The sequence below is a fragment of the Melitaea cinxia genome, chromosome 1 (genome assembly GCF_905220565.1).
Source record: "Melitaea cinxia chromosome 1, ilMelCinx1.1, whole genome shotgun sequence".
NCBI classification, from domain to species: Eukaryota; Metazoa; Arthropoda; class Insecta; order Lepidoptera; family Nymphalidae; genus Melitaea; species Melitaea cinxia.
Window position 1 is genome coordinate 1,599,579 of NC_059394.1, and position 144,179 is coordinate 1,743,757.

Consider the following 144,179-nt stretch of genomic DNA (forward strand, 5'->3'; position numbering starts at 1 on the left):
GTTATTTTTGTTAAATACCCTTGCGAAGCCGGTATGCTATGCATGCTATGGATGCTAGTTTTTATATATACATAGAAGTATGTACGTATTGAGAAAGAAGATAGCAATTTTCTAGAAATCGAAAAGCAATGTCACGTAGATTTTATTACTACTAATAAGATGTATAGTTTAGTAGACTCCAGAAACAAGTGTAAATGAGTTTTTACGACTGTTCTTGATCATATAGAGATGTTTTTACGATAGTGTCTTGATTTTACGAACTTTCAGATGAAATACATGTCACTCTTTCATTTTTATTATCGTTTCACCGTCTCAATAAAAACTACAATAAAATAATTCTATTTTTGAAATGGTTGTAAAAAAATTTTATTCCGCGTGACGGTAGCAATAAGATGGGCACTTCTCTTGGTTCCATCTTAGCAACTAGTAGCTTTAGCTATATATTTTCTTAACTTTAAATAGTCTATGAAAAAAAAAACTTCTACTAAAATTATTAAAAAATTACTAAAAACATTTATTTACCATTTTTTATTATTTTCATTTTGTGGAGCTCTATATTTCGACATTATGAATGTCTTGCTCACGTCTTTCCCGTTTTAATTAATTTTAGTAATGAAAATAACCATTTTAATTTGAAAATCTTATAAAAACTTTTGCTTATATTAATAATTATTTTTAATAAAATTACATAACACTACTATACACATAAGTTAGGACAAGATAAAAACGAATTTCCTTGTTTTAAAATATTATTATCTTTCTATATATACTGGGTATAAAGAAAATAATTATTCTGGTATAAAAAATTTTATTATGATCTTTTTATTAATAAAAATCAAAAAAAAACTACTTTACAAAATTTATTTACAATGATTTATAAAGATATAACATAATAATTATCGAATGATATAATAATAATAATAATAGCAAACTGCAATAATAATAACAATCATCACGTAGACTATACAGAGAGCATAGACTATACAGAAAATCTTACGCTTTTTTAACGTTACGGACGTTTTTTGCCGGCTACCCATCCGCAACGCCCCATAAGGAACTTTGTTCCTAAAACATAACTCTCCATATTATCTCTCCATATTATCCTCTCTATATAACAGTCGGTTAAAAATACCTCCGCCGAATCAGACTACTCGTCTCATCTCAAAAATAACGCTTGTACCGATGTACACGCAAATTACCCCAAAGCACATTAACATAGCAGGGTAATTAGCTTGCACCGAACAGCACAGAAATAAACATGGCGAAAATAGCACGCGGTGGGTGGTAAATCACATTTGAAAGTTTTAAAAACTTCGTGATAATTATATTGAGTAGAAAAAGTAAAATAAGGTTAGAAAATTGCCCTTCAATAAATTTAATAGTTAATTGTGTAAGGTTTATTATAAATAGGGCTTGATTTTTAAAAAAATCTTTTTTTCAGAATGACGCAATTTTAACGAGATTTAGATGGTACATTGTTAAAAAAAAATATAGCGGATTGTTTTGTTTGTTAGCCAAAATGAAACTATTACATCATCTTTAGTACATACCTACTGTAAGTTAAGCATTTTATTTTCTAGTAGAATTTTTAATTTTTAACAGTTATTTATTCACATAGGTAATTCATATGAAACATTCAATCGACATACAATTTAAAGAAAATAAACGCAGTCTGTTTGTAACGTCTGTAATCAAAAACTAGACGATTGATATACCTACGTAGTAAAAAAAAAAGGAGTTTAGGGAATGTTATCCCAAGGGGTTGGCGGCTAACTTATAAAAATAAATCAAATAAACATGTGGTTGCGAGACAAGGACTTACTGACGTAGGAATTATTTGCAAACTGAAAGACTACCTAACGTCATTAATATAAAAATTGTAATTTTTCTATTTTGGAACGAAATTCCTTATGAGGCGTTGCAGGGGGGGGGGGGTATCCTAGCCGGCAAAAAACATCCATAACATTAAAAAAAAGAGTAAGATTTTTGTGTATAGTCTATGTATGATGGCTATACAGTCTCTAATGTATAGTCTACGTGATGACTGTCATTATTATTGCAGTTTGCTATTATTATTATATCGTTCACTAATTATTATTACTCCTTAATATCGATTTTCATATACGGTCCTCCAAAAAAAATGAGGAGTAGAATCTACTGAACGAATTACCTCGTTACGTTTTTGTGCGCATCCTATTCTGCGCACCTTTCACTTTTCAGGCGTAAGTATTAAGATCTCATGTGTTCCCATTTAAATTTAATTGAGATTTAACAAGTACTTTTCAAGTTATGTCTATTAATGCGTGTTTGTTTTACTATTTTTTTCGTTGATCACGTTTGTATTATACAGCAAACGGTGCGTACGCGTCGTTGTCGTAACGCCATCTATCGGAACCTAATAGGGACGGCGTTATTTGATTAGTTTATTTACCATTTGATATGGTATTAATCTTTTTCTTAGACTAGCAAGCCTTTTTTGTGCTTATTAAGAAAGTCGATCTAAAATAGTAAACACCAGTCGCTCGTCGGAGCTGACACACATACTTTTTTAAATAATAATTTTTGAATAATATAAAAAGATCATAATAAAAAATGTATAGGTACCTAAATAATTATTTTCTTGAGACCTAGAATAGAACTTGAAACTAATATTTTATAATAAGGAACTTCGTTCCTTTCTGGTTTCCCACGACACCACACGGTTTTTTACTATTTATTAATACAGCATCTCCATATTTTCAGGAAGTTTTAGCAAACATCAAAAGTTGCTATTTACACTGATATCTACACTTAGAAATGCCAAATGTAATATAACACTTCGATCAATAAAGAGCGGAATATCAATAAAAATGTTGAAAAGAGGTATAATTTATTATCTTGATAATATAACACATAAAATAATCTGAAAATTTTCAAGCCAATGATGTCGCGGTAACACTTGAATACAACAAAATTATTTTAAGTTCTGAAATTTTAAAATACGTAGGAGATTTTAAGCGCCATCTACATTTAAAATGAAATTTTGACAGTAAATAAAAGATAGCGCCATCTCTTGACGTTCTTACGAACTAAATCGAAACTTACAATGGGTTCATGTCTATATATAATACAGTTTATTATAGTCATTGTATTAACAAACGTGTTCACTAGATGGCACTTTTTAGAAAACAAGTGTAGGTGGGTATTTATAGCTTAAAAAAGTCATATTTACGATTTGGCCATTGAAGATATTTTGAAGATAATAAATGGGTTTATATGAGTAACAAAATATTTGTGCGTTGTTGACAAAATGAATGACGAAAATAGACTAGAATTGCTGCTCATTTTATTTCAACGTTTAAATAAAGATGATTACTAAAAATATCATCTAAAGTCGCCAAAAATAAGATAATTGTATGAAGTGAAGTATTTATAGCGCAGTCATCGAAGAATTTAATATATTTGCAATTTTATTTAAACAACAATTGTTCGAAGTAATGAACTGATTCAGCCTGTAATGACCCACCGCTGCGCAAATTAAAGCCCTTGTCAATACGAAACTCCATTATAAACATACATCCAATACTCATCGAATTAAAGTAACGACATTAAAAACAATTGAAACCATATAAAAAAGTTGAAATAAGATATATTTTCCTTCTACGTCGCTGTGGTGATATAGCAAATATTTAAAATACTAATAAAATTACTTTTTCAATTTCCAAACAAATAATACCTCCTTATAATATTAGTAGAAGTAATATTAACCACGGCTTTACAAAAAAAGCTATATCGTACGAGCATTACGATGTTCTAACTGCCCAATAATTTAGCCACATGAAACGCGAGAGAAAGAATAACGTGTGAAAACCGTAAAAACGTGTTTTATAGTTGTAACGTTGTGACTGGATTTTCAGTAGATACTTCAGATAAAAAAAAAACCATGAATGATTCTGTGTTTTCGTACATATAGTATTTGTCCACGATTATTATTAGATACTACTCTTTTCCTATGTTTTCCTTCTTATCGTGATAATTTTATAACCTTATTTAAGTTAGGCAAACTCATGCAGACATCTTTACAATTGCGTTTGTTTTTAAACTAAACTGAACCGACTTCAATTTAACATTTCGTATAAAAAAAACATCAAAATAAATACGCCCAGTAAAAGTGTTAGGTACCTAATAAAAATTAAAAAAAATACAACCAAATTACGATCCTCCTGAAGGAGATCCCCCTTTTTGAAATCTGTTGAAATAGACAAACAATGACATCAAACACGAAGAATTTTAAAATTTTAAACAGAAATATACGACACCTACATCGCGCTTCAGCCTGTAATATCCCACTGCTGGGCATAGGCTTCTTTCCCTCTGTAGGAGAAGGATCAGAGCTTAATCAACCACGCTGCTCCAATGCGGGTTAGCGGATGTACTCGTTATCTTAACGTGATCTCCGAGGCACGGCTGGGAGACCCACAAGGACTGCACTACCACCCAGGCCCCGGCAAACATTTGTACAGCCAAAAGGCAACAGCCACGAACCAGTGCTGTGACCGTTAGCTAACGCGGCGTTACGGTCAACGGTGCACAGTAGTAGTTTTCTTAGCCATCAAGGCTTACGTAATTTCTATCATCACCGAAGATGCTCTGTATGACGCTATAAGCATGATCCGCGATGAGTTAAATAAGAAGAGAATAGTCCCCTGGTATCACTCGAAACCGAGGGACCGAGGGTGCATTCGACAATGCATGGTGGCCTAAAATAATCGACTGAATGATTGGAATGGACTGTGATCAGGCCACCATTATGATATTGTCTAGCTATCTCAGCGATAGACGTGTTACTTTGTCGTATGCAGGTCACAGTGTGACCCGAGATACAAACAAGGGATGCATACAGGGTTCCACTGGAGGGCCTCTTATGTGGAACCTGCTTATGTATACGCCAAGACAATAAAACGTTATCAGATAGTTGCAAGCGTGGCAAAGGCGACATGGGCGCAGAAATACTCTACACGCTATACCAGGCGATTGTTGAGCTAACCTCTCTCTCTAAGTCCTCTATGCTGCAAGTGTTTGGAGTCCAATTCTCGAAAAGAAATACGCGATAAAAACATTAAATAAAATTGCCCGTATCTTTGCCATCAAAATCAGTATAAGTCACAGAACAGTATCACTGAATGCAAGTACACTCTTGGCAAGAATATTACCATTGGACTTGAGGGCAAAGGAAGCCACAGAAGCTTTCTAATGAAGAGAGGGAAACCAATGATCGGCAGTTCGGGAGGATGGGTGGAGAAACAAATAAGCCCTTTTCAACTTCCGCACCCTGCTAAAAGGCGCTCTGTGAGACATAATTGTATCGAGACATAAGTAAATTTAAATGAAATAGAGCTCAAAAAACTTAGTATCTACACTGACGGAAGCAAAATTAAAGGCAACGTGGGGGGTGCAGCATCGGTCTGGATTAATGAAGTGAAAACAGATAACCACACTGTTAGATTTGGCGCCAAATGTTCCGTCTTTCAAGCTTAATTGGTGGCATTGCTTAAGGCTTGTAGACTTCTCACTAGACGACCATACTCCGGGAAAAGCGTTGACGTCTTTTCAGACTCTTGTTCTGCACTCCAAGCGATCGAAGACGACCAGCCTTCACCCGATAGTGGTGGAAATAAAAAATGCAATATAGAACTTGGAGAGCTTGGGTGATGGTGATGATTACTGGGTGAAAGCTCAGACAGGCATTAAGGGTAATGAGAGAGCTGATGGGTTGGCAAAGTTTGCGGCCATCTAGGATTGAACGGCTCCTATTTATGGTGCAATCGCAGTTGAATCCACAAAGTGGTTGCTACGCTAGCGGTCCATTGAGTTCTGGCAAGAAAGGTACAGCGGAGAGAAAACTGGTGCAATTACGAAGCTATTCTTAGCCCTGCTGAAAGTTCCAAATAAAAAACGATGATTTGTATGGGAAGATGTCAGCTATTGTGTGTTTGAAACAGGGATTCCAAAATTTTCATACAATTTTTATCTGTTTTTATCTGGCTCCAGATAGCCCAGATAGATCTATCTGTATCCAGATAGCCTACATAAAAAGAAGAATATTGGTTGTTTTCAATGTAATTGTCCAATAAGGTAAATAAAATAAAAGAGGAATATGGAAAAGATATATAGATGGATACTAAATTAATTCGTTACAAGAGACTTACAAATAATAATTTGTTTGTTTGTTTTGATATAAAACAAAACTAAATTTCATATGTTTAGTGCTTAGTTTACAAATTTAGCTCCTATCCAAACTGTACGTGTTTCGCGTCATCGTTTGATTTATTAGCGATCTCTGTGCGTCTGCAATTGAACATCTAGCCGTATGTATGTTAGATTACTATATTGCATCCTTAATTATGTTAATATACTAGCAGTTGTCCGCGGCTTTACTCGCGTAGAAATTGATAATATTTACATAGAAGGGCAAAAGTAGTGTATAATCATTGTATTACAACAATTCATGACCTTGATGATGATTGATGATGTTTCCTGGAGATCGCTGTTATACGATAAGGCCCCTTTCTTAACCATCTCTACTTTTTATTCGTCAATCTATGTTGGTGTGCATTAAGGTAATTATATAAATAAATAAATCGATACAGTTACCAAATAAACCACTTCTGAGCTAAATCATTTTTGGCTAATGATATGAAAACAAAAAAAGGAAAAGAATGTATATAAGAATATAAAAAGGTGTACGCGAAAAAAAGGTGCTACAATGTTTGTGAAATCAGGTCTCTGCATATAAATTTAGTAATAACCTGTTCGCTATGAAAGCCAACATTTCTAATGCTCCATAAGCCTTATAACTCCTATGAATTAATTACCTACGGGTAATACGCTTTGGCTTACAGATTTATCTCAAACTTAGAAATTTGTTTATTTTTAATTGTATACAGAATTGTTTAAGGTAAGGCACGGTAGTGCCCCCGCCAAGACGAGCCAAAAAAAAAAAAAAACGAAGAGCACTACCTATCTTTTCTCGAAGCGCTTCGTCGTTTTTTTTGAACCCTCATAACTTGGGTTTGGATTATACCAGATAAACAAAATTCTGGGGATTTAATTATACTAGTTACCCTTGAAATCAAACATTGGCTACTCGAATTACAAATTTGTCATTCCTTCATATGTTGATAGACAAAATATCGACCTGTCTTACATAGTCAAAAAATTCACAGTAAACTAAACAGTGGACGAACTTCTACAACTCCTGGGGGGATTGGAATTGGGTCGGCAACGCGCTTGCGATGCTTCTGGTGTTGCAGGTGTCTATAAGCTATGGTAATCGCTTACCATCAGGTGAGCCGTACGCTTGTTTGCCGACCTAGTGACATTAAAAAAAAAAGAACTATAAATACTGCGGTATGTTATACAGTCAATACAGATGATTTTAAAAAGGGAGAGAGTTGTCAATTTGATTATTTTTTGAAGTATAACTTCTTTACGCACGTTTGACTTGGGGAGTAAACTGGTGAATGCGTGACGAAAGCGTTACGAAAAATGTGATCGGGTGAGGGGAACGGACATTGAGAAGAAGATATAAGTTAGTAAAGATAGAAAGAGAGAGAGTTACGTTTCGTATGTTACTGTAGGAGCAACTGAAGAGGTTTTACTTCAGTCTTGCGGTCTAAAGCATACTCATTTTTTTATCTTAAGCTTTTTACTGAATCCATTTAAATTTGATCAAGATCTCACGAGTAGTTTTGAGACATCCCTAATAATATGTGTTGTAGATGTGTGGACTTAGTGACGCTGTATTTCATACAACATGATTCTAATTTTGTGCTAAAACACAGTTTATATATTATTTTCAAAAGAGTAACTGCTTAGTTTCTCGCCGATTCTTCTCTGCAGATTCTACATTCCGAATCGGTGGTAGCTTTACTTCTACAAATATAATGATTGATTTTTAAAGTTTTAATTTGTAAAATGACGAGTCGAAAGTGCTCTTGGTGCCTATTTGAATAAAGCTGTTTTTGATTTTGATTTTGAATTGTGTATGTAAATTGAAATCGGTTTTTATTTTGTTTGAGAACATACAATTAAAACTGAGATCAGTAGTCAGTACATACCATTACTTGTAAGCATTTAAGTATATTATAAATGGTATTAATATTTTTTTTTATGCCGTGTAGTGTCAGCCGAGTAGAATAGCACCAACCCCTTTCTTCTCTTGGGGGTCGTAAAAGGCGATCGAGGGATAAACCTGGCTCAGAATCGTCTGGGCCCTGGAGAAGGAAAACTTCATTTGAAACCCGGAATGAGGTCTCCGTCAAGCATTCGTGGCATAGCTCTAAAATGCGAAAGACTCCTGCAGTCGAACTTGTTCCACACGTATCGACTCGTCGTTCCTTTGGGCCTAGCCAGTGAGGTCGAGAGGGTGGCGCAGAGCTTAGGCAACTCTGCGTCTTCCTGAAGAGTGTCCTAGGCAACACAGTGTCTTTCTGACACTGTCTCAATCGTCTGCTATAGACGGATTAAGGCCAATATAAAAATATGTTTTTAATAAATATACAATAGTGTCTTACTTCCATGGTGTTCCTTAGCGTGATCGCTCTCGCCCGCTGTTCACTCAGTCGCCGAGGGCGCAGTGCCGGCACCGCCACCCGGCTCAGCCACTCGCCGAACTCTACAACACCGCACTGGTCACTTCACTGGTACGGACACCAACCACTAATGGTACTATGAAACAGGCGTAGCTTGGATGATATGGAATTTATTCTATCAGAAATATGTGCTAAGTTTGTTTCTATCAGGAACCATGGTATAAGCTTTACCGTGAAGGTAAAAGTGAAGTTGATTGAAAATTTGATTTCTTAAATGTTTTTTATTGAACACTTTTGTTCGTAATGAACTTTTGGACAGTTAAGAAGTCCAACATGTCAATAGACAACTTTCTAACATTTGTTGGTATTGCACAAAAAGTTTTGATATCGGACAATTTAATACTCTAACATGTAGAGTCGATATCGAAACATCATGATGTGACTTAAGTTAATTGTTTCATAAATTCAATCATTATAAATATATCAAAGTTTACTTTTATTTTTCAATATTAGCTCGTGCCTTATGATGTTCGAGATTAACAAAAAAAAAAAAAAAAAAAAAAAAAAAAAAAAAAAAAAAAAAAAAAAAAAAAAAAAAAAAAAAAAAAACGGAAGAATATATCATTATTGTAAATAATTAATGAATTAAAACTTTTACAAAACTGAATCCTGTGTCTAAAATATTTATTAAAATATATTCAATTATTAAAAACAAACCCAACACTGCTTATGAGATTACGTTTATGAAACAATATTTTGTGTTGAAAAATCCGTAAGGGCTATTTTCGGCACTAAATCAAAACCTTTGCTACGCCTCTTTCGATGATGTTAGTTATGAGATATTGGTATTAATAAATGGGATGAACAATTTATTAATAATTATGTAAATAAACTGTACGGCGCGATATTGTTATATATGGAATTTTGATAGAGTTTGAAAAGTAGTTAATGGGTTAACGGAAGAGGGCAAGATTTGTGTTCAGAGTTCTGTGTGCAAGTATATAGTAGGTATATAAAGCTGTATGTTTTAATTTAAACTACTTAAGCATTAGGACTACGTAATATTTATATAATATAATAATTAAGTATTTATATAGGAATGTCTACTGTTTCACTTCCGTCGTAAATTGAAGTAAATTTGTTTTAATGTTGTGAGTGTCTACGGAAATATATCTAGCATAAATAAATACAGAAAACTTTAATAAAAAAAATTATTAAAAGTTAAGTAGGTATAGGAACAGGAATAAAACTAAATAAAATTATTACAAGTATTTTTTTTCTGTAACATTGTTTTCTAGTCTAAATTTAAATTTCTTAAAATTCTACAAAATATACATTAAATAGCAATTACGAAATGAATATTTTGTCTCCACAAATCACATATGTAGCAAGAAAATATAAATAATAACAATTAGGCAAACTCTTTAAAATAATTTCAAATTAAAAACCATTTAGAATTCTAATCAAAAGCACAAAAAATTAAATTTAATAGAAAATTGTGTTTGTTGTGCTTATTACCCGATTTTTTATATTTAAGTTACTTCATCCTAATCATATAATTATATTAGATAAAATCAACATCTAAATGCGCACTGACCTATCGCTTCCTTGCTCATGATGTCGTGTGTGTTGTGTTTTGTGTCCATTGTGTTTTGTGTGTATTGTGTTTGTGTTGATTTTGGGTTGTATTTGTGTTGATTTTTTTAAATTCACTTTTTATACACATATATTCACTTCACTATGAATTTAATGTTGATCGGTAATTCGTTATGAAGTTTATTTATTATAATTAATGCTATTTTAAACACATTTATTATTAGTATATTATATAGAACTTATATTTTCAAAATATTATTGCTTGTGAAATTTTCTTCTCTAAACTAAAAGAAATTCTATTTAACGTTGTTAATCTTTGATGAAATATTTTCGTTTTCTTACACGTAGAAGGACCGTGTTAAATTAAAAAAAAAAAGAAATAGAAAAAATTTCAGAGAATGTAACGATTTTTTAATTTATACTTTATGGAAAAATGATGTGAGTATTTTTTTATGATACGGGCACACACCGTAACAAAAAACCCGACACCCTAAAGTTAGATAGTCAACGACGAAGAAGTTAGCAACAAGTTAGCTAGCCAATGAAGTATAACTTCTTACGTGCGTACATAAGTACACACACATTCTTTTTAACAACTGCATACAACGCAAGAAAGCGTCTGTAAAGTCAGAATAAAACAAAAACACCTATTCAAACTATAGTGTCACATCGAAAGATAAATGATATACACGATTTTCTATCGTGTTACAGATCAGAAGTGATTATCAAACAACATTAAGACCTAAAGAACAGAACTTTTGAGTCACTTCTGTTAATGCCAGAACACAAATCGGACACCTAAACGTTAATAAGTCTACTATAATAATTGTTTCATGTCTGGTTATAACTGCTTTTACAATAGGAATGCAACAGTTCAATTGCCAACTAAATCATGCCAAATAAATATTAGCTATACTTGAAACCATTCCACCTATGAATATGGTAATTTACAACAGATTTTTTAACTGAGATAATTTCCTGCTCAAAATATGGAACATCCCGTCTGGGGTAGTACCTTGACCTTACAGAAAATCACAGCTAAATAATACTGCTTTTAAGCAGTGTTGTGTTCCTATGGTACGGTGACCAGAGCTCCTGTGGGATTTGGGGATAGGGTCGACAACGCACTTGCGATGCTTCTGCTGGTGCAGACGTCTATAAGCTACAGTAATCGCTTATTATCAGGTGAGACGTACACTTGTTTGACGACCTGGTTATATATTAAAAAAAGGAAGCGATCTCATCTCAATGAACTCATTTTTTGTTATGGTTGAATGAATTACAATCGTTAGCCAATCAGAAAAAACACAGAATATGAAAATCTAGCAGCCTAGTTCTCTAAGATCATATTCTAATTCTAATCTATTTATAGGGCATAGCGTAACAAAACTTGAGGCACAATAATATAAGATTCAACGTAATTGGTACACATTGAATGGTTAAAGAAACAGTTCGTATGGTTCTGTAAAACGCATATTACAGTTTTTTAAGTAAATTTAAGGATGTAAGGAACTACTCAATACTTAATCAAATTTAAATACTAACTGCTTGATTTTTTTTTCTAAAAAAAAAACAAATTGACCACTGCAATCAAAAAGAGATTGTTACTAAAATAAATTGTTACTAAATATCATATCAAAACGCTGGAACGGTCGATTTTTGATATATTAAAAAAAAAAACACAATAGTAATTTTAAATAACAATTATAACCTTCATGACACAACTTATAGAATAAATAAGTCGTTTCTTTATTTTAGTATGTTATTTTGGTGATCATAATTTTGATAATATAATAAAAAAAATTATATAAAAACAAATCCCAAAATCGTTAAGTTCGCAAATGTAAAATTATATCAATTATAATCAAGACGAAAAAAAAAATTCACACACGAAAGAATCTGTCAATAAAGGTAAGGACGGTCGCTGAAGATATTTCGTTCAATGACATACGAAATTTGTTTACACTGAAATAGGAATGCGCTGATATTGACATTCCTGAAGATCAAATCGTAACCCAAATATACGAAATGTTACAACATAAATAGCTCGTTTTGTTGAAGATTTAAACGTTTAAACCCTATGATTGGATAATATTGTCGGAGTTTTGCGGTGTGAATCTTCGGACATAAATCTCGTCATTCGGAATAATGATCATGAACTAAAATTGTATCAAGGTTTCTGAATCAGGATCCGTTCTGGAATATTTGGCAGACGACAAACGACATCCTGTTGTTATTATTTTTCGAGTAATAAAACTCAAAGTCTAGACCATTTTGAACTATCCGTCATAATACATCAAAAGCGTTTACAACGTATTTTGAGAAAACATTTTATATTATATGTAAAAAAATAATACTAAAGAACAGATTAAAAACATGAACTATAGGATAATTTATTTAGACAACATGAGAGTTGTTAAAGCTTTAAAAAACTTATTTAAATGTACGATAAGTTTCAAAAAAACGCCAAACCTGAGCAAACATTAAAATCAGACCAAGATTATTTTATCGCTGCTAATACAAAGTTTTGTAATTCAACGTAATTAGAAATAAGTTAAATGTTACGAGAGAGAAATAAATCTAATAATATGTATGGGTATACTTTGGAAGCTAGTTTTTATCATCAAGCATTTGAGTGATGACGAAAATGTCAACCGGTGGACGGCTAGTATAAATTAGCCGAGTGAATCACAACCCAATAATGAATGTTTGGACGGAGGAAGCGAAACAAATAATGCTTACGATACATATAATACAATAATTCACAATATTACGACAATAGTTACGAGTATCTCAAACAATTGTTGTATTTTAAGATTCATTTTAATTTTCTAGAAGTTGAATGGAGATCAAAAATAGACGTGGACAATATTCGCTTTATTACTACTATAATTATGTTCCGCAATTGCAGTGTTGGTGGAAACGAAAATAAAGTGAAAATAGTTTTGCAAAACACAACATCAGCATTTTTTAAGACATTCAAGAATCTGATGAAAAAAAAGTCAATGAATTATCTACACATTAGAAAAGAAACACGTTTAACCGTACACTAAAATAACAAAAAAAAAAAAATATTTTTTCCGTATTCAAATGTCAGTGCTAAGAAGCGTTATCGTGGTGACACGCTTATCCCCTGAAGAATAAAGTTCACAGTCCCTTGATGACGACCAGCGATTTGCAAGGGATAGAAATTAAGGTGCACGTCCATTTATCACCTTAGCAACTAGACAATTAGGTTGTTAATCGATCGGTAGGAAGTTCAAGAAAGAAAGCATTTCAGAGCGGATAGACTGCGCTAAATGCGTACGCGTCTTTGGCACGTCACTGGGGCAAGGACGACTAGCGCCGATGCAGATTGATTAACCGATTAATCTTAGCTACGACCAGACTCCTGTTATCTTCGAGCTTGACATTTGGATGTGCAATGGATACTCAAACTATTAGCAATCCATTATTTTTGAATATTTTCTTTCAAAATTCCACGACAGTCTAGTATGGGTTCGATGTTGTGAATGAACACGGTTTTGATCGATAACACTACGTTTGAATCATATTATTCACATTGGTATTCAAATAGTTTCAGGCAAACACTTTCGATACTTTTATTTTTGACGTTTACTTGTTGATCAGGCGATATTTTTTGCTTTTTATTTTATTATCTTTAATAATGATTATTATAGTCATTTTGATTTATTTAATATAGTTTAGGCAAAAACAATTATATTTAAAACAAACTATTATTCTTTAAACTGTCTTTTTTCTATTTGATTGTGTTTTTTTTTTTTTTTTGAATCAATTTCGAATTAACTAAGATTATTTAAGATAAGATTGTAGTTTTTTTTTTTTAACTTTTTTATCGACTTTAAAAACTTTATGTAAATTTTATACATTGTGTATTTCGAGCTACCTAATCCATTCAATCCAAACTGACTTTTTTAAATCCAAAATAGTAAAAATCCGTAAGTTTTGAATATTTTATTGCGTTGTTTACGGTGTTTGTTTTTTGTTTTTATTTAACGTGAACATCACTCGCGTTGTGTACGATGTGGCACGTGTAAAGGGTAGGTTAAGTTACGTGACGAGGGGTCAGGGTAGAAACTTTATTACGGAACGGTTTCCGAATCGTTCGGAGGTCGGTCGCGTCTGGGCGTCCGTCGCACGCCGTCACAGCACTATGACTGGCTGAGTCTATACTACAGTCATCGCTGCGGACTGCATAGCGTTCTTGAACGTGATCACAATATTTCATCGAACTGAATTTGTTTATTTTGTAATAATTTCTGTAAATAAGTCTTCAACTGGGAATTCTATTATGTACTAGCTGTGCCCGCGACTTCTTCCGCGTGGAATTAAAAATTATCGTTCAGTTCGCAGTTACAAAATATTTTTTTAAAATAAAAGTAGCCTAAGTTACTCCTCTATACATCAGCTATCTACCAGTGAAAGTCCTATCAAAATCGGTCCAGCCGTATCAGAGATTAGTCGGAACAAACAGACAGACAGGCAAAAATTAAAAAAAATATATTTTGGTATATGTACCGTGAATACATCCATATACATTTATTAAAAAGCGGTTATTTTAATATTACAAACAGAGCTCTATGGAAAAAATCTCATAAAACATGGAAAAACGCAGACCAAATTCTCATACAGGGTTATGAGAGTCTATGAGATTTAATAGATTCTTATAACTCGGTATGAGAATTTGGTCTGCATTTGTTCATGTTTTATGAGATTTTTTTTTTACTATAGGGACACATATATGTATGACCTTAACTGATCTCGTAGTCGTAGGAACAGGTAAAACCTAACACGCTAACAGGTAACACGTTACCACGTTTTTGTGTTATGCTTTACATTTATTTAAATTTTCTGTCGAAAATAATTTGTCACAAGTACCTACTAATCTTCTAAATGCATGATCGTATTAACGTCAAGAGTAGCAGATGCTGTGCAAGTTCATTTTCATGCTAATATTACGAGTATAAACGATATCACGTAATGCTATAAGTACCTAGCTACCTGCCCCTTTGTTTGTAATGCTTTCACAACCAAAAAATGTAGTGAGACTTCGGTGAAAAATTCATCGAAATCACGGTGAATTGTATCATGTACCTAACGACGGTAAATAGTTTTAATATTAAGAAAGAATATTGCCATAGTTAAAAATTGTTTAAGATTAGTGATTTGAAAAACAAAAATAAATTAGTTAGTTTTCACCGAGGAGGAGGAGGAGCATAGCGGGAAATATTTTGCATAAATCTGAAGCAGTCCCTAGTCCAGTACCTTAAAAATCACCTGGTGGCCACAGTCAACATTTAACATGTGTCCATGGAGATTGGAGACCCAATGACATTTTATTGAATGCCCCATGACAGCGACACACGCTCCACCACAATACGCAACGCTACGCCACTGGTGGAGGACCAAAAACTGTCAGGGATACCGCAAAAAAAAAAAATAGAAAGGATAGGTTGGGCTAAATAATAGTAGAATAGTGGTCGTGAGCCAGCCAATAAATTCATATGCACCCTATACCGTAATTTCCGTTGTCTGGTGATCATGTTACACCTAACCCTTAACTTCAGCAACCAAATATAAGCATACACACACACACATCAGCCTTTCGCAGTCCACTACTGGACATAGGCCTCCACAAGTTCACGCCAAAAATGGCGTGAACTCATGTGTTTTAGCCATAGTCAGCACGCTGGGCAGGCGGGTTGGTGACCGCAGGGCTGGCTTTGTCGCACCGAAGACGCGGCTGCCCGGCTTCGGTATGTGTATTTCAACGTCACTCCACGACAGCCACGGGAAAAGAGGGGGTGGCTATATTCTTTAATGCCGTAACCACACAGCATAATTTATGCAAAATATAAGCAGTTCAATAAAAAAATTGAATTAAACGAATAGGTGTCAGCTAAAACAATATTCAAAATTTAAAACAGCAGAATTCTGTTACTCATTATTGTACCAAAGAAATAAAGTAGACATTTAATTGACATAAAATTCCTTAAAACGTTTTCGGCAATGGTTCGAACACTCAAAAATAGTTGTACGTCTCTTGCCAAAAGTTTAGTGTGTCGACGTAATAAAACATCGCATGTTAATCACAAATCATTTGTAATCGTATAATTAACATCGCTATTTCTCGACACTGTACAATGTTATAATTAAAAGAACACTGTGTTTATTGTAAACATTTCAGATTAACTAAATGTTTCTTTGAATGAGCTGTCTCTTATTTCGTTTATTACTAGACTTTCAAAAAGTAAGTTTTCAATGGCACCAATCGTCGACACTTTAAGGAGATAGTGGACTTCTTTATAAAATTAAAGGTCATTTAGTCATCTTTAAACCAAAAGTAACGATTGAGTATGGTAAGGTATATTCTTGATATAAGAATAGGATGTAATATTTTTATTAACTATATTCAGATTAGAAAAAAATCCTAAAAATGGAAAAAGTGTATAAATCTCCAATCATCGACACCGAATCTCCAGTAATCGACACCCCAGTAATCGACAGTTACCAATTACCGACTCCCAGTTATCGACTATTACCTATATGTGTATCTGCCAAATCGCGGCCTCCTTAGTGGGTCGTTAAAATAAAATTAACAGTTTAATGAGTATTCATTTATTGTCCATAGTATTATGTCCATATTTTTAACCAACTTCAAAAAAAGGAGGAGGTTACTCAATTCGACCGTATATTTATTTATTTTTTATGTATGTTCGGGCATAACTCCGTCGTTTATGAACCGATTTTGATAATTCTTTTTTTTTTTTGGAAAGGAGATATCCCTAGTTTGGTGCCATGATAAGGAAAGTAGGATTGATGATGGGATCCCAGAGAAATCGAGGGAAACTCTCGAAAATCCGCATAACTTTTACTGGGTGTACCGATTTTAATGATTTTTAATTTAATCGAAAGCCGATGTTTATCATGTGGTCACATTTAAATTTCATCGAGATCTAATTACAACTTTTTGAGTAATCTTTGATAATGCGTATTTACTTGACTAATTTTTCGTCTACCTACGTTGAATTACTTGTCGATATAATTGAAGTCGGCTTTTCTTCGTTTGCCTGCAAACACAATTATTCTTTTTGAAGTGTATTAATCATAAAAATACACAGATTACACACTTACAGACTTATGTAAATTATAATAAAAAAGGTCAATATAATTAACAAACAATTATCAAAAAGTTCATCATCATCATTTCAGCCTATTGCAGTCTACTGCTGGGCATATGCCTCCACAAGTTCGCGCCAAAAATGGTATGCGACTGCAATCTTTTCGCTATTTTTTTACAGCTTCTAAGGTTTTTTCTAACTGGTTGGGAGTATAATTTTTTCTCGGAACCATCTGTAAGAACCAATCATCGACACATTATTTCCCAATAATCGACACTTGTCGATTACTGGTCTCTCGACTTTGTTTAGTTTACTTCAAATATCTACCAAATACGCAAAGTAAGAAGAACTATATTCGCTTGTCAAATGAAAAATGTTTTCAAAAAATTATTATCGACCCGTGTCGATTATTGGTAAAAGTCAGTTTGTGAAAACCAGTGATCGATACCAACATTATACTAATATCAAAATAACCTTAAACTTTCGTTAGAATAAAAATCGATCGTATAATTCTTATAATAACCCGTGAAAAACATAAAATCCAAATATGTTAGACTACATTAGTATAATTAATAAAAAAATGTACTCACTTCCTTAAGGATTTCACTAAGAAATGTTGTAATTTTCACCGGTACTCCAGGCGCAATCAGTTGTCACACCATCGTTTTAAAAAAAAAAGACGGATATCGCTCAAAAGTCACTGGGAGCCAATCAAAAGTGTGCTATCTATGGTACAGTTTTGCTATATTAAGAAATCGTTTTCCTACTCTTATTTTATTGAATCAAAATATAAAGTGTCGGTTATTGGTTCTTGTCGGTCATTGGTGCCACTACGGTACATACATTACCTTAGAACTTTTTACGGGGTCTACTAATTTTGTTGATTCTTTTCTTTTATTTATAAGCTAGTGTTTGCCTTGTGGTCCAATTTAAATTTAAGCAAGACCAGATAATTAGTTTTTGAGTTATCCCTTTTTTTGACGCTGGGGATGCTTTTACGCAATGACCCGCCATCAACGGCGACAGGAGTGTGGGACTCCCAACAAGAAAAAAGTGCCAAACTACCCACTAAAATTAAGCGGCGCTCTCGTCATCATAGTGGGGCGACACGAGATCGAAATCGACAATCGAATCCATGACTGCGGGTGTTAAAGCGACTTCTCACGTACCAGTATGGTTGTCACTTATGTCACTATTCATCTGTTTACGTAGTATAATGTATGTTATTTGTATGTTAGGGACTATTAATCTGTTATTGTAAAGATTTATTTTTTGTTAAATCTTGAAAGTAATGGGTTCTTTCAGCAGCTGTTTAAGTTTAATCTTTCAATAGCTTATGTGCTAGGTAAACATAAGCTATTGAAAGATTTTACCAAAAAAGCTCAACCAGTAAACCATTTTTTTTTTTAATTTTTTTAAAGAAGTTTGATGGTACTAAAATATGAAATACGAGTCTACTTTTCTCCCAGATGTGATGAAGCAAAATCAAAATCTAAAACTGCTTGATAAAAGACCAGCTCATTTATGAACACTAGAAAAATAAAAGGTTCCAAAATTGGTCCCTGTGGAACGCCTAATTGTAGCTTCAAGAACGTTGCTGATATTATAGATACCGCTAAATGTCAGATAGTTTTATCAGTAATTCGTTAAACAACCTTAAATCAAGGAATAGCAAAATAAAACAGTAAAAAAATTCGATAACATTTATTTTACACAAGCGAATCGGAATGTATGAATAACGCATCAGTTACACGTATGTACCTGAACAGAAATCTTATATAGCTAATTTTTTATATAACGTTTTTACAATATAACTTGAGAGAAAGTATTAATTTGCTTATCTATAATAATGGAAAACTTAACACAACCTTTTTTATTACACGTTAATAATTACGTTACATTACGTTTACGCGAGCTATCTCATCTAATTGAGAACCACCTCGTTTTTTGGAAGTCAGTTAACCGTTCACAGGAATAATATATTGGATATTGCTTTTATCATTGACGTGAAAATTAAATATCAACTGTCAAAGTTTTCCGTAAAAAGTAAATTTTCTCTTTTGCAATCAAGCAGAGTATGACTGGCCAAGTATAAAGTTGAAAAGTTTGTGTTTGTTTGAACGCGCTCATCTCAGGAGTTACTGGTCATCATCTTCCTGCCCTTATCCCACTTATGTAGGGTCGGCACAACATGTTTTTCTCTTCCATTCCTCTCTATTATTCGTCACTTCAGCGCTTACTCCTTTTTTCCTCATATCCTCACTCTCACAATCCACCCATCGAGTTACTGGTTCGAATTAAAAAAAAATGTGTTGGATGGCCCATTTATCAAGCAAGGCTATAGGCTATATAATATTTTAGTACGTTTATCAAATTAACGCGGGGCACAGCCAGTATTACGATATATCTATTTAAGGGTAAAATTAACTGGAAACGAATCTAATGTCGAGTTGGGTAACGTTTTCCCGCGCAGAAGTCGCTTGCAGCGCCGTATCTCTTCGCTGATATTTCGTAAAGTTTCATCCACATCGACAGGCTTAAGACTGAAAATAATATATATTTATTTATCCTGTGTTCTTTTGACCAGTCTAAATTAAAGTCTAAATTTTGTACCGTGTAAAAGTTATAATAAGAATAATAATTATTTTCTGTATATCTAAGAGAGAAGGTAAGGTTAGATCAATCGTATTGTAAGTGTCAAAAATTAGGATATGCGGGGAGGGCCGAAAACAAATCACACATAACTGTGACTTTGTTCTTGGTCCACGGTGTATTATTATTATTATTTTATAACTCAGTATAATGTCACTCATTGTTATATGGCAATGTCTTTGTTGTTGTCATTTTGTATCATTTCTGTTACGGGGGTGACATAATCATAAAGTGGTTAAACTCCCATTAAATAAAAGATTTTAAATAATAATAATAATAATAACGTTTGTATCCAGACTAGACCATAAGTGTCGGTAACAATGTTTCTTATAACCTAGTGTTAGTACAATTACAATTTAAAATAGTAACATTTTTATATTATCGTCTATAAAATAAGTTCTCAAATAAAAGGGGTTAACTTTTATCATAATAAGAAATTACAAGGGGGCGTCTAAAGTCTAGGAAAATGTGAGGTTCGCACTTCATTATTTTTTTTTTCATCTTTTTCATACAATTTATGATACGATTCGGCCTGTAACATCCCAACGCTAGGCATAGGGCTCTTTCTCCATGTAGGAGAAGGCTGGAGCTTAATTCATCACTCTGCTCCACTGCGATTAGGCGGATATATTGCTTACTTTGAGTACCGAGAGAGATCAACAAGGCTATACATCCAAACCGGAAACAATTTTTTGTAAAATACAAATATCCGTTCCGAGCGGGAATTGAAGCCGCATACCGTCTGTTTTAGGCGCCTAAACACACAATTACACCAGCGGTTGTTATACAATTTATCATCAATTAATGCAAGGTTAAAATATGATATAAAATTACCGCATAGTTTCAGCCATTCTTTTATTAAAATCAACTTCGGCGTATGACCTCCCACCTGTGAAATGAAACAATTATACACTTTAAGTATACTGTGTGAAATAAATCTGTTGGTACATATAGCAGTTTATTTCTAATTATTCTTTTAAATACTAAAAAAAATTGCACCGCAGTGGGACTCTAATACTACACCTGCTAGATTTATCGTAGATGTACAGATACGCTTCTAAGCAAAAATGTAGATAATTGCTACACTAAAACAATATTAATAAAATTAATACGTTTTATAACATATTAATTACATAATAAAATCCCGTAATAGTAATAGTGGGACGAATTATTTGAATATGTCCAAACATAAAAGAGGGTACTTTGATTTTCTTTCGAATGTTGGTAGGCCTAAATATTGATGCCAAATCCACCACACTTCTCTACTGTCGGCTAAACGACACATTTTTTGTGTTAATTAATTAATTAATTTATTTATTCAAGGCTCATCAACGCAAGGTACACAGCAAACCGTCTAGCACACATACATTTTGTTAAAATGTTCGTGTACCCGCAATTACAGAGGGGCACGGCATTTACCACACTGACATTATTATAATTAGTCACATTTAAATATTATTTTGCAATACATTCATCTAAAAATGTACAGATATACCTGTTATCGGTAATTCCCCTTCGCTAAGAGACCCGTAGTCGGTAGTCGTAGTGAAAGATTCGCTGAGGGTAGTTTGTCTCTCCTCGCCCGGAGATATGTAGTCGAAAGGGCTTCTGTCTGTAAAGTAGGTATTTATTATTAGGCAGAATGATTTATTTATTTATTATTTATTTATTTATAACTAGCTGTGCCTACGACTTCGTCTGCGTGGAACAGTGACTTTAGACAGCATTTTTTGAATATATCTTTTGGTTTATTTTGGATTATAAGCAACGCGATTCTTTTTTTTTATATCGGCATTTTTTTAATGAACCGATTGACATGAAACAAACACTAAATGTTAAGTGAAGCTTACCACAATGTATTAGTGAAAACCACATCTAAATCGCATAAGCCGTTTCTGAGATTAGCGTGCACAAACGCACAGACAAACAGACAAAAATTCTAACAATCATTGTTTTGGGTGCTATTTGTGTTGTTAAAGGTCCCAATAAATTTTTTTCTCATATATCTTCCATGTACAGACAGCGATCCGTTAAATTCTTATTATATGTATTGATGATTTATTTATTATTTATTTATAATGTTATAAAAATTATAAAAATATTTCTGGAAAATTTACTGTTCATTACAAAAACAACAAAACAGTGTGAACGCGTAAGGTCAATTGCAAGTTTTCGCAAATAGAAAAAAGAAAAGCATTTATACAAAGGAAAATAATAAAAAAAAAAATTGTTACATAAATTCGAGCGTGTAAATATTTTAAATCGCTATTTTTTTACTTCGTGTTCGTGTAAAATTTTGCTTTTGATCAATTTTATAAAGGAAAAATTAGTTTATATTATGGGACAAAGACGACATGACATAAGTTAGGCTATAAAGCATCGAGCTATGACTTATATGTACTTAATCATAAAGCAACTCTCCTTTTGAGTAAATCAGTTAAAAATTTCAACCCTTACCGTCAATTTCCCGAGGTAAATCAGTAAGGGATGATATTTCACATTCCGTGTTGTCTGGGGATGTATTTCTTGATGTATGTCTTGTGTGAACGTTGTATGTCCCTTGGTTGTATGGACTTGACGCTGCTAAGGGTTTCTCATTAGGTATTGAATAAGTTTGTGACCCTGCGAAATAAAGATATATTTTGAAAACTATTCAAGATCACTTTTCCACAATTCCACCGATGTTAAAATTTCATAACGAATAAACCGACTTCAATTACATCGACAAAGAACACAACGTAGGTATACGAAAAAATAGTCAAGTAAATACGCGTTATCAAAGATTACTCAAAAAGTAGTCATCAGATCTCGATCAAATTGAAACAGAACCAAATGACACGTACCATCTTCCGAATAAAAAAATAATCATCGAAATCGCTCCAACCAGTAAAAAGTTCTGAGCTAACATGCAAATATATATATACCTATACATAATTGAGAACCTCCTCCTTTTTTGGAAGTCGGTTAAAAAGAAACTCCTTTGTTATAGGTTTGTATAGGTGTTTATTTAAGTAGGGACAAACTGAAAATGATTTCTAAGAAATTAATATTATATCGCACTTCATTGAAACGGTATTATATTATACTCAGCAGAACATATGAAAACATTTTGGTCAATCAAAATTTCGTACGGCTTTTAAAAATTACCTTTGTACCTTCAAATATTTTAAGTCTCTTGACCAATCTTTATAATATCCTGAACAATCATGTCAGAAATCTAGCATAAACTGTTGAAATATATATTATCAACATGTAAAAATAAATAATTACCTATATTATCCTCACTGGCAACTTTATTCAATTTATGTTTATTTCCTTTCGTCTCTATAACATACGACATTCTTTTTTTAACCTCTGTCCTATTCTGTTCTTTATCTCTTAGTTCTTGAATTTTCTTTAACTTACTTTTCTCTTCTTTATAAGCATTTGTAGCGACTTTTGAATTATCATTTGTATTAACTGTAAATTCAGTTACATTTGGAGTTTCGAGTCTATCATCATATAGTATAATGTCGGCCTTTTCATTTTCATTGACTTTTATATTATCTGTTATATTTGCTTTATAAACATTTGTATTTATATCTGTAGAATCAATATTTACTCTAGTATTAACGTCTTGAGATAGATCATTGTTACTGGCAGGACCATTTCCTTTATTAGCTTTAGACAAAACTGAATTTAGTATCTTTGAGGTACTTTTAGGACTGGATTTTTCTTTGTCTGTATGTTCATTCTCACCTTCAATATTTTCTATATTATTGCTTAGTTTTTCTTCTCGTGTCTCTGTTTTCAAACTATAGTTAATATTGATTTTACCATTTATACTATCATCTAGTTTATTTTCAAGTTTAGTATTTTTGGTATCGGTTGAAAGATTTTTATAAAATCTTGGTATTTTAGAAACATTTAAAGACGTTGAACGTATTGTTTCATCAATTTCAGTGTCATTTATATTATTACTGTCATCTTGAGATATAGGATTTTGTTCTTGAGACACGGTAGGAAGATTGCTAAACATAAAAGTAACATACAAAATTACTATTATATATAAGTTACATTGTATATTCATTAGGCTTTAAGTGAACAAATTGCATAATTATCATTATTTAATATTTATTTTATATCTATCAATCAATGCAGATTTATTTGATAGTTAATTATTATTTTCTGTTGTACTTACGGATTGAAATGTGCGATTCCATTAATATTAGATAAGTTCGTATTAGTTGAATTAATACTAGCTGTAACATTGAATTTGTTTTGTTGTGGAGTGCCTTCAAAACTTAGTGTCTTTTCCTTAATAGCGTCATTTCGGTCATTTTTCTGAAATTATTTTATTGAACAATGTATTACACAACTGAACAAAGATGTAAACTTTATCAAGTTTAATACTTAATTAATAATTAATTTAATTTTAATACTTACTAATGATAATTTCAAGCTGTCGAACTCGACTTTTAGGCTTAAGATTTGATCTAAGATTTTTTGATCTAGACTTCCGTCCTGTAAATTTAATGTTTTGTTATACATTCTTTGTCATCTAGATGTTACGCTGTGTGTGTTTGTGTCTTCTTGTGAATTTATCATTAGATTATTGTGTATAATCGTTGTTTAAAATAATTGTGTTTGTTGTGTCATCGATAGAAATAAAATATGGTATTTATATGCAGATTTTCTATAATTCAATTCGGATGTATGGCGCAAACTTAGGGAGGCCTATGTCCAGCAATGGACTGCAATATGCTGAACTGGCTGACAGATTGACTGACTGATTGACAGTTCGGAATAACAGTACATTGCCACATTTATCATTTTGTAGTTTTCTTTCTTAATGCATAATTCCATTGACAATTTTTACAAAATTATATGGCGTAATTAAAATATTATATGAATATAAAAATGAATGTTGCTAAGCGAATAACTCGAGAATGGCTCGACCAAATTGGCTATTTTTTTTTGTATGTTCCTTAAGGCCCACGGAAAAAAAGAAAGAAAAATAATTTTTACTATTAACTTTAACTGACAGAACGAAGTATGTCCAGTCAGATAGTAGTATAAATAAAACTGTAATAAAATACCTTCCTGTCATACTCTTGACTCTTGTTAGCTTCCGTGTAACCAGAATCATCCGAAGTTATTTTGTTCGAACTACCCTCCAGTAAAAATCTCTCAGTATGTTTAGATACTGCCAACTAAAATAATAATAATCAAGTATAACTGATTATTTAGTACCGTCGGCCAAGAAAGTGGTGAACCACTTTTGATTTAGTTTCGTCATCGAAAATTACAACAAGGTTCGTTATTGAAAGATATTACTGAAAGAGACATATAATAATGACGTAAACCTAACTGATCATAACTAACTCGTCATTATTATACATGACAATTTAACTCTATTTGGTATAAATAATATCGTTGTCAATAATCAGATAAAGACGGCAATAGAAGTTGTTAGATCGATCTGCAAGCGAAACTAATCTTTATCACTTATGAATGTGCAAGCGACATTCAACCTTAGGGTTGGTACACCACTTTCTTGGCCGACGGTACATATAAACTACAGTGAGGTATTCTGGTGACGCGTTGGCGCAACGGTCACAGTACTGATCGATCCCCGCACGTGACAAACATTTGTATTGGTCATACGGATGTTTACCGTGGTCTTGGTGTTTTTTGCAGTCCTTGTGGGTCTCCCCACCGTGCCTCGGAGAGCACGTTAAGTCGTCGGTCCCGGTTGTTATCATGTACACCTGATAGCGATCGTTACTCATAGTAGGGAATATATCGCCAACCCGCATTTAAGCAGCGTGGTGGATTAAGCTCTGATCCTTCTCCTACATGGGGAAAGAGGCATAGGCTGTATATATAGATATACAGCCTATGACAGATAGCTGTATGGGCATAATCTCAGCAGTGGGATATTCCAGGCTGAAATGCATGTTAAAAAACGAAAACGTGTCTACATCTAATAAAATCCTGTAAACGCTTTTGCTATTTTCTCAACATAAATTTAAAGTATTCATCAAAAAGAAATTAATAGATAAAAGCTTATTATTCGGTGCAGGAATCGTAATATTTAAGTGAAGCTAACCACAGAGTTTTTAAATTGTTCCTCTAGTGTCTCGACGACTTGTTTAGACCTGTCCGCTGCCTTCAGCATCATTTCTAGTTCAGAGACTTTACCCCTCTCTATTAGTAACTGACCTGTTAAATCATCTGCAAAGATGGTAATATTTATATATAAAGACTAGCTAGTATGTGTGCCCGCGGCTTCGCCCGCGTTGAAATTAGTGTGTCACAAAGTTTTGCCGGCAAACTTCCAGTGAAACTTTCATCAAAATCGGCTTAGCCGTTCCGTAAACCTTCCTCTTGCCAATGGTGGAGCCCTCTACAATGGTGAAACCGCATGAAAATCCGTTCAGTAAATTTTGAGCGAATCGATCTAACTGTTGCCCGCGATTACGTCCTCGTGGTTATGAAGATATTTATTATTGTTAAGATGTTTAACGCAAATAATTTTTTTATTTCAGTCACTTGAAATGCTTATCAAATGAGTAACTTTTTAAAAGGCACAATGTAGTATAATTTAATAGTTATTTTTATTAAACTTCTCTATACACCACATTTTTGGTTTTATTTTCAGGCTGTATATGTTTCATACAAACTATCAACCCCAATTAAACACCCTTAGCGATGGAATATCGTAAAATCCGTTCTTAGCGGACGTCTGCTAACTATAATCTACATCCTTGCCAAACTTTATCTTTGTCCAACCTGGATGGATAGACCATCCAGTGGTTTTTGAGTTCTCGTGATGAGTGAGTCAGTGACCTTTCTCTTTTATATATATAGATTACGATGCATTATTTGGACACCTCCTCACCATCTATAGAGCATATATTTTAAATTTCAAGTCTCTTACTTCAATAACATAAGACTTTCATACAAACTTCCGACCCCCGTTTTATCCCCTTAGGAGTCGATTTTCGTAAAATCATTTCTTAGCGGATATTTACGCCCCATAAGGAACCTACCTGCCAAATTTCAAGTTTGTAACTGTTATAGTTTCGGAGGTTTCGTGATGAGTGTGTCAACCTACCATCCCCCGTTTTAACCCCAAAAGGGAGTTGATTTCTAAATATTCATTATTTGGTCATCTTTTCACCATCTATAGAGCTTACATTTTAAATTTTAAGTCTCTTACTTCAAAAACATAGGACTTTCATACAAACTTCCAACCCCCGTTTTACCCCCTTAGGGGTCGAGTTTCGTAAAATCCGTTCTTAGCGGATGCCTACGTCTTATAAGGAACTTACCTGCCAAATTTCAAGTTTGTAGATGTTATAGTTTCGGAGATTTCGTGATGAGTGAGTGACCTTTCGCTTTTATATATATTATTATAGATTATTATAGATTATAATTATTTTGAAGTAAGCTTCTTTACGCACGCTTGACTTGGGGAGTAGGTGAATGTGTGACGAGAGCGTTACGAAAAATGTGATCGGGCAAAGCGAACGGAACAAGAGAGGTGCGAGCACACATTCTCTTTCTCTTTTACTCTCATGACCAGTTACGTTTCGTATATCATAGACACAGTGCAGGCCTATTGCTAACGAAGTTTTACTTCAGTCGTGTGGTAAAGTACCCTCTTTTTTGTTCATATTACGAAGGTGATAAAAAAGAGTATGGTCTGCCTGAAAGTAAGTAGTCCGTAAAAGTCCATTTGTAAGCGATTACCGTAGCTTATAGACGCCTGCAACACTAGAAGCATCGCAAGCGCGTTACCGACCCAATCCCCAACCCCCCACAAAAGCTCTGGTCACCTTACTCACCACAGGAACACCACACTGCTTGAAAGCAGTATTATTTAGCTGTGATCTTCTGTAAGGTCGAGGTACTACCCCAGTCGAGCTGCTCCATATTTTGAGCAGGGTATTTCCTGCTGTGGCCTACCTCAGTCAAAAATGATGGTACATTATTTTTGGGCAACAGATGAAAAATAAGTAAATGAACTCACCACACTTTTCCTCAGTTACTCTTAGTTTCTCTACAAGAATGCGGTACTCTTGAATTTGCCTCTGTTCAGTTGTTCTTTCAGCTTTTATACGATTATTTTCAAATCTTAATCTATTCATTTCTGTTTCTAATTTATTTATTTCTTGCATATATTTATCTCGCGCTTTTGTTAATTCCTATTGGAAATATTGTTGGATTATTTTTTGAATGTTGTTAAAGTATTAAACTGATAGAGGGAGGGTAGTATTGGAGGACAATTAAAATAAAATTGGTATAGTGGAGGTTTTGGACTAGCATGTTGGCGCAGTTTGGAGTGGCCATTCTGCTCAGCAGATTGCGGCTTCGATTCCCAGCTGAGCCTAGGTGAAATATTTGTTTTTATCTACCTATATATGTACTATTTTCCATGTATATTTATCAAAAAAAATATTTGGCTAAATCAGCTAGTTGTCACCTATGACACAAGCAATAAAGTGCTTACCGTAGAAGTGGACGACCGTGTCTACATTCAGAAAGCATTTGAAACTATAACATAAAAGTTTCAACTCCTAAATTATTGTCTGGAATTTTATCCAAAAGTGAATATCCCACGTTCCCTTTTCTTGTTGAGTTGGAGATAGTTTCCTTCTTTTGTTAAGTTGAGAGGGAGATAAATTAGTGAAGATATAAAATGAAATATGAAAGCCCGATCGACCAGCAGATCAAATGACATAAATGGAGCTGGATAGGACACACTCTCCGGAAGGATTCTAATCATATACCGAGGCAAGTCCTAGACTGGAACCCCCAAGGAAAGCGCAAGCTTGGCCGTCCAAAACAAACCTGGCGGCGGACAATCACTGACGAAGCCAAGGCCATCGGAAAGACCTGGAGTGAGATCAAGCGAGACGCTCAGGACCGTTCAGGATAGAGATGCACAGTGGACGCCCTCTGCCCCAGCTAGGGGAAATAGGAACCTAATACAACATAAGTAATAAAAATAAATAAAATTTAGCATACCTCTTCTAAGTTAACAATCTTTTGTTTTAACTCGGCTACTGTAGTCTGACACTTATTTTGTTCACATTCTTGCAAATCGCTAAAAAAACATTATTAGTTACTTCTATACCTAAATAGTAAACAGTAAGCACATTGTGAAAAAAGAACAAATCAAATTAAAAAAAAAAGATTTATTAAAAAGGTTTTTAAAAGCAAAGGTAACGGATATAGAAGGGTCACAAACAGAAAATAGATATGTTCAGTACAAAATTAAAAATTATTTAAACGTAAAAGTAATTATTAATATTAATAAGTGCTGAGAAGAACCAGCAACCCAGCAAAAACATGGGCGTACCCACAGTGGGACCCGATTGGGCATTTGCCCCACACTGACTCAAAGCTAATAACAGAAGTTTTAGATTTATAACTTAAATTTTTGATTAACCAAAACGTTCTCAAGCTAATATTAAAATGGTGTAGTCAGTGATGGTACAAAAAAATTAATTTTTAGTTTTCTATAATGAAGGTACTTATTGAATTTATATATTTATTTGATTCTGCCCCAATGTTCACAAATCCTGGATACGCCCCTGGGCAAGAAACTCAACAGTTTTAGAGTGTCATCTTCATGTCGACTTACTTTTCAGTTTGAGTTGAAACAATTTGTGTTAATTTCACTGGAATGGTCACTCTGAAATTTTTTAAAATGGGACGGTTAATTTACTATTCATATTAATACTGTAAACAGTAAAATTAACTTTTATTTATTATTATCTCTTTTCTTTCAATATCTTTTTACAAAACACACTAGAAATATACACAATACGATACTATTCACCCTGTAATATCCCACTACTGGGCATAGGCCTCTTTACCCATGTAGAAGGATGGAAGCTTAATCCATCACGCTGCCCCAACGTGGGTTGGCAGATACACAAACCAGGGGTAAACAGATAATAAAAAAATTCATTATGACTCCTAATAGTAAAACAGTATTAACATACATCAAAATTGGTAAAATAACATAGAATGTCTAGTTTCAAATAAAATTCTTGAAGCAGAATGTTTAGGTAATCAAATTTAATTCTCTATATATAAAGAAATACATAAGGAACTATATAAGGAATCTATAAGCCAGCCCTGCGTTCATCAACTCGTCTACCCAACGTGGGGACTGGGCAAAGCACATGAGTTCATGCCATTTTTGGTGCAAACTTGTGGAGGCCTATGTCCAGCAGTGGACTGGCATAGGCTGAAGTGAGTGATATAAGGAATAACGTGATATAACTTATTGAGACATAATGTATAATTACTAACTTGTCCAAATGTTCCCAAGAGTTAGCTGCCGTTCTTAGATTTGCTTCACTTCTTTTAGTAAACAGAGCACTCATGGATGGGTTTCTATAAAATAAATAATTTGAAAAAATCATTTTATATTTAATAGATTTTAATTTAAGTGTACCTCTTATAAGTGACAGAGAAAATAAATTTTAAAAAATAGATAAAAATGTAGGCATGTTTCTGTAGTCATTTTGTAATTGTAGAAATATCTCTCTTCAAGGGAAGTCTACATAAATAATGAAAATCACTTTTAAGATACTAAACTACATAAGGAGATTAGCTGTATCCTGCCGTTTCCCTCTAGTTAAATTGAGAAAAAATTTACTAAAACATTTTATAGGAGCATTTTATAGCCTTCTTTCTCTTCTTCTACTTCTTCTTCTACTTTAAAATTCATAATATTACTAATAAAGGAAAAAAGTGCAGTTCAGACCACATAACTTAAGTAAAACTTCTATAGTTACCCCTACAGTAACATATGAAACGTAACTTTCTCTCTTTCTATCGTCACGCATTCACTAGCTTACCCCCCCCAGTCAAGTAGTAAAAAAAAAGGTGTTTTACTTCAAAAATTGTTTAACAAAAATGATTTATACATACTTAATTGATGTATTTAAAGCGAGGCAACATTTAGAGCAGCGAAAGTTAGTTTGTGGCCCACGTCTTAAATACTGTTTCGCTGAGCAAAGCTTTATGTTAAGGAGACGAATCCTGTCTGCACATCGTTCATTGACTTTCTTTAAGTCTACTATTCTGGAATAAATTTTTGTTTTTTTTTTTAGTAAATACAATTAGGGGTCAGTTTTATGGTCACTGATAAAGTTTATCTGGTACGTAAGTTGTGGATAGGTTTTATTTATAACATATTCAATGTTTTGTTAGAAATCCATAAAACATTCTTGTATGATACAAATTATTATTAATGATAATTTTTTTTTGTTTAATGTAATATTTTTTTTTTTTAAGAATTAATATAAGAAACAAACTTACATTTCTTTTTGTTCATTAATTATTCCCATGTTCTTGGCACAGCATTCTCTATTTCTATTACCTATAGGTTTCTGAGCGGTCAATCTTTGAATTTTCGTCGTTAACACTTTTATCTCATCTTGTTGTGCGTTTAAAGCTTTTTTCAAATTTATATTACTTTTAAACAAACCAAAATATAAGTCTTCTAACTCGCGTTTACTTAAATTTGTTGGACATACCCTATATAAATCTGTTGAGTAAACATTTTTAATACAGTGAATTTCTGCAATCATCTGTAGCGTAAAGTACAAGCAAAAAGGACTATTGAAAATTGAAGCGTACCTTTATCTGATCTATTTGTATGACTTTTGCATGTTACATTAATAATATCTTTATCACTACTCATTGCTTTAACAAATAAAAATTAACACTCAACTTACAACATAGGATTAGCTATTAATCATTTTAACTAACAAAGTCCCACTCCCCAATCTACAGAATATTTAAGCAAGCGATTAATATTTGCTATCGGAGCTTATTGTTAACTAGGTAAACTTTAATCTATGGAGTTTTATTATTTTTAAACATTTTTATTTGTTTAATAGTAGTGTTAGAAAAAATGTCAACATTGAATACAAATATGCCGCCATAGCAACGACACTATTGTCAAAGTCAAGAAACAACCACAGATATTATTTTTTTATCAACATCAATCAAGATAAGCAAAGGTACAAAAATTAACAATCTTTTTATTAATAATTACAAATTGCCAAGCAACTTTACAGTGCCTACTAAACCCATTGTATGAGATATATACACTTTAAAAAGTCAGTATAGGCGCTATTGAATTATAGTAATTTTATAAACTGGCTAGATGTCTGTCATATTTATTTTAAAAATAATGTTTATAATAGAATTAGAACAACGCAGTGAAAATTCTGCAAAGTAAAATGAACATTAAGAGCCATTTCCCAATTTTTGGCTCTGCAAGTTTAGGTAAATTTGGTCGCATCGCGCACGAGCCGCGCGATCTTTGTGCTACTTGGTATAGTGTGACAACCAAAAACTAATGAATTTATATAAATTGATAATAATTTTTTTCTAATGTATAATAAAAATTTATAACTATTAATTTTTATTATAAAATTATAAAAAACGAATCTTCAGATTACTCTAAAAATATTCATCAAGGTAAAAACAGAAAATTTAGAAATAATGTTATAAATTTTACACACGAAATGGAACTCCGATTTGGACAAAAGAAATATGTATTCAAATATAAATTTATTTATTATTTTTATTTATTTTAATAATAACTACCAATCAATTTTAATTATTAAACCCAATTTAAAGCTATTCGTTTTTTTTTTTTTACTATAAAGGACATCAAAGCGCACTTTAAGTAGAGTCACTTCTCTTCTACGCAGGAAGCTCATCACTTCAGCCTATCGCAGTCCACTGCTAGACATAGGCCTCCACAAATTCGCGCCAAAAATGGCGTGAACTCATGTGTTTTGCCCATAGTCACCACGCTAGGCAGATGGGTTGATGACCGCAAGGCTGGCTTTGTCGCACCGAAGACGCTGCTGGCCATCTTCGGCCAGTGTATTTCAAAGCCAGTAGTTGATGATTATCCCACCATCGGTAGGCTTTTTAAGTTCCAACGTGGTAGTGGAACTGTATTATCCTTTAGTCACCTCTTACGACACCCATGGGAAGAAAGAGGGTGGCTGTATTCTTTAATGCCGTCACCACACAGCTAATTATATAACGCAGGAAGCTACTAAAATTAAAACTACAAAACTTAGTTCGTGGACGGTTTTGAGAATTTCCTATCCGCAAACGGTTAAGATATGATTTTATTGATATGAAAATATTTCGGATTATCCGTAAAGTAAGTTCGATTAAGGGGATCGATAAGGAAAACTCCGCAAACACGGTGTGTATGGGAGAAAAATACGCACGTTTTATTCAGACTACTTTCCTATACAAAATAATACGAAACTTGTATCAAATTCCTTTCCAGCTACTGATGATTTTTATTTCGGATATCCATGATTCTTTATAGAACTCCAAAAAATCCCTAGTAGACATTCGAAATGTTATCCCGATATCGCAAATTAGACAAGTAAACGGTAAGACGCAGGTAGAATATAAAATGAAACAAAATAGTACACATCAACATTTATTAAACAATTTAATTTAACGTCGAGTCCTTACTACTACTACTATTATGGATTTTAAATAGACATTGATATTTACTGTAGGAATATAATTGTAAATTTTTATGACTTCTACGAGTATGTATATTCGTCTCTTTTTCAGAAAGTTTAAGTTACAATTTTGGTACCCTTACAATGGTAATACCAGTACATAAATATTGAAATATAAATATAAATTAATCTTGCTATATACTAATTTACGATAACAATTTATTGTCTTTAAATGGTCATCCATTTTAATATAAGGCAATTAAATACACTATTCATAAGCATTTTATTTATATGCAAAACAAAATAAAATTAGAGAAATATTAAACTGCAGAATAAAGTTACACAGTGATATTATAAAAATATGTATTTCGTTTGATTCGATATATAATTTTACGGTTTTCCCAAAGCACAAACACTTTGATTTTAATTTGTTAAATGATAATTCAAAAGTAATTTTGAAGACTACTTAAATAAAGTAATTATTGATTTTTTTTTTGTTCCCGATATTAGAACACTTGTATTTCGAGGATTAGAAGCGATAAAATATTGTCGTGCTCCTGTCTGGCCAACTAATGGTCACTGTGTATTATAACAGCTAATTTGACCATTTTGACATTTGATATATAAAAGTTAGTGTTTAGAAAACTCTTGATATTAATTTTAAGAAGGTATTTATTTTTAACCTGTGTAACATTCTTGATTCTACTATGGAATTCAAACCAAAATCTTCAGCTTGTTACTCTAGCTTGTGGAATATATATTTGCGATACACTTTTGATATACAAAAAAATCACAAACAAGATTACACTACGTAAAAATTCGTCAAGTTAACATCTAAATTACAATTACATATTTCAAAAGGAACGAAACACTTTAAAATACACACGAATATTTAAACACGCCACAAATATTTAACCGTAGCGCCATATTGTATGTGTACAAAAAGAACTTACCATCTAAACATAAATCAACATCAATTTATTATAATAATACTGGATAAAACTCACAGCTGTCTGAATTAAATCACAAGCCTTTCTTTTTAAAAATGTAAAATGTGACCAAGTAAAAAAACAATGATAAACATATATAGTAGCAGTGTTTATTATAATTTTAATGTAATAAATACCTAAAAACTACATTTTTCATTGTGGTTTTACCAACATTTAATAGCATCACTTTTATATATTGTCGTAAATGTAAAAAGCATTTCATTATACATAAGCCTTAGTAAATGTAAACATATTTAAATACTTATAACTAAAAACATAAAGAGCCATTCGGTATATCAAAACCATTATTTTTCTCTATACAAAACTGACCTTCCGAAAAATTCAATAATTGAAGTTTAGTTAATGAGTTAAAATAAAGTCCATTTATTTCTAATACAAATTTATTTGGACCTAAAGGTTAATTTTATTAATATATGTATTTATAATGCAAAAGGCTGTCATTGTCAGACCATCCTAATAATTCTAGACACTCTTAGAACCGCTGATCTGAAGTAAAATTGTTGAAAAAAAAACGGACGCCAATATTAAAACCAATATTTTAAGTAGGTAGTACAAAAGGCATGGGCAACTTAGAGCCCGTAGATGTTGTGGAATGTAAAAAAAAGGTTAATTTTAACCTTTTAAAGCTATGATTTTTCCTATAGTTTCTACAGACTACTCACACGAGTTTAATATGAAATTCTATTGTAAATTTGATACATAAATTAATTTCTAAAATCTTTAACTATTTAGGTAAGTATCAGATAACGTATTTCATTTATATCGATTTAATTGCCATACAAAATTAGTAAATTGAAAATTAGGAATGATATCAAAATCATTATTAAGCAGTCCGAAACATGTTACTCATAATATGTGATCTGGGTTTTTGTTAAACATAGTTCGAGTCTACTCATAATATTTTTTTTCAGGCACTATGTTTTCATATATTAGACAGATGGCTACATTAATCATTTTAAAATTTTCCGAGTAATAGACTAAGCTAAAAAGCTACAAGCCTGCAAATGTCAAACAAACATCGTGCTGTTCAAATTTGAAACACTATAAAATATCAATTTCAAATATTAATTAAAATCGATTACAATATCAATATGCTTGTTTTTTTTTTTAAATTCTAATCAATCTTATACTATTGCAATCTCCATACAAATATTCTATCACACAATTCTAAATTCTAAAACCGTTGAAGGTAAATGGTTCCCAATAAAATGGTTTCTAATAATTTCAAAGTCACACAATTATTGTCACATTTTACTTTATCGTAAATATCTTTCGAATCTAAAATGTCGAAAAGATTTTTCGTTACTATACATTCTAGGCCTTTATTTGGTAAAATTTCTACAAAACATCTACTATCTAATAGTAAATAGTTATATACGATTAGACATTTATGTTAAATTCATTGTCTTTATAAAGTTGTACACATTTTTTTATTATGATTAAGCTAAAGCAAAGCTATTCAACGCGCAACATTTAGGCGATTATTAATAAATAGGTAATCAGAATTATTAAGACGGAATCCGGAATATTTATTTGAGAGCCCTCTCCCATGCCTGAATTTATGGTACTTCCAATTGGACCAAAATATGTAGAACTCCGATTCATTAAATATAAACATGATAAATATTCTTTTCTTCGTCTTAATAATGTCGTTAATAATAATTAAAAAGTTATTATTAAATCAAAATAGTTTTGCTGTAATATTAACTTTTTACTAAAAATACAATTTTACGGATTAAAATTATAAATTGTTTATGGTAATGACATGAACAAAATGAAAAAAAAAAATTTTTTCAGATAAATATTTCATTATGTATGTAATTTATGAATGAATTAGGTATTATAACAATTTTATTATGTAGTTAATTATATTATGTATAGTTTTGAGATCACTTTTCCTAAATTTTGCGTAAACTGTAAACTATAAGTTTTGAAATTTCTTGTAATGGATTAAAAAATGTTATTTATAGTTTAAATAAAATATATTAAAAATGAATTAGCTACTTATTAACATCTTCAAAATGGGTAGTTTATAATTTTACTGTATCATTGGACAGATTATAAACTAATGATGTTGAAAAAACTACAAGGGGGCAAGACGTGAAAACAAATTATTGTGCGTTACAAAGTCACGACTCTTCTATTCTCAGTATGTACAAATTATAAAGTTTATGAATGTAATATATATTAATGTTCACAAATAAATAAATAAATAAACATAATTCAGAAGAGCTTAGGCCAGACCTACTGACCTTTACATCAAAGATAAAAATAGACCTTACAATATTGTTTGAAGATTAACCGTTGTTCTGAGATGACAAGTTGGTTCAAATGATGTATCAAATATTGGCCACTTGAATTTTGGTAAATAACCAATTTTAGTTTTCTTTGTTATTTTAAGCTTGTTTATTCCTTGTTTTGAGCAGCTTGCCGTCGAAGGTCGGAACGTATGGCAGCAGTGACTACTGTACCAAGAGCCAGTAGGGCGCACATGGCTAGGTTAGCCCACCGGTCACCTACAGCGCCTAGCATCCATTCAAATAGCAGTGTTAGGATTATGCCGAAGACCTGAAAGGAGATTGTATTGTACTCAATCATTAAATAGCTAGTTAACCGACTAGCCCGTTGGCGCAGTTTGTAGAGTGACCCTGCTTTCTGCTCCGAGGGTTGTGGGTTCGATTCCCACCCCGAGTCTGGGTGTAATATAAATATTTATTTATATATTTATATATTTATATAATGTATTATTTATAAGTATGTTTATCGAAAAAAAAAAAAATATGTAGCTATATACCAGTCGGCTGTTACCTATAACACAAGCATTAAGTTGCTTACTTTAGGAACAGACGACCGTGTGTGTATTGTGTAAATATTTATTATTTATTTATTATTATATGGTAATATTAAGGTTATAGTAAAATAAATAATACGAATATTAAGTTGATTTGTAAAAATGTGGATTGTTAATAGACCACTGCTTTTAGCCTTTGAAAATGGTAAAAAGTGAAAAAAATTATAGTAGGATAAAACCCATTGGAAAAGGAATTTTACTACTTACAATTTTGCCATCAAGCTTTTTTTCCATGGGACTTAGTTTAGCCGAAAATCGAGATAAACCGTTTTTACCATTAAACCCTCCTCCCTACCACTTCCCGACCTCAGATCACCCGTAATTTATATTCCTTTCATTTCGTTTCGGTTTCATCCTACTATAATTTATTTTGGTTTCAAAAGCTATCTGCACTGGACTATAAGCTTATTTGATTGTATTTTGATCTGCCGAAGTGTCAAGTGGGGACCAAAATGATTTTTAGTTCATTAAAATTTACTTATTGTCTTAGCGGTTGTAGTTTCTTTCGATCGGATCGGATCGGATTTCGGTTTTGAAATAATAAAGTTGTCTAGAAATCTTCATATCGCGCGACAAATTTTAAATGAAGTTCGCTAAACGGTTATGAAACAATATGGCAGAAGTAGTTCTGATCCTTCACATTAAAAGCCTTTGCCAAACTGCGGTAGATTTACAAGCTCTTATAGGACAAAGTATGTTTTATTGAATACAAAACAGTGTAACAATGTTTACCTGAACGCAAGCGTTAAGAATGCCAGAAGTGGTCCCTTCTGGTTCGGGATAAGTGACTTCTGAAGCAAACTCGAACCCGACGGGTAAATAGCCGGCCATGAAGAATCTGTAAGTACAATAGTATTATTGAAGTCAAGTTTTTAAGCATTTCAAACTGTCATTCCAAGGCACTTAACTACCTTCATAACCCAAAATTACACAATCGTAATGCAGTATACTGTTGTTACGTGTTAGGGTTCGAAGGATTTGGAGAGAAAAACCTGCTGACTCTTTTCAAGACTTTATTCACTAGCACTAGGTCCAACACAAAGCACTAGGTTCAAACACTAAGCACTAACAATGTCCTAAGTCGCAGCCAATGTCGTAGGTTTCGCTGGTACCACTCTTGATCACTAGTTTTCACTCTTGAAGTCGCCTCGAAGATCGCTCAAACAGAACTGAACTCGCTCGCCTACCTGCGGCTATTTATATCGGCCGACACGAGGCCCAGACCATTCTGGAAAGTTCGCGCATGTACCCGGTTTTCGAGACTATACTTCTATATAGTTCCACAGTAGTTCCTCTAACGCCATCTAGTATTGAGTAGAAAGTTTCATGCTATCGCTGTCTTTGTGTGGTTTCAATGGTTGCCGCTAGATGGCGCTAGTTTCTTTGTGTGTTCGTAACACTGTATAATATGGAATGGCATATTTATTTTATGGTAAAATTTTAGCAGAATATACAATCATTGTACTATTTCTTTTCCCCTAATGTTGGGTGGAAGATATTGTTTACATGTGCGAAATCAGAAACAGAGCAAAGAGAGCAAGAAACAAGACAAATATGATTACAGACAGATATACAATTATACATGTAAAAAGTTTTTATTAGAAAAACTTTAATGTCTTACCCAAGTACGATACTGCTGAAGTAAACAACGCCAATATATCCACAGTCCAAGGTGAAGGTAAAAATGACCATTCCAATCACCGTAGCGGCATATACCGCCAGCGTGGTCTCTTTAAATCTGTGCGTTTTGTCCAGGATCAAACCGCACACCACCGACCCGACCATACCGGCCACTACGATCACTAGACCTATTCGCCCCGCATCTTCGTTTGCACCCTGAAATTTAAATCGTTCCTAAAATTATTAATAAATCTAAAAATTTAAAGGCTAATTTAACACTTTGGGTCTATTTCATTGGTGGTTGATAAATTTTATCTTGCACATAAGTTACTAATAGCCTTTAAAAAAAATAGGCATTTTACCTCAATTTATAAATTAAAACTTTAAGATACGCAATTGCAAATATAAATATACCATAAATAAATTGGAATTTTATACGTCATATATAAAATAGCTAAAACGAAGGCTAAAACATTTCCTCACTCAAAGAGTAAAAAGAGCCATGTCCATTTAGTTGGGCATTAAGCTTTTTTACTATGCGAGTATATGCCGATTATATCGACTGCTATAACTCACATTGATGTTGAACATCCTGTATCTCTTACATTATGAGTCCGTACCATACTACTTGATTTATTAAGTGGACAAAGCGGTTGCTTTTTCTAGCGACTTGTTTTACTAATATATTTTTTCTGGACTGAAAACGTTTGAAATAAAAATAAATTACTACGGTATTTAAAAAAAATCACGCACTCAGGAATAATGTAGCTTTCTATTGGTTATAGATTTTTCAAAATCAGTACAGTAGTTTCAGAGATTAGTCCCAACAAATTTACAAACTCACAAATTTTCCACTGTAGTATTAGAATAGTAGTAATGTTTTTTTTTTCCTTTTTTTTTGGTAATATCGTGACATTACAATTACAATATAATGGACGATTCGAGGTGTTGACGTTCTGAAATTAAGCTTTTGTGTATTTTTTACTTGTATATATCTGGAAAGTCATTGTTTTTTTTACCTATAACACATTTAGGACTGGTTCTACGATATATTATTCAAATGTTTTTAAGTTTAAACGCGGAATAATGTTTTTGACGTGCGTAAAACTGCGACGCACAGCTAATTACGAGATAAAACAAGTTATTACCGGATAGTAAGTGAGCACGAGTTCATTTAGGAGCGTGGAGATCGCGTAGAAGACACCGACGTTGATACCGTAGGAGATCAGAAGTAGAATATAGTTGCGGTTGGTGAGTAGCTTCTTTATGGACTGCAGGAAGTTCGAGTCTAGACTGGAACCGAAGTCGGCGGCCGCAGATGGTGGGGATTTAGGTGCTGCCTTGAAGACTGTTGAGTAAAAAGTAGTCGTTTAAATGTTTGTTTGAAGGGGTATTAAGAGGATTTAATAAGTTTCACAAACAAAATGTGTCTTTATTTACTGCAATTTGTAATTGAGCTTAAGAAAAAAAATAAGTGTGCTTTAGACCACACGCCTGAAGTATAACTTACGAAACGTAACTCTCTCTCTCTTTCTATTCTCACTAACTTGTATCTCCCTCCCAACTTCCGTTCGCTTCGCCTGATTATACTTTTCGTAACGCTCACGTCATACATGCACTAGCTTACTCCTCAAGTCCGCGTAAGAAGTTTTACTGTAATAATGCTTACCTTGCATACAAAGATGACTTATATGTAGTTTATTAAAACAATGTAACAATCACTCATCATCATCATCACTACAGCCTATTGCAGTCCACTGCTGGACATAGGCCTCCATAAGTTCGCGCCAAAAATGGCACGAACTAATGTGTGTTGCCCATAGTCACCACGCTGGGCAGACAACACTACTAACAAACTCGTTATTATTTCAAGTACATGTAATGCACATAGCTACACCTGGAATTCAATTCTTCAAGGCTATTCTCCAAAACATTTCTTAGCTTCGTCATGGTGTTAAAGCTTGATACTCACAGAGTAGGATAAACACGAAGAGCACGCTAGTAATACCAGCGACGAGGTAAAACATTAACTGTAGATCAGCGCCGATCTCTTCGATGGTGCCCTGAGCTCGTACTATCATTGGGGGCAGGAGAAAACCAAGGGCCACGCCGAGCTGAAACCATATAATATATAACTGAGTTACTTAAATAGACCAAAACCTTAACAGAAACTAAAGTTATAAATGTTGTTATTTTAAACGTGTTTTTCTACGAAAACTTATTTTTTTGCAATATTTAATCGATTACACTTTTTGGGAATTATTTAAAAACATTACAAATATCTGTTTCTTGTATAGGAAATCTTTGTAAATTATAATTATACTTATTCATTTTTAATACTGCATATCAATTAATATACTCTGTAAAAAATACATGCGCTGTGGTATTTATTAAGGTAAGCAGGTGACGTAAGAACAAACGGACAGAATATATTATGTCGTGATATAAATAAACAAAAAAAAGATGTACAGTCTCATCGGCACACTTAGCACGGAATATGAGTTCAATTCATTAATAGATTTGAAGCAGATATCTAGATGAGCATAGATATCGAACAATCTTTTCTTCAATTACTAAGTTGACGCAGTATGATTAGGACGAGCGTGGTGAGATTTTTCTTTTTGGTATGCCACAAGGTTAGGTATATAGTATGCTAAAGAAAAAAAATCTATAAAAGTTTTCAGTCTTCATATATGTATATACGCTGTCTAGATCTTAACTGAGGTAGGGCAAAGAAGGAATTTCCTGCTCAAATTATGCAGCAGCCCGACTGGGGTAGTACCTCGACCTTACAGAAGATCACAGCAAAATAATACTATTTTCAAGCAGTATTGTGTTCCTGTTGGTAAGTAATGTGACCAGTGCTCCTGGAGGGGATTGGGGATTGGGTCGGCAACGCGCTTGCGATGCTTCTGGTGTTGCAGGCGTCTATAAGCTACGGTAATCTCTTACCATCAGGTGAGCCATACGCTTGTTTGCCGACCTAATGATATAAAAAAAAAAAAAAAAAAAAAATCTAGTATCATTTTTTTTCATATTACATACATTTAAATGTCATAAGCAGTATCAAACACGTGAAAAATTAGATATATCAGTCAGCTTTATAGATTAAAATGTTCCTCGAGAAATAAACTTCTTAAGGTAAACATAACTCTATAAATTCTATGTTGATAACTTATGAATTTAACACCTGCAAATAAAGAAACAACATCCTTATAACGACAATACCGTAATCGTCACGTAAAGGCCATATAATAATCTTTATCAGGCTTTATACAGCCTTAACCAACTAAAAGAAATATTATTTTGTATTTCCGGAAAAAAATATATTTTACAAATAGGTAAGAAAAACCTTCACTACTTTAATATATTAAACAATTGTGTTTTATCGCAAACATAATTGTTTTTGATCGCAAATGAAAAAAAAAACACCGACTTTAGTAATATCGACAAGTAATACAACGTACAGGTATACGAAAAAATAGTCAAGTAAATACGCTTTATCAACGATTACTCAAAAATTAGTCATAAGATCTCGATAAATTTTAAATAGAGCCACATGACAAGCATTAGCTTACGATTAAAACAGAAATCGTCAAAATCGGCACAGCCAGTGAAAAGTTATAGGTACGTTAAAATACAACGTAGGTGGACGACAAAATAGTCAAATAAAAACGCATTATTAGATATAACTCGAAAAATGATAGTCAACTTTCAGTTAAATTTAAGCGAGACCACGTGACACGCATCACCTTTTGATTAAAATAAAAATCATCGAAATTGGTCCATCCAGTCCAAAGTTCTGAGGTATCAAAAAAAAACAAAACAATTGAACTGAGAACCTCATTTTTGGAAGTGCGTTAAAAATGTTCTGAAAATTAGCGTTGCAGATTAATGATTAAACAAATTTATAGGTACCTAATTCAGGAAAAAAATAAGCAAATATATTTTTTAAATAATTCGATTTTTTCACCATTTTGTCTTCATATTCTATTTTACAACTCATCTATCAATTTAATAATAATAAAAAACTACATGCACCTTCTCTTCTTCATCAATGTACCAGATATATAAATAGTATATTTAGAATTTAGTTTTTTTTTTTAATCATATAGAACGAATCTTAAGCAAACAAAGCTTATGTATCAGAAATATATGTATATTTATCATATTTACATAACCCTGAAGCAATTACATTGTAAGGCAGCGATCATTTGAAACATCTGTGCCCGTCATGAGATTACCGCAGATAGTAGCGTGATTACAGCGAAAGATTAACAAAACTATTATCACTATTAGCATATATGTATTATTGTTATGTACATCTATATTTATACCTAGGTATAGGATTATTGTATATAATTTATTTGTAGTATTTGTATCTTATTCTGTTTGATATACGTTTATTATACACCACCTACTTATTTCTTTTCTTTCTTTCAATCCTAACCCTAAGGTTGCCTGGACAAAATTGCTACCGAGCGATAAGGCCGCCTCGTTGTGCATTATACGTTTTACTTTACAATTCTGTATTAAACTAATCTATGTGGTGTAAAATAAAGAATAAATAAATAAATATGTAAGGCAAATTAAACTTGTCACGTTTGTTATCGACTTTACTTATTCAATCTACAGTAATATTATAACGAAGTATTAAAGTTTCTATGCATGTTTGTAGGGGCTAGTCTCTGGATATACTGTACCGACTTTGCATATTCTTTAAACTTTAGAAGGTTATGTTATTGTTTAGTGTCATAGGCTATATATTATTTTCGTATCTATAATAGAAATAAGATGTCAATTGAAATGGAATATGCAATAGTCATTCTGTGATGACCCAACGGCAAATCTATAGAGGTCACATTATGTTTGCTAACATTTGATAAAGTTCAATTGAAAATCGTTTTGATCTGGAAGTCGGAACTTTTGCGACTGAATAAGTAGCTTAAAAGTACGTAAGCTGGAAAAGTAGAAAATTATGTTTGTTCTGAATTTAAAAAAAAAAGACTGTAATTTACATAAACTCGTATTAAATTGTCAACTTTGTCAAAGTTAATTAGAGAGAAGCGGGAACTCGTTCTTTTATTTTTGAAGACCGTTAAAAATACACGTGTTTCTCTTAAAAGGTAAGAAAGACCTATACATTTTTCATAGAAATCCATACGACAGAAGTTAGATACAATATTATGGATATATAAATAGCAGTATCATTCCAGTACATATGGAACACTAGATTGCTCACTCGGAAGCGTTTATTCAATTGTTCCGAGCGAGGGGTCTGCTCTGGTGTGATTTAGTTCATCTCATTCAACCTAATGGATCTATAGATACAAACACTCGAATTTGACATTCGGGACGTTTATTTTGATGTAAGCAGGTTTAGGGGACACACAAATAAATGATTCTGCTTAAGAATAAGATCTGTTGAGCAATATTTCTTGTTCTATAAACGGAACAGATGGAGAAGAATTATGGCAAATATTTATTTGTTTTAACCGTAAATCGTGTCCGAGAAATAAGCATATTTACGCCATCAATGCACTAGAACACTAAAACTAAATACAATTTAAAGTAATTAAAAATATATTTTTTACGATCAATTACTATGTCGTTATGAGTAGTTACAGGAATAGGAGGACACCCATGATGCAACGTAGAAATTCAGGAATATACTACAAACATTATTTTGAGAACAAAAATAGGTCAATAACATATTACGGTTAACAAGGCTAAGTTACCGACTTCAATTTAATAAATACACCGCTTCACGCTCAACGACTTCCAGTAGGAATGAGAATCCCGTGCCGTGGGTCTGGGAATACATACTATTCGTGAACAACAGACAACGAATCAGCCCTATGTCACGTTTATGCAACTAGGTTGGCAAACAAGTGTGAACCACATCATGGTAAGCCGTTACCGTAGCTTCTATTTTTTTTTTGGTATCGCAGGGAACCCATTTACGGGTGATATCCGGCCCGAGTCCTAGACCGTATGTCGGCTTCAGCACTTAGGGATGCAGTACCGACCAAAACCCTGCGGGAGCTTTCAGCCGCTTTAATTGGAGGGTCCCGGATCTGCAGGCAATAGGATCCCTCCAGCGACAGGCTGGCCTCGGGGAAAAGGCCAGACTTCTCCTCCATGTGGACTGTCCGGCTCACCTCTGTACCGTAGCTTCTAGAGCTAGACGCATGTAACACCAGAAGCATCGCAAGCGCGTTGTACCCCTAATCCCTTTAGGAGCTCTGATCACCTCATTCACCACAGGTACACCACACTGCTTGAAAGCAGTATAATTTAGCTGTGATCTTCTGTGAAGTCGAGTTACTTTCCCAGGCGGGCTGCTCCAGATTTTGAAGCATGATAGCTGCTGGAGTAATCATGGAAGCACATTGCACTCAAAATTAACACTAATTTAACTAATCCGTAACTATACCATTTTATTTTTACTATCGACGACGTGTTCTCATGACTGTTGCTCATGGCATACATTTGGATTGGCCATATACAGACATACATATGTACACATACATATGTTTGTCGTTGTCTGGGCGTTTGTGCATGTGTATTGTGTTTTTCCGGACCACCGATACAGGAGTTACTAGGAAGTGAGGGCGTTGAGTGTGAGGCGTTTATTTATTTTTTACATTAATTTATTGCATGTGCTGCAATGTTGCTGTGACCACTGTCGGTAGGTACTATGGCGACAACACCCTTAACATTTACTACACATTCTATCTTGAATCGTCAAAGCGCTAATTACAAAATTTCGGTTTTTTGTTCAAACGCGTTAATCTGTATTTACCGTCAGATAACAACTATAATTTTAACGCAAAAAATCCATTTTATTGATACTCTATGCCAGGCTGCTCAACCCTTTTTTAATTGTAAATATTGCTTAATAAAAATAAATAATAATTATGAATTAATTTCAATTTCTTAATATTGGGGTTTTATTACGCACGTCTTGAGAGTAATTAAAATAGGAATTGCAAGTGGCCCGCCACATTTATGAGCATTTATCTGAATCCTTCGTTTGGCCCGACCGCAACTGTTTAAAAGGTTCAGCCTAAGCTTGCGCTACACTTGATAAAGACCTGCGTCGTTCATCGTAAACGCGGGTTTATCCGAGTGGATATTTAATTTAGATAAAATATTACCTCATTGCTTTTAAAGAATGTAGATTAACATTTAAATCTCGTTAGTTAATTATCTATAAAAATTAAAAATATTTATATTTAATAGCTCCTATTCGTAAATTTCGTAACCTCGTTTTTGGAATATTTATTTATATTTCGGAGACTGTGTCGTGTCTGGCTCTATGTTTATTTGGCTGCTATATCTATTAAAAGTGGTTATTATATTCGCATTTTAAGTAAAACAAGTTCGCGACAAAAATGGCGTGAACTCATGTGTGTTGCCCATAGTCACCATGTTGGCCAGGCGGGTTGGTGACTGCAGGGCTAGCTTTGTCGCACCGAAGACACTGCTACCCGTCTTCGGCCTGTGTATTTCAAAACCAGCAGTTGGGTTTTTATCCCGCCATCGGTCGACTTTTTAAGTTTCAAGGTGGTAGTGGAACTATGTTATCCCTTAGTTTTCTCTTACGACAGCGACGGGAAGAGAGGGGGTGGCTATATTCTTAATAATTAATGAGAATAAAATTTCTGGCCTGGAAAATACTTTAGTACAACTTAATATCATAATTAAGGTCTTTTCCATCATTGAATGTCATCATTTGTCCATAAATTAAGGTCTTTGTAAACTTTATATAAAAAATTACTAGCTGAAATTTTCGAAAGGAATTTTATCTCTTGAGGCAGAAGACTGAGAATCCCTTGTCAATACTTTATCAAAATATTCTCAGACCTTACGAAATGCCTAAGATTTATCTCATTAACTTTATTTGCAATTCCCTGTGCTTGAAAAATTGTCTGTATGAAATTATTAATTTATCACAGAAGGGGAAAAAATTCTATACTTCTGGATTGGCAAAAAAGCTTAAGTTTGCTTAAAAATAACTGTGGCCTATCTCGGTAAAATATGAATAAGATTAATTTATTGTTGCTTGTTGCGAAGAAAATTATTTAATAAATCTGATTTAAGTTTTGTACAACTTAACCATTTGCCGTTTTGCTACAAACAAATAAGAAGGTAGATTAATTTACGACACTACCGGTGTTCAGTCTTTCAACGCTGATCGTCCCATAGTTTGTCTTTATTTAGTGATTTGTGGTAAACAGTGTTACTAGTGTTGCTCCTTTCTTATCTTCTTATATATGTTGTTTTGAGTTGACTGTTTATTGGCCACAAAAAAGTAAAAAAAAGCATGTGTGCAATTCACACATGGTAGAAGTGAAACTTCTAAGACGTAGCCTACGAGAAAATTTTTCACTGAGAATATAAAACACTGTGTAATGTAGTCTATCTCGTTCTCTCCTACAGATTTTTGTTTTATCGAGTTTCAAATCACAATGACTTAAAGAAGTTTCACTGCAAAAATGAGTACGATTTTCTTCACATTAGTAGGTGAAGTATCGTTTCCCGAGCAAGGCTTTGTACAAAAAATATCATAAACTTCGACTTGTCCACGAGTAGAGTCGTAAAACAGACTTGATGTACCTAATATCGAGTTCAGCTATAAATTTCCATCTGAAATTTATTCCGCAAATCCGTGACATTTGATAAATAGAAACCCGTACAAGCTCTGTACGAATTCTAACAACAATGCGACAGAGAATCAAGTACTAGTCGAGCGTATTTTTTCGCCACAAATCAAAAACTTAGCGCAAGCTCGTTGCATCGCAGTATTATGCGCTCAGTTCCTTTCATTCATTGGGATAAATGACTGCCAATAGTGCCAAAGTAGGATAGACGATTTCTCCAATGTCACGTAGTTACATAGGAATATTTCATTCGTTCGGAACTAGAAATGTCAAACGTCAAGTCATTTAGCTTCGCCAAGCTGAATCTTAGCTGTGACCGTCAACTATCAGTCAATTCACGATTTATGACATCGAATCTTGACGTCTTTGACAGTTTCATTTGACAAGAATTTATAACTTTGAGAATTTTTTTGAGTAAAAACCATTAATCAAAGAACTGAACTGAACTGAATTTTTTGACTTTCGTAATGAATCTTCATTGTTGCGAAATATTCAGTGTTGCTGTATTTATTGTTAAACGATTTTAAAAAAGGAGGAGTTTCACTATATAGTGTTTAAGTAAAACTTCTTGACGCACGCTTGACTCGGGGAGTAAGCTGGTGAATGCGTGACGAGAGCGTTACGAAATGTGACCGGAGCTAGAGAAATATATAATTTAGTGGAGAAAGAAAAAGAGGAGAGTAACGTTTCGTAAGTTTTACTTCCGTCGTGTGATCTACAGCACACTCGTTTTTTACGTCTGTTATTATTTTTAGTGGGTTATGAATATTGATAATTCTTTTCTTTTTTGTCAAAAGCTGGTACTTGTTTGTTGCCGGTATTTGTTTGTCTACATACATTTACTTGTCGATGAAAATTGAAGACGATTTTTTTCATTTGCGAGCATACACAACTATTCATACAAGTGATTATACATTTTATACGTATTGAAAAATATTAAATTCAAACAAAAAGACAAAAAAGGTAATAAAACAATTTTGAACATTTTAAACGAAGGAATGCGGAATTTTGATGATGATCTTTCACAAAAACTCAATATTACTATGTATTTTTAAACTTTTAATTACGTATTTCAAGTTATGTTCATTAAAGATTTGAAATCTGATTAGCATTTCAATGGTTTAATTCTTAAGCCTTACAAAATTAATGTTTTCTTGAAAATATATTAAGAATATGTAAAAAAAGCGATACAATAATCTGTTTCGCAACAAAAAAAAATTAAATATTTATAATACAATAACTTTAAAATTTAATTATTGTTAAAAGTGAAGCTACCACCGATTCGAAATGTAGATTATGCAAATAAGAACCAAGAGGAGAATCCGCAGTTACTCTTTAAAAAAGAACTATTTTTAATAATAATAAAAAATGAAAATATTTATGCCATTTTTGGCGCGAACTTGTAGAGGCTAGTCTTAAGAGGCTGTCTAGCAGTGGACTGCGATAGGCTGAAGTGAGTTTTAGTGGAGATTTAATGAAATATCCTAAATGTTACGTGCAATAGTTTCTTTTTTGTATCAATATTTAGGGCAAGACTATGTATTTCATATTTGCTTACAAATATCCCGAAGGAATTCTCCATCCCCAAAGTTATTAATAGCTCGGTCGGAACTTTTTGAACTATGGAATTTGTGTCAATGTCAGCGCCGTTACCCCAGAGTAAACGTGACCTCTAGAAATTATGATCTGGGGTAACCACATATATATGATATTTTTATATTAAAATAATATCAAACCTTATTTTGTTTTTATATTTTTATAATTAGCTGTGCCCACGACTTTGTTCGCGTGGAATTTAACAAAAAAAATATTGTTCGGTTCGCAGAGTTATAAAATAAATAAATTTCTAAAATAAAAGCCTAAGTTACTCCTTACGACATCAGCTCGGTCAATCCGTTTCAGAGATTAGCCGGAACAGACAGACAGACAGACAGACAGCCAAAAATTGTAAAAAAATGTTATTTTAGTATATGTACCGTGTATACATCCACATGCATTTAGTTAAAATCGGCTATTTTAATATTACAAACAGACACCAATTTTATTTATTTGTTTAGATAAGTATAGAAGTAATTCAAATTATTATTAATTATAACAATAGAAATCTAAAATTGAAACATAAATAGACGCCATTTCTAATATTATTATAACTACATTTTGCAATAGCTTAAAACGCCACTGTCAGCGTCACTGCTTCTACACCTTCTTTACATTACAGTCTCTATATGATTTCTTAAGAAGTAAAAATATTTATAATCGTAAAACTTACTTGATTTCCAAATACTCCGATACTGCACGCTGACGACACTTGATCGGCTCCAAACCAGACAGCCGCCAGTCTTGGAGGCACGTTCAATATGAAGACCTGGGACACCGCCACCACGGTCTGACCCACGAAGCCTAGCCAGAACATGTCCTGGGACACTGAGAACACTTTCAGCCATGCACCCGCGCATGTTCCGAATGAACCGATGATGGTCGTTATTCGGAGGCCCTGCAAATGAAAACATTTTTTAAATTTACCTTATACTATTTAGTTCACCTTATCTAGACTCGTATCCTAAGTTACGTAATAAAAATAATAAATAAATTAGGTATTTTGTAAATAATTTTTTGGTACATGAATGGAAAGCAAAGATGAGCTCTTGTCTCTAAACAAAACTGAACGATTTGTATCAGAATACTTTTATAAATATTTACTTTCTATTAATTTACTTTTGACTGACGACCTAAAAAAGGCAGAAGCAGCCGCTGGATTCAGAGGGCGCAGGACCGGACGAAGTGGCGAACATTAGGGGAGACCTCCTCATGTCTATGGGATCATCCATGGGATCATGGGATGTCCAACAGTGGCCTATTAAAGTCTGATGGATGGAATTTACTTTTGTATATGAATTATACGCTTCGTGATAGCTTATTTTCGATTTAATTATATCATACCATCACCAACTAACATACTTATGATAATACTTATTATATTCCAAGAAAAATAACATAATCAATAAACATCGGTATAAAATTTCCTTATATATTTACGGAAATGATTCTTCTTTAAAGATAACTTCCAAAAGCCGGAAAATTCCTGAGTAACTTTTGCGGAAAATTAATATGAAGGTTTTTTTAAATTACACAATTTTCCACACATTTTCCTCAAGTCGAGGAAAAGTATAGAAGTAAATTACCAAATAACAAAATCCTTTCGTATAACAAAGTTCATTACAAAAAATTATTCACGATAGAATTTATTAGGTACTCCCTTAAGGCTACAAATAAACTAAGGTTATTTTAACTAGACATCGGCGAAGATATGGTAAGCAAACTGGGAGAATACAAAAGATTATCTATATAAATAACATGTTAAATTAGATTTATATGAAATTTTGTGTGCATATCGGGTAGGTCTGAGAGTCGGCCAAGATCTATTTTTCATACCCCTGCGAGTTACAAGAGGGGAGGGGCGATTAAGGGGGTTAATAATATATATGATATAATTGTGTTTGCTCGCAAACGAAAAAAAAACCGACTTCAATTACATCGACAAGTAATACAACGTAGATCGACGAAAAAATAGTCAAGCAACTACGCGTTATCAAAGATTACTCAAAAAGTAGTTATCAAATCACCGTAAAATTTATATGTAACCACATGATAAACATCATCTTTCGATTAAATTAAAAATTATCAAAATCGGTACACCCAGTAAAAAGTTATTGCGGATTTTCGAGAGTTTCCCTCGATTTCTCTAGGATCCCATCATCAGATCCTGGTATTCTTATCATGGTACCAAACTAGAGATATCATATATAGATAGAAAGTTATGCGGTATAATACAACGTAGGTCGACGAAAAAAGCGTCAAGTAAAAACGCATTATTAGATATAACTCGAAAAGTAGTTGTTAGATCTCAAATAAATTTAAATAGGACCAAATGACAAACACCACCTTTCGATTTAAACAAAATTTGTCGAAATCGGTCTACCCGGTCAAAAGTTCTGATGTAACATACATTAAAAAAAAAAATACAGTCGAATTGAGAACCTCCTCCTTTTTTGGAAGTCGGTTAAAAACAACGTTTGCGGGGTCAGCTAGTTTTAATATAGATATTTTTTTTATATCACTATGATGACAAACAAGTGTACGGGATAGTAAGCGGTGACGGTGGCCTCTAGATACCTGTAACACCAGGAATATACGAGTAACAAACACGTGACCGGCCTTACTCAAGCTATCAGCACAGCATATCCAAAGGACCTCCCGTTTGGCAGACAAAAATGTTACAAAAACTATGTTTTGATATACATCTTAATTTTTACGATTAGTCTCAACTATAAAATAGACAAGTATTTTGACGTTTATGACTTCCAAAAAAGGAGGAGGTTCTCAATCCTATTGTATTTTTTATGTATGTCACAACAGAGCTTTTGACTGAGTGGACCGATTTTGATGATTTTTTTAATAGAAAGATGGTGCATTCTTTTAAAGCGAAAGATGATGAGTGTCGTGTAGTACAATTTAAATAAAATTAAGATCTGATAAGTACTTTTCGAGCTATATCTAATAATGCGTCTTTACTTGACAATTTTTTCATCGACCTACGTTGTATACCGTACAATTTTTTACTGCGTGTACCGGTTTTGATGATTCCTGTTTTAATCGAAAGCTGATGGTTGTCTTATAGTCTCGTTTGAATTTGATTGAGATCTGATGACTTTTTTTTGAGTAATGTTTAATAACGCGTATTTCCTTGAATATTATTTCGTCTACTTTCGTTGTATTAGTTTTCGATGTAATAGAAGTCGATTTTTTTTTTTCGTTTGTGAGCAAACAAATTTACATTTTGTATGTAATGAAATGTTTTATAAGTATATATAGTATTTGAAAATATACAACGACCCACAAAAAATCGCTGAGAAACATAACACCGATGAAAACATCTAGAAAAAAATTATTAGATATAATACGGTGAGCATCAATTTTGTCATTTATTCTTCCAAGTCGCCATTAGACAAGATAATGATGATATTTCTATTGTAATGTACAAAATACAAGTATTAAATCACCTTACGTCAACAAAAATGTTTGTGCGCGATATTTTGTGTTAAAAATAGAACAATACAGCGTATTATTTTGTAAAATTTTATTTGTTTGTGTTGTGTGTTACATTGTTTTATTAAACAGTCCGAAAATACTCTCGAAATGCTTCTCGGACTGAAAGCTAAGGAACCACGACGTCCTTGAATTTCACTTACTCAAAAATGTACTACCAACATTAAATATTTTACGCGTGTTATTTAATTTGAACCATATTTCAAAACACATTAATTGTGTGGATATAAGAAAGGCAACAAACTATTTTGTTTTCCGGTGTTTGGAGCTAGCGCCGGCCGTGGTGGTAAATCTGCATGATCGGAATGGATTTTCTCTACAAACAAAATAAATGGTGAGCTCTAGTTTGTTGTTTTTTTTTTTGAAACCCTACCAAAAAATATCACGAGTCGCCTCTGCATATGACCATGTAACAGAAATTGTGTGCCTAAAATACTATTGTATAGTAAGCACTTTTGTGAGTCTAATTATAACATAATATTTAGACTTTTAATTAAAGGCTGGCCCGTTGGCACAGTTTGCAACGAAGTATAACTTCACTCCAAATTGTGCCACGCTTTCTGCTCCAGGGGTTGTGGACCCGATTCCTGTTTCGAGCCACATACATGTACATATATGTACAGGGTGATTGTTGAATTACTATCAATATTTAAGAAGAATACTCGGTAATTGATTCTCATTTGAATTATGTAAAAATACGTACTTACTTTTGACCAAATTTCCATAAATTTTAATTTAAATAAATGAAGTATGGAAACATTTCCGGCCATGCCGGCGGCGCGTGCGCCATGGTATTGTACTGTCAGTGTCAAAAGAATATGTATGTTATTAGCTATAAAAACAAAACCTTAGAAACAGATGACCGTGTAGAAACGGCATATCATTTTTAATGTTCCATATTATGTAACATATTTTATTTTAGCAAAATAACAATTTATCTAATATACAAACTTACGATAGTCAAAATGATGACAATAATTGACATTTAAGACTAGCTTTGCATCTGCGGCTTCGCCCGCATGGATTACACGACGTTCATTTTTTGCCGTTTTTCCTATAAGGTAAAATATAGCCTATGGCACTCAGTGATAACGTAGCTTTCTCTTGTTCAAAATATTTTTAAGTGGTACAATTTTATATATAACAAAAAACCAACTATTAAACTCGACTCACACAACCGCCACCTGTCGCCAACGTCAATAGGTTAAGGTTAAATAATCATTTCATTTTCTGCAATTTTCTTAATTTCTAAGCAACATTCTACTAAGTATTAGATAACATAAAATATATAAATACAAGTTGACTAATACTGTTAGATACAGATACTGAAGTTAACTGAGGTAGAGAACAGTGGGTATATATATATATATATATATATATATATATATCTGCCCCCGGGGCAGAAAGCAGGACACTACTAACTGCGCCAACGGGCTATTCTTTAGGTTAAGTCCCCGAAGTGAATACGCGACGAAAGAAGTGGACGTTCTCAGGCAAACGAACCGACATTAGTATAATATCAAGCACAATACATATAATGTCACATAATTACTCGTAGTTAAGGTAATTTAGTTATACTTCCGACTTGAACATAATATACCTACCGCACAACACTATTTCACAGATAGTTAAACATAGCTTATGGTATTTATGACGTACATACCTACTATTTTTTCCTTTTTAAAAACGTGACCGTATCACAACGTCGACTGATTATTATGAATGAGTAATGAACCAAATGAGTGTATTACGAAGACAGATTTTAATTATGCGAAAACAAAGGTAAATATTAGTTACAAAAATTTTAAACATGATGGCGTAGTGGTTATTACAGGCATATGACAAACGCTTATAAAATATATTCTGTATAGATGTTTGTAACCTGGGCGTTTGGGTTTATATTGTGTGAAATTCAGTACTCCCCGCGCACGGTTTAATACTAGCGAAAATCCTCGAATACGAAGCCTTTGTGTACCGATTTATAAGTAACTAAGGTAGGGTAGGTAAGGTAACACAGCAGGAAATATAACGCTTAAAATTTGAAACAACGCAACTGAGGGTATACCTCGACATTATAGAAGAGCACAGCTAAATAATACTGCTTACAAGCATAGTTGTATGTGGTGATGAAAGGGACCAGAGCGACTGGGTTGATTGGGGGTAGGGACGGCAACACGCTTGCAATGCTTCTGGTGTTGCAAGCGTCCATAAGCTACGATAATCGCTCACCAAAAAATAAGCCATACGCTTGTTTGCTTACCTAGTCATATTAATAAAAATAGGTAAAAAAACTTTTTAAGTTAAACGGTTTTATGTTAAACATGCATTACAATGTTTAAGATAAATGTACTAAAAACCAAAAAATAATAAAATAGATACAGTCGTGGGAATTATAAACATATGCATAGACTAGACTAAAATAAAACCGTGGGGCACGTCAATTGTCTACAATCGTTGATTAAAATGTTTGTTTTGTAATGTTACACTATAATTAGGCAGTTGTTCAACCGACAACGATGGACGTGTGATAAGTAGGGCTAGAATGTGGAAACAAGCTAGCAAGCTCGATTATAAGCGAGTTTTAGGGTTTCATAGTGGTGAGCGAGTAGTACTTTTATCATATGTTTTGTCGATTAAAGACAAACTACGAGCAGTGAAACGATTCCTCGCCAGCCAGCAGTGTGAATGTCCAACGATAAACTAGTTGAAACATCTCTTTTATTTACATGGAGTGTATAACTATTGGAATTTCCATGAGCAAGAAAATAGTAAGTAATTTCCTCACCGTCTGCGGGCCAACTGCCTATTTTAACGACGAATTAAACGATTCTTCTATAGCACATTAAGCCGATAATTTGTAGACAATTAACGTGCCCCACGGTTTTATTTTAGTCTAGTCTATGCATATGTTTATAATTCCCACGACTGTATCTATTTTATTATTTTTTGGTTTTTAGTACATTTATCTTAAACATTGCAATGTATGTTTAACATAAAACCGTTTAACTTAAAAAGTTTTTTTACCTATTTTTATTTTCTAGTTTTTAGTTTTTATTTCGCATTCTGTTTAATTCATTTAGTGCTTCATTATTGCAAGGCCCATCTTAAATATTGAGGTTGTATAGTGCACTGTATTCTTCTTGTCAAGCCCTTTTATTTGATACCCATATTGGTGGGATTAATAAAAAATTGTTATCAGACATTTGGTAGCGGCGGCCATCTTGTATTTCAATTTTTTATAGTATATTGTATTCTGCTTGTTGAGCCCTTTCATTTGATACCCATATTGATGGGATTAATAAAACCTACGTTATCCGCCATTTTGTAGCGGCCGCCATCTTGGATTTCAATTTTTTATAGTATATTGTATTCTGCTTGTTGAGCCCTTTCATTTGATACCCATATTGATTGGATTAATAAAACATAAATTATCCGCCATTTTGTAGCGGCGGCCATCTTGAATTTATAATGATAATGAATAAACATAATTGTATTGTCACCAAAATCCAAAGTGTATACAAAATTTCAGATTAATCGGTTGACAGGAAGAGGGTGAAATTTGAATTACTAAATTTGACCCAAGAATAATAAAAAATAAAACAAACGGGGTGAGCTAAATAAAACCGTTTAAAAAAAATATATTTTAATAATACTTTATACCGAATACAGAAAAACGCAAGTAACTTGATATAATATGTTGTTTAAAAACGATAATAAACTACAATAACAGATGAATACCCTAAATTGGAGGTGTGAACAAATCCTTGCGATACAATTATGAATAATTTGAAGGTCGAAAGCAACAGTCAATAGATCTTGTGTCAGTTAACGATAAAGATAAATTGTTTATTCAATTATCCTTAACACGAGTAGTTTTTTAAGTGTTATCCTTATATCAATAAAGAGTTCCTTCGATACTTAGACGTCTTTGTTAAACGACCTCCAGTAGGATGAAGTTTCATGTTACTGAAACAAAAAAAGACACCAACTCCCAGACTAAGATGTACATTGTTTTGATGTATACAAACATTTGTTCTAAACGAGGTTGGTTTCTACAAATTTAAGAATGTAGAATTATTATCATAATTAAGTGTAATTTTTACTGGATCATCTCTATCTTCGCGTATTTGTAAATTATTTATACAGTTGACAAAGTTGACAAACATCAGGTCATCTATACAAGATGGACACCTGAAAGACTAAGAGATTTACAAGCATATTGTCGACCCTAGGCTGTCAAAAACGACTCGGGTAATGGGTTGATAGGTCATCTTCAGAAATGAATTTTCAATAGTTAAAATAAGTCTTAAAATTACATCTCATGTTAGACTATAAAGGATACCTTCTAAGAAACCTTGCAAGTATCAGGAGAGATTTTGCAACTAACAATATTGCAACTAACCACAATTTTCTAGAGATATGGTAAATCTTCAATTTCTATTAATTGTCACGTCATTAATGACGAATGAGAGTTATATAAAGTTTAATTTTAGTGCTAATATTAATTTTGTGATTATAATCTTACAATTTAAATAAAAACACAAAAGTCATAAAAATACAAAAACAAAGACAACTTAGCATCCGTCAGCGTAAATAATCAAATTTTCCGCTAATACCACTGACATGTTTTGAAGAAGACACAAAGGAGAGTTTTAAGATTTATTATTCAAAACTTACTTTGTACAACTTATAAGGAATTAGCATCTGCCCGCATCTGCAACATTTGTTCTCATGCCATAAATAATACTTGTGATATACCAGCAATACTTTAAAATGTTCTACCGTAACTAACTTTGAATGGAAACAGCTGAAACGTGCCGCTTGGCACAATACTTTATTTGAGTCACATAAAGACTATGGCGATACTATTATAGCACCTGTTACCAACTGAGAATGGGGTGTTATCTACGGATATACAATTATCACTTACTAAAATGATGGTTTAATGGTAGTGTATAAGGAAGATATTCAAACAGTACTAAAAATAAATGGAATGATGTTTAAGATTAGCGCTAATAAAGTGTAATCTGTTTTTTTTTTTTTGTTATAGTATCTGTATATTATACGTGAAGCAAAAACTTTGTACCACTTTTTACAAAAATTGCGCGGATGGAGGAATATGAAATTTCGTGCACTTATAGTCTATACAGAGAAGGAGTGCAGAATGCTAATATTTTTTTAAATGATGCATTAAAATATATGAATACAATAAAAAAAACATTACACACACTACCATGTATTCGACACACACACACACACACACACTCACACACACACACACACACGCGCGCGCGCACGTATATTATACTTTTTTGTTGATTGTCAGTCTGTAGTCAAATTGAATTTTTTTAAAGGTTCTTTATGTTCACAGTTTGGTTTTCTTTAATTTAAAATTTTAATTATGGTCGAATTTTTAAAAGAAAAAATTACATTTCTTATTATAGGTACTATGATTGTGAATTAAAATACTATTTCGGACAACTTATCTTTATATATAGAAGTATGGAATTGAAGTTGCCATATTATCTGTCTTAGTCTGTAGAAAGTTATTCTTTAGCAGCCATCAAAGGCTTTTTTTTATAAAAATAGTTCGAAACAATATTTTTTGCGAGCTAACTTCGAAACAATTTGTACTTACAGCAGAGCTTTGAATATAGTTTTTCTCTGACAACTTCTCATCCTTGTTTGGAACATGACAAATGTACTATGTTTTAGCTGTACATCTAGAATGAAGTTCGGAACAATGGTACGGAGGGAGAAAAAATGTTAGTATTGCTTGAATTTTAGTTAGTTTTGAACCCACAAGAATGGGGCTGTTGTAACTTTCACGTGTATGTTTATCTGTTTATTTATTTATTTATTATTTATTTATTTATTGTTTATCCTTTTAATATTGCAACGGCGAAAGCTTGTGATTAAAACTTTTGTAGGTAAAATCGCGAGGTGGAACCGCAGCAGTAGTTTTACATAATATAATGTCCTATATTATATGCTTTTAGTTTTACACCTTTTCGATGTTTAATGATCATTCTATCACTTCTTAATTTACAGGGTTCACACACGAGTATAACAATGATATGAAAATTTGTCAAAAAAACCAATTCATAGGAAACAATATAAGAGCAATGCAAAAGAATGTTAATTACAATGACAGCGTTAAATTAAAACTTGGACTGCGGTAGTTATTCGCGATACTCAATAAAAAAAGGGAAAAAAAAACAAAAACTAATTTACATTGTTTCGTTGTCAAACTAAACCGTATATGTTTATACATGCGGATATTACATTTTTTACGACCCGCGTATTACCCATTGACGAAACAGTACGGCGCTAGCTTCGAAAACATTTTTCATTAAAAACAAATGACCAGCTTAAAACTCTAGGTGATTTCCCGTCTCTATAATTTTGCAATATCAAAAAAAAAAAAAATATTAAAAAAATATGAACCAACTTTTTCGATAAATGCAAATTGACTACTAAAAAAAAAAAACTACTTTTTTATACAACTTATGGTACGCAATTACCGTAGCTTAGAGACCTCAACCCTCCCCAAGAGCTCTGATCAGCTTACAGGAAGAATAGACTGCTTGAAAGCAGCATTATTTAGCTGTGATCTTCTGTGAGGTTGACGTACTTTACTAGTTGGGCTGTACCAGATTTTGAGCAGGATATTTCCTGTGTCCTACGTCAGTTAAAATAGACAACAGCTGATTGTAGACAATGTATTGTAAATGACAAATATTTTAAAGTCATGCGCAAGTATTGTTAGTAATTTATTGACATTATGTTAGAGCAATCACAAAATATAACTTAGATATATATTTTCAGGTGAGCCGTAAGTTTGTTTGCCAACCTTGTTATATAAAAAAAAAATATTTAAAATTTTATTTTATACCTTTAAATATATTTACACAAGAAATAAATAAAAAGTCAAAACCATTGACAGATATCGTAAAAGCTAAACTACGGAAGATAAGAACGTGCCACAAAGAAAACATACTAAATAATTTTATGCAAATATTATCTTTCCGTCTACGTGAGTACTAGTAGGATTAATCACAAATTTGCTTACATTAAGATGTTGTTATATCTTAGGTCATTGCTCGGTGCTTATTGTGAATCTGATTGTGAGAATATATTTATTATGAGACGTCTGTCGGTAAGGGCTACAGACTATAAAATATCACACTAGGACTCACAGATTTATAGATAGTCATAGAGCTGGAAATTGAATCCTCAAAATATGGAGCAACCCGACTGGGGTACCTCAACCTTACAGAAGATCACAGCTAAATAATACTGTTTTCAACCTTGTAGTGTGTAACCTGTTGGTAAGGTGACCAGAGCTCTTGGGAGAAATTGGGGATAGGGTCGACAACGCGCTTGCGATGTTTCTGGTGCTATTGATATCTATAAGCCACGGTAATCACTTACCATGAGATGAGCCGTACGCTTGTTTGCCGACCCAGTTATATATGAAAAAGGTAATATAGAAACGTTTATATAATAAGATATTAAAATATGAGCCACTGTTACAACAGGGTTTAAGACACATACTCGTATATAGAAAAATTAATATATAACAGCTACCAAATCTTGGTACAGTGACTATTTTCAAGGATATATCAACAACAAGTAACAACTACAAACATTAAATACGAAATAACAAAATATAGATGCTCAAAAAATAAACTACTAAAGTTAAAACCGAGAAATATTAAGTAAAGGTGTATATGAAGACCTACAAAAGAAACAATAAGTCAAAACTCAATAAACATATTAGGTACGGCCAGTCTAAAAATATTTTCATCTATACAAATAAGTAAAATTGGAGTGTCTGTTTGTAATATTAAAATAACCGCTTTTTACTAAATGCATATGGATTTGTACACGGTACATATACCAAAATAATATTTTTTACAATTTTTGTCTGTCTGTTCCTGCTAATCTCTGAAACGGCTGGACCGATTTTGACGGGACTTGCACTGGCAGATAGCCAGTTTAATAAAAAGTAACTTAGGTTACATTTATTTTAGAAATTTATTTATTTTATAACTCTGCGAACTCAACAGTAACTTTTTTGTTAAATTCCACGCGGACCAAGTCGCGGGCACAGCTAGTTTAAAATGTAAAACACAATCGTTACTGTAACATCAGAATAATAATTGTCGAACCAGCTGTCTAAACATGATTTGTTTTGTCATTTCAATCCGAAAAATGTCGGCTTACATGTGAAATCGGTAAACGTCATAACGAGCACAATATGTATGTACATATAAAAATACATTGAATTATTTGACAGCCGATATATTCGTTACTGGCAGAACTTGACAAGTCTGTAATCATTTATTAATTTAAAATGGACGTAACTAAAACATTTATTTTACTTTTATAAGAGCCCCAAACAATTTTGTGCAGGAGACGCTTTTCCAAAATGAAGTGATACCCTATAGCTAGATTTACGAGTACCTTAAAAATCCTAATTGTAGTTTTTTTTGCTACAAAATGCTTACTCATTTAAAAAAAAATATGGTTTTCCTTTATGTCAACAACTGAAAAATCAGTTTTTCGGGAATCCAGGTTACAGAAGTCATGTGGGTTTCGTGACTAAGGGGACCACTTTGGGTTAGAGTTACGTATCTGGACACTCGAAATGGGAATTGCTTTGATTCAAAAATTCACAGGATTAATGAAAACAAAGGCTGATAAATTAATGTTAATTGTAATGCACTTACTTAGCGTATAACTAATTCTACTTGACTTATGTCCAGCAGTGGACTGCAAAAGGCTGAACTGACTGACTGACTCACTCCTAAGCGTTACTAAATAGCCCGATTTGCGTAGGCTGCTTGTGTAATGATTCATCACTCATCACTTCAGCCTATTGCAGTCCACTACTGGACATAGGCATCCACAAGTTCGCACCAAAATGGCGTGAACTTATGCGTGTTGCCCATAGTCACCACGCTGGGCAGGCGGGTTGGTGACCGCAGGTCTGACTTTGTCGCACCGAAGACGCTGCTGCCCGTCTTCGACCTGTGTATTTCAAAACCAGCAGTTGGATGGTTATCCCGCTATCGGTCAGCTTTATAAGTTCCACGGTGGTAGCGGAACTGTGTTATCCCTTAGTCGCCTCTTACGACACCGACGGGAAGAGTGGGTGTGGCTATATTCTTTAATACCTTAGCCACACAGCCATACAGCAATAGCGATTGCGACCATGATTTTCAGTTGCCTGGTTACTAGTCTCGATTTACCTTTGATAGAATACTTGAATATCCTACTTTTATATAAACCTGTTGTTGAACTTGTGGAGGCCTATCTCCAGCAGTCGGCTGTATTGGGCTGAACTGACTGACTGACTGACTGAGAAATTACATCCCAAAAGCAACAAATTCCGAAATGATTAATACGACTGTTTCCAATGTTATGATATCATGTTTAAACCAACGCATGGTAAGTCATAACATACGTACGTACGTTATATTAACACCTTGAATATCTTCTAATTCAAATAAATGATTATAACTAAGATTAAGTGTACGAATTTTTCGTTATTTAACTCGATCTACGTTTACATAACCCATACATCACGTTGGATTATGTAACTGAAGTTGTATGAATTTGACGTTCTAAATGATATGTAAATATCGTCGTGTTAATATTGTGTTAAAATGTTAAATTAGTAATTATATTAGTATGTTTAATCTTAAACACAACCATTAATAACTTGAGTAGTTTATTTATATATTATTTTCTTTCGAAAATTTAATGAAGGTTGTAATATCGACCTAACCTCTATTGTGAATTCTCGACCCTATGTGATGTTACCAAAATTATCTAAGTAACCTCTTTATTATCATTGAAAGCCATTATACCTACTAATTTAAATTGTATAGGGTTATGAGGGTTTATAAAATATTATGAAATTTTTTGTGCATATCGGGTAAGTCTGAGAAACGCCAACATCTATTTTTCATTCCTCTAAGTTATAAGGGGGGGGGGGGTTGAGAAGGTAAATAAAATATATAGCAAAACAGCGTTTGCGGGGTCAGCTAGTATGTCTATATCAAGCAGAGGGATGATACAGTCTGAATAAATCAATCACGTATTAGTTGCGACACATACAGGCTGTTCACTTAGGTCAATATAAGACCTTTCAAAAATACGTATAGATCTTTTCAATGGCTAAACCTAGTCTGCATACGTTATGCTAACAAGGTGATCCATATTAACGTGGATATACGTCTGCGAGGTGCTCGAATTGGAATACGCAAATATTAGAATCCCACGCTCCGGTCCTACTTACCGAAATGGGTCAGCATTAATTACGTGGAAATTATTCGTTTCAAGAGACCAGGTAAAGCAGCGCTGAAACACTACTCAACAGAACTGTTTTTATATATACATACCTAATTACGTGTTACGTGTTTACGTGTTTGTGTTTACGTGTTACCTGTTACGTTAAGTCGCTCAACGTGCAATGGAACGGGCTATGCTTGGGGTCTCTCTCACAGACAAGATTAGAAATGAGACTATCCGCGAGAGAACGAAAGTAACCGACATAGCCCACAAAATTAGCAAGTTGAAGTGGCAGTGGGCTGGTCATCTGTGTCGCAGGACCGATGGCCGTTGGAGTAGACGGGTCCTAGAGTGGCGACCGCGTCTTGGCAAACGCAGTGTGGGACGTCCTCCGGCCCGTTGGACCGACGATCTACGTAAGATTGCCGGTGTAGGCTGGATGAGGATTGCGGAAGACCGGGATGTGTGGCGCGAACTTGGGGAGGCCCATGTCCAGCAGTGGACTGCGATAGGCTGAAGTGTACCTAATTACATCAATTTTTTTAAAGTAAAATAGTTTCTTAGAGATTAAAAAAAATCTTAAATGTCATATTATGATAACATCAGACAAAAATATCTATCTTGCTATGAATAAAAAAAAGATGGGGAGGAGCAAAAGTTCTATTAACGCCTTACTGTAACTCAAGACGGAGAAACGTTTTGTTTACCAGCGTTCAGGGGAGCATTGAGTTTCAATAAGCCCCAAGCCTTTTCCTACATAGGATTAGGTGAGAAAGCTTCGCTCAAAAGTGGGACGTTTAAAAGTTTTCGTAGGTCAGATCTTAGAATATTATTTACCAGCTTTTCCTATCATGGGAGGACAGATCATTAGCCAGTTGTGGAATATTAATAGCCACAGAATAGTACAGACTACCGGTACTTATATGTTTGTTTTAATTTTACTTACTTACTTATCAATAAATAAAAAAATATAATGTGCTTTACTTATTTATATATCGTAATTATTTTTGACAACTCTAGTTTCTTCTATATCGACATTATTTCAAGATCCATGAAGCCTGTTTGCCTGGAAAAGATCGCAACTTCGCGATAAGGCCGCTTTATTGTGTATCTAACGTTAATGTCTGGTTATTAAGTCTTTTGTGTTGTTGATGTTTACGCTTCAGCCTGTAATATCCCACTGATGGGCAAAGGCCTCTTTCCCCATGTAGGAGAAGGATCAAAACTTAATCCACCTTACCTTACTATGAGTAACTATCACTATCAGGTGTATATGATAACAACCGGGACCGACAGCTTAACGTGCTCGCCGAGACACGGTGGGGAGACCCACAAGAACTGCACAAACACCCTGACCACGGTAAACATCTGTATGGCCAATATAACAGTTATTTTATCGTAAATTAATCTTCTGAAATAAAATTTAATCACTAAACGTAATGTAATGTAATGTAATAATGTAAGCGCTATTTTTTATTACGTATAAGTACTTTTTAAAAAGCTTGTTGTGAAGATTCTCATCGAATTAAGAATTAAGAAAATAAATAAATAAATAAATAAACGCTACACACTCAACGCCCCCCAGTAGGATTTTCACAAACGGCCAGACCACGACAAACATCTACATGTCCAATACAAATATCTGTCGTGAGCGAGGATCGAACCGTCGACTGCCAGCGCAACAGTCAGTACTGTGACCGCTGCGCCAACGCGTCGTGACTGAAATGTGCGAAAATTTTGAAATTGTCAGAGATCGTAACAAATACGTCCATGAAGCCTTTGTCGGGTCCACTAGTAATATAATAAAATAAAACCCGCCTCACATTCTACGGCCATTATTAGAATATAATCCTGGGACAAGAAAAACACCCAAAACACAAAAAAAAAAACATCTGTCTCTGTCAGGAAATGTAATCGAAATCCTGACTGACGACTGCAGCAGCTAGTTAATGTGAACTGGTCTAATCCGTCGTAAATGATCAATGGAATATTTTTTATATAGGTATTCGTACCTAAACATAGTAACACGTTTTCAATGTACCAATTTCAAACAAGGAAGTTACTTTGTACGCACTGTTCACATTTTTTTCTGACTCTGAATCTATTTTATATACTTTTTGATTAGTTTAAGTAAGTACGTGTCTAACATTCGATGTTATTGAGTAAACAAAAAGTATTAATAATACAAATATATTTCACGATCACGATTCAGTAAAATCCCACTGCTGGGCCTTTTTCCCCATGTAGGACAAGGAGCTTAATCTACTACGCTGCTCCAATGCGGGTTGGCGGATACATATATTCCTACTATGAGTAACGATCACTATCGGTGTATATGATAACAAAGGGGGCCGGCTGCTTAACGTGTTCTCCGAGGCACAGTGGTGTGACAGAACAAACATAGACTCAACGATAGACATCCAAACCGGAAAAAAATATTTGTACTAATACAAATGTCCATCCTGAAAGTGAACCAAACCCGCAACCCGTCACCGTTTAAGCACCTACACGTGACACGCACCACTCCACTACTTCTTCTTCTTCTTTTACTTTGGCTTCCTGAAGGTTTTGCCAATATCTGAGTGAAGCTTAGTTTAACCACTACACTAGATCGGTTAAAAATATATTTACGATGGTTTTCTTAAATATATTTTACTATAAGTAATAGATATAACTTTATTTGAAGATTCGTAGAGTATTATTATTTTAGTATTTTTTTTAATTTTGCTGTGTGGTTACGGCAGTAAAGACTATAGCCACCCGATCTCTTCCCGTGGGTATCGTAAGATGCGATTAATGTATAATGAATCAAATAATTTTGAAACATTATCAGACACATCAATTTATGACCAACTTATACTTAATCAAATGACTAGACCAAAATTGTATAAAAAAGCTTAAAAGACAATTTTCTCGTATCTTCTATGATTACGTATTTCCCATAAAAATGTCAAAGTTACAAAATAATTATCATTTTTATATAAATGCGTGCTTCAATGGTATAGTTTGTTTTTATACTAGTTACAATTTCCTTTGAAATTCTACGAAAAATTCTATTATGTATTTTTATGTGTATAATTGAATCTTTTTTGATACATTATACAATTTGCTACGATTGTTTTGCTATGTATATAATATGTATTGTATAATATTGTCGTTATCAGAGTTCAATTATTATTTTTTTATAGCCCACAAAACTGACTGCAATCGTTTAATATAGACATATAAAGTGAAGGACAAAGTGTAAAGTATGTATGTACAATTGAGTCTCCTAGATGTGGACATAGCATGCATTACACAAAAAAAAACAAAACTAAAATCAAAACAGGTAACTTAACAATAGCGCAAAATCAAAAGTTAGGAATATAAAATACTAAAACACATGCAGTTCAAATAATAAAAGAAAAACAAATTAAACATTTCAATATAAAAAAGGGAAAATTAATTACAATAGAAACCCAAAATACTGTAACGCAATATACAATTTAAACAATTTAAACACGTAGCTCATTATACAGCTTATTTCTATTGCAAAATGACACCCGTCAATGAGACCCGTCGGCTGAGAGAGACACTTTATATTAAGAAGCGTACGGCTCACCTGATGGTAAGCGATTACCGTAGCTTATAGGCGCCTGCAAAACCAGAAATATCGCAGCCCGCAGGATTTCTTATAGACTTTATAAATACGTCTTATCTTTTGCGATTTTGCTTATGTTTTTTAATTCAGAATCGAATATAGAAATATAAAATAGAAGACGAAATCAATTATTTATCGAATACAAATTAGACAAAAGTTTGAAAACTATTTTTTTTTAATAGAATTTATATATTACATAGGACTTGAAGACATAGTTATCATATTGTTTATTTTGCAGTAAAGTTGACATGGCTAGTTTAATTGCTAGCCCGAGATCTTAAGCCTTAAGGTCGTTCAAGATCTCGGGAAGTCTGAAATGTAACTAAAGTTAGAAGAATAGAGTAAGAAAAGAATTTTATAACCCAACGAGGCTTGTTTATTTTATTTGGAAGAATATATATATTGATACTAAATTAAAACATATTGGTAGACATAATTAATCTCACGAAAATCTACTAAATTCCTTAAATCGTAACATTTAAAATGTGACTTCTCCGATGACTTTTATTAAGGATTATATTGTGTAACTTCTTCCTACTTCATATAGTAGTTTTTATTTTTTTATTTTCATAATACAATGATTACAAACTAGTACAATGATTCTAAAGTATATTAAAGTCTACTTCAGTCAGTCAGTTCAGCCTATTGCAATCCACCTAACTTTCTACAAAGACTAGGACAGCTATGACAACTTCAGTTCCATATATCTATATATAAGAATAAGTTGTTCAAAATTCTCTTTTAATTCCCAATCAGTCAGTTCAGTCAGTCAGTCAGTTCAGCCTATTGCAGTCCACTGTTGGACATAGGCCTACCAAAGTTCGCGCAAGACATCCTGGTTTTCCGCAATCCTCATCCAGCCTACACCGACAATAATTTAACGTAGACCGTCGGTCCAGCGGTCCGGAGGACGTCCCACACTACGTTTGCCAACACGCGGTCTCCACTCCAGGCACAATAAACAAAATAAAGCAATTTTTTTTATAGAACCTGCAACAAGCTTTCGGGACATTTGATAATAAGCAGTTACCGTAGGCTATAGACACCTGCAATAGCAGAAGCATCGCTAATACGTTGCCAACCCTACCCCTAATCACCTTACTCACCAAAGAAACACAAAACTTCTTGGGAGCGATATTATTTTGCTGTGATCTTCTGTAAGGTCGAGGTACTTCCCCAGTCGGGCTGCTCCAGGTTTTGAGCATTATATTTCCTGCAATTTCCTACTGACTTTAACTTATTTACTTATATCTTTTCCATAAATCCTTACGCTTATCGTCATGTAATCCATAAATAAGGTAATTGTTAACACGATTACATTGTAACCATTTCAATAGTTATCAATTACAAAGTAATTTATTACATTACATACGAGACGCTGTAAGACTGTTATCTGTGAACAGTACTCGCATTAATATATAATGATTATCTTAATTGGCTCTATTTTATGTTAGTTTATGTAAAGCGATGACATTTCCATGTTTTATTGTTGTTTTGGTCAACCGTAATTAGTCGTTAAAAAACTATTTTACCAAGAGCCTATTTCACCAGTTGTGGATAACACTATTTGACGGATAACAATATCCAACAGATAAACATTTTTGGTGTATTATTCTTTTTTGAAAAAACACTTCGGGAGGAGCAGGCCGGGTTCCGTTCTGGGCGTTCATGCACTGACCACACGAACACCTTACGCGTACTCATCGAATCGTGCGTGGAGTGGCGAGCCGAACTTTTCCTGGCTTTCGTCGACTTCGAAAAGGCCTTCGACTCCATGAAGCGGAGCGCACTGTGGTCCAGCCTCAGACGAAGAGGAATACCGAGCAAGTATATAGGTATAATCCAGTCCCTATATAATGGCAGTACTTGCAGAGTAGTGCACGACCAAGCCCTAGGGGAACCAATTTCGATGACTGCAGGAGTCAAACAGGGCTGCCTCCTGTCGCCGCTGCTCTTCGTCATCCTGCTCGACGACGTCATGTGGAAGGTAACCGAGACACCTAGAGGCATCGCATGGAGCGATGGCTCGCACCTGGAGGACCTCAAGTACGCAGTCGACATAGTGTTGATCTCGTCTTCACTGCCCGATCTACAAATGAAGCTGAACTCATTACGAGAGGTAGCTCAAGATAAGGGGCTACGAATCAATACTAGGAAGACCGTCGAAATGCGGGTTCAGTCATGCGATAATCGGTCCATCACACTCAACGGTGCACCACTGGAAACTGTCACGAAATTTGTATATCTCGGCAGCACCGTGACCAACAGCGGAGGCTCTGATGACGACGTCGACACGCGAATCAAAAAAGCGAAAGCCACCTTTGCCCAATTAAAACCGGTCTGGGATTCGAACCTGCTCACCCGGCGGATCAAGATTTCCCTTTTCGATTCCTTAGTGAAGTCTATCTTGCTCTTCAGCTGCGAGACATGGAAAGAGACAAAGGGTCTGACGTACAAGCTACAAGTGTTCGTCAACAAATGCCTTAGGCTCATCCTGCGCAGATTCTGGCCGAACACTATCAGCAACGAGGATCTCTGGAATCGATGCCACCAAATCCCGATCAAGCAAGAAATTGCTCAGCAGAAGTGGAAGTGGATAGGACACACCCTCCGAAGACCAGAGGACAGCGCCGCCAGTGTCGCGTTCACGTGGAGGCCGCGCGGGAGCAGGAGACGGGGCCGGCCGGCGCACACGTGGCAGCGGACTATCGACGCCGAGCTGCGAGCGGCCGGGCTTAGTTGGAGGGACGCAGAGCGAGAGGTACAGGACAGGAGCAGATGGAGACGTCTCACGAGGGCCCTTTGTACCACTGGGGTACCTTAGGACAGCAACAATTCTTTTTTGCCATCGAATTCAACTGTATTTATAAGATATTCTTATTCGTGAATATGAATCTTAGAATTTTAGTCTATTCATTGAGGTTAAATGGGTCCTTAAGAACAAGTAGTTTTAAAGAATTATTGATTTATGTGTTACTAGCTGTGGCCTGCGGTTTCACCTGCGTTTATTTGATTAAAAACCCTTCTTACCTTTTATATAGCCTATAATAGCCTTTCTCGGTAAATAGGCTATTCAACACAAAAATAATTTTTAACTTCCGACCAGAACATCCTGAGATTAAAGCATTAAAACAAACAAACTTTTCAATATTATAATTTCAGTATAGTCAGAGATTAATTGGAAATTTTTATTTAACTTTGCGTTGTCATTTTCATTAACTTAACTTAAAACCGTGGTTCAAGTAACGTTAATTTCATCATCATCATCATTACAGCCTATACAGTCCACTGCTGGACATAGGCCTCCACAAGTTTACGCCAAAAATAACGTGAACTCGTGTGTTTTGCCCATAGTCACCACGCTGGGCAGGCGGGTTGGTGACCGCAGTACTGGCTTTGTCGCACTGAAGACGCTGCTGCCCGTCTTCGGCCTGTGTATTTCAAAGCCAGCAGTTGGATGGTTATCCCGCCATCGGTCGGCTTTTTAAGTTCCAAGGTGGTAGCGGAACTGTGTTATCCCTTAGTCGCCTCTTACGACATCCACGGGAAGAGAGGGGGTGGCTATATTCTTTAGTACCGTAGCCACACAGTACAATAACGACGTAACAACGTAACAAACGTTAATTTATTATCACTTAATTCAGAAACATATACATATACTAGTTACGCCTGCGACTCCGCATTTGGGCTATTTACATGTTCAACGTGATTTTTTTTAATTGGCATACCTTGATGTGAAAACCACATCTAAATTGTATAAGCCGTTTCTGAGATAAGCGTGCACAAGCGCACAGACAAACAGACAAAAATTCTAACAATCAGATAGGGGTCCCAATAATATGTTTTCTCTTATATCTTCCACGTACAGACAATGATCCGTTATATTTTTATTATAATTATATATCGATATGTACCAAATATGTAATTTATAAGTATTCGCCCATGCATAACTTTTTTAATTACATAGATAAGATATATTTCAAACTTATCATTTGAAACAAAGTTCAAAAGGACAAACTCTTAAAAATTGTCGAGGGTTAGGTCATTATATGGAAAGGAAACATTTATACAAATATGAAAGACTCATTGTTCGAAATCGTAAAACTCTTCAACTACTGGACCCTTTGAAAAATTTATTTTTAATTATACGGTTGTCTTATTGAACATTAGTAGAATGATGGAAATTATTTTAATATAAATATACTAAACTTGTTGATCCGGCGAACTTTGTATCGTAATATTTTTTTTCGTGATTATATCCATTTTTTAATTTTATTTAATCTTATTATTTGATACAATTTGATACAAACATTATTCTTACATATCAAATTTTATAAATAATACATTTTAACTGAAATAGGGCACAGCAAGAAATTTCCTGCTCAAAATATGGAGCAGCCCGACTGAGTTAGTACCTCGACCTTACAGAAGACATAGCTAAATAATACTGCTTTCAAGCAGTGTTGTGTTCCTGCGGTGAGTGAGGTGACCAGAGCTCCTGGGGGGAATTGGGGATACGGTCGGCAACGCGCTTGCGATGCTCTGGTTTTGCAGACATTTATAAGCTACGGTAATCGCTTACCATCAGATGAGTCGTACGCTTGTTTGCCTACCTAGTTGTGTATCTATAAAATCAAATATAAATGAAAAGAATTCTCTTATTCGGAATAATCCTATAGATACCTATAGATTTACACAAAAAAAAAGTTATGCCCAGACTCAAATTTTGGTGATTTATTATTATTTAAATAGATAGAAAGTATATTGTTTTCTAATGTTTACGCGAATTTTACTCATTTAATAAAACACTTTTTTCGGATTTTATCGCGGTTTATTGTTAACTTTTGATTCCCGACGTTTCGGATACTTTACAGCAACCATGGTCACGGGAGGACTGAGGTGTCAGACGTCCTAACGTTACAAAGTTATTCGAAACTACCCGACATACATCAATATTTATTTAGTCCTATCTACGCAGAATGTGCTAATTGAGTCTTTAATCTGTGGTAAATTATGCTTGGTTTTTGATTTAATTATATTAATACTGGGGTCCCAAGCAGGTGGTAATTGCCAGCCATCTTCTCTATTGAAATTTGGATGTTTTTTAATTTCAATAGCCTCACGGATCATCCTTGGTTGGAATCGGTGTTCTTTTGCGAGGATCTGTGGTTTATCGAATCTAATATAATGGCTAGCTGTGTCTAGACTGTGTTCACAGATTGCAGACTTAGTATAGACATATTTATGGAGGACTTCGAGGAGACTGCTCTGCGTACCTCGCCCATAACACCCAGGTTCTACAAACGGTATGTAGATGATACTTTCACAATATTACCATCCGATAAAGTATCCATATTCTTACACCATCTTAACTCCATAAGTTCCAAAATCAAATTCACAATGGAGTTGGAGGCAAATAAATCTTTAGCTTTCTTAGATGTATTAGTCATCCGTAATCCCAACAATACCTTAAGCCATACAGTGTATAGAAAGCATACCCATACGGATAGGTACTTAAACGGTGAATCACACCATCATCCAACACAGTTAGCTACCGTGGGTAAATCTTTGTTTCAGAGAGCACAAGGGATCTGCGATGAGCGACACCTGGAGACCGAACTTCAACATGTCAAGCAAGTACTGCGAGACAACAAGCTTCGGGTACCACGTCCTCATCACAGTGAACGTGTGAAACCAGCCACCGTCGAACGAGTACCTGCTGTGCTACCTTTTATGAAAGGGGTCACTGACAAGATTGGCTTCATCTTAAAGCGAGCTTCTATAAAAACTTTTTTCAAGCTGCCAAAAACGATAAGTCAATTTTTACCATCTGTCAAGTGTCATATACCCTTACAAGATGCAGGAGTATACAAGCTTGATTGCGACTGTGGTCTCTCTTATATAGGACAAACAAAACGATCAATCAAAACTCGCGTTAAAGAACATATAGCTGACTTGAAACATCGTCGCTATACTAAGTCCGCAATCTGTGAACACAGTCTAGACACAGCTAGCCATTATATTAGATTCGATAAACCACAGATCCTCGCAAAAGAACACCGATTCCAACCAAGGATGATCCGTGAGGCTATTGAAATTAAAAAACATCCAAATTTCAATAGAGAAGATGGCTGGCAATTACCACCTGCTTGGGACCCCATTATTAATATAATTAAATCAAAAACCAAGCATAATTTACCACAGATTAAAGACTCAATTAGCACATTCTGCGTAGATAGGACTAAATAAATATTGATGTATGTCGGGTAGTTTCGAATAACTTTGTAACGTTAGGACGTCTGACACCTCAGTCCTCCCGTGACCATGGTTGCTGTAAAGTATCCGAAACGTCGGGAATCAAAAGTTAACAATAAACCGCGATAAAATCCGAAAAAAGTGTTTTATTAAAATAGATAGAAAGTATATAAAAAGTATATAAAAAATAACGTACTTACGGAATTTCTCCCTCACTAACGCTCTACCGTGTTGACAATAAGAGGCTCGAGGCTCAAGTATCTTTAATGTAACGCAACGATGCATGTGTATAAGCGTTTACTTAATGAAACTATGCAATTTTAAGATAACTATAGTATCTTAAGTATCCTGAACTACAGAGGAATCTTTAAAGAATTTCGATAATACGCTGAACTTAGAAGTTTAGAAGCTGGAGCTTGAGTTTCGCAAATGGCTGAACTGGCCGTTACTTATAAACCTGTCCGTTTATTAAAAATATTTATCTTAGAAATATTTTTTATTAGATATTACAATACTCTTTAAAAAATTCGGTGCAGGATTACATGGTTGATAAAGATGTGTGGACTTAGTGATGCTGTGTTTCATGCAAGATATTACTAATTTTGTACTAAAACACAGTTTATATATTATTTTCAAAAGAGTAACTGCGGAGTTTCTTTCCGAATCTTCTCTGCAGAATCTAAATTCCGAATCGATGGTAGCTTTACTTTTACAAAAATAATAATCAATTTAAAATTTCTATTTGTAAAATGACGATTCGAAAGTGCTCTATTTGAATAAAGGTGTTTTTGATTTTGAATTTAATTTTTAAAAATCCGGTACACTCGGGATATAGAGCACTGATCAACAACGTAAGTAAAGTATCGCCTTGCGCATCGTGCAGGGGTAACAGAAAAAATATAAAATAAAGCACAGCTTTCGTGGAGACGTGCAAATGTTTATTATTTAAAAAAAACTGAGAATTTTTCAGCCTTCATATTCAATAGGCTTCTAAGTAATAGTTTCCTGCCATCATAAGAAAAAAACAGCTCATTTCGTCAAGTGGTTCTCGTGTTATTTTGCAATTCGGATAACCAAAAATAACTCATCCAAAAAGCGTCTAACGCGCACAGCACACGGCCACTGCGCGTGAGTCATGAGCGTGTCGGTGACGCGAGTCCATAAGATTTTTCTCTACCAAAAAGTGCCCAACCCCAACGTGGCTAAGGAAATTTTCACTTCAAAAACTTTATACAAAATACTAGCCAACAATGGCGTTCTCGAGTTTTGCGCTTGGCAACACATTTAGGGATTCATTTTTGTTTACATAGAAAATACTTTCCTACATTGTGCATTTTCTTAATGTTCTATCAAATAAGTCAATTAATAGATCAATGACGTAAATATAACGAGTCAAGTGTTAGCCCTTTGAACTCAAATGAGATAACGTATGCAAAGGTCAAGCGGAAAAATTTAATCTGCTATCATTTTCTCCTGATTCATTTTGTTTTCTAAGGAATTGTAAGACAATTTCTTAATTACATTAACTGTAGAATCAGTAAAAATCAATTTCAATTAAAAAATTACAAATGTACTTGAAATTCAACTAAATCCATTTTTAATGACAATCATTAAATAAAATATGGTTACGTTGATCATCATCTCCCTGCCCTTATCCCATTTATGTAGGGTCGGCACAACATGTTTTCCTCTTCTATTCCTCTCTATTATAACCAATTTATGGTTATATTGATATCAACAGAAAAAAAAATAAGAAATTAAACATAAAAGTTTATTTCGTGTACTCACACGAAAGTGTGAAAAACAAATCCAACTTACTTTCATCTAACTATCAACTATGTAAATCTGGCTGACTTAGTTATTTGACTACATAAGGTGGCGCATGTTAGCGCGAACCCATCTCGATCGACCCAGGCGGACGACTGCTCACACGAGGTGGTTTTTTAGTCAGTAGGAGTCTGACATAACCCTCGTGCGCCCCCGCGCCGGCGGGTGTGATGATGTCCATGATGGAATTTCCCCACGTTAAAAAAAGTTATTTGACTACCTTCAATTTATTCATTACTATAATCCAACAGACGTTTTTTATCCTGTTTTTCGAACTTACAAACACGTGAAGTTTAAATAGTTGATATTTTGTTTCTAAAAATTTCAAAATTATCTGAGCAAATTCCTTAAATTTTCTTTCTTTAAGAACCTTATTTAAAAATTTCAAAATTTTCTGCGCAAATTCCTAACCTTTTCTTTTTGTAAGAACCTTCTTTAAATTATTAAAAAACTTAAAACATATATTAACTTACTTAATCTGTTAAGCCGTTCTCGAGGTTTACACTTAATAACACAAAAATTTCTTAACGATTAATTTTTATTTATACAGATTTGACTTACAACTAAATAATACAAGACGATCTAACGGATGAATAGAAAGTTCCAAATTAATTCCGTGACATTAGCAAAAAATAAGAAAGAATATATACCTATATTTCGGAAAGAATATGAAAGTAAGCACAGGGGCTCCAACCTTTCTTCCCCATACGATCTTCTCTATAGGCAATTTGATACAAAACAACTAACTACGCAAATAAATATGTAAAAAAAAACAGTGCCTTAAATCATTAAAAATTGCCCAATGGATTTGTCAAAACTGAATTTTTTTACTCATAGTAGGGAATATATCCGCCAACCCGCATTGGAGCAGCGTGGTGGATTAAGCTCTGATCCTTCTCCTACATGGGAAAAGAGGCCTATGCCCAGTAGTGGGATATTACAATATATATATATACGCCGCGTTGGCGCAGCGGTCACAGCTATGGATTGTGTCGGTTGCGCTGGCGGTTGCGGGTTCGATCCTCGCACGTGGCATGCATTTGTGTTGGCCATACAGATGTTTGCCATGGTCTGGGTGTTTGTGCAGTCCTTGTGGGTCTCCCCACCGCCTCGGAGAGCACGTTAAGCCGTCGGTCCCGGTTGTTATCATATACACCTGATAGCGATCGTTACTCATAGTAGGGAATATATCCGCCAACCCGCATTAGAGCAGCGTGGTGATTAAGCTCTGATCCTTCTCCTACATGGGGAAAGAGGCCTTTGCCCAACAGTGGGATAATACAGGCTGACGCGAATATATATATATATATATATATATATATATATAGGCAAGCACAAAGCCACCTGGCAAACGTCTAGCTTATAACAAAAAATATACACAGATTTTTACAGCACATATTAAAAGATACGGAAAAAAATATAGGTATCAGTTTTAGACTAAAATCTTAAATGTAATGTTATTAGCGATCAAAGTATTCTAAAAATCAAACACAAACCACAAGATCCTTCCTCTAATCTCCGCTGGAAGACTTCGTGGCTGAAGCTACGTGATCCTTCATTAATTAGAGAACCCCCAGTAGTAATGGATGTGGAAATTAATGACATCAATTACCCTTAATTTTCTTGTAATAAAACTAGACGTCATATGTGGTTTTGTTACCATATTTTTGGGGTTGACTCTTTAAGAAACGAAAAAGAAGAAAAAATTAAGCTAGCTGTTTTTTTTAAATACTCTATTTCACACTTTAAAAGTGCACTCAAGAAAAAATACAATATAAAAACTTAACATAGTGGAAAAAACATCTTCTCACTGATTGATTTTGATGTTTCACACTAGTAGAGCGGAGATATAGCAGAGAATTATGTAATGACTTAATGCTGTGATCAAAGAATCTTATGAGTCACGGCGTGATATTTTGTACCCTCTTAAATACTAAACAAAAACGTGATTTAGAGATAAGCTCCTTCGAGCAAATAAACAAATATATTATACAGCTTTATTATATTTATATAAGTATATGATAAACCTGAATTGATACGGTAACACGTAACCGGTTTTTTGTTAATACATTTATATACCCACATAATGAAACTCGGGCTCACCCCGCTATTTCAAAGTTCATCATTTAATTTCTAAACGTGTTTAAAATGCGTCTCATGTCTACGAGTGGAGCAAAATATTCTAAGAATATATAGTTAAAAGAAAAACATATATATTGCGCGTGCATTGTATTTATTTTATTCTTAAAATAATTAAACAGCATGACTCGACGTCGATTTATTTAATAAATTATTAGAAAAACTAATATCAAAAACATTGAACGTATTGGCTCAGTGCCAATAAAGAACTGTTACAGAGGTAGAGATTGCTAGCTCGATCTTTATTCTACAGGTAGTCGTCCAGTACAAACCGTTTATTATTATTTACAAAGAAATGTTTCTAAGTACCTACTGGGTATCCTATTACGAGCAATATTGAAGATTGAAGTTACCTAATATCTAAAAATATATTTAAAAAGTTTTCTTCAACTACCTGTAATATGACGATGCAAATATAGGTATCTGTTTCGTAAAATTTTGTCTGTTTTTTATTGTAGGTTAATTAAGGACGAATTAAGCATAATTTTTTGTAAATAATAAATAAGCAAATTGACGACGTGCAATATTTAAAATTTAAATAATCTGAGTATTGCATAATACATCTGCATCATAATATACGTAGAAAAAAATATATACAGCCACGTTTTGATGACAAATTCAGTTACGTACGACGTATTCATCTATACATAAAAATAAAATGGAAGTGTCTGTCTGTGATTTTAAAATAACTCTGTTTTTTTTCAAGTAAATATATTCATTCACACGATATTAAAACCCAAACGAACGATTTAAAAAAAAATTCTGTCTGTTTGTCCGGGATAATATTCGGAATGACTGAACCGATTTTTATGGGACTTTTGCTGAAAGATGTAGAAGGTTGTGGAGCAACATATAGGATAAATTATGAGGTTTTTTTTTTCAACAAATGAATACCGAAATTTTTTACTGCGTTGTTATTGCTCCACGTAATCAACATAGAGTCTCACTCACTAAGCGACTACCTGCGCGTAGCACGTGTTTTAGTGAGTGAGGCAGACGATATTGTTTGGGCGTGAGTCATGGTGGATATGTTTCCTGTAATTAAGCGTACTAAGCGCCCTTTGCAATCTACGGAAAAACATTAACATATAAAATTCTCGTGTCGCTTTGTTTGTAGTTAAACTCCTCCGAAACGGTTTGACCGATTCTCATGAAATTTTGTGTGCAAGTTACGGGGGGCGTTTAAGGGGGTTAATAACATACATATATGGCAAAACAACGTTTGCGGGGTCAGCTAGTATTATATACAATTTGTTTAAATAATTTAAACATTCTGGTTGTAATAGATGACATAATGAAGTTGCCCAGACGATATCGAATTCAATAGGAATTCATGACTACTCTCGGTGTACAAGGTAAACATTTTGACTTAACTAATAATTGTGTTTGCTCGCAAACGAAAAAAAAAACAGACTTCAATTACATCGACGAGTAATACAACGTAGATCGACGAAAAAATACTCAAGTAACTGCGCGTTATCAAAGATTACTCAAAAAGAAGTTATCAGATCTCAATGAAATTTATATGTGACTACATGACAAACATCAGCTTTCGATTAAATAAAAAATCATTAAAATCGGTACACCCAGTAAAAAGTTATTGCGGATTTTCAAGAAGATCCCTCGATTTCTCTGGGATCCCATTATCAGATCCTGGTTTCCCTATCATGGTACTAAACTAAGGATATCTTTTTTCCAACAAAAAAAGAATTATCAAAATCGGTACACCCAGTAAAAAGTTATTGCGGATTTTCAAGAATTTCCATCAATTTCTCTGGGATCCTATCATCAGATCCTGGTTTCCTTATCATGATACCAAACTAGGGATATCTCCTTTCCAACAAAAAAAGAATTATCAAAATCAGTACATCCAGTAGAAAGTTATGCGGTATAATACAACGTAGGTCGACGAAAAAAGCGTTAAGTAAAAACGCATTATTAGATATAGCTCGAAAAGTAGTTGTTAGATCTCAAATAAATTTAAATGGGACCAATTGGCACACACCACCTTTCGATTAAAAGAAAATTTGTCGAAATCGCTCCACCCAGCCAAAAGTTCTGATGTAACATACATAAAAAAAAAAAAAAATACAGTCGAATTGCGAACCTCCTCCTTTTTTGGAAGTCGGTTAAAAATAATATTAGATTAAAAATATTTATTATAAACAGATAAATTAATTTAATTCACTTTAGTAAATTACAAATTACTAAATTAGTAATTACGTCGAACAAAAGAAGAAAAAATTAAGGTAAATATAATTAATCGTACGATTGACTTTTTTTATACAATGATAGGCTTGCGTTTGACCACTATTTCACCTGATGATAAGTGAAAATGCGGTCTAAGATGGAGCACGCTTACCTAGAAGTAACCTATTCACTCGCGACTTAAAGATCCCCAGGTTATAATTTTCTGGAAACACAGACGCTGGTAGAGATTGACTACATATTGTATCGAAAGTTAATACCCAAACACTGCCTAAGCATTTTTCTTTTTTTGTATAATATGACTATGAACAATGTTTCAATAATAATAATAATAAGCAAAATCTTTAATTCAAGTGACATATGCTGCTAACAATGACGACGTTGGCGCAGCGGGCAAAGCTCCAACTATTGCGGTGATGGTCGCGGTTTCGACCACCGCTCATGACAAACATTTGTAATTTGTATTAACCGTACAGATCTTTGTCGTGATCGTGTCGTAGATGTGTTTCCGGGCCCCCGACTTACAAGTAAAGCCTAATGAGAGTCGTTTGGGGTGAAACATTTTATTATTATAATGATGTAACGTATAAAGTAAACTTAACAGCTGACACCAACGTACGGCATTACGCAGATATAAAAATAAATAAAATAATGTAGAGCACCAAACATAGTGGGAAAAGCCAACTATTAACCTATTAGAGCTTGGTATTACTCAATTCGTAAGAGTCACAGTCATAAGGTGACAAATACCACACATAGGTACCTGACCTACCATCATTATTTAGTCCTCTCATTAAACGCCGTTCAAAACAAAGCCACATTAAATATTTATAATAAAAGAGTTTGAATAATATAATTGTGTTTGCTCGCAAACGAAAATAAAAAAAAAAACCAACTTCAACTACATCGATAAGTAATAAAACGTAAGTAGACGAAAATATAGTCAAATAAATACGCATTATCAAAGATTACTCAAAAAACAGTAAGTAGATATCGATCAAATTTAAATGTGAGAACATGACAAGTATTAACTTTTGATTTAAACAAGAATCATTTAATTCGGTATACTCAGGAAAAAGTTATACGGTATAATACAACTTAGGTCGACGAAAAAATAGTCAAGGTAATACGGATTATTAGATAAAACTCGAAAAGTACTTTTAATTTGTTCATGTTATTTTTTTGCGTAAGTCACACACATGAGGAAATTATAATAAAATTTAATATCATATCAAAAAAAGCCCTGCGGTCACCAACCCGCTTGCCCAGCGTGGTGACTATGGGCATAACACATGAGTTCGCGCTATTTTTGGTGTGAACTTGTGGAGGCCTGTGTCCAGCAGTAGACTGTGATAGACTGAAATGAAGATGATGATGATCAAAAAATAACGACCGTTCCAACGGGGATCGAACCCGCACCTCCGACTAACCGTGTCGGCGCTCTTACTATATAAACAGGTCGGTACACAAGTGTACGGCTCACCTGGTAAGCGAATACCGTAGCTTATAGACGCTTGCAACACCAAAAGCATCGCAAGCGAGTTGCCGACTCTACCCCCAATCCCCGCAGGGACTCTGGTCACCTTACTCACCACCAGGAACACATGCTTGAAAACACTATTATTTAGCTGTGATCTTCTGTAAGGTCGAGGAACTTCCCGACTCGGGCTGCTCCATACAAAAATATACTGAAATCAGACAGGCCACCGTCGACTTTAGAAGTAGAAGAATCACTAACTAAAATATTATAAATATTATCACCAACCCTGCATTAAAACGGTTGCCAATTTCAGGTAAATATAAAATTAAACAAGTTAAAGTCACTCAATGCGATAGCACTAATGACTGTAATCTTAAACTCAAAGAGGTTGTTTTTACCTTAACACAATTTTCCTTCACTGCTTATCGTTAAACATTGTCCTAGACCTTGTAATTAAAAGTGGATAATGTTTATTCTCTTAAAACAATAGCTTAGTAATTTATAAAGGGTACATTCACACTAAGACGACACGTTAGCGCAACGGTCACAGCACTGGTTTGTGGCTGTTGTACTGGCGTTGCGGGTTCAATCCCCGCACATGACAAACATTTGTATTGGCCATACAGATGTTTGCTGTAAGTCTCCCCACCGTGCCTCAGAGAGCACGTTAAGCCGTCGGTTCCGATTGTTAATATGTACACCTGATCGTTACTCATAGTAGAAAATATATCCGCTAACCCGCATTGGAGCAGCGTGGTGGATTAAGCTCTGATCCTTCTCCTTCATGGAGAAAGAGGTCTATGCCCAGCAATAGGATATTACAAGCTGAAGCGCGAAGCGCATTAATAGCAAGATAGTTAGGTTTACTTAAAACTGTGGCACAATTTCGACCGAACTTGTATAACTTTTCAAGTTTTCCTTTGGAGTTCATTCACAGTAATCACATGAGATTGTCGTATGTTATAGTTATATTTCCTTTAAATATGCCTTAACGTTTTATTTATATAGAAATATTTTTTTTTTAATTAAAAATAGAAATAAAGATTTAATAATAACACATATTTTTAAATTTTTTCTTATTGTTACTCTTCTACTGAATAAAACTATTTTCTAGTTTGCGATCCCAGCACGATGCGCCGTGATCCCCTGTCTCCAAACGCTCGATATCCGGGCCGATATCTACACAGTCAGTGCGACCATCGTCATGTATATGGAGCATGTGAAAACCGGCAATTTTAATTAAACTCGACAGGGTGACGTATTACATCCGGGGTCGCCATAATATCATTTGTTACGGGAAATGAAAAGGCTTTTATCTGACATTGAAAGGACGCTTGACGCCTAAGATATATTTGTAAAGCAAAATTATAAAGTATCATAATAATGCGACCTTTTTTAACCGACTTCAAAAAAGGAGGAGATTACTCAATTCGACCGTATATATATATAGGTTAGGTAGAACCCATATATGTATATGTTTTTTTTAATGTATTTTCGGGAATAACTTCGTCGTTTATGAACCGATTTTGATAATTCTTTTTTTGTTAGAAAGGAGATATCCCCGGTGTGGTACCATGATAAGGAAACCAGGATCTGATGATGGGACCCCAGAGAAATCGAGGGAAACCTTTGAAAATCCGCATAACTTTTTACTGGGTGTACCGATTTTTATGATTTTTAATTTAATCGAAAGCCGATGTTTATCATGTGGTCATATTTAAATTTCTTTGAGATCTAATTACAACTTTTTGAGTAATCTTTGATAATGCGTATTTACTTGACTATTTTTTCATCTACCTACGTTACTTACGTACGCAAACATAATTTTTTTTAAAGATCTTTGGCCAAGCCTTTTAACAGTTTGCCGAATGGTGTAATACTAGAGAGTATAAAAATGTTCTGAATCAGATATTAATTGAAATGCAGTTAAAGAAACGAACGTTCTTTTTTCGAATAACAATTGTTTTGAAAACAGTCTCTCTTTTGTCCCTATATCTAGCGATTTTTGAAACGACTCGCTTTTTGCCAAGTAGGCGAAGGTAGTACAACTTGGGTCCCTAATAATAAATCCACCTAATTTATTTTAAGTGGAAATTCCATCCCTTTTGAAACTGCTTCTTATTTAAGAAAGTTTTATTGACTTTACATTAGCTTCGTTGTTAAGATTTTTAGTTTTTATTTTAGCCAATTTTTTTTAACCTTTACTTCATTTACGTCTGATAATTTTATAATTTAAAGGTAAACAAATAAAAAGTAATCGCCTAAATGTACTTATTAACATGAATAATTTCCGAATGACTGAACCGGTTATCGACATTTTATTTTGTTATCATGATTTTCAGGACAATGTTTGTAGAAAAGAAAATTACAAAAAAATCGACATATCAAAAAAAGGTTTTACATATTTTTTTTTTTAGAAATATCTTAAAATAAACAAACGAAGCTACAAAACTTGATAAATAGAGACATCTATTCATTCAGTTTTGTAGCTTCGTGTAAAAGAACTGAAAATAATTGTTCACGACGATCACAATGGATATTTTTTTAGGATCAAACGTCATTTATTGACAGATTCCTCACGGTCCATCTGTTTCGTTGACTTCGAATAATATATTAATAAAAAATTTAAACACAGCGGAACAAGTAATTCAACTATTTATATAATTCAATTGATCGAAAAAAAAATTTACGTTGTTCTAAAAAAAGACGATCTTAACAAAATTTAAATAAAATAAATCCATTCTTTAATGGAGTGTTTGTTTTTCACAACTGGTAATGATTTATTAAAAAGTATTTGGTAACACTCGGAATAATTTATTAAATGTAAAATGTCAAAAAAGTGGTGAAATGTCAACCATACTTTACTATTAGTAAGTAAGCAAAACAACGCATCAATTATAAAAATGAAAAACGAAATATAAACACCAAAAACGTAAGTTTGTTTTTAAAAAAAAAGGAAAAATCAATCGGTAGGTATCTTACGTAGTTATTTAAAGACGATGTTGTGATATTTAATTTATTGTAAAAACTATTAAATTAATAAACTCACGGTTTTGTCAAGAAGGTAGCTAGCCGGGAATATCAGCGGTATATACGTTATCATATACACCATCGAAGTCCAGTACACCATGATGCTCGTGACCCCGTAGTACTTCACAACAGCGTCCTGGATTATGCTGTATTGCAACCATTGCATCGAATTCGTCGCGGAGTACAGAACGAATATAAACAAAACGAGCCATCTAATCGGAAAAACTTTGTACTCAGTGGGCGGCTTCTTAGACGGTGAATCTAGAACGCCACCCTTCTCCGCGACACCGTCCATCACGCTACCACATATTTCGAGATTCTTTGAATCTGTCATATTTCTAAATAATTATATTATTGTCGTTAGTTTGATATTTGGCACATTAATTTACTAGATCGAATTTTAAAAAGTAAATATGATTCATAAATCTTAAAAGTTAATTTTAAAATTATTGTCAATTTTCCCGCGCGATTTGTTTTTTTTTCACCGCGTGGTTGAGGCTGTGAACGTTAGAGATGCGCGGCGGCCCGTGGTCGACTGCTTGGCGTTTTCCTCAATCACGGCTAGAAGAGCTCTCTCGCACCCTCCGTTAAGCGACTAGACTAGACCAATGTTAATTTTATTGGTCATTTACGTTACTGTGACGTAACTAATTAATGTCATAATAATATAATGTTTTTAAAGCATCATTTCGGTTTACGTTCATTAACACCGTATTATTATTATTAAACGATAGTAATTAATTTTAACAATGTCACTAGATTAAAAATATATATGAAATTTTGTAACAGAACGTTTTACGTTTTTTCTTTTATGAGTGATTATAAGTAAATACATGAATTGATCTATTATTACCTAAAGTGCCAAACTCTGACCAAAACTTCAGACATCTGGATAAACTTTAATTTAATCCAATAAAACTTGGGAGTTGAAAAAAAAATAAACATTGAAAGACAAGAGTTTTCACTCCCATCTCACATCCTAGTTTGATTAACTACGGTAACCGCTTACTATCAGGACCATAAGCTTGTTTTCCGACCTAGTCGTTTAAAAAAACATTGTAATATGAATTGTGTGTCGGTGATCCGGTGATCTGGAGACTGTACATGAATACATACGCCCTGATCACGAGATACACGTACATAGGCAACGCTAACATTATTTTTTCTTGTGTGGCGATTGAACCCGCGACCCCTAGCGCATCAGTCATTTCCTGTGACCACTGCACCAACACGTCATCGCATATGTGAAAAATGTCAATATCTGTTCTTGTTTTGCATACCACGGTTGAATTTGAAACACGCGACGTCATTTCCGAGTTATTTCTCTCGCTCCAACGAACAATTCTAAAACAATGTCAACACAAACAGAGGCTGTGTAACAAACTCAGGCTGTATATCATAACCGTACGATGATTGTATTTATAGGTATAGGAGATAAGCCGCGTGATTTATCCTGCTATATCTATACATATGTACGTACAAATAAATAAAATTGGAGTGTCTGTTTGTGATATTAAAATAACCGCTTTTTACTTAATGTATATGGGGATACACGGTACATATACCAAAATAACATTTTTACAATTTTCGTCTGTCCGTCTGTCTGTTTGTTCCGACTAATCTCTGAAACGGCTGGACCGATTTTGAAGGGACTTTCACTTTCAGATAGCCTGATGTAATAAGGCGTAACTTAGGCTACTTTTATTTTAGAAATTGATTTACTTTGTAACTCTGCGAATCGAACAATATTGTTTTAAATCCACGCGGACGAAGTCGCGGGCATAGCTAGTATATATATATATATATATATATATATGTCGCAGAGTATGAATACGGAACGTCAAGTGTTTGACTTGGGTGTATTCAGATAATGTCAGTTGTCAATTATTAGCTGTTAGAGTAGTGAGGTGATCGACGCGCCACCTAGCACATCGTTCGATAGTCACCTACCCTCATTTATTATATTACTCGAATTGTTCTGACGTGTATAAAACGAACGGTTTCACCTCAGCTAAGGCAGTCTTGGCTCTGGCTTGGCACAATACACTTGTTGTATCCTGCTAGTAGCTTAACCTAGACTCATTCAATAATTAATTTGTGCAAACGAATTAATTGTTATCTATTACGATTAATTTGGCTAGGCGGGACGTATAACTCGAGCAGTGAAGGTGAGCGTTGATGCGCATCTCAAAGGAGGCCTCCTTAAACCTACACCTGGGTCGTAAGTCCTAGGCACTGCTCTGAGTTACTCCCTCTGCCACACGATGGATTCGGCACCCGCACGGTGAACCGTGAAACCATCGAATACTAAGAAGTTAGTCTTCGCCCCCTTAACTAATAACTATCCCGCCTTCCGTGCCGCGTTATCTTTCTGTTAAGTGAATCCTGTGTTATAATAATTTGGTGATATCATTGAATTGTGTTTATTTGTTGAGTCCAACATTACCTACTGAAGCCCACAGTAAACTGAGTACTCTGAGACGATGAGAAAGAGAAATATACCTTCAAGCCGAAAAGTATACCTTTTTCTTCTTAATATCCGACATATATATATATATATATATATATATATATATATATATATATATATATATATATATAATTACTGCTATGATTCTATGACAATTCTAGGAAAAATGAAATTAGTTGGATAGATTATAAAGTAACATCATAATTCGCAGATGTATGTTATCTTAAATGTATTCTTTCTGACTTCGTTCGCGTGGAATTTAACAAAATAATTATAGTTCAGTTCGCAGAGTTATAAAATAAAAATAAATATAAATCTCAAATAAAAGTAGTCTAAGTTACTCCTTATTACATCAGCTATCTATCAGTGAAAGTCCCGTCAAAATCGGTCCAGCCGTTTCAGAGGTTAGCCGGAACAAACAGACAGACAGATAGATAGACAAAAATTATAAAAAATGTTATTTTGGTATATGTAACGTATACGTACATGTGAATGTAGTTAAAAGCGGTTATTTTAATATTACAAACAGACACTCCAATTTTATTTATTTGTATAGATTAAGTAAACATTTAATTACTATTATATATCACGTGGTACTTGTCTTGCACATGCCGGAGCCCCAAGGACGTTGGATATGCCATCGGCGAAGTATACACAGATATCTACTCGTCCAACCCAATTGTCCACTCCTTAAGCAGAGATAGTTACGCTGGCGCGCGAATACCAATGACTAAACGAGGGTCCAAAAAACCTCGAAAAGCCTTGGAAAACCTTGTTGGACCAAAGGTACGGAATCGTGAAAAGTCGCATCATTACTATCCGCGAAGCACAGGACGAGGTCATCATTATCCACAGCAGATCCGAGAGCCACCAGATTTACTACAAATAGCATACCCAACTAAGAGCCCGTGGATGTTGTTAATTAATAATAACAAAAATAATTGTGTTTGCTCGCAAACGAAAAAAAAACCAACTTCAATTACATCGAAGAGTAGTACAACGTAGATCGACGAAAAAATAGTCAAGTAACTACGCGTTATCAAAGATTACTCAAAAAGTAGTTATCAGATTTCGATAAAATTTATATGTGACCACATGATAAACATCAGCTTTCGATTAAATTAAAAATTATCAAAATCGGTACACCCAGTAAAAAGTTATTACGGATTTTCGAGAGTTTCCCTCGATTTCTCTGGAATCCCATCATCAGATCCTGATTTCCTTATCACGATACCAAACTAGGGATATCCCCTTTCCAACAAAAAAAGAATTATCAAAATCGGTACATCCAGTAGAAAATTATGCGGTATAATACAACGTAGGTCGACGAAAAAAGCGTCAAGTAAAAACGCATTATTAGATATAACTCGAAAAGTGGTTGTTAGATCTCAAATAAATTTAAATGGGACCAATTGGCACACACCACCTTTCGATTAAAACAAAATTTGTCGAAATCGGTCTACCTGGTCAAAAGTTCTGATGTAACATACATACAAAAAAAAAAAAAAAATACAGTCGAATTGAGAACCTCCTCCTTTTTTGGAAGTCGGTTAAAAAGTAATTAATTGTTGATTAACTAATGTACCTTTTAATCATTTGTAAATGTTATATTGCTTTTTTTCGATATTGACGATTTGGTAACATCAATTTTCTCTTATGAGTTCATTTTTTTTTTTTGTTTCTAAAACACGAAAACTCCTAAAATGAAATAATTTCCAACACAAATTCAGTAGCAACCAAAATCATTGCATACAAAAGGAATCTCTTCAGCTTTATAATATTAGTTTATAAATACGTACAATATAATAAAAAAAATTAAATGCCTCAAGTTACTTTACATGTATTTTATTTCATCACAGTCATCACAGCAGCCTTTCGCAGTCCACTACTGGACATAGGCCTCCACAACTCATGTGTTTTGCCCATAGTCACCACGCTGGGCAGGCGGGCTGGTGACCGCAGGGCTGGCTTTGTCGCGCCGAAGACGCTGCTGTCCGTCTTCGACCTGTGTATTTCAAAGCCAGGAGTTGGATGGTTATCCCGCCATCGGTCGGCTTTTTAAGTCTGTAGGTGGTAGTGGAACTGTGTTATCCCTTAGTCGCCTCTTACGACACCCACGGGAAGAGAGGGGATGGCTATATTTTTTGATGCCGTAACTACAAAACATGTATTTTATTTAATGTCCGTAAATACAGCAATTTTAAACATTACGATTTTTTCAAATCTTCAGTTTTTCGTCTAGTTTAATATATCGCATTTACTGGCCGACTGAGTACGCCCCCAACCTTACAGAAGATCACGGCTGAATAATACTGTCTAAGTTTTAAGCAGTATTGTGTTCCTGTTGGTGAGCACGGTGACCAGAGCTCCTGGGGGGATTGCGGATTGGGTCGACAACGCGCTTGTGATGCTTCTGGTGTTGCAGGTGTCTCTATAAGCTACGGTAATCGCTTACCATCAGGTGAGTCGTACGCTTGTTTGCCGATCTAGCGACATAAAAAAAAACATCAGATGAGCCGACGTACGCTTCTTTACCGACCTAGTTATTAAAAAAAATTCAGCGATTTTGCTTTAATAAAAAAAAAATCACCACTTTAGAACAACACTATTATCACTGGGCTTTTTCTATTAAGCAAAACATGCAAATTTTTTAACTGTCTCGATTTTCGTTTACAAGACTTAAAATAGAATGAAAAACACACAAAAAACGCGAATTACGTGATCCGAAAGACTAAAGTTAAAAGAAAAACCTTAACCGGTAGGAAAATGCACACTTAAAATGGGCTGCTAGTGAAACTTATGCAGTGTTTAAAATAATCAATTTATAATATGATGTATGAAAACTCCCAAATAATCCAAGTTTCGTATTTCAAATTCTGCTGCAGAACCAATTGATGAATACTGAAACAGGAGCATGCTAAATTAGGCTGCAGACTCTTCTCAATAATAGATAAAGCCCAAGAGTAAAATATCATCAAAAAAGTCAAGTGTTGATTAACATGACATATTAATATGAAAGTTACGATTTAATCAGAAAAGGATCCAAGAAGCATATCTACTAAAAAATTAAAGTTGTACTCTTCGCTACGCCGTAGCACATAAAAATAAAGTACAGTCTTGCTTTTAGCTTACAAAATTTGCAATACATTTGAAGGAAATAATAAAAAGGCATAATACAAGACTATACCGATTAATATATATTTTTTTGATTTTTCAAAATATGTTTAAACTCCTGTGAGTCATAGGGTAATATTTGATAGCTTATAATAATCATAAAATAGGCTATATAATGTACAAAATAGTCATCGTAGTTTTACTTCTTATAGAACCCTCTCTAGTTTGAATTAACTTTTTTTATATTACTACTATAATTTTAAAATTATTGGATTGTGCCATATTTTACTTGAAATTTAATTACCTTGTATTATTAAATATATATTAGATATAATATATTTTACTGTGTAATTGGCGCATATAAAAGTTGATAGATTTTTTTTACCCTTTAGCTCCATATCTAGGGAGTCTATCTCATCAGATACTCGTATCTCTATTCATAGGTAGTATATAGTAATAAAAACATACAGCCCGAGCGCTGAGCTGCGTCGAATTGTTGTTACTCGTTGGAAAATGCTATCGAGAAAATTTACAGATGCGTGGATCGGGGATGTTTTCACTTTTTAACTCTGGATTAAACTCTGATATTAAATCGACTCCAAAACAGTTTTTATATTATTTTTCCATTATAAAACATTGCCGCAGGTTGCCGTGAACTGCCTTCTGCTCCGGTGGTTGTGAGTTCGATTCCCGCTTCTAGTCTGGGTGTATGTAAATGTATATTTCTTTATATATACATTATTTATAAGTACAATTATCTAAAAATGTAGCTATATCAGTCAGCTGTTACATATACCATAGCGTATATCTTAGTATTGTATTCCTGTTGGTGAGTAAGGTGACCAGAGCTCCTGGAGTGATTGGGGATTGGGTCGGCAACGCGCTTGCGATGCTTCTGGTGTTGCAGGCGTCAATAAGCTACGGTAATCGCTTCCCATCAGGTGAGCCGTACGGTTGTTTGCCGACCTAGTGACGTAAAAAAAAAAACTGTTCATTCGTTTCTGTTTTAATTTTCCTTTAAATACTTTTACATAAATTTAATACATTAATATTATGCAGGAACATTTTTAATTAGCTTTAAATTAATAATTCTAAAGAACCGTCTCTGGGAAAACGGTTTGGTGGGAAACGGTACGAAGGCGAATAACTCCTATTACGATTCTATTTTCACCTAGTACGAGGATATTTTCAATTTTACTAATTTTTAAAATTACTAAAATTGACCAATTTTAAATGTATAAACGCTTAAGACACAACCCAGTACAATTTACAGATGATATAATATGTTTTTTGTAGAGACAATAGGTGGTACAGTAAATAGTTTTAATGAATGGGTGTTAAGGTACAAACAAATATTCCCACTTCCCGGGACTGTTGGACAAAAACAAGAGAGCATATAAATGGCATGCATTATCTAAGTAATGTGAATAGTATGATGATGAACTACAAATGGTACTTTTATGTGAATATGTTATAGTGTAAGTGTTGTATTATGTTGTTTATTTTTATAACATAGGTGTAATAAATAAGATAAATTCGACATAAACAAAGCAGGTACGTATTTCTAATTTAATAACGTATGTTTTGATTATGTATATTGAGCTGGAACACAGCAGAATAACAAAATCTGGAGCGACTCGACTGGGGAAACACCTCTATCTCATAGAAGATCACAGCAGGTAGAGATCTCCTGGGCATGGTCGGGAATAGGGTTGGCAACGCACTTGCGATACTTCTTGTGTTACAGGCGTCTTTAGTCTACGGTACCCGCTTACCATCAGGTGGACTGTACGCTGTTTGCCAACCTAGTCGTATATAAAAAAGGTCTGTCAATAGATCGTAAGACCTTAAAAAATCTAAAGATATCAAATAAAAGCCTGTAAGTTATACCTTCTTTTCCTAGCTAGTAAATAACATAATGATTTAAGGAAAACTTTAGTATTATAACATGTTTTGGTTACACGACAATCTGGAGCAACCCTGAGACACGTAATTAAACTCTAAGGAAAGTGAATAGCAGCGACTCCAACAAATTGCTGAGGTCGTTAGTTGAACAGATGCCGCGGAACTTATGTCTCCATAATTACGTGAGTATGAAAAGGGAGCGAGGATATATTGATTAGTATTAATGGGAGTTTAAATGCGAACAATAAGGGATGATTATAAGTAACACGAGTGTGGGGTTTGGAAAGGTGACTTGTTGTTTGGTAAGTAATCAAAGCGCTATCGATATGACAGGAATATGCAAGGATAATTAGCATTGTATTGCTTATTTTTAACGTTGAAATAAATGGATAAATAATTATATAAACTAGAGGTCGCCCAGTGGTCGGAATTCGATCATAATAAAATTATAAGTTTGAACATATACATATATATATTAGTTATTAGCTATTACGTTCGACATTCAATATAGTCACATTCAATATGTCTATAATCTATTCTCAATTTGATTGACGTGTGTGTCTCAAATATATAATAGTAGTGTGTGTAATATTATATTATTAATTTAATGTATTTTTGTATAATATTATAAAAATGTCATCATTCTGAACTCTTTCTCTATAGGTACAAATTATGAGTGTGCGAAATTTCATACTCCCCCGTCCGCGCAATCTTCGTAAAAAGGGATACAAAGTTTTTCCTTCACGTATTAATATATAGATGTATATGTGTAAGTATGTAATTTAATATAGGTATGGCTGTATGTATGAATGTCTGTGTGCATGTATGAGTGTGAGTGTATATAGTATGTATACATAAAAAAAGAAAAAAAAAACGTCAGCGTCGAACCACATCCTAGCTTTATTATGCAGTCACATGACTGTCGATTTGTAGTTAGAATAATAAATCGGCTGTGGTATTATAATGCGTGATCTTCAACAAAAGGCATGGGCATTTAGAGCCCGTGGATGTTAATTAAAAAAAAAAAATAGAAAAAAGGCATTGAACTGAATAAACTTTTTGTTTCAATTATTTATGATAATATTTAACTATTAGCTGGACCGACGGTTTACGTATGATTGCCGGTGGTAGCTGGATGAGGATTGCGGAAAACCGGGATGTTTGGTACGAACTTGGGGCGCCCTATGTTCAACAGGGAACTGCGATAGGCTGAAGTGTGAGTGTGTATTAGAATAAATTCTCTTTTGATAACTATCGTCAGCAAATATTTTCGTAAAAAACAATGACAAACGCCTAGTAGAAAAATAAAGCAAAGTTACATTTACTATACATTGCTATTATATAAGCTGAATCTTTTAGATATACGGATATGAGATATATAACCCATTACCCAATATTTCCTTCGCACTTCTCACGTACATCCGTAGAAATATTTGGTTATAAATTCTAAGCATACTGTACATTCGTTGACAACATGCCTCTAAATCATGTTATAATGACTTGACAGACACGTAGTATTTCCAGTGTTAATAAAAATAAATAACTTATTGAATAACCTATTGGTGAGCATAACAGGATCAAAAATATCTTATTCTTAATCTGGACCAGCCTGACTTGGAGACTACAGCTTTATAATACTGTCGCTTAGTGTTATGTTCCTGTGTTGAGTATGTTAGCAAAAGCTACAGAAGGTCAACAGAACAAATAATCCAGAACGGGGAACAGACGATAGTAATCGCTAACCATCAAGCAAACCGAATCCATGTTTCCCACTTTATTTGCATAAAAATAAAACTGATAACAGTGCTATAAGAACTAGAATGAAAACATTTCATTGATATTGCAACATTTATTTTCATACACCAATTCTCTAAACTTAAATAAATATTCGCCAAAACGCTTTAAGTGTTCGATATATTCTACCATTTCAAGTAATTTACCAATTCAACCAACATATATCGAAAACATCAAATACCTAAGAACTATTTATTCCAGAAAAAAAAATCATGACATTTAGTACTGAAATATCGAAACACGATACAACAAAAAACAAGCCTGAAAAACCTCGATACACTTTTATTAAAATTCGCGTACGTGTGTAATAAAATTCTTCAGCGTGACATGTAAGAAATAGCTGATACTAAATTTTACACAGCTTTAAATTGAACCACGCAGGCACTTCGAGCTCAATATATCATGTCTAACCGCGCTCCACCCGACGCGTACCTACATCACGCCTCTTTCCCTCAGACAATGGCTTCGATGATACACTATTATATTTTAAAATACGTACCATTAATTTCAAATAGCTGCCGTTATGAAAAGGGTTAAAATTTAAATAGAACGTTCCACTTAACAATAAATTTCAGTGGATTTTGTAACCACATATAATATACTTAAAATATTAAATACGTGGTAAAGATACTTAAATCTTACGTAATATATTATCTGTCAAATTCGAGTGGCCTTTTTTTCTGTCATTTACTTTCTACCACCCAAGAACATATTACTATCGTACAAGTATTCTACAGCTTGGTTCTTCTCAATAGATGAGCTACGTTTATCATCATCAAAACTTTGTTCACAAGGTTGAAGTACATAGTGTAAGTTCCACTATATAAACGACCATGGGACCATGAAATCGCCCCTAACTGGGCCTTGAGAACTTTACACCCGAAGCTTATCCCTGAAGCTTGTGTCTGCTGCTCTCAATCACTGGTCACTATCTGCTAAGTTACACAACCGCCGATGATTTATAGTAAGGGAGTACTTACGATTCTACTGTTTTAAAATAACGATGTTTACGAACTTTGATTTGTAAACACCTATCCACCTTAATCCACTGTTATTTACATATTTATTTTTGTTTTGCTACTTTTTTTATCTAATATATAAAATTCTTGTGTCGCGGTGTTTGTAGTTAGACTCCTCCGGAACGGTTTGATCGATTCTCATGAAATTTTGTGTACCTATTGGGTAGGTCTGAGAATCGAACAACATCTATTTTTCATCTCCCTAAATGTTAAAGGTAGTCCACCACTATTTTTTTTTTACTTTTTAGATAAATTATTTATTTTTTATTTTTTAATGATACAAAATTAAAAAATACATACGACCCAAAATTTTCAACCCTCTACAATCAACCCCTATTTTTAAATAGCGTTTAGCGGCAAGACAACGTTTGCCAAGTCAGCTAGTAACAATATATAAGAGCCGTAGAAATAGTAACATAAATACGACATATTCGTAAGCCTGTAGTAAACTAAGTCAGAGCTATAAAAGGAATACGCTCGGTAAACGGGAAACAGAGTTAACCAACTATAACTGAAAGAGGCCTGTATTCTCCAAAGTTTTCATTGCGCTTTGTCGTTACTAAACTTTGTCGTAACAGTTTAAAGCGACTGTTTAAAAATATAAGTTTTAATGAAAGTTTTAAGTTTTTAGTTCGACTCCGTTATTATAACTTGAATCGACTTCTGCAAATCTGTGTAGAAATATTTTGACAAACGTTTCAAATAAATTTGTTCAGTTGTCTTTAAAAAAAATATTTCGTAACAAAATAAGTTTGATTTAAAATGTTGTCGTACTTTCTCTACGCAACGAGCGACACACTCAATCTTTTTATATTGGTGTCACAAATTAATCGATAGTAAAAAATAAAAAATAAAAAACTGACAAAAGGAAAAAATGAACTGAAGTAATTTATCTACTTAATAGCTTAACTTAAAATAATCTATATAAATAAAAATGAATGTTGCTAAGCACATAACTCGGGAATGACACGACCGATTCGGTTAATATATCTTAATATATATAAATCTCGTGTCACAATGTTTGTCCTCAATGGACTCCTAAACCACTTAACCGATTATAATAAAATTCGCACACCATGTGCAGTTCGATCCAACTTGAAAGATAGGCTATATTTTATTTTGATATATTAATTATTATATTTAAGAAAAAAATAAAGAAGGCGGTACAAAGTTCGCCAGGTCAGCTAGTTTTTTTATAGAAAATTTTTATACTAAAAAAATATATTTTTACTGTTAACTTTTGTCAGAACAATCTTCAAGTCAGTCTGTCCGGGCTACTCCGGGCAGCTAGTCTACGAATAGAGTAAAATAGTAATTATTATATCGGCTATTGATCAACAAATTTTTGTTTCATATTTTTAGTTGAATTGGAACATCAGGTTCTGTGATTACAAAAACTCAAGAAACAGGACTTGAAAAAGCGCATTATTGACAAAAAACAACTAAACGACTGAAACATCAGACACACTCAGGGCCTATTTAATGGTTGTAAATATACTTATATGAGATATAACGCAATCCAACAAATAAAAATTTATAATGCCTTATCTGTGCCAAAATGTGAATCCAGAAGTGGTAGATAGTTACAAGTTAAGGAGAAAACTGTCCTACGGAGTTGTGCAAGCCTGCTGATAAAATCTATTTAATGTATATTTATAATTGTTGCTAATGATGATTTCCATTTAAATCTTCAATATTATATCTACACTCAAACCCCATTTTTTTGTGTCTTTGAATAAGCGTCTCGTCTCATCTTCATCATATCGGCCATTTTTGACGCGAACTTATGGAGGCCTATGTCCAGTAGCGGACTGCAATAGGCTGAAGTGATGAATAAGCGTCTAGCACAGCGCCCTCTACGCTTTTTTTTACTGTATTTTTCGTACGTATCTGTAACAGATTGAATCATTCTAATTACAATAAAATATGTTTTTAAATATACGCCAAGCAATATATTATCAGCGACTTATGTGCAAGATAAAATTATCAGCAAGTAGTAAAACAGGCCATATACATATTTAACAAAAAATTTATAGCCAGATAACACACAATCAGGAGCCCGATCAGTTCATCAGAAGACATAAAATAATATCGTAATATCAGCTCTTGAGTACAGCACTTAAAAGTCCCTGAACGTTGAACGATAAACATATATCTAATAGAAAGTAATTTGCAAAGATATGGGGAGTTATCTTGTGGAGAATCGAGCGGCTCGCCTTGTTACCGAGTATTTAGTTCAGTTGCCATTTTTTAGCTTTGTCTTTGATGTTTGACAGAGATTATGGTTCAGAATGACTAGATGCAACATAATGTAAATTTATTTTTTGAATTATTTGACAGCTTCATATCTATAAAAATATAATAAAGCTGAACTACTTCAAATCACTCAAATAGGAATAAATAAATGCCATTTTTAGGGTTCCCTACCTCAAATGGAAAAAACGGAACCCTATAGGGGTTCACTTTGTTGACCGTCAGTCTGTCAACATCCTTTTTTTTATGTCACTAGGTCGGCAAACAAGCGTACGGTTCACCTGATGGTAAGCGATTACCGTAGTTTATAGACACCTGCAACACCAGAAGCATCGCAAGCGCGTTGCCGACCCAATCCCCAATCCCCCCAGGAGCTCTGGTCACCTTACTCACCAACAGGAACACAATACTGCTTGAAAACAGTATTATTTTGCTGTGATCTTCTGTAAGGTCGAGGTACTACCCCAGTCGGGCTGCTCCATATTTTGAGCAGGAAATTCCTGCTGTGCCCGGCCTCAGTGAAACGCGTTTTTCACCTTTTCACAGGAACGCGTGAAAGTATCAAGCTGATATTTATATCAAATACTCAGGTCTTCTGTCCCTTAGAGTCGTGAAAAAATCAAACTTCTAAGCCGACGCTATCAAAAGAAACAGCCGTTTATGCTGTAAAATTTCGACACTCGCAAGGGAATCAAAACCTGCAGTATAATTCCCCTGAACTCATAACCTTGAAATTTGATACGAAGCAACATCTTAAAGCACAGATAAAGGAAAAATTACAAAAAACATAACTTTTAGTTACATCATATAATAAAAATATTCTTTAAAAATATTTTTAATAATTTTGTTCGTACGGAACACTCGGTGCGCGAGTCCGGCTCGCGCTTGGACTATTTTTTTTTTAATTAGATAGTACGTTTATTACGGAAACAACGCTAACAAACGCTTGTGTAAAACTACCATTGATTCGGAACGTAGATTTTGCTGAGTCTAGAAACTCAACTGTTAGGTGCTGTTATGGTTAACGCTATTTGACGGATAAAAGTTTTTAATTATTATTATTTTGCAAGTTAAACTTAAAATGATGAGATTTATAATAAAATAATGAGAGTAAATTTTTAAGATGCGCGCGCACACCGTCACAAAACACCGACACTCTGAAATTAGTCAACGAAGAAGAAGTCAGCAAAGTAAAATTAGCTAGCCAATGAAGTATAACTTCTTACGTGCGTACATAAGATTAAAGAAAAATAATTGATATTTGAAGTAAAAAAATAAATAAATAATACAATAATAGCTCCAGGAAGTCGTCGGCAACGTGAAGGGTCTGCTAGGCTTCCTCAAGGAGCTAGGCTGGCACGAATACTGCCCACCAGCCGCAAGCACGCAAAAAAGGCGCACCAAGACGTCGAGTTGCGGAAAAGAGCCCGTGAACAACAACATAAATAATACATTGGAAAAAAATAAACGGAAATAAATGTCAAAATAATTATGTTAAGTAACATATGTATAATATCAATTCGCTTTTTTTATTAAACAATTTTTTCAAGTTCACATTCGTGTTTTTTAAAAGAACCGGACCGAACCGGCTGATCAGGATCAGATGAGATTTCCTGATCTGGACTCGATCAGGAAATCTCACCTCATCCTGATCAGGTCCAGACAAATCATCTGCGTTACATACCTTATCCGGTCCAGATCAGGCATGCCCGGTCCGGTCCTTCTAAGGAACACGAAAAAATTTCTACTCGGGTAAATGGAATACACCTCCTGCTAAGTCTAATCGTAACTTATTTGCAGGATAAACTTTCTCCACGACCGGTAAATCTCTCACTCTTCTTTTTTCTTTCGTCTTTCTTTTATCTTACTCTTTTAAAAGTTACATAATACATTAATTAATGATTAAGCGCATTCTAAATTTAGTAATACGAGTATATCCTGCATACAACCGTTACTAACTTAACATATTTGCCTTGTACGGAATATATTTTGTAATTAAAAACTTTATAATTTGTAGAAGTTTAGTCTCATTTCATTTAAAACAAAAAACATTGGCTCAGAAATCTTACAATAACTATTAGTCGTATACCTAATAACATAATAAAGCGTAGTATTCAGAAGGAAGTTTCGAACGAAATCTGTAACGAAAATACAAATACTTTTAAACTGAACACAAACGTAATACTTCTGATTAAAAGATTTTACGTCGAATGTCACAGTGGCTGAATAAAGAGTTAAAATGAATATTGAAATGAATTGTGAATTCGCTCTGTATCGTTAAGCGTAAAATCAAAATCTATTACAATATTATAAATACAAAAGAATGGAAATTGTGTAAATGAATGATTGTGTTTGTGTGTATGTATGCGCATTGTTGACGTTGTTGTGGTTTTCTTTCATTGGTTCTGTTTGTGCTTATTTTTGTTCTGTTTATATTATTTTTACCGATACAAGATCATTTTCTCAGCCTCTAGGTTGCCTGGAATACTTTTCAGCGATAAGGCTGACTTTTGTACCTTAGGATATCAAAGATAAGTCTGCCATCTTCTTTTTCTATGTGTAAGTGTAATGTTATTAGTACTATTTACATGTTTGTCGAGTGGTACGTTTTCACGGACAATTTAGACATAGATATAAGATATAGCATTACAGTAATACTATGGACATAGTCTCAATAGTATCGGGCTAAAAGGAAAACCGATTTTCCTAAGCGGGCAAAGTTGCGGTAGACATCTAGTCTCAAGGAAACAGTCTAAATTGAGAGTTAGGCATTTATGCAAAGTACTTTGTCCCTTTCATTCACCTTCTTCTGGTATTGTAATAATGATGCAAAAAACACGCCTTGAATACAATATAGGGACAAAATGTTTTGCAATGTCTAAAAGGAATAAAAAAATAATACAACCTGTAACTTTAGGAAACAACCTGATAGTGACCGACCTGATAACTGATCCAAATGAACGCTGTTCCGTCATATAAATTATTAATGAACTAGTGGTATGACACGTCAGCAGCTCCAATGATAATATAAGTATTAATAAACGAACTGAACCGTGCGGCTTTATCCGTACGCACGTATCACGCACGGATATAAAAATTCTGTTCAAACAAGTTTGTACATTTATCTAGCTGTATACAAAAACACCTTCATGTAAAGAAGAACATGATCGATTTTCGGCATTTAAAATTTCATTCGGATTTCAAAATATATGTCCTTAAATAAACCCATAAAAATAAATGAAATTATAAATCGAACACAAATACAATGTTAATATAAAAATAAAAAATAAAAATAAACGATCCTTTTTACGGAGGAGCGGAAATTGAAACAGAACAAAGTAAAATAATTAATCTCTCGGACATTTTTCGAGATCCAGTGACCGACAATCTGACAGAACCTCTTTGTTAGCAGTATTGAATTAAATAACTTGATTAATAGGGTCTCTATACAATAAAATAAATCAATACAGTGCCTTTTTGAACTGATATACAAAAAGATCTTTAATGTCAGAGATCATAAGTTGTATGTACATTTATCAAGAGTGTACAAAACCATTTCTTGAATTTTGTTAGTTGTTTGACTACGCGTTCGCAGTCGAAGGTCAAGGTCACTGGCTGTTACGCTAGCAGTCGCTGGTCGCGGGGTCAATTGTTTTCCCATATATGTTTTTAACCCCCTTAATCCCCCCCCCCTTTTAACTAAGGGGTATGAAAAATAGATGTTGTTCGATTCTCAGACCTACCCAATATGCACACAAAATTTCATGAGAATCGGTCAAGCCGGTCGAGGAGTTTAACTACAAACACCGCGACACTAGAATTTTATATATTAGACTAGGTAGCTGTACTGCGCGCGTTGCTACGCTTTTTTTTGGTCGTACCAACTCAGAAACCTTTGTGGGCTCATTCACAACACTTTGCTGAAGATCATGTCATAATCAAAGGCAAAGTTTACGATTCTATAAAGGACATACAGACAAATATTCATTTATATATATATAGAAGTTTTTAATTTATAAAGTTAGGTCAGGTATTTTGAAGATATTGAAGGTTTTCTAACTGACCTTTATTTCTTTGCTGTTCAGTTTATTTTAAAGAATGAAACTAAAAATGTCCATTTCCAATAACGAGATTTAAAAGAACGGAACGCGGTTAGTTTCCAGCGACGATTTAGCGAAAATACATTCCAATTCATTCTTTCAATTTAAGTAACTCGATTTCACTTGTAGGGAGTTATCAGACAAAGGCAATAGCAGATTTTGAAATATTTGAAGCAGTCTTTTTCGTATTACTTGAAATTGATTTTAACTTTCTCTTGGGAATCAAAGTTTTTAGTAACATTTCTAATCTTATTATCCAGAGGAATAGAAAAGAATTATTTCATTTATTCTTGTAATTCTTGTGTTTGTTAACAAACGAAAAAACTGACTTCAATTACATCGACAAGTAATACAACGTAAATAGATTAAAAAAAAAAATTAACAAACGAACCAGTCGTCACTACAATTTTCGAGGGTTCCCCTCGATTTCTCTAGGATTCCATCATCAGATTCTGGTTTCCTTATCATGGTACCACCCTTAGGATATCTCGTTTTCAACAAAAAAAGAATTACCAAAATCGGTTCATAAACGACAAAGTTATCCCCGAACATAACTTCCTTTCTACATAGAAGTAGATTTAGAACTTAAATAATAGACGACATTTTATAATCTACATCTATACAAATAAATAAAATTGGAGTGTCTGTTTGTGATATTAAAATAACCGCTTTTTACTAAATGCATATGGATGTATACACGGCACATATACTAAAATAACATTTTTTTTTTAAGTTTTGTCTGTCTGTCTGTTTGTTCCGGCAAATTTCTGAAACGGTTAGACCGATTTTAATGGGACTTTCACTGGCACATAGCTGATGTAATAAGCAGTAACTTAGGTTACTTTTATTTTAGAAATGTATTTATTTTATAACTCTGCGAACTGAACAAAAACTTTTTTATTAAATTCCACGCGGACGAAGTCGCGGGCACAACTAGTATCAATAAATCATGCATAAATAATTTTTTTTAATGAAAAGTTAACACAAATACAGCGTTTATACAAAATGAATAATGTTTGTCATGAGTTAAATAAGCGACGTTGGAAAACCGCGTTTTCTGTTTATTTTGCTGCCTCGAGAGTTTATTCAAGGGATGAGTCTTCCGTTATGTTGCCTTAATCTAGAGCTGACTACAGTTAAGATTAAGAAAAGGCTGCAGCAATCAAGAGTAACAATAAACACTTAGTAATTAAATTATTATGTTATCATGTACACCTGATAGCGATCGTTACTCATAGTAGGGAATATATCCGCCAACCCGCATTGGAGCAGCGTGGATTAAGCTCTGATTTTTCTCCTACATGGGGAATGAGGCCTATGCCCTGTACTGGGATATTACAGGCTGAAGTGAAGCGTAATTAAATTACATTGGAAAAGACAAGATATTGTTATTTTTAAACATTTATCTCAGTACTTGTATTAATAAAAAAAACATTGACTGACTTTTTATTATGTTTATATTGCAAAATATCGATAAGCTTCATAAGGACAGAACAGAAAAGAGCAATATATATACAACTAATACATTTAGTGCAATGATTTACAAAGAAAAACTAGCTTTAGCCAACAAAACTAATTAGTTTCACAAGATTTTTTTTTTTTAATTATTATACGAGAGTTGAGAGTAAAGTTAAGATGATATTTATTTATAAATCTAGCAAATAATCTACGAAAAATCTACTGATATTGACTCTATGATAACGATGATATGATTTAAAGTTCGAACTAAGGTTCGAACTGTTTTATCAGTATATATAACTACATTGTCGAGATCTCAAAACACTTAACTGATCCTGAGCTCAGAACTACTAAATGTCATATAGCAACGTATCCAAAACTTACATGTCTAAATGAATAATAAGAAAAATTCACTCACCGTTTTATCCAGCAGCCAGCTCGCCGGAAATATCAAAGGCACATACGTTATCATATACACCATAGACGTCCATGACACAATATTGCTCGTAACACCATAGTACTTCACAATTATATCCGATATTATCGTATACTGAGTCCACTGTAGGGAATTCGACGCTGAATACAGTACAAACAACGCGAGCATCACCCATCTCGTCCTGTACACCGTGTATGAATCTTTAACCTCCATTATCAGACCGTCCATCACACTCCCGGAGACGTCATGCTTGACCGCATCCTCGTCGGATAGAAACAGCTTCGTACTGATCGGCTCGGGCGAATTACGAATCCCATTCGGAGTGTTATCAGTCTCAGCTGTCATGTGTAAAACTTTGATATACCCGATAATATAAATTTTATTACCAATGTTATCAACCGCTAAAGTAATATTATTGCAATAAGACACTTGTTTCCTTTTATCTATATTAATAATCACTTTGATATCTTTATTGGTCCCAATTCGTTTTAATCTTAACTTTAACACTGTTTTAAATTATTTAAAACATTATTCATTATCAGTCTTAAATTTTGTGTGAGGAACTTCGAAATCAATATTATCTGTATTAATTATGCTTATTTTCTCGTACGATGCTCCAAGTTCACGGCCACGAATAAACAGCTACTATGATGATTTTTCATGACGATGATAGAGCGAGTATGTCTGTCTCTTTCTCTCTTATAGTTTTTAAAGTGGCACGTGTTCAGTCACGTCACTTTTTAACGGTATTAACAAATGAACTGAATGCCTGAAGCAACAAAATATTTTACTCGCTAGGAAAAGTATGTGAATAATTTACCGATCGATTCTGATGTTATCTGTAGATCTAGGTCGAGTTGCGTCAGCTGGCTGATGTGATAAGAGAGATAATTAACAAACAACATTTTTTACTGTTTCTTGGAAATTTCATGACACATGAATATAATGAGAGACTACACTGTTAAAAGGTTTATACGGTCAAATAAAATTTAGACTTTACAGAATTAGTTCGTTCTTAACAAAAGCCGAACTCCTGTTGAGGTAATTTATTGTCTGATCTCACTCGGATTCACTGAAAAACTCCACTTTGAAAGTAGCGTCAGCTTTATTACAAGCACATAGTTGATTTGTTATGGATGATTGAAATTTATTGCGTAAATACATATTGTTGAATTAAACATACAAAAGCTAAGATTAAGCGCCTTTATATTTATTAGTGGTCGCCCAGTGGTCGAATTTCGACCATAATTAAAATTTTAGATTAAAAAAAATTATGAAAACAAATTTTTTTTTTTTACTTTTCGATTTGACTACAGACTGACAATAAACAAAAGAGTATATATGCGTATGTGTACCCGACTAGAAAAAAGGTCAGGCTCAACCAGATCATGTATCTGGACAGGATCAGGATACAATGAGCCATGCCGGATCCAGCAAGCTCTATCATATATAATAATTATGTTGAGTAACATTTATAATATCAATTCGCTTTATTTTTTGCTAAACAATTTTTTCAAGAATATACATTCGTGTTTTTTAAAAAGACCGGACCGAACCGGCTGATTAGGATGAGGAGATTTTCCTGATCTGGACCCGATCAGGAAATCTGATCTCATCCTGATCAGGTCTAGATCAATTCAAATTTCTACTCGGGTAGATATGTATCAAATACATGGTAGTGTGTGTAATATATTTTTTTTTATTGTTTTAATGTATTTTTATGCATAATTAAAAAAAAAATATTAACATTCAGCACTCCTTCTGTATATATATATATATATACAGAAGGAGTGCTGAATGTTAATATTTTTAACTATAAGTGAGCGAAACTTCATACTGTTCCGTCCGCGGCTGGACCGATTTTCGGTAACATCTATTTTTCATACCCCTAAAATTTATAGGGGGGCGATCAAGGGGTTAATAACATATATGGCAAAACCACGTTTACGGGGTCACCAAATTTTTTAATTATGGTCGAATTTCGACCACAAAGCAACCACTAGTATTCATAAATTTATAATGTTTATGTCATCAGTACCGCGGGCGTGGCGAAGACGGCTTCGATGGAATATTAGCTGTTCGTAAAATGAAATGGTGCGATGCTAAGCCACGCTCTGCTACCAATTGTTTAGGCCAAATCGCGCCTTAGAGCGATTGCCTTAGGGTTTAGTTTAACCGTGGCTCTGTCATTTATTACTTATGATTTTGTAATACCATTTCGCTGCGTTAGCGACGCTTTTTTCTGTATGGGCTTCATCGGTGATATCGCCAGGTGGCACGGCCCCCCGCCGTCGCCGTCGCCCGCGCCGCTTAGCGGCGAACAGTCTCGATTCCGCTCTCAAGGTAGCGGACGTATCGCTGCTCGATACGGCGAATATAGTCTCGCGTCCGCTCTGCAAGGTGTGGCCGTATCGCTGCTCGACGGCCGGCCAGTTCCCATTGTTGGACTTATTGTTTTGCGCGTGCCTCGTGGTTTATTAACTGCTTACTTACTTACTTTACTGCTACCGTTTTAATTGCTGTACTTATAACTTAACTGTAAAGTCTCGAGTTCGCTCTGCACGAACGCAATTTTCTGTGTCGCTTTATGAGAACCCCAATGTCGGGTTCGGACTCTTGGCTGGCGTGACCGCACGCAGCCCTGTGAATATATCTAACGATTTATTTGGTAACTGTAAATATTCGTTGTTGTGCTTGTAACTGTAACTGCTTGTGTATTTCTTTATAATCAATTCTGTGACCGGGGGTGCCTACTCACTGTCGAAGTCTGGGGGCCTGGGGCCTCCTTTTCGGGGACCGCCAGGACACCTATTTACACTCAACGTCACACCACACCACACGACCTACACACGTTCCCTGGCGATCTTAGACCTCAATCGACCCTAGCTGCCCTTCGAAGGTAAGTGCAACTTCACGCTTATTTTCAACCCCTTTTTTGTGTTTGATTGCTCACGCCGCATATCCGATCACCATAGGTATTCCGTACCCGACCCTAGGCAGTCCGCCGGGAGGTCGCTGATGGGCCCCGATCTCTGAGGCTCTGCTGGACTGGCTAGGGCCGTAACATTTTGGTAGCAGAGCGTGGTTGCCGTAACATTTTGGTAGCAGAGCCCCCCACGCCTTGAGCTGCGTGAGTTTAACTGATAGGGGTTATATTGGTTTAGGTATTTGTATTTTGAGTAGCTTCGGGTAGGTCTAGCCTGTGTGGCACATCCCTATATATATTTTTTTACTGTTTATATTTTCTTACTGTTATTACTGTAATTATTGCTGTGATTTTGTATCGTATTGTATCTGTATTTTTTATTGTTGTATTGGTTGTTGGAATTTATATCACTGCATTTGTTTATCGTTATATATGATGCCGTCTCACAAGCAACCCAAGGCACCTGCGCTGATAATTCAGGAGCAGCTGCGCTGGGCGGCGCATGCCCACACACTGATCGGGCGCGCCGACCGAGTGTATAATTTAGCGCAGCGGGCGGATCAGGTTCGGGATCGACTGGCCTTGGTCGAGAGCGCATACACTGAGCTTTTGTCTGCGGATGTGGAGAGCGGAGTCAAGGACTCCGCTCGTCGGGATTATGAGCAATTCGTCGACTTCACGGACGACTTGGTTGAGGCAAGGGGCAAGCTGGCGCATGAGGCGCGTGAGAGCCAGATGGAGGGTCTGGCGAAACTGGAGTCTCCGCGGCGGAATCCAGCTCAAGCTGAGCTATTAGGTAAGTTGCCCACATTGGACTTGCCCAAGTTCTCGGGTGCTATTGGTGAGTGGCTGGCCTTCATAGGCCTCTTTGATAGCTTAGTCCACGCCCGGGGGGACTTGTCCCTCGGTCAAAAAATGGCGTACCTGGTCTCTTCTCTTGAAGGGGAGGCCCTTGCGGTCGTTGGTCACTTGAAGTTGGCCGACGACTCCTACTTGATCGCAAGAGACCTCCTAGAGAGGAGGTACGCAAACACCCGGCTGCTGGCTGACGAATATGCCCGACAGCTTCTGAATCTCCCGCTACTGACTGACAGGACGAGGCTACGTCAGGATATTATTAATCCTGTTGTAGTCGCGTGCAATTCGCTGAGGCGTCTGGAGCTTCCGGTCGACGAAGGGGCCGGAGGATCTTTTTTGTGGCTCCACCTCGTACTGTCCCGCCTACCCCTCAATCTGCGGATCCATTTTGAGGAGAGGTATGGCGGGGACGGAGCGGATCATATCCCGTCTTTTAGAGACCTGCTGCTCTTTTTAGAGCAACGGTGTAGGCAGGTCGCAAACGCGGCGGGCGCTGCTGGCACCTCCAGGGCATCTGAGGGGCTCAACCCGCCCGGGAGGTCATCGCCGACACTGCGGAAGGCAGCTGGAGCTCCTTCCGGAGGGCGCCGCCCTCTCCCTACATATACAGGCCTAGTGGCCAGGGAATCTCCTCCTCCTCCTCCTACTAACTGCAACTACTGCCGCGGGTCGGAGCACCGGGCCGCGGCTTGCCCTAAGCTGCGGGCTAAGCCCGCCAAGGCGAGGCGGAACATAGCTCGCGATCGCCGCTGGTGCTTCTCTTGTTTGGAGCGGCACTTGCAAAGGGACTGTCCGCACCAGCGGCCCTGTCCGCACTGCTCGGGTCCTCATCATGAGGTCTTGTGCCTGGGCCCGTTCAGAGCTCCTCCTCGCGCCCCTTCCGACCGCGCCTCTGCCACGGGCGGGGGCGCTAGTCAGCCCCCTCTGGCGCGTGACGCTTCTCGCTCGCCCACCAACCACTTCGCCCCAGGTTTTAATAGGGGACATTCCCCTGAGCAGTTGGGGGGTCACCCTGTCAGGGGCGGGGGGGTCTGCACCCCCCCTCCTCAGCGGGTCGAGAGAGTGTTCGCCGCCACTCAGCTGTCGTCAAGACCACTGTCTCCTCCCTTAGCTGAGTGGCCGCGACTGGAGCGCCACCCTCTCCCCTTTGGTCGGAGTCGGCGACCTTACCAGGTCCCTAGGACCTCTTATCTGTCCCGGCCCGCTAGGCCGGGGCCCTCTGAGTTCCGGGCCTCTCCGCTTAGCGCTACCTTGCCGCCGGTGGTCGAGTTGTCACCTGACTGCCGCTACGAGGACCCCCGGCGCGAGGACTGGTCCGATGGAGGCAGCTCCAACTAGGTAGCTGCCGCCCTATCTCCCACCACGGCCACCTCCACTGAGCCTTTAAGCTGTCAAACTGTCCTTTTGCAGACAGCCTCAGTGCAGGTGTACAACCCGAAGGGCGACTGTCTAACATCTCGCGCCTTGTTGGACTCGGGTTCACAACATTGTGTGGCCTCTATTTGGTTGGTGGGAAGACTAGGGCTCCCCTGGAGCTCTGAATCACGTCGAATGTTTGGCATCGGAGGCCTGGAGCCTCCCGCTCCTAGGGGAAGAGCTGAATTAATTTGCTGGCCCTGTCTTAGGGCCGACGCACCATCCGGAGCGTCATCTTTAAATGTATCCCGTGCTACAAACTGAAGGCCGCCATTTCTCACCCTATGATGGGCGACTTGCCAGCCGATCTCGTCACTGCCATCCGACCATTCGCTGGAGTCGGAACTGATTTTGCTGGCCCTGTCTTAGTCAAGTCGTCCTGCTTTCGTAACGCGTGCTCATATGGAGCCTACCTGTGCGTGTTCGTGTGTCTCTCCACTAAGGCCGTTCATCTGAAACTTGTAAGTGCCCTCAGCACTGAAGCCTTTGTGGCCGCACTTAGCTGCTTTGTTTTCGCCGTGGGGTCCCTGACCTGATCCGATCCGACCCTGTTTCGTTTACCAATTTGCTCGCGGACATAATGCCATTCTGTCCGGGACGGGGGATTGTTTAGGCCAAATCGCGCCTTAGAGCGATTGCCTTAGGGTTTAGTTTAACCGTGGCTCTGTCATTTATTACTTATGATTTTGTAATACCATTTCGCTGCGTTAGCGACGCTTTTTTCTGTATGGGCTTCATCGGTGATATCGCCAGGTGGCACGGCCCCCCGCCGTCGCCGTCGCCCGCGCCGCTTAGCGGCGAACAGTCTCGATTCCGCTCTCAAGGTAGCGGACGTATCGCTGCTCGATACGGCGAATATAGTCTCGCGTCCGCTCTGCAAGGTGTGGCCGTATCGCTGCTCGACGGCCGGCCAGTTCCCATTGTTGGACTTATTGTTTTGCGCGTGCCTCGTGGTTTATTAACTGCTTACTTACTTACTTTACTGCTACCGTTTTAATTGCTGTACTTATAACTTAACTGTAAAGTCTCGAGTTCGCTCTGCACGAACGCAATTTTCTGTGTCGCTTTATGAGAACCCCAATGTCGGGTTCGGACTCTTGGCTGGCGTGACCGCACGCAGCCCTGTGAATATATCTAACGATTTATTTGGTAACTGTAAATATTCGTTGTTGTGCTTGTAACTGTAACTGCTTGTGTATTTCTTTATAATCAATTCTGTGACCGGGGGTGCCTACTCACTGTCGAAGTCTGGGGGCCTGGGGCCTCCTTTTCGGGGACCGCCAGGACACCTATTTACACTCAACGTCACACCACACCACACGACCTACACACGTTCCCTGGCGATCTTAGACCTCAATCGACCCTAGCTGCCCTTCGAAGGTAAGTGCAACTTCACGCTTATTTTCAACCCCTTTTTTGTGTTTGATTGCTCACGCCGCATATCCGATCACCATAGGTATTCCGTACCCGACCCTAGGCAGTCCGCCGGGAGGTCGCTGATGGGCCCCGATCTCTGAGGCTCTGCTGGACTGGCTAGGGCCGTAACATTTTGACGCCGCGTTGGCGCAGCGGTCACAGCTATGGATTGTGTCGGTTGCGCTGGCGGTTGCGGGTTCGATCCCCGCACATGACATACATTTGTATTGGCCATACAGATGTTTGCCATGGTCTGGGTGTTTGTGCAGTCCTTGTGGGTCTCCCCACCGTGCCTCGGAGAGCACGTTAAGCCGTCGGTCCCGGTTGTTATCATGTACACCTGATAGCAATCGTTACTCATAGTAGGGAATATATCCGCCAACCCGCATTGGAGCAGCGTGGTGGATTAAGCTCTGATCCTTCTCCTACATGGGGAAAGAGGCCTATGCCCAACAGTGGGATAATACAGGCTGAAGCGTATGGCAAAACCACGTTTACGGGGTCACCAAATTTTTTAATTATGGTCGAATTTCGACCACAAAGCAACCACTAGTATTCATAAATTTATAATGTTTATGTCATCAGTACCGCGGGCGTGGCGAAGACGGCTTCGATGGAATATTAGCTGTTCGTAAAATGAAATGGTGCGATGCTAAGCGACTAATCTTTCCACTCTATTTCACTTGGAATATTAGAACCAAACTTTAGGTAAAGTTATATTTAGTTAGAAAATGCATTTTAAAAACGCAAAATCATTTAACTCGGTTATTGTATAGATAAATTCAATTAGAATAATTTCCATATGTACAGGTAAAACAAATATATACACAAATATACATGTATTATCTGCACAAGTAAACTTAGATAAGAATGAACAATATAGATAAATAATAATAAGGTTGACAATTTATTTTCCTGGGTAGAATCGGGGGTAAACAGCAGGCTACGGTAAACGGTTACCAGTAGGCGTACTATTATATACTCTAGCCACCTTATTGGTATATAATTGTGTTTGCTCGCAAATGAAAAAAACCAACTTCAATTACATCGACAAGTAATAAACAACGTATACGAAAAAAATAACAAACGCACTATAGTCGTTACTACGATTTTCAAGGGTTACCCTCGATTTCTCTCGAATCCCATCATCAGATCTTGGTTTCCTTGTCACGGTACCTAACTTAGGATATCTTCTTTCCAACAAAAAAGAATTATTCGGTTCATAAAAGACGAAGTTAGTTAGTTAGAAACAAACTAGAATATGTATTACATAAACAAATAAATAAATATCGTCAACATACACACACGGTCTTCCGTTCCTAAAGTAATTAAATAAATTGTTTTGTTATTGGAAACAGCTAAATGATACAGCTACATATAGATTTAGATATAATCTAAAAATGAGATCACTAATCTTCTTTGTAAATGTTAAAAATGGATTTATGATTGAATATCGATAGATTATCGCAAAAGTGCAACGCGTATTATCTTATCGATGAATTGTCGATAGTATCGCGAACTCATCAAAGAGCGGAAGGCGAAAATAATAAAGTATTTCTTTATTGACACAGCGTGATATTGAAATATGTTCAAATAATGATTTTACATAACAGAATATCGAGGTGTACGATAATTGTAAGATTAATAAGTCTATAAATTATTGGGTAATTTTCAGAACTTTATTTTTCCAGAATTTCATTTTTACGACGACATTTGATAGTGAACTTGTTTGTATGGGCGGTTTTTTTTTTTTTTGTTTTAATAAGAACTAACTGAAAATTATTGGTAAGGAATTTAAACTTGGAATTTAATTTGGACTAGCTCGTCGGCGCAGTTAGTATAGTTGCCTTGCTTTCTGCTCCGCGAGTTGTGGGTTCGATTCCCGCCAGAGTCTGGGTGTAATATTGGTATTTATATATTTTATCGTATTTATATTAGCTAACACGTGGTTCAATAAGTCCCGAGACTAAGTACTAAAAAAAGGTCTTTTTTATAAAATTAATTTTTATTCATCAACATAGTCTCCTCCAAGAGCGATACAGTCCCTTCAACGCTTTTCTAACTTTTCTATCCCATGTGTGTAGAACGATTTGTCTTTGGCTTCAAAATAAGCCTCCGTTGCTGCGATAACTTCACTATTTGAGTCAAATTTCTTACCCTGAAGCATTTTTTTGAGGTCTGCAAACAGCCAGTAATCACTGGGGGCCAAGTCTGGCGAATAAGGGGGATGAGGAAGCAATTCGAAGCCCAATCCGTTAATTTTGGCCATCGTTCTCACGGACTTGTGACAAGGCGCGTTGTCCTGGTGAAACACCACTTTCTTTTTGTTCATGTGAGGCCGTTTATCCGCAATTTCGTACTTCAATCGCTCCAATAAGCACATGTAATAGTCACTATTTATATTTTGCCCCTTTTCAAGGTAGTCGATGAAAAGTATTCCATGCGCATCCCAAAATATAGACGCCATAACCTTACCGGCCGATTTCTGAGTCTTTGGACGCTTCGGGCGGCTTTCACCAGCCGCTCTCCACTCCGCTGTCTGCCGATTGGATTCCAGAGTGAAATGGTATATCCAGGTTTCATCCATTGTTACACACCGACGTAAAAAATCCTTTTTATTATGATTCATCAGCGCCAAACATCGCCCTGAATCATTGATACGTTATTCCTTTTGATTAGTTGTAAGCAAACGCGGCACCCACTTAGAAAAAAGTTTTTTCATGGCCAAATTTTTATGTAAAATAGTGAAAACACTACCAGCTGAAATCTTCACTATCTCGGCTATCTCTCGCACTTTTACCTTCCGATCTTCCAATACGATTTTGAGGACTTGGTTAATATTTTCTTGAGTCACTGCTTCATTTGGACGACCTGAGCGTTCCCCATCATTGGTGTCCATGCGACCGCGTTTGAAGTCGGCATACCACCGACAAATGGTTGCTTTAGAGGGAGCTGATCCTGCATAACATTTTATAAGCCATTGCTGTGCTTCAACGGTATTTTTTCCCATTAAAAACAATGTTTTATCAACACGCGAAACTCGTTTTTTCCATTGTATCGAAATTACAACCGTAGCGTTACTTAAATGTTTCAAAATCAATAATTTTATTGTTCCATTTTTAAAAAAAATTTGACACATATTCTTGTATTGATAGCCAGTACTTTTTAAAAATCAAAAGAGTTTTTAATTTATGCGCCATTTCCAGGTTAGTCTCGGGACTTATTGAACGATCTAGTACATCAGCCGGCTGTTACCTATAACAAAAGCAATACTTACTGCTTACTTTAAGAATAAACGACCGTGTGTGTTTAATGTCATAGGATAAAAAAAATAACATTTTAGTATTAGTTTAAAAGACAGATTTTTATGATAACAACCTTTTTTTACGTGGGGAAAATCCATCATGGATACCCTCCGGCGTGGGGGCGCCAGAGGGTTATGTCAAACTCCTACTGACTAAAAAACCACCACGTGTGAGCAGTCATCCGCCTGGGTGGGGCGAGATGGGGTCGCGCTAGCATTCGCCACCTCGCCCCGACGGTAGTTTTATGATAATAACCTGGACTGACTTAACGTGCTCTCCGAGGCATGGAGGAGAGACCCACAAGGATAGACAAAAACCGGAAAAAAATATTTCTACAAATACAAATATCCATCCCGAGTGGAAATCGAACCCGCAAACCATCGGTGCTTAAGGTGACTACTCTCACCACTACACCAGAGCGGTTTCGTTCTAAAACATTTTAATTTAGACAAATTTACTTTTGAAAATTACCTCCTGAAATGTAACTACATGGGCAAAGACCTATTCTTGAAAAGTAAAGCGGATCGACCAATATGATATTTTTTACAATTTTTTTTTTACTGAAAAATGCAAGTACATTCATATTATCTTCTTTCAAAGCCGATAAAGAAATAACTTAAAATTTAACACTTGAGCTTGTATTTAGGAAATATGGACCTGACATCACGCCATGATGGTAATCACCTATCGAGCTATTATACATCTTATCCTTGGAGCTTTTAAATCTGCTCGAATCGACGGAATGTCAAGAGGTTTTACATGCCATAAAAAAGGCAATGTAATGAAATACTATAATATTTATACGTTCAACCATTTTAGAATTTATACTGACGTAATTAAAAAATAAACACTTACGCCGAGTTGCACGAAAAGAAATTGAAATTTAAGTAGTGATTAAACTAATTTAATCGCAAGAATTGTATGAAATTCTTGTGATTAATGCCGAGTTGCACGAAAAGAAATTGAAATTTAAGTAGTGATTAAACTAATTTAATCGCAAGAATTGTATGAAATTCTTGTGATTAACGCCGAGTTGCACGAAAAGAAATTGAAATTTAAGTAGTGATTAAACTAATTTAATCGCAAGAATTGTATGAAATTCTTGTGATTAATGCCGAGTTGCACGAAAAGAAATTGAAATTTAAGTAGTGATTAAACTAATTTAATCGCAAGAATTGTATGAAATTCTTGTGATTAACGCCGAGTTGCACGAAAAGAAATTGAAATTTAAGTAGTGATTAAACTAATTTAATCGCAAGAATTGTATGAAATTCTTGTGATTAATGCCGAGTTGCACGAAAAGAAATTAAAATTTAAGTAGTGATTAAACTAATTTAATCGCAAGAATTGTATGAAATTCTTGTGATTAACGCCGAGTTGCACGAAAAGAAATTGAAATTTAAGTAGTGATTAAACTAATTTAATCGCAAGAATTGTATGAAATTCTTGTGATTAATGCCGAGTTGCACGAAAAGAAATTAAAATTTAAGTAGTGATTAAACTAATTTAATCGCAAGAATTGTATGAAATTCTTGTGATTAAATTAGTTTAATCTCTACTTAAATTTTAATTTTGTTTCGTACAACTCGGCGTAAATTAGTTAAATCTCTACTTAAATTTTAATTTTGTTTCGTGCAACTCGGCGTTAGTCACATTGGATCTATTTTAAATTAAATATTTTTGTGTTAGAATATCTATCTATACACTGTAAAAGAATAATGAATACTAAATATATCAATTAAATTTGTAAGAAGGAAATGGGAAATGTCAACAATACTATGTGTATCTCATGTGTATCTATAGATCATTACCAAACACAGACAGAAATCGAGTATCAAATTCTAATTTTATGTAATTTATTTATATGTTATCTCCACTTGTTTGTTATGGTATTAATATTTAACTGAGTTATTTTTACGAGCAATTGATTCAATTGACAAAATTCTAAAAATAGCCTTGCTTATATTTTTTTTAATTTACTATAGCTCATCCAGGTTTGGGTAGTTTGTCCAAACCATGTGAATATAATCAAGCTTAGTTTGTAACGAATACTTTTCACTTTGTCCATTGAACCTCTTCGATAGAAATGCCGTTAATCGACATTACTAAAATGACAACAGCGAATGATATTTTTACCCATGTTCTGACATTCACAAAGAAATCGAGTAAGTAATCATCACATCATCACAATACAACAGTAATCATCATACGTACTTGATTTTAATAATAATTTATTTATTCACAGTACTTTTGCCCTTTAACCTTTTGAATAAAGGCGATATTAACATAGCCGGGAAGGGATTAATTGTAATAAGTTTCAAGGGTGAGTTGTATATCACCGACCCCATTAGGGGATTTGCGTCAAAGGAGTGTAAAAGATTGACTTTGCTTTGGAACTCTTGACAAATATCTCGAACAAATTTAATATGAGCTATAAGTACTTTTTTTTCAGATATCGCTTGATATCGATAAATGTTGTATGTATAATGCGTTTGACATTTCAATAAAAATGCAGATTTTTTTTTTGCTAAACAATTTTTTCAAGAATATAGATTCGTGTTTTTTAAAAGGACCGGACCGAACCGGCTGATCAGGATGAGATGAGATCTCCTGATCTGGACCCGATCAGGAAATCTCATCTCATCTCATCCTGATCAGGTCCAGACCAATCATCTGCGTTACATGCCTTATCTAGTCCTGATCAGGCATGCCTTGTCCGGTCCTTCTAAGGAAGACGAAAAAATTTCTACTCGGGTATGATCTTCCACTGAACACGGTCATGTAAATAAAGATAGTTAAAAAATTATAATATTGATATTTTATATTATTCTTCTTTGCTTGCAATTTATTTGATTTTAAGACTTTAGTTTTGAGTTTGATTATGGTTACTGTAGCTTGTTGGATAGCTGCGGAAGTGTAGATATTTTTAAAACAACACAGATACACGATCATAGATTTTTTTTCAGTACGTCTTATGTTTCTAAAACAAAGACATTACTTATTTTGCTCTTTTTAACTTTGGTGAGTCACGGGTTAAAAATTCAATAAGTTATCGTTGTTTGTTGTTATTTATTATTATTTAGAATATTGTTTATCGTTCTATGAAGGTTTTACTAAAATTCGTCAATTAATTTCTTGTTAATGCCCTTTAAAGTGACACTTTCGGGGGTTTTTCACCAATAATAATAAAATTAAAAAAAATCTAAAATAGATGGACATGGATTTTTCAAAATATTTTTCTGTGATTGCCCATACCGCTCCTGCCAACCCCTTATAGGGATCGTAACATTATTACAAGTAACCCTATATATGGCGAAACAACGTTTGCGGGGTCAGCTAGTTTTTTTTTTATAAAATATCATATTTTTGTGCTACAAGTGAGAAACTACAAATTTAGCAGAGAGACAGTTAATCGTTTGTAGGCGTTCACTTTGAACGAATTTTGCTACAGAGGCGCATTAAGAAGATCTAAGGGCTCTAAAAACGATTTTATAAAATCCTTAATATTTTTATGCTACGAACTTTAAATTTGACTCAAAGGTAGTTTATACATATCAAAAGACCGCTAAGAACGGATTTTATGTAAAATAGGTATCCGTAATTTCTGTAGTTACAAGCTAGATTTTTTTCCATAGGCTTTTGATCACATATACCTACATAAATATGTATTTCAGCATTTGTGAAATTGAGGGAAAATCACTTAAATGAAAATCTTCTACATTTTGTATGAATAAACGTACAATTTTTACATAAATATTTATTTCTGGGTCGATTTTGAAATTATAAAATTTTATTTTAACATTAATTATTAGACCCGGTTAGGTATTTATACAAAATTAATAAATAAATAATAAATATTTAGCTTTCTAATTCCATTCGCACTTGAACGTTTCTTTTTTAAGCTTATTTTTTATTTTTACAATATGTCAAATTATTTATTTAAAATAATTGCTCCATTACATGAACATTTTATTCGATATTTTATAATATCATCAATTTACTCAAGGTGAAAAAGTAATGTGAAGAGTTCAAGGACATCTGTACGTAGTTATGAATTAAAAAGCATATAGAAACCCTTAAATAAAATAACTTAACTTGATATATTAAGTTAATTTCTATTTAATTTATATTAATATTAAATTACAAAACCAGTAAAAAGTTAAAATCGAGAAATAAAAAAGTATAATTAAGATTAAAAATTTAGAATTTACCGATTTTTTTTTTATTTCAAGAAAGAGACAAAACATATTCACATCTTTGTCTAACCTGTAACAGCTGTTAAATTGCCGGTACTTACTAAACTTGTTTTTATTTTAAAATAACATTTATCACTCGAACTAAAAATATTTTTCAGTAATGTTTATAGCTTTAAGTCCTAAAATCACTTTTAAAACACATCACTAACATAAAATATCACAAAATCACGACGGCGAACGTCTATTGATTGTCCATTCATTGATAGACACAAATTAAAATGATTTAAAGCGTTCTCCAATTTATAACGTGGTCCGATGTATTGACCAATTGAAGGACAGAGTTGTACACGTATATATTAATATTGAATATTGTTTTGTTACAAAATTTTAGGTTATGTTGCTTCTAAAACTGACAGTTCTGTGAGACATGGGCGACGACCACGCGCATGCGTACAGTAGGTACGCATTACGTACCTAGCAACACAACACCTATCAACTTAATTTTTAACCGACTCCTAAAAAGGCAGGAGGATCTGAATTTGTGTGTACTTTTTTATGTATGTCACCTCAGAACTTTTTACTAGGTGGATCGATTTCGATAATTCTTTTTTTTTTTTTTTTATCGAAAGGTGGTGCGTGTCATGTAGTCCCATTAAAATTTAATTGATATCTAACAAATATTTTTCGAGCTATATTTAAAAATGCGTATTTTCTTGACTATTTTTTCGTCAACCACTTTGTATTATACTGCATATCTTCTCACTGGATATACCGATTTTGTATTATTCTTATTTTAATTGAAAGCTGATGCTAGTTTTGTAATTATATTTAAATTTAATTGAGATATAATGTCTTATTTTTGAGTAATCTTTAATAACGCTTATTTACTTGACTATTTTACGTCTACTTACGTTATATTACTTTTCGATATAATTGTTGTCGGTTTTTTTTTTTCGTTTGCGAGCAAACAATTGTTTAATTCGCGTTCAGGACGAACCGATGAAGACAATTGGACGCGTAATTTTCCATGTATGATATTGCACAAGATTAACTAAACTATTTTTATTGTACACATAAAGTATGAGTGGGATAAACAATTTACGATTATTGAATAAATGCCGCGAATTACTTCTTGTAGGCGGGGACAATTTTTTTTTTAATTATATTCGTTAATTGTTATTGTAAGAAGTACATATGTATTACCACCTTTTTAAATTAATAATAATCTACCTATTATATAGTTAATATATTTTATTGTTTTTGTTAATAACATACGTATCTCAAAATCAGTGAAATTAGTTTTTCTTTTATGAATATTATATGCATATATTATAGCCGTACGCTTGTTTCGACCTAGTTATATACTATATACTATTTTATATATATAATTATATACTGTTCCGAATTACAGCGACTCGAGTAATTCGTTTCGTCAGTTGCGTCAACAGTTTCGATTAATATTTATTTATTTTTAAGTTACCTACATCGTTTTTGTCACTAAATCACTCAGTCAAAGATAACATTAGCTCGCACAATAATTATTGTAAAAATTGTAATAAACCAGTATAAAAAGAATTTTTGGGCTTAAATTAAGCCCCAGGGTGTCGTTGAAGACATTTATTGGTGGCCCATGAGGGGAACTAATATTAAAGGAGAAATTTAAGAAAACAAAATTCGCCATCGTGTTCGAGAAAGGTCACGTCGAGGTGTCGATCTAAAACCAGCCCGATACGAGAACCAGAGCCGAGGGTAAAGAAATACAATAAATCTGGCAAGTAAAACAAAAGGGACAGTGCAGACAATAAAGCTCACGCCTAATTTCGAAGCCAGGAACAGCAGATAAGTGTCATCCTTTGTTCCGTAATCATCCGTTACAACTTATACAAAATTGCCTCTAAAGCAAATTAATAATTTTTGTATTAATAATTAAGTAACAAAACAAGAAATCCGTAAAACAATTTCAGTTTTTAAAACTATTTCATTAATATAAGTTCTTAAATTTTAGTACATAATTTTTTGTTACCTACCCACATCGGAATAAATAATTTTATAACAAAGAAAGTAAATGTTAATTTTGGTGTTTTATAACCATTAATATTATTTCCTTTGAAACTAAATACTATTTCCGCATTAATATTAAAAAAAAAAAAACTATATATCGCTTATTTTTGAAGAATATACCTAACAGTTACAATAATACATTTACGCATTGAATAATTGATTAAATTATTTGTGCTATATTCTAATTATGTAGTTTATTGATGTTGGTTATTATTTAAGAGTAAGAGTAGTTAATAAATAATAATATTAAACACTAAATTATAATTATATTATTTTTATTTAGAAGCACATTAAAATATTTGTCTAAGATAATTATAAAAAATTTAGGTATAACAAGTTGAAATTATCGGTATCCCAGGTTATTTAAAATTGTTTGCCGAACATTCCAGTGACGGGTGGCCGCAGCTGCGAAGGTTTGAGGCCAGGCTGCGTCATCAGCTGCGTAACCTGCACCTAAATCCTGATTGCACTCCGAGCTGAACAGCGCGCGTGAGCATTGAAAAACGTATTTGATTATTTGTAAATTTATATTTATATTATAAAGTAATAATCATCGGTTGGCAAAATGACTGAAAAGGGGTCATCGTTATCTAATTCTTGTTTAAGGGAATTAATAGTAAAACGTAGTTCTATAAAAGGACAAATCACTAAATTTAAGAATTATTTAGCTCAATTTAAAGAAAAGGAGGTAGTGTCAAATATTGAACTAGTTGAATTAAATTTAAAATTAACAAAATTCGAGTCGTTGTCCGTCAAATTTGATAATTTACAAAGCGGAATTGAAGTTATAAATTCGGAAAGCATTGATGTTGAAGTGGATGAACGCGATAATATTGAACATGATATTATCTCTTGTATTGCAATGGCTAAAACAATAATAGATGATCACAATGTTGATCACAAGGATCAATCTCAATGCTTACACGATCACAGCGAGTTAGGTATAAGGTTACCGCAAATACAAATAGAAAAATTCGGCGGCCAATATTTCCGCTGGCTTCAGTTCCATGACACTTATAAAAGCTTAATTCATAACAACAATCGCATCACGCCGATACAGAAATTTCACTATCTCTCATCTTATTTGGAGGGTGATGCTGCTAGGCTAATTTCAAATCTTGAAGTGTCATCTGCTAATTATTCCAAAGCTTGGAGCCTTATTTGTGAGCGATACAACAATAAACGGGCGCTAATTAATCATCATTTGAAATCTTTATTTTCCATACAGCCAATTATGCGTGAATCTGATAGGTCGCTTCGTTTTTTGGTGGATCAGGTAAATAAAGATTTGCGTGCTCTAACAAGTCTGGATCAACCGACAGATAAATGGGATATATTATTAATTTACATGCTGTCATCAAAATTAGATAGTCAAACGTTAATTAAGTGGGAAGAATATAGAAATGGTTTGGATGATATTCCAACACTAGAGTTATTTAATAAGTTTTTGAACGATCGAGCTGATGTTTTAGAATCTTTATATCGTAATAAAAATGATAATTTTATGAATAAAGGATTACCTAGTACCTCTAGTAGTGTCGTACCAAACCACAATAGTTCTAATAAAGGTATTATGAATAAAAACAAATATAATAATAAATATAATCAGAATATAAATTACACAAAAACGTTTGCTGTTACAAATCAAAAGCCACACAGGTATTATTGTGTTATTTGTAATGATGATCATAAAATATATGACTGTCCTGTTTTTAAATCAAAAAATATACAAGAAAGATTAAACGAAGTATCAAAATATAAATTATGCGTAAATTGTCTAAGGCAGGGGCATCCCGTCAGTGATTGCCGGATGAAACCTTGTCATTGTAATAAAAAACATAACAGCTTACTTCACAGTCCAGAAAAGGAAGTTAAGTGTAATGCAGTCACTAATGATGCTGAATTTTCCATGTGTTTTTTTAATAGATTTTACGGTCAAGCATTGTTACCAACTACGCTTATAGAAGTATCTAATCCGATTACTAACAAAGCGACAAGAGTTCGTGCTCTTTTGGACTGTGGAAGCCAGTCTTCATTTATTACTCGCTCTTTGATCAAAAAATTATCTTTGAATACTAATACCATAGATGCTGTAAGGGTCGTTGGCATAGACAATAATGCTTTAAACAATGTCATCGAAACTTGTACTGTGAAACTGAGTTCTGTAAACAGTTCATATAGTTTAAAATTAACATGCATGGTACTAGATAAAATAATGGGAGATATTTCTAAGTGTTGTATGAATTTAAAAAATCTGAACTTACCTCATAACTTACCTTTAGCCGATCCACAATTTTACGATCCAGGATCCATCGACCTACTAATTGGTTCTGATATGTTTTGGGACATTATAGGTAATAAAACTAGATATATTGGTGACGCTAAAATAAAGTTGAGAAGTTCAAAATTTGGCTGGATAGTTTGTGGTTCATTCCCTTTATGTCATAATAATAATAAAATTCCTAAATCTGCACAGTGTAACCTTGTTCTGACTAAATTATCACCCAATGATATGGATGAAATGATTCTACCTAAATTCTGGGAAATTGAAGATCTCCCTAAACGGCCTTTACTCAGTTGGAGTGAAGAAGCTTGCGAGAAGCATTTTGTAGAAAATACATATCGACTTAAGTTGGGTAGGTTTTGTGTTAAGCTACCATTACTTGACACTCCTGACTGTCTAGGTGATACCTACAAAACTGCTAAATTTAGGCTGATGAAATTAGAAAAGAGATTTAGAAGAAATCCTTCATTAAAATTGGAATACACTAACTTCATTAACGAGTATGCTGAACTAGGTCATCTTACGGAATCAAAAGTTACTAAACCATATAATTCCTATTTTTTGTGTCATCATCCTGTGTTAAAACAAAATAGTGAGTCAACGCGGCTTAGAGTTGTATTTGATGGTTCGGCTTCATCGTCTTCTGGGTATTCTTTAAATGATATTTTAATGGTAGGGCCAAATATGCAAGATAATCTTTTTTCTATTTTAATTAGAAGCCGTCAGTATAAATACCTTTTATGTGGCGATATTGAAAAAATGTATAGGCAAGTGGATATACATGACGACGACCGTGATTTGCAATTAATACTATGGAGAGAAAATGAAAACGAACCTATACGAACATTGAGGTTAAATACTGTCACGTATGGTACGTCCAGTGCAAGCTTCCTAAGTACTCGTTGTCTTTGGCAATTGGGAGAGGAACAGGAAGATGTACTAATTAAAACAATAATTCAACGAGATTTCTACGTTGATGACATCATCACCGGTTCTGATGATGAACTTCAATTGCGTTATATTAAATCTTCTGTAACAAAGGCGTTAAGACACGGTTGTTTTAATCTCAGAAAATTTAAATCTAATCTACCTAGTATATTTGAAAATGATCTTGAAAATTCACAGGATAGTCTTATTATTAGTGAGTCGTCTAGTACTTTAGGGTTAGGATGGAATCCATTAAATGATACCTTGCACTTTCCATTTGAAAATATTTCAATAAATGATAATATAACTAAGAGATCAATTCTTTCCAATTCATTTAAAATCTTTGATCCGCTCGGACTCTTAAGCCCATGCATCATTCAACCAAAATTAATATTACAACGGTTGTGGAAAAATAAAGTACATTGGGATGAACTTGCGCCTATCGATATCCAAAGAGATTGGCAAAAGTTTGTTCAAAATTTACGGCATTTAAAGGACTTCAAATTACATTCTTATTAATTCTCCCGAAATCATTGAACTACATTCATTCAGTGACGCTTCAGAATCAGCCTATGGAGCTTGTATTTATATGCGATCAATAAATGTCGATGGAAAAATATTTGTACGTTTGCTATGTTCCAAATCAAGGGTACCTCCACTAAACTGGCGACTCGGTCGAGTGAAAAGATTGTTTCCAGGTCCAGATAATATCTCACGTGTTGCTGATGTCGATACGATAAGAGGATGTGTACGACGTCCATTGGTTCGTCTCTGCCCCATTCTGGCGGATGACAAGATCTATGGTTGAAAGATACCTTTCAACGAGGCGGGAGGATGTTCCGAATTACAGCGACTCGAGTAATTCGTTTCGTCAGTTGCGTCAATAGTTTCGATTAATATTTATTTATTTTTAAGTTACCTACATCGTTTTTGTCACTAAATCACTCAGTCAAAGATAACATTAGCTCGCACAATAATTATTGTAAAAATTGTAATAAACCAGTATAAAAAGAATTTTTGGGTTTAAATTAAGCCCCAGGGTGTCGTTGAAGACATATACTATATGTATAACTAGGTCGGCAAACAAGCGTACGGCTCACCTGATGGTAAGCGATTACCGTAGCGTAGTAAACGTCTGCAACACCATAAGCATCACAAGCGCGTTGCCGACCTTATCCTCGATCCCCCCCTCTCCTCCGGGACTCTGGTCACCTTACTTACCAACAAGAATACAACACTGCTTGAAAACATTATTATTTAGCTTAGCAGTCGAGGTTGCTCCATATTTTTAGCAGAAAATTTTCTGCTGTGCCCTACCTCAGTTAAAACATCAGATAAATATTGAATTTACATCCTTATTAGGACAGAACAGATTCTTGATATGAAAGATGTATTTATAAACTACTCGATTAGATTTACTTTTTAAGTTGAATGGCGTTTTCAAAGCTCTACACCCCTAATCATGTTCATAACCCTTTTTTGGCGGTTCTTAACCTTCGGAACTGGATAACGACAATGACCGCGGATCACATGCATGACCCATTATTTGACATTTTAAGGATAATCTGTCCCCAAATAATAAGGGTCTCCAAATTTGCTACTAGGACCTCCTTACATTCCCGCCAAAAAGGAAGCATTAAAAGTTATTATGGTGATGATAAGCGTATTAAGCGTTTCATAGGTATCATGAAACCCTTAAGAGTTTTAACCGACTACAAAAAGAGAACGTATATTTTTTTTTAACTCGCGTGTACTTTTTGATGTATTTTAGATTTGTATCATTAATATACAAAAAATATTTTAATCTAATGTAAAAAATCATCATCATCATCATCATCATCATATCAACTTATTACAGTCCACTGCTAGACATAGGCCTCCACAAGTTTGCGCCAAAAATGTGTGTTGCCCATAGTCACCACGCTGGGCAGGCGGGTTGGTGACCGCAGGGCTGGCTTTGTCGCACCGATGACGCTGCTGCCTGTCTTTGGCCTATGTATTTCAAGGGCAGCAGTTAGATGGTTATCCCGCTATCGGTCGGCTTTATAAGCTCCAAGGTGGTAGTGGAACTTTTTTATCCCTCAGTCTCCTCTTACGACACCCACGGGAAGAGAGGGGATGACTATATTCTTTAATGCCGTAGCCACAAAACAAAAAATAGTAATAAAGTAAAAAATATGAGATAAAAATTCTTATGGCCTCAAATTCGATTTTTTTCTTTGTGCAACTTTTTTGTAAATTTTTTAATCAAAATTAGTTCAATATTCAATATGATTTTTTAATTATCGTTCCTATTTGATATGTACGACGAATGTTTGTAAATTTCCACTACAAACGGGGCAATAGGTTATTAATTTCTTGGTTATTAAATGTAATAAAATTTAAAACATTAGTTTTAATATTACCTATCGACAATTTTGTGTGAAAGTTGACTATTATAACTATGTAAATATTTTATTTACTAATCTTCTATAATATAAAAATGAGTCGCTGAATGTGTTGCTAAGCGCAAAACTCGAGAATGGTTGGACCGATTTCGCTAATTCTTTTTTTAAAATATTCCTTGAAGTACGGGGATGGTTCTTACGGAGAGAAAAATTCTAAAAAAAAAATTTACATTTCCTGAAAAAGTCTAAAAACAAAACTTTTCTATACTCCCATACAAAAGATTTGTGATAATACTTAAATGTCAATTTGAACTTTAATACCATACGATAAAGTTTGTGTTAGGCGATACGAAGTTCGCCGGGTCAGCTAGTTAAATAAGAAAAAATCAGTGTGCTTTCGAACAAACGACTCAAGTAAAGCTTCTTTAGCTCTATCCTCAACTTTCGTTCGCCTCGCCCGATCACACTTGTCGTAGCGCTCTCGTCACACATTCACCAGCCTATTACCCAAGTCAAGTGTGAGTAAAAAAGTTTTACTTCAACAAAAACTTACGAATGAAATATTTTTCACATAACCGTATTTTGATATTGGTATTTATTTAAAACCTTGAGTATTTCGAGAACAAATGTAACAAAGAGTTTTTCATACCGTCAGAAAATGTATTTGTTTTATACAAAGTTATATTTAACACTTGATGCTGATGCGCTAGCAGTTGCTGGTTTGATCAACCCGCTCACGAAAAATGGCTGTTTAAGCCATACATATGTCTATGTACGTTTGTGATGGTATGGGCGTGTGTCATGTTGTATGTGTGTGGTGATGACAGAAGATTCATCCCTTTTTTTTGCGCGGGGGGCCAGAGGGTTCTATCAGACTCCTACTGACTAAAAAACCACCACGTTTGAGCAGTCATCTGCCTGGGTGGGGCGAGATGGGGTCGTGCTAGCATTCGCTACCTCGCCCCGGCGGTAGAAGATTCATCCCTACTAGAGCTCTCGTAGAGTTTGTAGTTTCAAGCGTTTATTTATAGTAGTTTATTGAATTGTACAGCGCACAATACCCAAAATAAAACAAATATTCATATTCATACAGAGATTGTCTGTTAATGGGAGTCAAACCCACAATCGTAATTAATAAACTCGCGCTACTACCAATTAGTTTCGTAAAAGCGCCCGTTTTATATTATGAGCAAATTATATTTACGACAATTGCTTTTTTTTATTCTAGATTGGCAAACAAAACGTACTTACTGATGCTAAGCGATTACCGTAGCCTACGACCTCTGATCAGTATTATAGTCGAGGAGCTTTCCCAGTAGGGCTGTACGTAAGTACCATATGTTTACATAATTATATTGGGTTTTATAATCTGGAATATACCTATTAATTAAACGGGCTCATAAAGTGCTGGGCTACTTTTGGACTATAAGTGAGTGAGTCTGACGTATGTATTTTAGAAAATAAACATAAGCCCCTTACATTGGCAAGATACAACTAGTAATATTTCAAGTACATATTAGGTTAAGATAGATGAAGAAGTTATTTAGCTTAGAAACGACTACAACTACATCTAGACTCCATCTTGATTTACATCCAAAGCTACGCTATACGCTTTTAGCCTGTAATACCCATATAATGTAGGAGAAGGATCAGAGCTTTCTCGGCCACGCTGTTCTAATGCGGGTTGCCGGATATATTCCCTACTATGAGTAACGATCGCTATTAGGTGTACATGATAATATCCGGGACCGACTGCTTAACGTGCTCTTCGAGGCACAGTGGGCAGATTCACAAGGACTGCACAAACACTCAGACCACGGCAAACATCTGTATGGCCAATTCAAATGTTTGTCATGTCGAACCCGTAACCGCCAGAACAACAGCCACAAGCCAGTGCTGTGACCGTAGCGCCAACACGTCGTACTTCCAACACTATACAAATAAATAAAATTGTAGTGTCTTTTTGTACTATTAAAGTAATCGCTCTTTACTAAATGCATATGGATGTATACACGGTACATACTCGTATACCAAAATGACATTTTTTTTAAAATTTTTGTCTGTCTGTCTGTTTGTTCCGGCTAATCTCTGAAACAGCTGGACCGATTTTGACGGGACTTTCACTGGCAGATAGCTGATGTAATAAGGAGTAACTTAGGTTACTTTTATTTTAGAAATATTTTTATTTTGTAACTCTGCGAGCTGAACAATTTTTTTTTAATACCGCACGGACGAAGTCGCGGGCACAGCTAGTTATTAAATAAAAAACGTTTCTTCTTTACTTTTAAATTGAATTTTTAGAATATTTTCAATTAGAACGAGCAGTCGAGCTCGAATAAAAATGTTCAGTTAAATACTTTATTGGTCACGCCCGACGCTCTGGGTAGACAATGTCGAATACGTGAACTAAACCCCGATAAAAAAAGAAATAGTCGTACAGTATCTGCGGGAGACAGAAAAAGTACAGGCAGTAAAGTAGTAGGCGTTTAAATTTATATCTTTTACTGCGTTAAGTTTATATTTCTACTAGCTGTGTCCCCCGGTTTCAACTGTATTAATTTGAGTGAAAAATAGCCTTATAGGTACCTATAGCCTTTCTCGATTAATAGACTATCCAACTCAAAAATGATTTTTCAGTTCGAACCTGTAGTTTCTAAGATTAGCGCATTTAAACAAAGAAACAAACTTTTCAGCTTTATAATATTATAATAATAATAAAGCCCTTTATTCTGAGATTAAAGATGATGTACGCGTTTGCATCAGTTATAACTTATATAATATCTCTAATCACAGCGTGCCTCTTGACATAGGCCTCCTCTAATAACCTCCACTGTGGTTTGTCCTGAGTTACCCGTATAGTAGTTTATAATATTAGTATATACTTAAAAATGTAAAACAATTAATTCTTTTAGGTGCTGTGACCGGAGCTGAGGTAAAAAGGTTACTGAAGGCAATAGCAAATCTGGCTTCTTCTGATACCTTTACCATTAAACTGTTATTCTGAACCTAATAATTTTATTTTCTTTTTCAGAATCAGTTTTAAAAAAATAAAACCGGCTGCCAGTAACATTAAATCGACGGTCGACGTAAAAAAAAAAGAACAATCCAGGGAAATTAATATGTGACATACTCGACTCATATTTTGACACAAATTCTCATGTGTAAGGCGATGTGCAAACGGGATATCTTTTGCGGATATCCGGCGCGGTTGCTGCTGTTAGAGATTAGAAATTCGTATGAATTATCGTGAGTATTCGAATATGCTACCCTATATATACTCGTATAAGGTAGATCAAGCAAATGACTAAATTAAATTTTATTAAGTATTTATAAGTAAAGAAAGGCCTTAAACGCACGTAGTAAGTTATATTAAGTATAATTATATTTTAGAAGTAACAAATCGAGCCTCAAAAAGCACATATAGCTGGCGATCCCAAATTATTATTGAAACCTAATAAAGACCGTTCTTTACTCTTGATAGAAAATGTTTATCCAAATAGCGAAGTGTGTTAAGTTCTAACGCTTCATCTATAATATCTACACACGACTACCAGCTTTTGTGGATTAAGTTCCGACCCTTCTAGAGAAAAAGGCTTTATCCCAACAGTGCGATTATCATCATCATCATTTCAGCCTATTGCAGTCCACTGCTGGACATAGGCCTCCACAAGTTCGCGCATTTTTGGCGCAAACATTTTCATGTGTGTTGCCCATAGTCACCACGCTGGGCAGTCGGGGAATTCGATGAGGACGAGGAAGTCGTCATTACGACCACAGTCGAGGCTGCCAAAGAACTTAAGGAGAAGCTGGCACACCGCTATGGCGTTAAAGCCAAATCTAAGGTGCGCACTATGGCCTCCGTACTGGTCAATGGTTTACGAGGGGGCGCAAAAATTAGCCGTCTTACGGTAGATGAAGCCCTCATGAACCACTTCGGGGCCATAGTGATGGCAGCCCGACTATCAGGGGCCAAGAAGGTGGTCCTCATCGGAGATATTAACCAGCTGCCGTACATCGACAGGGAAAACCTGTTCAAGATGCGGTACAGCAGACCAACCCTGATAACAGGCATATCGTGGGAGCTGTCTTGTACGCACCGAAACCCCAAGGATGTCGCCTTCGCCATCAGCGAGGTCTACAAAGATATTTATAGCTCAAGCCCAATAATCCGTTCCCTGCGCGTGGAAAGCTTCACGGGCGCGCAAATCTCTGCAAGACAGAACTAGACCCTATACCTGGTCTTCACGCAGGAAGAGAAGAAGTTGCTGGTGGACCGGGGATACGGGAAAGGGGAAGGGTCGCGTGTCTTGACTATCCACGAGGCGCAGGGCCAGACGAGTGAGAGTGTCATCGTCATCCAGACGAGGAGTGGGAGGCTGCGAATACATGACAGCGTTTCGCACGCGATAGTCGCGGCGACTAGACACACCAAGGCCTGTGTCTACTACACCGACTACAGAGATGACGCGATCTGTCGTTTCGTCGGGAGGGCGGCGGAGGCTACGGAAAAAGACATCCTCGAGCATAGTCTCAAGATGGCGATTCATAATAGAGACACCGCCGTCGTTGAGAGTATTCTCGAGATGTCAAAATAAAATTCGAATAGGTTGCTTTGCTTGGGAGGAGTAAGTTGGTAGTAATATAGACAATATTAAAAAATATATTTCTAAGAAAACGATTATTGAGCATGTAAATAATGTAAGATTTAGCTAGATATAAGTATAGTATTATAAGGAAATAATAATAATACAAAAAAAAAAAAAAAAAAAAAAAAAAAAGAATGTTGTACCATAGATTAGATTAAGAACCGGTCGGTGGACTCACGTCTCTTTTGGAGACATTAAAAACAAACATAGTCTGACTTGAACAGCGATGTTGTTGACTAACGCCTACCTTGAAATAGAGAAAAAATAAAAATAAAAATTTGCATGTATTAGAGTAAAAAAGGACATGGGTTCATAAGCCCGTGGATGTATAAGACTTGTTAAAAAAAAAAAAAAAAAAGTCACCACGCTGGGCAGGCGGGTTGGTGACCGCAGCGCTGGCTTTGTCGCACCTAAGACGCTGCTGTCCGTCTTCGGCCTGTGTTTCAAAGCCAGCGGTTAGATGGTTATTCCGCCATCGGTCGACTTCTTAAGTTCCAAGGTGGTAGTGGAACCTTGTTATCCCTTAGTCGCCTCTTACGACACCCACGGGAAGAGAGGGCGTGGCTATATTCTTTGGTGCCACACAGTGCGATGTTACAGGTCAAATCAATAAAAATTTAATTCTATCATATCTGTTATTATTTCTAATATATTTTTTCATATATATTTTTTCTGTCCTGGAGTGTTCGTATTTCTCTGAATCCTAAATTTATCGCTGCCGTTCTTTTCTCTGCGTTCAGCCTTTTTTTATCCATTGTCATTGTTCGAACGTATTTTATGAAATAGAGGCTCTGGTTTTTAATTTGTAAATTGCCGCTTCTACTTTTTACAGACTAAATTATAAAAACCGACTTATTTTTACATCGACAATTAATACAAGGTCGGTAGTAAAAAAATATACGTGACAAATATAATTACGAGTATTAGTTGAGGTAGGGCCCATCAGGAAATTTCCTGTCCAAAATATGGAGCAGCCCGACTGGGGTCGACTCAGCTAAATAATACTGTTTTCAGAGCTCCTGGGGGGGGGGGGATTGGGATTTGGTCGGCAACGTCCTTGTGATGCTTCTGGTGTTGCAAGCGTCTATAAGCTACGGTAATCGCTTACCATCAGGTGAGCCGTACGCTTGTTTGCCGATATAGTTATATACAAAAAAAAAACAACTTAATATGCATTGTTAGGATAACTCAAAAAAATTGGTTGCCTGTAAAGTCGGTATACGGGCGAAAGTTTTACGTGACAACGACTTTGAGTGGTAAAATAATTTTAATGTGAATATTCATTCGTATAGTAGGAAGAAGGATGAAATAATAGTAACAATTTAAAACATTTATTTATACAAAGAATTATATTTAAAACATTAATTTATACAAAGAATCTCGCACTGAATTTCATTCACTTTTTATGTCTGTCTCTCTCGCTCTTAGGCGGGCTAACCATGCCCGAGTGGAAAGGACGCGTGCCTCTCACTCGCTCTCATTGTGAGCGCATAACGTGAGCGGAGCGTAACGCAGTTTCTTGAAGTGTCACCCGGCAAACCAATTTATAAGACGTTGTCACGTCAAAAGTATTAGTCAGAACTCGATCAATGCAATTTAAATAAGACTACATGACAACCACCAGCTTTCAAAAAGCAATGAAGTTCGTAAAAAGTCATGAGGTACGAATAAAAAGTACAGTCGAATCATTTTAAATGTGACCACGTGACAAGCACAAGCTTTAGATTTGAAAAAAGAATTACAAAGATCTGTACACAGTGAAAAGTTCGAAAATCGAACTCAGAACCCCCTCTTTTTAAGACAAACAAATAATGCATATATGTTTTATGAAATCGAGCACCTTATGGTATAAAATGATTTTATTTCATTCAAACATTGCAATGGATAAAATTACCTCTTTTTCTGTGAATCGAATGACCCTCGTCTACCGTCTCTGAATCTTTTAACGAAACATACTAACAACACTCCACGCCGCACTTGATTAGTTGTCGCCAGTCAACAGGAAAAAGAGACCACGCAGGAAGTAAATTTAGTGACTAAATTCATACAATATGCTACGGAATGACGACAGCTCTGGTGTAATGGTGCGTGTGGCGCCTGAGCACCGATGGTCGCGGGTTCGATTCCCGCTCGGAGTGGATATTTGTGTTTATACAAATATTTATTTCCGCTCTTGTAGTTTGTTCTTGTGAGCCTCTGCACCGTGCCTCGAAGAGCGCGTTAAGCTCGTTCGTTCATAAGATATAGTTCATGAGCGATCGTTACTCATAGTAGGGAATATATCCGCCAACCCGCATTGGAGCAGCATGGTGGATTGAGCTCTGATCCTTCTCCTACATGGAGAAAAAAGGCCTATTCCCAGCAATGGGATATTACAGACGATTAACAAAAAACACAATATATGTATGTATATATTACACACTTAAAGACTAAATATTTTCAACGTTTTACAATTAAATAACAACAAAGAGACAATAAATAAGTGTAGAACTCGTTTAAGTGTCGCGGTATACCTCAATAGTTCGTTATCGTAAAATTAAACTTACAGTATAACATGTGACCGAAGCAATTCAAATAAACATTTCAAATATGTATTCGTAAATACGCAGATCTATTCAAAAGTCACGACTCCCATTACTGTGTCTTGTTTCTTATGTACAGTAATGGTTATGTATGCATTACTTTAAATTTTACCTAACAATATTTTAAGCATTTTGTAGGAAATAGGTATATCGTCTTTGTGGTTATTAAATTATTTATTTTACTTAATATTATATTCATTTTTATTAAAAATATAGAGAAATGAAAGTAAACCTTCTTCATGCACGCTTGACTTAAGGAGTAAGCTGATGAATGCGTAACGAGATCGTTACGAAAAGTGTGATCGGGCGAGGCGAATGAAAGTTAAGAGGTAGATATAAGTTAGTTAGGTTAGACAGACAGATTTACATTACGTTTTACTTCAGTCGTGTGGTCTAAAGTAGACTCGTTTTTTATTATAACTAAGTATTGACTTAAATTGTTTAAATGATAAACCAAATTAACGATACTTAACGGGTACGTGTCAAGAGTTCAAGCAGCACAAGCACAAGTGATTGTCGTTCGTATCTCCGTGTCTGTGAAGCGTGCAGGCTTTCATTCATCTACATTGCGCAAGAGTGACCATGGTCTCGTTGTGATTAATATAATATATCTTTTTAATTATGAGAATTATTTATTGGTTGTATGTTTAAAGGATAAGTACTTACTTTTTAACCGACTTCCAAAAAGGAGGAGGCCCACAATTCGATTGTATTTTTTAAATGTATTATTATAACTTTTGGTTGGGTGGACCGATTTCGATCTTTTTTATCTATGACGTCTTGAAAAAAGGCCAGGTCAAGAGTACCCTAAACCGAAGAGCACATATGAAAGGAATAATAAAAGTGGACGAAGCGAAGTATATAAGGATCGTAGCAAGTGGAAAGAAGTGGTCTCTGCCTACAACTACGGGAAAGAGGCGTGATTATATGTATGTATGTATGTATGTTATGCGTGTTATTTCTTCACATTTAAATTTAATCGAGATCTGACAAGTAATTTTCAAGTTATATCTAATAATGAGTACTTATTAGATATAACTCGAAAAGCACTTATCTATTTTTTCATCTACCTACGTTGAATTACTTGTCGATGTAATTGAAGTCGGTTTTTTTGTCATTTGCGAGCAAACACAACTATATTTACATTTAGATAATAATTGATGTCGTACGTCGACGTCTAAATGTACAGTGTGATTAATTGTTATTTTCGATATTTATAAAAGTCACCTATTATTTATTTAAAGCTATACTTTTAAATTTCTCTGCAATAAACGTTTTAATATTAAATCACGGCACTTTGAAGTTTACCTCGGTAAATTCTTTATTACTTTATTTAAAAATAAACTGTGACAAAGAATATTAAAGGTAATTAATGAGAGAAAAAAAAACACATGAGTTCACGTTATTTTTGGCGTAAACTTATGGAGGCCTATGTCCAGGAGTGGACTGTATAGGCTGTAATGAATGAGAAAAATATGATACTAATATCGAAGTGTTTTTGTCTGTTTTTTTTTTTAGTTTCATTACAAAAATATGATTTATTTACTAATCAATAATAAAACTAATAAAATTAAACCAACAAATAAATTAAATTAATTATTTCTGTGTCCTAAATATTACAACACTTATGGTAGCACTGTTGCCACTCGAATCTCGTGATAACAGCCTTCTTGTCATCAGCGCGCGCGCAGTGCACCGCGCGCGTCTTTACCTACACGTTCACTTTACAAGACATTGGATTAAACTATCATAATTATGATTTAAAACAATATCTACAGTGGAATATAGAACCCTCTTCGTTGAATTCGGTTATTAAACGACAGTGATTTGTTTGACTTATTACAGTTATTGACGATGTATTTTTATAAGTTATACGTGATTTTGTAAAAGTGGAAATTTATTATTTTTGGACGATGTAAGTATATTATGTAATTGTTGTACACAGGTCCGAATGCAATTAATTTATTATTTTGATGCTTACTCGTTTAATTAATCACATCGAATTTAACTTTTTTCTTTTAATTGTCAATTCCATCTTGAAAGAGGTTTTATTGAACGTCAATTTTTTAGCCAATTTTTTTTTTAATTTTTAAAGAGGTTTGATTGAAATAGAATTTAATATTTCTAAAATATGAACTTCTTTCGTTTTGAAAGAAGTTTTAGTTACCTACCGTTTTCACAAGTGCTTATTTATTTGTTTCGTTTATTTTCAAAGTAATTATACTCAAAATATTTTTATTTCAACCATTCGCAATCATGAGAATTAGAAACTATTTATTTCAAATGTTCTACAGTTTTCAGTTTTATTTTTTGTTTCGTACGAACGCACTTAACAATGTGAAAAATTTGCAGGTATTTTCAATTCGTACAGATTATCGGTTTTTTGTTGCTTTAAAATATATATTTCAAATTGAAACAGAAAACTCTAGTTTCATTGTAGTTGTTTATGCAGAAATCTGGGCTATTAAAATGTTTGAATTAAAACATAAATGATAATATAAATTAGGATGTATAGACTTTTTACTTGGTCAAAAACAATGTCTTTAAAAATATTACGTCGATCTAAATTCGTTTATACGTCAAACACACCGTTTTCCTTTGCGTATAGTAAAGTATACATTTTTCGAAAAAAGAATACAGTCATACAATTTATTGTTACGTTATCAGTAATTTCTGTAACAAAATATACAAATAAGTACAACTCTATGGAATTTCTAGAAGTTATCGTAGTTTGAAAATCGTTTGCTTAGTATTTTAATTTGACGAAGTAATTACTCAGTGCGGTATATTATGAGATAACAATGCTTTGTGATATGAGTGATATGACATAGAAAGATCGGTATAGAGTGACTTATGTGTACGTCAGTGACGTATATAGTGCTTGAATTATTTTTATGATGAGTTATTTTCATATCAAGGACGAAACTTCGTATGTACCTTTTTTTTTTTTTTTTTTTTTTTTATTTCACTAGGTCGGCAAACAAGCGTACGGCTCACCTGATGGTAAGCGACTACCGCAGCCTATAGACACCTGCAACACCAGAAGCATCGCAAGCGCGTTGCCGACCCAATCCCCAATCCCCCAGGAGCTCTGGTCACCTTACTCACCAACAGGAACACAATACTGCTTGAAAACAGTATTATTTTGCTGTGATCTTCTGTAAGGTCGAGGTACTACCCCAGTCGGGCTGCTCCATATTTTGAGCAGGAAATTCCTGCTGTGCCCTACCTCAGTTAAAAGTACCTAATAATCTATGTTTTTTTTTTTTAATTTCTTTGTGGTGATAAATATAATATATTAAAACATTTATACACAAGTAAACATTAATTACTATTTTTCAATTATAATAATAAACAAAACAAAAGAAAAAACGAATTTGACATTTATACTAAATGCCTGTATAAACTTACATTGATATTTGTTAACATTTGCGAGCAACGAGTATTCTGACATTAGTAAAAGCAATGAATCCTAATAAATTAATGAAACATACCTATGTTTGAACTTACGCCTCTTAATTGAACGACATACAAAGAATAATATACATTAAATATCCCAAATACAATATCTGCTAGCATTCTGCTCGGGGCTTCACACGTCGATTAATTAGGTAGGTTACCTTCACGATTTTAACCGCCCCATTTTCTCTTATTAAAATATTATCTATGTCACTCAGCGATGACGTAGAAGTCTCTTGGTGATAATTGTGTTTGCTCGCAAACGAAAAAAAACCGACTTCAATTACATCGACAAGTAATACAACGTAGATCGACGAAAAAATAGTCAAGCAACTACGCGTTATCAAAGATTACTCAAGAAGTAGTTATCAGATCTCGATAAAATTTATATGTGACCACATGATAAACATCAGCTTTCGATTAAATTAAAAAATATCAAAATCGGTACACCCAGTAAAAAGTTATTACGGATTTTCGAGAGTTTCCCTCGCTTTCTCTGGGATCTCATCATCAGATCCTAGTTTCCTTATCACGGTACCAAACTAGGGATATCTCCTTTCCAACAAAAAAAAAAAATATCAAAATCGGTACATCCAGTAGAAAGTTATGCGGTATAATACAACGTAGGTCGACGAAAAAAGCGTCAAGTAAAAACGCATTATTAGATATAATTCGAAAAGTAGTTGTTAGATCTCAAATAAATTTAAATGGGACCAATTGGCACACACCACCTTTCGATTAAAATAAAATTTGTTGAAATCGGTCAACCCGGTCAAAAGTTCTGATGTAACCTACATAAAAAAAAATATATATATATATACAGTCGAATTGAGAACCTCCTCCTTTTTTGGAAGTCGGTTAAAAAAACGAGTGTGCTTTAGAACACACGACTCTAGTAAAAATTTCATTTTTCATTAACTTATATCTCCCTCTCAACTTCCATTCGCCTCGCCCGATCACACTTTTCGTAACGCTCTCATCAGGCATTTACCAGCTTACTCCCCAAGTGAAGCATGCGTAAAGAAGTTCTACTTTCGAAAAGGTTTTAAAGTCAGTCCGTCAGTCGGTCGTGTTTTGTTTATCTATTATAAATATAAAAGTACAAATCGTTCCTTATTTTATTAATAGTATAATTAAAAATTTAAAACCGTTTTCATAATATCATAAATAATATCACAAGAAGTTCCTTTGATATTATTTATGATATTATGAAAACGGTTTGAATAAGAAATTAGAATAAAGATAGTCTAAAGTAGAAACTAGTAATGAACGCTTAATTCGAATTAGATGAATGCAAATTAAAGTTATCTGATGTGAAAACGCCCAATGAAAGCTATTTCTATAACGTTAATAGTTGCAAAAAAATCATCGTGTAATTATTAGTTTAATATTGCCAACTTATACATTAATTAGAACTTTGTATCGCCATTTTGTTTTTGTAACTTTGTCCAGCCAGTAACGAAAACATAAAAAAAGAATTATTTAATTTAGTGAAGCCGTTTGAAAGTTATGTGAGTACGTACTTTTTGGATATTTCGGCGGGATGTGAAATAACTGTCTGCTTACAAATAAAAAAAAAACGACTTCAATTAGGTACATGGACCAGTAATAAAACGCAGGTAGGCGAAAAATTTGTCAAGTAAATGCGCATTATTAGAGATATCTCAAGAAGTTCTGGTTAGGTCTCAATTAAATTTAAATGGCACATGACAAGCATCAGCTTTCGATTAAAAAAAGAATTATAGAAGTCGCTCTACTCAGTAAGAAGTTACGAAGTAACATACAAAAAATACAGTCGAAGTCGAATTGAGAACGTTCTCCTTTTTTGAAGTCGGTTAAAAACAACAAACTTTATCAATAAATCCTAAAACCTCCTTACTCTCGCTTAAACAGTAAAAAATATTCTTGTAGAAGATAAAATAACACTCATTTTTTATACAGGTACTAAATGATGTATTCATTATTTTTATAATTGTGTTTGCTTGCAAGACGAAGACGGGCAGCAGCGGTCACCAACCCATCTGGCCAGAGTGGTGACTATGCGCAAAACGCATTAAATTCACGTCATTTTTGGCGCGAACTTGAGGAGGCATATGTCCAGCTGTGGACTGCGATAGGCTGAAGTGTGTTGCTCGCAAACGAAAAAAAACCAACTTCAATTACATCGACAACTAATACAACGTTGTCGTATACAATATAAAACATTAAATACAACTTATTAGTCAATATACGTCACATAAACTAAAAAAAGATTATTTACCGCCTCGCTGGCTTCTTATAATTGAGCGTTGCTTGTCTAACCGACTCTAAGAAAGCGAAATTACACAAATTTTATTTTTAAATATACATTGTTATCATTTTATTGCATTTTTGTTAGTAAAATTGTTAAGTTATAAGTAATGCGTCATTATTATTATATAAATATAAATAAAACATTACGAAATGTAATTAAAAATAATATCTTGAATAAGTTTACAGAAATTATGACACTGTTACGTGAAATGATCCTTCCGCTACTTATTCTTTCTAGAATCTTCTAGTTATTAGATCTTGTAACATATAACGCACGTCTTATGATTTATCTGTATGAAATACTTACAGGTATCGGCAACTTTGCTCGCCATAAAATACTTATACAAAAATGATTATGCCTACTTACTTGATTTTACACTCAAAGAGACAATTAACACGCTCATTACCAAACCAAAAATTGAAGTTTGGCTGTAGCCATACACTTATTTATCTATAATTTACTCCTATGTAATCAATATAACAAATATTGTTTCTAAAAATATTTATAATAGCTCAATTTTTGCTCTATAGGCCATAAAACATATTTGCTATAAGGTTATGGCCCGGGTAAAAATCTCAATACAAAATTCAATGGATACTTCCCGCGATTTCGCTTGATGGGCCAAATTGTATATCGTCCGACGTGACGTGATTGGCAATGAAGGTGTTAATAAAAAATAATGTGAAAAACAAACAAAATTATGTACAAAGAGTACACTGACTTGAAACTAAAATTGTATATCAACAACCTCTGATCGGGAAAGGACTTCTCTACATATACTAGCCCGTTAGCGCAGTTTGTAGTGACCCTGCTTTCTTCTCCAAGGGTTGTGGGTTCGATTGCCACCCCGAGTCTGGGTGTAATATAAATATTCATTTATATATTTATATATGTATTATTTATAAGCATGTTTATCAAAAAAAAAATGTAACTATACCAGTCGGCTGTAACCTATAACACAAGCATTAACTTGGTTACTTTAGGAGCAGACGACCGTTTGTGTATTGTGTAGATATTTATTTATTTATTATATAGCGGAAACATCGGAACTTATTTCGCGACGCTAGTCCGGTGTTCTCTATTTTAACGGATAATTTTCGTTCATTGAGTAACGATCGCTTTTAAGCATCTATGGTACGGTCAATTAAATTTAGTATATAAAATAAATAAATGAACAAAGGGTCCGGAAATAGAAGAGAGTTACACACACACACAACTAGACTAGGTATTTTAGTTTTATTACAAATGGTACACGGAAAAGTTATATATGTACCAACGTTGTAATTGTTCAATAAATAAATAATTTATATGACCTCTGTATAAACCCGTTATCGCTCGCGCAATCAACTCGTCACAAAATTGGAAAAAAATAACTTACGCCTGAACGCGTCTATAGATTAAGCTTTAACCCTTCGTTTGCAGATCAAAGCGACCTTTACATAGCTCATCAACGGGTCGTATATATACTGATTCAGTACTCGTACTAAACTGTGACATATAATAAGCTTATTGTGTAATACAAACAGTAGTCTAGCAAACTCGATCAATAAAGAAAGTAAAACATGCTCGAAAGTGCACATTCTCTTTATGTGTACGCCAAATTCAGTCAAGATTGCGACATTCGTCTGTATTTCGTAAATTTCACTCTGCGCTCATTATATGTTGGTGACGTCACAGATTCATGACGCGATGCATTTACGGTGCAGTTTTAATACCGATTATGTTGATTATGTTAGTTATGTTGGTACACATTAATGTGAGCTTCTGAGTGTGTGTGTATGTGTACATAAAGAAGTACAGTTAATTCTGTTTTTGTTTGCACATGGAAATGTTTAATATGTAAATATGTTATTTATTTCCTCATTAAAAATAATTGAATTAATTTTTATATTTTGTGGATTACAAATTTGGCGTACAGATAAATTATATTTTTGAATAGAATAGGGTAGCTTGATACGATTAAACTTTAAAATTTCCTACGAATTCACGGATTGCAAAGATCTACAAGCTATCATAATATAGTAAAAAAAAGACTACATCATCATACCATTATTAGAACTAGTATTACATTTCAAACCAACTAGATTATAATTATGATAATTTTATGAGGTATAACGAACTTTCCTTTGTTTTTTTATAGTAATTCTAGACGGTGAGTTTGGTTAAGAGTTAAGATTCTAGATAATTATAAATGTTGTTTTCGTTTTTCTGTTTGCACTTTGATGAAACCAATTAATTAGATTAAAAAGTAGGTGAACACAATTCGTATTGAAATTTCTTCTCGCTTTAAGATAGGTATTACTTTTTAACGTTTAAGTTACTCAATTCGACCGTATATGTATATATGTATATATGTATGTATGTATGTTCGGGGATAACTTTGTTGTTTATGAACCGATTTTGATAATTGTTGGAAAGGAGACATCCCTGGTGTGGTATCATGATAAAGAAACCAGGATCTGATGGTGGGATCCCAGAGAAATCGAGGGAAACTCTCGAAAATCCACATAATAATAATACGTATATGATACGTATTTACTTGACTATTTTTTTGTCTACCTACGTTGTATTACTTGTCGATATACCTAATTGAAGTCGGTATTTTTTTTCGTTTGCCTGCAAACACAATTATTACCTTAATAGCTGTTCGGACGAACTATTTTTCGTGTGTTTCTTATTTGTTCGTTATTGCCATGACGATGTTTGTAACGTAATAGTACTTTTGTGAATATTAAAAAAAAAGTATATAATACTGAGTCATATTAATATGACAGCTTCAGATCGACTGTCTAAATAGGCATAAAAAAAACTTACTACGGTCTAAGAAAAAGATTAATACCATATCAAATGGTAACTAAACGAATCAAATAACGTCACCTATCGCATGGCGTTATTAGAAAACGTCGTCGTCTATCGGAACTCTATTGGGTTCTAATAGATGGCGTTACGAGAAACGTAACGAGGTTATTAGTCCTCATATTTTTTTTCGTACTCCTTCATATTAAAATCGATTTTTAATTAGTAAACTCCGATAAAAATAAATTCCCGAAACGTATGCGTGCACATAGCTTTCGAAATACCCCATTAAATTGGATATTTCTTTTTTTATGACCTTATAATCAAAACGAGGTCATAATAAAAAATAAAAAAATCGACTTATTGACAAAAAAAAATATAGCAATGTGAAGATTGTCGTGTCTGCTAGTCCAGTATAAAGTAAAACAATTCCAAACAATAGCCTTATTACAGACGGATACTTGTTGAATCTACGGTTACCTTGATGTTGAAAGAAATATTTAAAAACTACTGGAGGTAAATCCTTTTCGTCTCATTACCTCCAATAATGGCATAACGACACAAAGGTTATTAATTTTAATGCAAATTTTTTTTTAATCGCAACTTAAAATATTCCTATACATATTTCATAGTGATAAAACTGAAAACAAGGTTGTGTGCCTCTAATTTATAATATTTTTTATGGCCTCATCCATTTTAGCGTCCATTAGTTACTTGTTTATTTCAAAAAATATAGTAAGAAATATCAATTTTAACATATATGGTATGTATTTAAGTAAAAAAATAATAATATTTAAATTTTAATATTTTATGCCCGAAGTTGTCATGCACTAAATAACATTCGACCACAGAATATATAAATACTTATAGTAGATACACGTACACGAATGCAAATACAATGTAAGAGGGAGAACATGAGATCATATTGATTGGAGTGAAAATTTCCTTATGTATCGAAGATATATGATTTGATTAAATCATTTTCCTTGATGAATAAACAAAGTTATGTATTGATTAAATTGACATTGTATCGAGATATATATGAATTCTATCACATATTAGGATTTATTACGGGGGTGCCAGATGGCTTCTAAAAATCGTTAAATAAATATCTTATAACATACACGCACGGTCGTCTGTTCCTATGGTAAGCAACTTAATGCTTCTGTTACAGGTAACAGCTGACTGTTAGAGCTTATTTTTTTTTTTGGATGAATATTCATAGAAATAATACATAATTATGTAAATACAAATAATATACCCAAACTCAGACGGGAATCAAAACCGTAACCCGCGGAGCAGAAAGCAGGGCCACAAACTGCGCAACGGGAGTAACTATCTGACGCGTTGTTGATCGTTTGTAGTTGCTCAAAGGGTAGGCCGTTCCGGGGCGTCATGGCGAATACTTTAAGTGGTCCCGTGGCGCCCCACCAGGACGACGAGGGCACCGCTGGTTTTTACTGAGTAGTCCGGCATTGCACTCCCCGCCGGGAGTCTCAGACTTCCGTCGCCTCCGGGTGACGGGGGTGCGTAAATGCATTTTCCAGCGATAAAAAAAAAAAAAAAAAAAAAAAAAAAAAAAAAAAAAAAAAAAAAAAAAAGGCCGTGAGCTTGTTTGCCATGGTAATGGTTTACAAAATATTTTTTCAGTATATAACTGTCACAGATATTAAAAAATAAATATAATTATTCCTATCCGAAATGAAAAAAAAACAAACATATATCTATATAAGTAAAAATTAATGTTACAAAGCGCATAACTCGAGAATGGCTTGACCAATTTGGCTAATTTACTTTTTTTGTATGTTCCCCGAGACCCACGGAAGGTTTTAATACTAAAAAAAATCACCATTTACTTTTGACATAACGAAGTGTGTCCTGGCAGCTAATACACAAATAAAAAAGCATTGGAATATATTTAGTTAATATAATTTCAATAAAGTATCACAGCCATGCACGATTTGTCACGTTATATATAGCTGATAATATTACTTTCATGTGTGGCGCATTATCATATTTGACGTGTTTCTCACGTCTGTATTAATTGTAACCGATCTAAACAAACAGTAGAAGTAAAAAAAAATTCTCTACCACTCTGAACCTTGTTAGTTATCTTCATTATTTGGATATAAGCTTCTCCAATGACTAACCTTTTCATCAACTTACCTTTGAATTGACAGTATTATCATTGAAAATAGATTTTAAGTGTTAGAAACATTCCCTATTCTTTCATATTCTGTTCCATACAGTACAAAAAGAAACAAACAACTAGTATTTTCTACTGAAGCGGTCGAAATACTACCAAATTAGACATAAGACTTTTATTTTAACTTAATACATAACAACTAACTATACATTTTATAAGTATGATTAATCTAATATATAAAATTCTCGTGTCGCGGTGTTTGTAGTTAAACTCCTCCGAAACGGCTTGACCGATTCTTATGAAGTTTTGTGTGCATATTGGGTAGGTCTGAGAATCGAACAACATCTATTTTTCATCCCCCTAAATGTTAAGGGTAGTCCACCCCTATTTTTTTTTTTTAATTTTTAGATAAATTATTTATTTTTTATTTTTTTATGATACAAAATTAAAAAATTCATATAACCCTAAATTTTCAACTCTCTACATTCAACCCCTATTTTTAAATAGCGTTTAGCGGCAAGAGAACGTTTGCCAAGTCAGCTAGTATTTTAAATAAAAGGTGAATAACAATAATGATCTTTATATATTTTTTATAAAATAATTACTTAACCGAGGCAGTATTCCTGCGGTGAGTAAGGTGACCAGAGCTCCCGGAGGGGATTGGGGGTAGATTCGGCAACGCGCTTGCGATGCTTCTTATGTAGGCACCTATAGGCTACGGTAATCGCCTACCATAAGCTGAGCCGTACGTTCATTTACCGACCTAGGTGTATAAAAAAATTAGATTTTTTTTATACATTAGAAATCCCTAATGCCTAATAATATTAATGTGAATTTAAATTTGTTTGTTACGCTTTCACGCGAAAACTACCGATAATCATGAAACTTTGTACACATATTCTTAGAGGTATTAGACGTAGCATAGGATACTTTTCATTAAAAAAGTCTAATGCGAGCGAAGCCAAGAAAAAATAAATATGAAACAATAAATATTAAGCGATGGTAATAATTTATTCAGAAAAATCAAATAGCTTAGAGACGCTCGTTTTCTATTTGCATTTCCTTTCAACAGATCTATGTTGTGTACTCAACTACTCGCGTACGTAACCTCACGTAACTTGTTTACTGATATTTAAATAAGTAAAGATATATAATGCAGTGTATTTGACTCGTCCTCGCTGACTCGTGAATTTATATAAATAAATGCTTTTTTCATCACTAGGTCGGCAAACAAGGGTACGGCTCACCTGATGGTAAGAGATTACCGTAGCTTATAGACGCCTGCAACACCAGAAGCATCGCAAGCGCGTTGCCGACCCAATCCCAAATTCCTCCCAGGAGCTCTGGTCACCTTACTCATCAAAAGGAACACAACACTGCTTGAAAACAGTATTATTTAGCTGTGATCTTTGTAAGGTCGAGGTATTTCCCCAGTTGGACTGCTCCATATTTTGAGCAAGAAATTCCGCTGTGCCCTACCTCAGTTAATAATGTTTATATGAATGCTTGAAAATGTCGTGTGTATTGTTGTAGGGTGTATAAAAAATATAAAAATAAATATATATAAATACGTACTATTAAACAACCTTCCTTGGCAGTCGGGCAAATATTTGATAAAGATATTACAAACAATTTAAAAATTTTACTACAAAATGTACAAACATACAATCAAGTACAAAAATACTCTAAATTTTAAATCCGTCATTTAACTACATATTTTCATCTGAAAATTTGAAGTTACGTTTTAATGTCTCCAAAATCTAGCTTATCTTCTCATTCTCACCCACATCGAAATAAATCTACTGAAAATATTTCTCCTCAAAAATATGTCTTCTCTACAGAAAATATTTCATGACATTAGTTAAACAATACAACATTCTGAATAAATAATCTGTAGCGGTGTGGATGAATAAAAAAAAAAAAAAATAAGAAATTTATTTAATTTATAAACTGACGAAAGCTCGTTTTACTCCACCACGAGGATTAGTTACTTGATTGAGAATTAAGTAATGAATATTATATGTTAGAACATGTTAATTTCACGTTTTTATAAACATGGCCGGGTTGATGGCGGGAAGCGGTTTGACGCCATTTTTGGAGACAGATTTCACCAGGAAGTTCGGTAACGTTATGAACAGCCGCTTCTGGATCTCGCGGACGCACAGCTTGATCACTTCGTACGCTTGCACTTCCGATAAGGCTGTTGAATTTTAAAATTAGAATTAAATTCATAATTTTTTTATATTTTAAATCAAAAAATGAGTTCTAGATTCAAAAGTTTGTAGTGGCAAATTAACCTATTCGGTTTAATAATGAAT

At 34.5% G+C, this 144,179-nt stretch overlaps 2 protein-coding genes and 2 long non-coding RNA genes across 4 annotated transcripts in view; 1 reads left to right on the forward strand and 3 right to left on the reverse strand.

The window, feature by feature from the left end:
- Positions 1-29,609: 29,609 nt before the first annotated feature.
- LOC123654974 lies at positions 29,610-30,958 on the reverse strand. Its single transcript, XR_006743296.1, has 3 exons — positions 30,899-30,958; positions 30,275-30,358; positions 29,610-29,648 (listed from the first exon to the last, which is right to left on the reverse strand). It is a non-coding gene; the product is annotated as an uncharacterized LOC123654974 (long non-coding RNA).
- Positions 30,959-33,830: 2,872 nt separating this feature from the next.
- On the forward strand, positions 33,831-43,385 carry LOC123654969. Its single transcript, XR_006743294.1, has 3 exons — positions 33,831-33,843; positions 35,854-35,859; positions 43,309-43,385. It is a non-coding gene; the product is annotated as an uncharacterized LOC123654969 (long non-coding RNA).
- LOC123654960 (uncharacterized MFS-type transporter C09D4.1) lies at positions 36,858-102,508 on the reverse strand. Its single transcript, XM_045590817.1, has 7 exons — positions 102,146-102,508; positions 49,897-50,121; positions 40,934-41,075; positions 40,110-40,309; positions 38,963-39,177; positions 38,074-38,179; positions 36,858-37,058 (listed from the first exon to the last, which is right to left on the reverse strand). Exons 1-7 carry the CDS (start codon positions 102,506-102,508, stop codon positions 36,897-36,899), a joined length of 1,413 nt encoding a protein of 470 aa, XP_045446773.1. The 3' UTR covers positions 36,858-36,896.
- A 40,989-nt stretch (positions 102,509-143,497) lies between these two features.
- Positions 143,498-144,179, reverse strand: part of LOC123664597 (proteasome subunit beta type-2-like) — a 7,649-nt gene continuing 6,967 nt past the window's right edge. Inside the window, exon 4 of the mRNA XM_045599139.1 lies at positions 143,498-144,061. Coding sequence (XP_045455095.1) covers positions 143,901-144,061 — 161 coding nt within the window. The 3' untranslated portion in view covers positions 143,498-143,900. The remainder of the gene's footprint in view (positions 144,062-144,179) is intronic.

Excerpts from the sequence above, each read along its gene's own strand:
- LOC123654960 (XM_045590817.1), bottom strand. The coding sequence starts at position 102,508 with ATGACAGCTGAGACTGATAACACTCCGAATGGGATTCGTAATTCGCCC. Across the intron at positions 50,122-102,145 it reads GCTGGCTGCTGGATAAAACG|GGCCTCCGAATAACGACCAT; the intron begins GTGAGTGAATTT and ends TTTCATTTGCAG. Across the intron at positions 39,178-40,109 it reads TCGTGCTCACTTACTATCCG|GGTGCAAACGAAGATGCGGG; the intron begins GTAATAACTTGT and ends TTTAAATTTCAG.